Source organism: Phyllobates terribilis, unplaced genomic scaffold (genome assembly GCF_046119375.1).
Source record: "Phyllobates terribilis strain yellow unplaced genomic scaffold, ASM4611937v1 Scaffold_5__5_contigs__length_657084704, whole genome shotgun sequence".
Lineage (NCBI taxonomy): Eukaryota > Metazoa > Chordata > Amphibia > Anura > Dendrobatidae > Phyllobates > Phyllobates terribilis.
Genome location: NW_027362765.1, coordinates 318,852,483 through 318,996,661, shown reverse-complemented (window position 1 = coordinate 318,996,661; position 144,179 = coordinate 318,852,483). Strand labels below are relative to the sequence as shown.

At 44.2% G+C, this 144,179-nt stretch overlaps 2 protein-coding genes across 2 annotated transcripts in view; both read left to right on the top strand.

Annotated features, from left to right (window-relative positions):
- Nucleotides 1–28,879: 28,879 nt before the first annotated feature.
- Nucleotides 28,880–98,993, top strand: LOC141273114 (uncharacterized). Its single transcript, XM_073684518.1, has 7 exons — nt 28,880–28,998; nt 35,041–35,174; nt 35,324–35,512; nt 35,616–35,682; nt 44,657–44,748; nt 62,466–62,571; nt 97,499–98,993. The coding sequence occupies exons 2-7, from the start codon at nt 35,097–35,099 to the stop codon at nt 98,410–98,412; spliced, it is 1,446 nt and encodes a 481-aa protein (XP_073540619.1). The 5' UTR covers nt 28,880–28,998; nt 35,041–35,096; the 3' UTR covers nt 98,413–98,993.
- A 33,745-nt stretch (nt 98,994–132,738) lies between these two features.
- LOC141273113 (uncharacterized) overlaps nt 132,739–144,179 on the top strand; it is a 12,964-nt gene continuing 1,523 nt past the window's right edge. The window contains exons 1-5 of the mRNA XM_073684517.1: nt 132,739–132,849; nt 133,144–133,180; nt 134,061–134,164; nt 135,880–135,976; nt 136,151–136,177. Of these exons, the coding sequence (XP_073540618.1) occupies nt 133,156–133,180; nt 134,061–134,164; nt 135,880–135,976; nt 136,151–136,177 (253 nt within the window). The 5' untranslated portion in view covers nt 132,739–132,849; nt 133,144–133,155. The remainder of the gene's footprint in view (nt 132,850–133,143; nt 133,181–134,060; nt 134,165–135,879; nt 135,977–136,150; nt 136,178–144,179) is intronic.

Here is a 144,179-nt window from a genome sequence, read left to right as displayed (position 1 = left end):
TCTGACTTGAGGCGTAATAATGCGTCCCTGGGCCTTAATGACCGGGTACGTATTATTACGTCTCACGGATCACGCCCGCCCCGCTGCCGGCACATTAACCCCAGAAATGCTACGATCGAAGTTGATTGCAGCATTTCGGGAGCAGGCAGAGGTAAGACAGCCTCTCTTACCTTGGATTGGAGACCCCACGATGTCATCTCAGGGTCCCAATCGTTGCCATGGTGACCCGATCTCGTCATGACACCAAGCAACAGCAAGTTAGTTAGATCACGCGCAGTGCATGATCTATTTAACTTGTGTCAGTGCAGCGCTGACAGCCCGCATAGCATAAGGATGCTCCTGCATCCCTATACTATACAAGCGATCAGCCTGAAAAAAATGAAAGTCCCATAGTGGGACAAAGTAAAAAAAAAAGTCCAAATATATATATATATATATATATATATATATTTATTGTACCCATAAATAAATATTCCGAAATAAATAAACAATAAAAGTACACATATTTGGCATTGTCGCGTTCGGAACGACCTGACCTATAAAACTGTCCCACTAGTTAACCCCTTTAGTGAACACAGTAAAAAAAAAAAAAAAAACAAGCAAAAAACGGTGCTTTATCATCATACCACCAAACAAAAAGTGGAGTAAAATGCAAAAAAAAAAAGACGAATGTAAACAAAAATGGTACCCAGGGCTGTGAAGTTGGAGTTATGGAGTCCCATTTTGGTGGAGTCGGAGTCGGTACAAAATGTACCAATTCCCGACTCCTAAAATATATAATAAATTGGGTACAGTAGTTCAATGCAATTTGTGGGGAACATCTTTTTCATAAGAATTTGGGAAAGTTATGAAATGTCCTATAAATGTCTGTCCTATTCCTGATCTAAGGGTCTAGACTTTTAGCTGAGATGAATCTGTGCTACAGTAAATTTAAACACTTAAACATGAGCCATGTATGAGGGAGTCGGAGTCGTGGAGTCAGAGTTGGTGTCATGGAAATTGAGGAGTCGAAGTTGGAGGTTTGGCTTACGACTCCACAGCCCTGATGGTACCGCTGAAAGCGTCATCTTGTCCCGCAAAAAACAAGCTGCCATACAGCTCTATCAGCCAAAAAATAAAAATGCTATAGCTGTCAGAATAAAGTGGTGCAAATAAAATATTTTTTTCTATAAAATAGGTTTTATTATGTAAAAGCACCCAAAACATAAAAAAAATCTAAATGTAGTATCGCTGTAAACGTACTGACCCGAAGAATAAAACTGCTTTAGCAATTTTACCACACATGGAACGGCATATAAAAAAAACAAAAAAACATTTCCTGAATTGTTGGTTTTTGTTCATTCTGCCTCCCAAAAAATCGGAATAGAAAGTGATCAAAAAAATGTCACGTGCCCGAAAATGGTACCAATAAAAACGTCAACTAGTCCCGCAAAAAAAACAAGCCCTTAAATGACTCTGCCAGTTCAAATATGGAAAAATTATAGCTCTCAAAATATTGCGATGCAAAAACTAGTCTATGCAAAAAAAAAGAAGCATTTTTTAGTGTGTGACAGCTGCCAAATATACAAACCCGATATAAATCTGGTATCTCTGTAAACGCACAGACCCGAAGAATAAAGTAATCTAATCACTTATACCGCACGAGGAATACCGTAAAAAATAAATAAAACCAATTCTTCGCCTGCTGCTTATTTGTTCATTCTGCCTTCTCAAGATCACAGTATGGCCCGGCTCACATTTATCCTGCGCTCTGCGCTGAGCGCTTACACCGGGGTTTCCCTGTAAATCTCTGAAATACATGATTCAGAAAGAACCCCGGCGGAAGATTTCCTGTAATGAGGCAGATGGGGGCACTATGGAAGCCATCTGGCCTGTGATCCGGCAATGTCCGTCTTTTTATTAAAAGTGCCGCCGGCCACAGTTTTGTGAACCTCTGAAAAAAAGGATGCCACTAAACCGAGGCTAGACGGAGTCCAGAGTAACTCTGCTACCTCATTATAGTGATTGGATCCCTCGGGGGTTTCATCTGAATTACATCACTCAGAGATTTAAATGGAAACCCCGATATCAGTGCTCAGTGTAGAGCACAGGATAAATGGGAACATTTTACATAACATTTTGGAGCACAATAAAAGCTTTGACTCAATCCACAAAAAAAGCAAGTCCCCTCCAAGGTCCGTCATCTGTTAACGGAAATATAGGGGGCTTCCAAGTTACTAGTAGCCCAAAGGCTCTGGAAAAGCGAAATGGACCTTTCCCCCCAAAATAAAGTAAGCAAATTCTGTGCTCCCAAATACAAATGCCCACCTCCCTTTTGGGCCCCACAGTGTGCCTAAACTGCAGTTAGCATCCACATGTTTGGCATTTCTGTAGCGATGAGAGCCCGCCTAATTTACAGGTGCATGCCTCCAGAAGCACGAGCTGGGTATAACTTACTGGTCACTACAACGGCAGTTTGCAATTTTCACTTAGCAACATTTTCACTGCTGTTTGTTTCTGGATAACACCCATGTAGTTAAAATCCTCACCACACCTGTAGATAAATTCGCAAAGGGGTATAATTTCCAAAATGGGGTCATTTGAGGTAGGATTCTGCTCTTCTAGGAAAATCTGTGCTCCAGGAGGCAAATAACGCTCTGTCCCTCCAGAGTCTTGCTGTATGGCTAAGCAGTACTGCACAGCCACAAATGGGGTTTTTCTACATTCAGCAAAAATTGTGTGACAAATTTTGGTGCCATTTTTACCCATTTCCCAGTGTGAAAATGTAAAATCTGGGGGTAAAAATTTAATTATTCTTTCTTCACCACCCAATGGTGTAAAATTCTGTGACCCACATGAGGTGTCAACATGCTCACTGCACCCCTAGATTAAATCATTGAAAAGTGTAGTTTGTAAAATGGGGTCTCTTATGGGGGGTACTGCTGTTCTGGCACCTTAGGGAATCTCCCAATGTGACACGGCACCGTCAAACCAGCCCAGCAAAATATGAACTCCAATATGGCGCTTCTTCCCTTCTGAGCTTTGCACTGTGCCTCAAAAGTAATTTTCCACCACATATGAGGTATCGGCGTACGCAGGGTCTATTGGGTCTATTTTCTCCTGCTATCCTTGTGAAAATGAAAATATTGGGGGCTAAAACGACATATTTATGTGAAAAATATATTTTTTTCATTTTTACAGATCCACGTTGTAAAATTCTGTGAAGCACCTGTGGGTTCAAGGTGCTCACCACACATCTAGATAAATTCATTGGGGGTCTAATTTTCAAAAATGGGGCACTTGTTGGGCATTTCCACTGTTTAGGCACATCAGGGGCTCTGCAAACACGATATGACACCTGCAGACCATTCCATCAAAGTCTGCATTCCAAAACGTCACTCCTTCCCTTCCGAGCCCTGACATGCACCCAAACAGTAGTTTTCTCCTACATTTGGGGAATCAGCGTACTCAGGAGAAATTGCACAGCAGCTTTTGGGGTCCAATTTCTTCTGTTACCCCTGTGAAAAAAAAAACTGAGGCTAAAAGATCATTTTTGCGGAAAAAAAGTGATTTTTTTTATTTTCACAGCTCTACTTTATAAATCTCTGTGAAGCACTCAGGGGTTCAAGGTGCACACCACACATTTAGAAGTTCCCTGAGGGGTCTAGTTTCCAAAATGGTGTCACTTGTGGGGGGTTTCCACTGTTTAGGCACATCAGAGGCTCCCCAAACACGACATGGCGTCTGCTAATTATTCAAGCAAATTTTACATTCAAAAAGTCAAATGGAGCTCCTTCCCTTTCAAACCCTGCCGAGTGCCCAAACAGTGGTTTGTCTTACAAATATGGGGTAACTGCTTACTCAGGAGAAATTGCACAACATATTTCATGGTGCAATTTCTCCTGTTACCCTTATGAAAATGCAAAATTGGAGGTTGAAAAACATTTTTGTGGGAAAAATGTGAAAATTTTATTTTTACGACTCAATGTTATAAACTTCTGTGAAGCACCTGGGGGTTCAAGGTGCTCACCACACATCTAGATACGTTCCCTGAGGGGTCTAGTTTCCAAAATGGTGTCACTTGTGGTGGGTTTCCACTGTTTAGGCACATCAGGGGCTCCCCAAACACGACATGGCGTCCGCTAATTATTCAAGAACATTTTATATTCAAAAAGTCAAATGGCGCTCCTTCCCTTCCGAACCCTGCCGTGCGCCCAAACAGTGGTTTTCCCAAAAATATGGGGTATTGACGTGCTCAAGAGAAATTGCACAACAAATATTGGGGTCCATTTTTTCCTGTTACTGTTGCGAAAATAAAAAAAATTTGGGTCTAAAGCAACATTTTTGTGAAAAAAGTTAAATGTTCATTTTTTTCTTCCACGTTCCAAAAATTCCTGTGAAGCACCTGAAGGGTTAATAAACTTCTTTAATGTGGTTTTGAGCACCTTGAGGGGTGCAGTTTTTAGAATGGTGTCACTTTTCGCATTTTCTATCATAAAGACCCCTTAAAGTCAATTCAAATGTGATGTGGTCCCTAAAAAAATGGTTTTGTAAATTTTGTTGGAAAAATGAGAAATCGCTGGTCAACTTTTAACCCTTATAACTTCCTAACAAAAAAAAATATTGGGTCCAAAATTGTGCTTTTGTAAAGTAGACATGTGGGAAATGTTATTTATTAACTATTTTGTGTGACATATCTTTCTGGTTTAAGGGCATGAAAATTAAAATTTTGAAAATTGTGAAATTTTCGCCAGATTTCTGATTTTTTCACAAATAAATACAAGTCATATCAAATAAATTTTACCACTATCATGAAGTACAATATGTCACAAAAAAACAGTCTCAGAATCAGGGGAATCCGTTGAAGTGTTCCAGAGTTATTACCTCATAAAGTGACAGTGGTCAGAATTGGCCTGGTGATTAACGTGCAAACCACCTTTGAGGGTAAAGGGGTTAATAGGAAGGTGAAGCAGTTCTAATAAGTGCAGGAGTTTGTGTAACCAGATGCTGCAATCTTCTGGCTCCTGTCATGGTATCCTCGTGAGAGTAATACAGTCATGGCCAAAAGTTTTGAGAATGACACCAAAATTATATTTTCACATGATCTGCTGGCCTCTGGTTTTTATTAGTGTTTGTCTGATGTTTATATCACATACAGAAATATAATTGCAATCATATTATGAGTACCAATAGGTTATATTGACAGAATGAGTTAATGCAGCAAGTCAATATTTGCAGTGTTGCCCCTTCTTCTTCAAGACCTCTAATTCTCCCTGGCATGCTCTCAATCAACTTTTGGACCAAATCCTGACTGATAGCAGTCCATTCTTGCATAATCAATGCTTGCATTTTGCCAGAATTTGTTGGTTTTTGTTTGTCCACCCGTCTCTTGATGATTGACCACAAGTTCTCAATGGGATTAAGATCTGGGGAGTTTCCAGGCCATGGACCCAAAATCTCTATGTTTTGTTCCATGAGCCATTTGGTTATCACCTTTGCTTTATGTCAAGGTGCTCCATCATGCTGGAAAAGGCATTGTTGGGCGCCAAACTGCTCTTGGACGGTTGGGAAAAGTTGCTCTTGGAGGACATTCTGGTACCATTCTTTATTCATGGCTGTGTTTTTAGGCAAGACTGTGAGTGAGCCGAAGCCCCTTGGCTGAGAAGCAACCCCACACATGAATGGTTTCAGGATGCTTTACAGTTGGCATGAGACAAGACTGGTGGTAGCGCTCACCTCTTCTTCTCCGAATAAGCTGTTTTCCAGATGTCCTAAACAATCGAAAAGGGGATTCATCAGAGAAAATGACTTTGCCCCAGTCCTCAGCAGTCCACTCCCTGTACCTTTTGCAGAATATCAGTCGGTCCCTGATGTTTTTTCTGGAGAGAAGTGGCTTCTTTGCTGCCCTCCTTGAAACCAGCCCTTGCTCAAAGAGAAAACTCCCCCATGGTGGGCCCTTGCTACCAAAGATAAACTTACCCGATGGTGGTATGTAGTGGCTCCTAGAAAGTAAATCCCCTAATGTCTTAGATTTACGCCAAGTAATAGTTGGGTAGGCTGTCAAGTAGTAGCGTAAGTCTTTATCCGTAAGGAGGATAGGCCAGTGTCTAGACAAAATTGTTTTCATTGCTGACGAATTGGCATTAAATGTAGAAATAAAGCGAGGGGGTACATTAGATTGAATATTTGTTTTTATTGTGTGTTCGTTGTGGTTTGGTTAACAAAGTATGTCTGTCCGTCTGAAGAGCTCTAACAAACCCTCTATTAATGTCCCGGTGTCTATACCCGCTCTAACGAAATCACAGTGCATGCAGAAGCACTCACAACAGCCTGCTGCCATTCCTGAGCAAGCTCGGCACTGCTAGTAGTCCGATCCCGCAGCTGAAACAGTTTTAAGATACGGTCCTGGCGCTTGCTGGTCTTTCTTGGGCGCCCTGGAGCCTTTTTGACAACAATGGAAGCTCTCTCCTTGAAGTTCTTGATGATGCGATAGATTGTTGACTGAGGTGCAATCTTTGTAGCTGCGATACTCTTCCCTGTTAGGCCATTTTTGTGCAGTGCAATGATGGCTGCACGTGTTTCTTTAGAGATAACCATGGTTAACTGAAGAGAAACAATGATACCAAGAACCAGCCTCCTTTTAAAGTGTCCAGTGATGTCATTCTTACTTAATCATGACTGATTGATCGCCAGCCCTGTCCTCATCAACACCCACACCTGTGTTAATGGATCAATCACTAAAACGATGTTAGCTGCTCCTTTTAAGGCAGGACTGCAATGATGTTGAAATGTGTTTTGGGGGTTAAAGTTCATTTTCTGGGCAAATATTGACTTTGCAAGTACAGTAATTGCTGTTAAGCTGATCACTCTTTGACATTCAGGAGTATATGCAAATTGCCATTACAAAAAATGAAGCAGTAAACTTTGGAAAAACTACTATTTGTCTCATTCTCAATACTTTTGGCCATGACTGTACAGTGATCACTGGTAACATTATACACAAGAGCTCTGTATATAGTGTCAGTGTACAGGTAATACAGGGATCACTGATGACATTATAAACAGAAGCTCTGTCTATAGTATCAGTGTACAGGTAATACAGGGATCACCAGTAACATTATACACAGGAGCTCTGTATATAATATATAGTGTAAAGGTAACACACTGACTCACCAGTGACATCTCTAGTTGAAGTCCTTAATCTTCGCTTTTCTTCTTCATCCAGTGCAGACCACTGTCACTTCTTCCAGCCAGGGCTCGTCTCTTTCCAGCCTCTTTACATCACCCCGATCCTGGGCCTCTATGCATCCCCCCCATCCTGAGCCTCTATGCATCCCTCCCATCCTCAGTCTTTATGTATCTCCTCCATCCTGGGTCTCTATGTCTCCCCCCCATCCTGGGCATCTATGTATCTCCCCCACCCTGGGCGTCTATGTATCTCCCCCATCCTGGGCCTCTATGAATGCCCCCAATCCTGGGTTTCTATGTATCTCCCCCATCCTGGGCCTCTATGTATCTCCCCCATCCTGGGCCCCCCATGTATCCTCCCCATCCTAGGTCCCTATGTCCACTACCCTGCCTATTCACAGAGAAAAAAATATCTTCTCATCTTCCTGCGCTCCCCTGGCGTCTTCATATCCAACATGGTCGTTAACATGGCCGCCAACCCATCAGAGGCTGCGCACTGATGTCTGTGTGCGGCATATAGTAATGACATTTAACATCACTGCTATGCGTCATGTAGTAACGTCAGCACCCGGCGCATAGCAGTGATGTTCAATTACAGTGGCGTGTGCAGCCTTTTATTGGCCAGCGGCCTTTAAATGTCACTGCTATGCACCGCATGAGGACGACGTCAGCACGCGGTGCATAGCAGTGACGTTTCCGGCGGCCATCTTGACATTAGCTGTATGTGACCACGGTTACTGGCGCGCCTTCACTATATCTGGCACAGGGGCCCTCCGAAGACTCTGGGCCCACCGAAAGATCGTCTGGTGTCACGGCGGGCAAGTCCGACACTGCTTCAGTCGTACCTGTCGTGTCCCCTGATGCCAGTTCTGAGTTTGAGGATACATCATCCAGCGGCAGGCAGAGGAATGTTTGGCTAGTGCTTACTTCAAAGAGGTTTCATTGGCACCTAGAAGGTCTCTCGTGTTTGTGACAGTTTTCTTGCTTTTGTAAGAAAGTTGAAATGTATACATAAGGTTCTGTTTTTAAACAATCATTTTTATTAAAGGTTTTAACATTTGGATAAAGCATGAGTACAAAGATTTCACATCAAAGCTTTACATGAATACTCAAAGATAGAAAATCCCCCTTACCCTTTTCCCCACCCAAAATGCAGCAATTTATGTAATGCATAATGTCCTCCAAACCTGAAATAAAACTCTCATCTACCCAAGCAACTCTGTTTGGTTTTCAATTTTGTCTGCCCTATTGTCCATGTTACATGGTTACAAGTGTCCCGAAACCACCTAACTAGACCTTCAAGATCCCCAAAGTGCTTTGAATGTCGTTTAATAAGTACCACTCGGAATGAGCAAATGGCTGAACCACCCCCATGATTTCTTCTTGTGAGCATTTCCTTTCTAGGAATTGTCTCCATTTTTCAAAGAATTTCCTGGTCAGTTTGGTCTTATGCCTTTCTGCCTCCAATTTTTCTAAAAGCATTAGCTGTTTTAGGTTTGACACCACTTCCTTCACGGAGGGAGCCTTCTCCGATATCCAATTTTGTAGAATGCATTTTTTTGCCAAGATCATAATACTGTGTATTAGGTTGTGTCTGCGTCCCCATTGGCCTATATCCTCCCCTTCAAACCCTTCTCCTCTGTAATTAAAAATCCAGAAGTATGGATCTAATGCTCAATTTTCCCCCAGATCCTCTTAACCAGACTCCTAATACTCTTCCAAAAAATTTGAATTGTTTTACATCTCCATAACCTGTGAAACATGTCAGTATTATCTTCTTGACATTTCGGGCAGGGCCTCCATCGGATTCCACCCTCCCCCCGAATCGGGACATTGAACCTATAGATGGCCCTATGAATGATCCTAAATTGGGTATCTCTCCATGCCTCATTAATCATGTTTTTTTTCATTGTTGCCCATCCTTGTAGGATCTTATCAGCTATGTCCGGGTCATTAAGCTGTTTCTCCCAGCCCTTTAAAATTATTAGCTCACCTGTCGGGGATAGAGTTTCTCTCAACGTGACGTATATTCTTGTTACATTCAGAGCATACAGATCACCCTCTACTAATTTGTCTATAACATTTTTACATAACTCCTTCTCAATCGAACATAAATCCTTCATAATCCAGCCTTTAAGCTGTGAGTATTGTATAAAGGTTCGGTTTTAAAGTACACTGCTCAAAAAAATAAAGGGAACACTTAAACAACAGAATATAACTTCAAGTAAATCAAACTTCTGTGAAATCAAACTGTCCACTTAGGAAGCAACACTGATTGACAATCAATTTCACATGCTGTTGTGCAAATGGAATAGACAATAGATGGAAATTATTGGCAATCATCAAGACACCCTTAATAAAGGAGTGGTTCTGCAGGTGGGGACCACAGACCACATCTCAGTACCAATGCTTTCTGGCTGATGTTTTGGTCACTTTTGAATGTTGGTTGTGTTTTCACACACGTGGTAGCATGAGACGGACTATACAACCCACAGAAGTTGCTCAGGTAGTGCAGCTCATCCAGGATGGCACATCAATGCGAGCTGTGGCAAGAAGGTGTGCTGTGTTTGTCAGCGTAGTGTCCAGAGGCTGGAAGCGCTACCAGGAGACAGACCAGTACACCAGGAGACATGGAGGGGGCCGTAGGAAGGCAACAACCCAGCAGCAAGACCGCTACCTCTGCCTTTGTGCAAGGAGGAACAGGAGGAGTACTGCCAGAGCCCTGCATAATGACCTCCAGCAGGCCACAAATGTGCATGTGTCTGCACAAACGGTTAGAAACCGACTCCATGAGGGTGGTATGAGGGCCTGACGTCCACAGATGGGGGTTGTGCTCACAGTCCAACACCGTGCAGGACACTTTGCATTTGTCACAGAACACCAGGATTGGGAAAGTCGCCACTGACACCCTGTGCTCTTCACAGATGAAAGCAGGTTCACACTGAGCACATGTGACCGAGTCTGGAGACGCTGTGGAGAGCGATCTGCTGCCTGCAACATCCTTCAGCATGATCGGTTTGGCAGTGGGTCAGTAATTGTGTGGAGTGGCATTTCTTTGGAGGGCCGCACAGCCCTCCATGTGCTTGCCAGAGGTAGCCTGACTGCCATTAGGTACCGAGATGAGATCCTCAGACCCCTTGTGAGACCATATGCTGGTGCGGTTGGTCCTGGGCTCCGCCTAATGCAGGATAATGCCAGACCTCATGTGGCTGGAGTGTGTCAGCAGTTCCTGCAAGCTGAAGGCATTGAAGCTATGGACTGGCCCGCCCGTTCCCCAGACCTGAATCCGATTGAGCACATCTGGGACATCATGTCTCGCTCCATCCACCAACGTCACGTTGTACCACAGACTGTCCAAGAGTTGGCGGATGCTTTAGCCAGGTCTGGGAGGAGATCCCACAGGAGACCATCTGCAACCTCATCAGTAGCATGCCCAGGCGGTGTATGGAGGTCATACAGGCACGTGGAGGCCACACGCGATACTGAGCCTCATTTTGACTTGTTTTAAGGACATTACATCAAAGTTAGATCAGCCTGTAGTGTGTTTTTCCACTTTAATTTTGGGGGTGACTCCAAATCCAGGCCTCCATTGGTTAATAAATTTGATTTCCATTGATGATTTTTGTGTGATTTTGTTGTCAGCACATTCAACTTTGTACAGAACAAAGTATTCAATGAGAATATTTCATTCATTCAGATCTAGGATGTGTTATTTGAGCATTCCCTTTATTTTTTTGATCAGTGTAGTATACACTAGCTTTAATCGCCATTTATAGAATCTATCCACAAATAAAGTTGGATAATTCTACAAATTAATTTTATCATATACACTCCCTGACAGAAGTTATGTCGCTTATACATGTTATGTAAATAAAAGCTTATAACCTGACATTAAATTCATCCATTGGTTTTATAAATTACTCTTTTGAAAGCTGAAACCCTCCCAAATTTGGTTTCTGTTAAGAAATTAAATTGGTATCAATGCTGAAATATTAATCATTTAATGAACACAGAATGGTCAGATTTTGGCAAGACAAAAGTTTTGTCGCCCACAGAAAGTAATGTCATATTCAAACAAATAATTATCTTAAAATACAAATATATGTGGCATAACATTGGTGAATGGAGTTGTGGTGCTATTAGAGTCATATTTAATATTTTGTGTGACTTCCATGAGCTTGAAGGACTGCATCCATGCGGTTCAACAATGATTCATACAATTTATTAATGAAGTCATCAGGAATAGCAAAGAATGCAGTCTTACATGCCTCCCAGAGTTCATCTAGATTCTTTGGTTTTGTCTTCCAAGCTTCCTCTTTCATCCTACCCCAAACATGCTCAATGATGTTCATGTCTGGTGACTGAGCTGGCCAGTCCTTGAGCACCTTGATCTTTTTTGCCTGGAGGAACTTTGTTGTAGAGATGGATGTATGAGATGGAGCACCATCCTGCTGAAGAATGTGACTCCTTTTATGATTTGAAATGTAAGAGGTAGCTAATACTTCTTGATATTTTAGGCTATTGATATTGCCTTCCACCTTGCAAATGTCTTGCACACCCCCATACTGAATGTAACCTCAGACCATGATCTTTCCACCACCAAATTTAACTGTTTTCTGGGTGTATTTTGGATCCATACGGGCTCCAGTAGGTCTCCTGCAGTATTTGCGGCGGCTGTGGAGTAATTCTACTGAAGATTCATCAGAGAAATCCACCTTTTGCCACTTTTCTAGCGACCGTCTGTTTAGCAGGCTGTGGGACTTTGCAAATGTCACATGGTTTTTTTATTTGCCTTTGGTTTAGTGCTGGCTTCTGGGCACTGATTCGACCATGGAGGCCATTTCGAGACAGAATCCTACAAACTGTTGTAGTTGACACAGGGACTTGAGGTGACCAGGCCTGTTGTAGCTCTGTTGCAGTGGAAGAGGGGCTTGCTTTGGATTTTCTAACTAACAAAAGTTCCTCCTGAGCAGTTGTCTTGCGGGGTCTTCCGGACCTGGGCTTGTCAAACACATCTCCAGTCTCTTCAAATCTTTTTTTTAATTATTTGTACTTGACGCTGAGACACATTAAAGGTGCCAGCCACCTCTGCAGTGGATCTGGTCTTCAGCCTCTTGATAATCAAGGCTTTGGTCGCAGGGTTGATTTTTGGCATGTTGTCAGAGATCCAATTGCAGTTCAAGTGAAGGTCTGGGGTGCTGGGTTTCTTTTTATACACACCCACTAATTAACTGATCATTTATTGAGCACTGGTGAGGATCTAAACTAGGATTGGGTGCATTATATGACCAGACGACAAAACTTTTGTCTTGCCAAAATCTGACCATTCTGTGTTCATTAAACGATCAATATTTCAGCATTGATGCCAATTTATTTTCTTAACCGAAACCAAATTTTGGAGGGTTTCAGCTTTCAAAAGAGTAATTTATAAAACCAATGGATGAATTTAACGTCCGGTTATAAGCTTTTATTTACATAACATGGATAAGCGACATAACTTCTGTCAGGGAATGTACTAATCTGGAATACCTCATGACCATCCCTGATTCAGCAGGATAGTCCAGAATTTGGGGAGCAGTTCTGTGAGACCAGGGGTATATTCCAACTTCAGCTGGATATATCTACTCAGGACAGAGATACAGCTGAATGTAGTAGAGGAGCAGGGAGTCCAGGTCTTTCCTCCACCGTTTTGTTTTGGGTCAAGAGTTTCATGTCATGTGACTGGGAAGTGGAGAAGAGGAACACGACACAGACAAATGTGTGTGTGTGTTTCTGAGCCGTGTGTATTGGTGCTGAGTTGTGTGTGCTGATTTTGCAGAGTTGTATGCGTTAATTGCAGCAGAGTCACATGTGTTAATGTAGAAGAGTTGTGTGTGTGTTTGTTGGAAGTGCCAAAATTGTGTGTGTTGATGTAGCAGACTAGTGTGTGTGTCTGATGTACCAGAGTTGTGTGATTTGATGTAGCAAAGTTGTGTGTGTTGATGTAGCAAAGTTGTATGCATGTGTGTTGCTGTAGCTGACCTGTGTGTGTTTGTTTGTGGGGGAGTCTCTGTGTAGGTGGGGGTCTGTGGAGGGAATCAGTCTACATTGGAGGAATTTACATGGCAACATCATACTGTGTGTGGTGGGAACTGTGGGGGCCTTATACTGTGTTTGGGGGAATATGTGCTGGGGACATCAGAGGGAACACTGTGGCGGCCTTATACTGTGTATAGGGGGTACTGTGGGGGCCTTGAAAGTGGTACCATATTGTATTGGAACACTTTCTGCTTCACTAGGAGCAGTGTTTATCTGTAAAGCGCTTTGGAATTAATGGCGCTGTATAAATGGGTAAAATAAATAATAAATATTTCTATATGGGCTGTAAGGCAGCACCAGACATCATAATGGGGGATACTCGCTGCACCGGGTAAATCAAAGCACACCAGCAATGTCCTTCCGGTATTTCACAATGCAGCCGTTTATTGCACTTCATAAACCGCATATCACACAGTCCTTCTTAGTTTATCACCGGCATGTTTACACACTTAACATCCGGGAGTCTCTCTCAAGTAGCAGACAGGCCCAATTGGCCCAAATTACAGCCTTCAGCAAGGTAATACTATAGCAATGTCTATATAAGTGTCCATATAACAAAGTGTATTACCTTTGCCGGGTTTAGTTGCTGCAGTCCGTTTAATCCGCCACCACTGTAGCTTTGTGGCTTCCCAGGTAGGGTTCTCCAGCCGTCGTTCTCTCAAAGGCCACTGACATCCACACAGGATCCAGGCTCTGCCTTTCAGGACTCTTACTCAAGCCTCTGCCTTCCAAGGCCACTAGCATCTACACAGGATCCAGTCTTTGCCTTTCAGGCTGCCAGGCTTCACTCGGCCTCACTAGGCCTCTCACAAACGGTGTCCCACACACACCGAGCACAGGCCTCACGCCTCACACCGAACACACCTGTCTCCCATCAAGCAGGGTTTATATATGCATCCCGTGCAAACACACACACATACTGACAGGACCTTGCTGATGTCACAGTCATGTGATCAGACAGACATTCTGTGGTGCAGGACCTGTGCTATGTCACAGTCATGTGACCAGTCACCTGAGGGGGAAGGTACATGGTCAGGTAAAACACATCCTGGACCATTACTATAATGCCAGCAAGTCGCTGCATTACAGGGCACATAAGAATTGGGCAAGGCTGGGGTACTGGATTAGCACAAAATTAAAATTGCTGGGACAAAATTTTGTCATGTAAGGTTTTGAGGCAAAATTTTGTCATGTAAGGTTGTCAGTTCAGTTCAGCAGCTTGGAGAATACGCAGCACAGCGGACAGTGATGCAGAAGTGACCTGTCCATACGTCAAAAATTAGATGTTCCTGTTAGAAGAGACGGCTCAGAGACTAGCAGCAATATGGAGAGGGATCGCCAGGTAAGTCTATTATATTTTTTGTACTTGAACAACCCAAGTCATAGATGGGAATGACAGGAGCTGTTCCCGCGTGATCACTGCCAGGAGCACGGCTTAAAGAAGTTCTCTATTACTTTTAAAACTCCTTGTCATACGTCACGCTTGGCCTGGATAAAATAAAAAAAGCTTATACTCACCTCCTTTGCCAACCCTGTTCCAGCAGTGACGGCACTCGCGGTTCCGGGCCTCCGTGCAGTTGTTGTGACACGTGAGCCATACACCAATTAGCGCCAGCGTCATTGTCCCCGCCTTCGTAAGAACTGAACATAAAGAGGAAGTCAGAAATCAGCTGCAGCCCTGTTAAATTTGACGGAAGGTGGGGACAGTGATGCTGGTGCTGATTGGGCGACTGGCTTATGTGTCACAACAACCGCAAGTGCCGACACCGCTGGAAAGGAACCGGCACGGGAGGGGAGTATAAGCTTTTTTATTTTATCTGGCCAAACAGTGAGATCAAAAAGGGGTTGTCCTAGTAGTAGACAACCCCTTTAAGTTAAGCCGAGATTTAGCTGTCAGTGGCAGGAGCATTCTGAGCGTTTTAAGCCCCTAAATGCTGTGATCAGTAGCAATTAGAAGGCAGGGAGAGGGAGGAGGCTCCCTCTCCCATTTGATTTACCCTCTCTTGACGTCATTGCAAGGGCCCGATCATTGTCATGGCAATCCGAGGTCGTCATGATGACATCCGGGTCACCAGGCTACAGCAAGCCTGTTAGACCATACTCAGAACATGGTGTAAGAGGCTTCAGTCAGTGCAGCACTGACAGGTATAAAACTTTGCAAATGCATTATACCACTGATCAGAGTGAAAAAAGGGGACTAAGTAAAAAAAATTGTACTAATATTAAACGAAAATCACAAAATAAAGAACAAAAAAATTAAAAAAAATAATATACCAATAAATACATATTTATGTAAAAAAATATACACAAAAATACACATATTTGGTATTGCCACATCTGGAATGACCCGACCTATAAAACTGTCACACTAGTCAATCCTTCAGTGAACACTGTAAAAAAAATTAAATAAAGAAAACTAGGCAAAAACTATGCTTTTTCATCATACCGCTGAACAAAAAGTGGAATAAAAAGTCAAATGGAAATAAAATTGGTATAGTTGAAAACGTCATCTTGTCCAGCAAAAAACAAGCCATCATATAGCTCAAGCAGCAGAGAAATAAAAATGTTATAGCGCTAAGAATATAGCGATAAAAAAACAATTACTTTTTTATATAAAATCATTTTTATTGTGTAAAAGCGCCAAAACATAAACAATTATATAAATGTTGTATCGCTGTAATCATACTGGCCCAAAGAATAAAGCTGCCTTATCAATTTTACCACACGAGGAACATGACTCTGTTGTCAGATACACACATGGTCAAAATTGTTGGTCACAGAAATAACTTGAATCTGACAAAAGTAATAATAAATTAAAAATCTATGAAAATGAACAAATTAAATTCAGACATTGCTTTTCAACCCTGCTTCTGTAGCGCCCCGAGGGTTCGGCCGCTACAGGGGTATTGCACCTCAGACCAGAGGTGTGATATTCCACTCCCGGGTAAGGATGAAGTATGGACCAGGGCTCAGTTAGCTGCATACAGCACACACACCCCATTTCCGAGGGACAGCTCAACGGTGCTCCCACTAGACAGAAGTGCAGGCACGACCGACTATGTCCCTGCCTGGAGTGGGGAGGGGGGTGGAACACCCAGTGCTGTAGGGGCAGATAGGGGTTGGTTCCTGAGCGTAGGTAGGAGCTCATTGGTTGCTGGTCACCTGGGCTCATGGTCAGAGGAAGGTATAAAAGGTGGGCACCATCTTAGATCTAGGTTCGTTCGTTCAGTCAGAGAAGACCGGGAGTGGAGGCTCTGTAGGAGCTCCACTCAGGAGCGGGCCTAGAGAGAGGCCGAGGAAGAGAGAGAGGAGGTGAAAGGGAGCTGTGATTAAGTCTCATCCCAGCTCCACGAGAAAGGGACAGAAAGGAACAGAGAAAGAGAAGAAGAGACAGAGAAACAGAAGGGCTCAGGAACAAGAAGGTGGAAGGGACCCTAAGAACCCACGAGAATCCAGGGTGAAGGGTCAGGCAGATTAAGGGTACCGGATCCCAAGTTGGTGGAGGAGAAACTACCCTCAGCCAAAGACCGGTCGTCGTGATCATCTATTGGTGCGACACCTCATCAAACCTGCTAGGAAGGCACCATATAGGACAGCGGAGGACGGGGCCCACGTTTAACCGCACAAGTCCACGGCAGCTGGACAAAAGTGGGTCACTGGTGAGGCAGGCCAGAGAAAGGATTAAAGGGGGTCCTGTGCCATGCTCCTGAACTGCCTGGGAGTTGACCGAGCCCCACACCTGATGGACGCAGCACGGCTCGGGCGGTCACTGCTGACAGAAGTGACCCGGAACAAATGAACTGTGAGTAAAGACCCTGGACTGTAACTTGTTGTCCGTGTGCTCCTTCGCGCCTCCAGCATTATCAGTACTGAGACTCTCACTACCATCACTCCCACCATCCACTACACTGCCCTGGGGCCGCACTCTTCCCGTGGGGAGTCACACCATCCCAGCTGCACACACCATCAGCCCCAGCGGACTGCCTTGCAGCGGCGGTTCCTAATAACCGCAATCCACGGGTGGCGTAGTCGGACATTATCATCAATAGAGCATAGCAGACTACCATTGGTCTGACCACCCTGAGCCGCGGGACCGGGCCGCCACTACTACTCCCAGCATCTCCCTATCGCCCGGTTCCGCGTGCCCCACGGCCCAGGGGGCGAGTCACTTCCACTGAATTTTAAAAAAAATTAAACTCATGAAATAGGCCTGGATAGAAATGATCGTACTCTTAACTTAATATTTTGTTGAACAACCTTTTGAGGCAATCACTGCAATCAAACGATTCCTGTAACTGTCAATGAGACTTCTGCACCTCTCGACAGGTATTTTGGCCCACTCCTCATGAGCAAACTGCTCCAGTTGTCTCGTGTTTGAAGGTTGCCTTTTTCAGACGGCATGTTTCAGCTCTTTCCAAAGATGCTCAATAGGATTTAGGTTAGGGCTCATAGAAGGCCACTTCAGAATAGTCCAATGTTTTCCTCTTAGCCATTCTTGGGTGTTTTTAGCTATGTGTTTTGGGTAATTATCCTGTTGCAAGACCCATAACCTGCGACTGAGACCAAACTTTCTGACACTGGGCAGCACATTTCTCTCTAGAATCCCTTGATAGTCTTGAGATTTCATTGTACCCTGCACAGATTCAAGACACCCTGTGCCAAGCACAGCAGCAAAGCAGCCCCAGAAGATAACAGAGCCTCCTCCATGTTTCACAGTAGGGACAGTATTCTTTTCTTGATATGCTTCATTTTTCCATCTGAGAGCATAGAGCTGATGTGCCTTGCCAAAAACTTCCATTTTTGTCTCATCTGTCCATAGGACATTCTCCCAGAAGCTTTGTGCCTTGTCAACATGTAGTTTGGCAAATGCCAGTCTGTTTTTTTTATGATTTTTTTTCAACAATGGTGTTCTCCTTGGTCATCTCCCTTGAAATCCACTTTGAATCAAACTATGACGGATGGTGCGATCTGACACTGATGTTCCTTGAGCTTGAAGTTCACTTTTAATCTCTTTAGAAGTTTTCCTGGGCTCTTTTGTTAACATTTGTATTATCCGTCTCTTTGATTTGTCATCAATTTTCCTCCTGCGGCCACGTCCATGGAGTCCCATGGAGAGAACAACGGAAAGGACACCATTGTAGGCATTTACTACAGGCCACCTGGGCAAGCTGAAGATATGGATGAACTCTTTATGTATCAAATGACCAAGTTCTCCAAAAAATATGACGTAGTGGTCATGGGAGATTTCAACTATCCAGACATTTGTTGGGAATCTCTCTCAAGTAAAACTAACAGGTCAAGCAAATTCTTATCCTCTCTTGCTGACAACTTTATCTTCCAAAAGGTAGGGGAGAAAACAAGGGGATCTGCTACTTTGGATCTAATCCTTATAAACAGGGAGGAAATGGTTGAGGAGGTAAAGGTGGCTGGGACCCTAGGAGGCAGCGATCATGCTATTATAGAATTTTGGATAACTAGAGGAGGAAGACATGTGAAGACTCAAACTTCAAGGTTAGATTTTAGAAAGGCAGATTTTAAGAGACTCAGAAAGAGAATAGGATGGATCCAATGGCTGGATGTCCTTAAGGACAAAAATGTCCAGGAAGGATGGGAAATTTTTAAAAATGAGATTCTCAAAGCACAATCGTTAACAATCCCGAAAAGTAGGAAGAATGGGAAGCATTTAAGGAAACCAGGATGGATGAACACAGAACTTAAACACATGCTAAAAAGAAAGAAAGAAATGTTTATTAAATGGAAAGAGGGAGGCATATCTAAAGAAGATTATAATGCAGTCTGCAGATCCTGCAGGGCACGTATCAGGTTAGCTAAAGCTGACAATGAATTAAGGCTTGCAAGAGATGTCAAAAGCAATAAAAAAGGATTTTGGGGGTATGTCAAAAGTAAAAGAAAAGTCAAAGATGCTATAGGATTTTTACAGGATGAAAATGGAGAAATGGTAAGAGAGGATGTTGAGAAGGCTGAACTTTTTAATTCCTATTTTGCATCTGTTTACTCTCAGAAAGAAAATGTAACATCAACTGTCCTTTTAAAGGAATAGAGGAATCCAAGTTATCTGTAAACAGATTGTGAGGGAATATTTAGCTAACATAAATGAGTTCAAGTCTCCAGGTCCAGATGAATTACACCCCAGAGTACTGAAGGAGATCGTAGAAGAAATTTTAGAACCACTCTCCATAATCTTTGAAAATTCTTGGAGAACAGGAGAAGTCCCAGAAGACTGGAGAAGAGCAAATGTTGTTCCTATCTTCAAAAAGGGGAAGAAGGTGGACCCAGGGAACTATAGGCCGGTGAGTTTGACTTCTATACCAGGAAAGATCTTTGAACAAATTATTAAACAACATGTATGTAAGTACATGGATAAGAATGAAGTGATTAACCAGAGTCAGCATGGGTTTGTAACTAACAAGTCATGTCAGACTAACTTAATTTCCTTCTATGACAGAATCACTGACTGAGTGGATCAGGGAAATGCTGTAGATATAGTATATCTTGACTTCAGCAAAGCATTTGACAAAGTATCTCACACCATCCTTATTGAAAAAATGACCAAGTATGCAATGGACCAGGCAACTGTTAGGTGGATTCATAACTGGCTTAGTGATCGGACTCAAAGGGTGGTTGTAAATGGCTTCACATCCAGCTGGATGAATGTCTCAAGTGGGGCACCACAGGGCTCCGTCCTGGGACCTGTATTGTTCAACATCTTTATCAATGATTTAGATGAAGGAATTGAGGGTAAACTGATTAAATTTGCTGATGACACAAAGCTAGGAGGAATAGCTAATACTAGAGAAGAGAGAGGATTCAGAAAGACCTAAATAAACTGGAGCAATGGGCAGCAACCAACAGAATGGTTTTTAACAGGGAAAAATGCAAAGTACTACATCTGGGCAATAAAAATGAAAAAAGCATATACAGAATGGGAGGAATAGAGCTAAGCAACAGTACATGTGAAAAAGACTTAGGTATACTAATAGATCATAGACTGAACATGAGTCAACAGTGTGATGCAGCAGCAAAAAAGGCAAATACAATTCTGGGATGTATTAACAGAAGCATACAGTCTAGATCACGTGAAGTCATTATCGGTCTTTACTCCTCTTTGGTCAGACCTCATCTGGAATACTGTGTACAGTTTTGGGCACCACATTTTAAAAAAGACATAGACAAACTGGAGCAAGTTCAGAGAAGAGCGACCAGAATGGTGACTGGTCTGCAAACCATGTCCTATGAGGAACGGTTGCAGGATTTGGGAATGTTTAGCTTGCAAAAAAGAAGACTGAGAGGAGACTTAATAGCTGTCTACAAATATGTCAAGGGCTGTCACATTGTAGAAGGATCATCTTTATTCTCATTTGCACAAGGAAAGACTAGAAGCAATGGGATGAAACTAAATGGGAGGAGACACAGATTAGATATTAGAAAAAACTTTTTGACAGTTAGGGTGATTAATGAGTGGAACAGGCTGCCACGAGAGGTGGTGAGTTCCCCTTCAATGGACGTCTTCAAACAGAGGCTGGACAGACATCTGTCTGAGATGATCTAGTGAATCCTGCTTTGAGCAGGGGGTTGGACCAGATGACCCAGGAGGTCCCTTCCAACTCTACCATTCTATGATTCTATGATCTTAAATTTCTGAATAATATGTGCAACTGTAGTCACAGGAACATCAAGCTGCTTGGAGATGGTCTTATAACCTTTACCTTTAACATGCTTGTCTATAATTTTCTTTCTAATCTCCTGAGACAACTCTTTCCTTGCTTCCTCTGCTCCATGTTGAGTGTGGTACACACCATGTCACCAAACAGCACAGTGAGTATCTGTAGCCCTATATACAGGCCCACTGACTGATTACAAGATTGTAGACACCTGTGGTGCTAATTAGTGGACACAACTTGATTTAACATGTCCCTTTTGTCACATTATTTTCAGGGGTACCATCATTTCTGTCCAGGCCTATTTCATGAGTTTCATTTTTAAAAAATTCTGTGAAAGCAGGGTTGAAAAGCAATGTCTGACTTTCAGTTGTTAATTTTCATAGATTTTTAATTTACTATTACTTTTGTCAGATTCAAGTTATTTCTGTGACCATTGTGGGTTTTTCTTTCATTAAACGAGGGGTACCAACAATTTTGACCACGTGTGTATATAGGAAAATTATAGCTCTCAAAATATAGTGATGCAAGAACTGTTTCCAATAAAGTGCATGTTTTAGGGTATGTGCAGACGATCAGGAGCCGCTGCAGGTTTGAAGTTGCGTGTTTATGCAGCGTCAGACCCGCAGCGTCCAGATGTTACAGCATAGTGGATGGGATTTCTAGAAATCCCATGTCCACTATGCTTTTCAGTGCACCAGTGGATGACCCACGGAAACTGACATGTGGTGCGTCTTTCAGACCTTCAGCATGTCAATTTCTCTTGCGGGTCCGCATGTGGACTTTCCCCATAGACCTAACATCTATGAGGAAAATCCGAATGTAAAAAAAAAATTGTGTCACTCATTTGCATAATGAGGTCGGAAGCCGCGCGACTATTCAGCAGCGTCAAGGCCGCAGGAGGCAACGGATCGTGGGCACATACCCTTAGTGTGTGACAGCAGCCAAACATAAAAAACTATATAAATCTGGTATCGCTGTAATCGCACCGACCCAAAGAATAAAGTCGCCTAATCACTTATACCGCACGAGGAAAAATGTAAAAAATAAATAAAACCAATTCTTGACCTGCTGATGATTTGTTCATTCTGCCTCCCAAAGATCGCAGTAAGGCTCACACATTTATCCTGCGCTGTGTGCTTACACCAGAGTTTCTCGCAAACACCTTATTTAGACTGTACCCCCAGCAGAAGGTTCCCTATAATGAGGCAGATGGAGGCACTGTGGACGCTGTCTGGCATAGGATTCGGTGGTGTCTGTCTTTCTAAGCGTGCATAAAAGTGCAGTCGGACACAGTTTTGTTCACCTCTGAAAAGAAAGGATAACGCTGAACAGAGGCCAGACAGAGTCCAGAGTAACTCTGCTGCCTCATTATAGTGAATGGATCCCTGGAGAGTTTCATCTGAATCACATCATTCAGAGATTTAGGGCTCGCTTACACTTGAGATTAAATCGGACGAGTGCAATCCGATAAAAAATCGAATTGCACTCGGCCTAATGTTAAACTATGGGGCAGTTCACATCTACAATTATTTTTTCATGCTGATTTGGCATGCGAAAACAATTGTAGCATGCTGTGAATGGCTGCGAGATTCGGATCTCATGCACCCATACAAGTCTATGGGTGCGTGCGACACATCACACTGCACTCGGATGCCATCCAAGTACAGTGCAATTCCCGGGGACGCTGTCAATAGAGGAGATGGAGAATTTACGTTCTTCGTCTCCTCCGCACCTGATGTGAGAAGATTGGAGCACAATGCACTGACACCAGGCTCGCAGCAGAGAAGGAGCCGAGTGTCATTAGCATATCGCATCGGATGCAATGCGCTAGTGTGACTCCAGCCTTAGATGGAAACCCTGATGTAAGTGCTCAGCATAGAGCACAGGACAATTGTGATCCAAAATGTAATGTAAAATGTTCCCAATAAAAGCTTCAACTCAATCCACAAAAAAAGCCCCCACTCAGGTTTGTCATCTGTCAATGGAAATACAGGGGGCTTCCATGTTACTGGTAGCACAAAGGCTCTAGAAACCGCTATGGCTCATCACCCCTCAAAAGAAATTCAACAAATTCTGCACTCCCAAATCCAAATGCCCCCCTTCCTTCTGAGCCCCAGTGTGTCTAAACCAGTTAGTGTCCACATGTTTGGCATTTCTGTAGTGATGAGAGCCCCACCTAATTTATGGGGTCCATGTCTCCAGAAGCATGAGCTGGACGCAATGTATGGGCACTACAATGATAAATTTGTAATTTTAACTCAGCAACATCCACTACTGCATTTTTCTGCAAAACACACATAGATTCAATATCGTCACTACCCCTTGTTGATAAATTCCCAGATGGGTGTAATTTCCAAAATGGAGTCACTTGATGGGCGATTCTGCTCTTCTGGCACTTAGGGGCTCTATATATGGAGTCTGCAACTATTCTAGGAAAATCTGCGCTCCTGGAGGCAAATAGAGCTCCGTCCTCACCCCATATGGCTAAGCAGTACTGTACAGCCACATATGGGGTATTTCCATGTTCAGCAGAAATTGCGTGACAAATTTTGGTGCCAATTTTACTCATTTCCCCATGTTAACACTTAAAATCTGGGGCTAAAACAACATTTTTATGGTAGAAATGCAATCATTTTTTCTTCACTGCCCAATGGTATAAAATTCTGTGACATGGCCGTAGTGTCAATACGATTACTGCACCCCTAGATGAGTCCGTTGAGCAGTAGAGTTTATAAAATGGGGTCACTTATGGGGGGATTTTGCTGACTGGCACATCAGGGGCTCTCCAAATGCGACATAGCATCTGCTGTTGATTTCAGCTAATTTTACGCTCCAAAAGCCAAATGGTGCTCCTTCCCTTCTGAGCCCTGCCGTGCGCCCAAATAGTAGTTTTCCACCACATATGGGGTATCGCCGTACTCAGGAGAAATTGCACAACAAATTTTATGGTCCATTTTCTCCTGTTACCCTTGTGAAAAATAAAATAAACAAAATTTTTGCGGGACAAATGTATTTTTTTCACTGCTCAACATTATAAAATTCTGTGAAGCACATGTGGATTCCAGATGCTCACCACACCTTTAGATAAGTTCCCTGAGGGGTGTAGTTTCCAAAATGGTGTCACTTGTTGGGGGTTTCCACTGTTTAGGCACATCAGGGGCTCCCCAAACGCGACATAGCGTCCGCTTTCGATTCCAGTCAATTTTGCGCTCCAAAAATTGGTGCTCCTTCCCTTCGGAACCCTGCCGTGCGCCCAAACAGTGGTTTTTCACCACATATGGGGTATCAGTGTGCTCAGGAGAAATTGCACAACAAACTTTTTTCCTGTTACCCTTTTAAAAATGAAAAATTTGGGGCTAAATCAACATTTTTGAGGGAAAAAGTAAAATTTTAATTTTTTCCTTCCACATTGCTTTGGTTCCTGTGAAGCACCTGAATGGTTAATAAACTTCTTGAATGTGGTTTTGAGCACCTTGAGGGGTGTAGTTTTTAGAATGGTGTCACATTTGGGTATTTTCTGTCATGAAGGTCCCTCAAAGTCACTTCAAATGTGATGCGGTCCCTAAAAAAATGTTTTTGTAAATTTTGTTGGAAAATTGAGAAATTGCTGGTTAACTTTTAACCCTTATAACCCCTTAGCAAAATAAAAAAAGCTTAAAAAACAATGCAGATGTGAAGTAGACATGTGGGAAATGTTATTTATTAACTATTTTGTGTGATTATAACTATTTTGGTTTAACCCCTTTCCGACATGATACGTGTTACGCACACGCCCGGACTGACTGGACCATGAACCGAGGAGTGCCTGGAGGGGCGTGACTAAGTATCAACTCGGTCCGACGGCTCAGTCGACTCCGTGAACCAGGGAGGAACTGAGCAGAGGGACCAGGTGCTACTCCAGGTCAGACCCCGGTCACAGCTGTTGACCTACACCAGGGAATGCAGGAAATGGGCAGGCACAGCTGGTATGCAGACAGGTGGGTACTGGCAGGCACGACTGGTATGCAGACAGGCGGGTACTGGCAGGCACAGCTGGTATGCAGACAGGCGGGTGCTGGCAGGCGCGGCTGGTATGCAGACTGGCAGATACTGGCAGGTAGGAACGCAGGCTGGATAGGGACCAGTACAAACTGGGATACAGGAACAGAGCCGCGGGTGTGGTGGACTAGCAGAGCAGAACCGCAGGCGCGGAGGACAAGCGGAGCAGAGCAGAGCGAAACCGCAGGTGCGGTGAACAAGCAGAGCAGAGCGAAACCGCAGGTGCAGTGGGCAAGCAGAGCAGAGCGAAACTGCAGGTGCGGTGGGCAAGCAGAGCAGAGTGAAACCGCAGGTGCGGTGGGCAAGCAGAGCAGAGCGAAACTACAGGTGCGGTGGACAAGCAGAGCAGAGCGAAACCGCAGGTGCGGTGGACAAGCAGAGCAGAGCGAAACCGCAGGTGCGGTGGACAAGCAGAGCAGAGCGAAACCGCAGGTGCGGTGGACAAGCAGAGCAGAGCGAAACCGCAGGTGCGGTGGACAAGCAGAGCAGAGCGAAACCGCAGGTGCGGTGGACAAGCAGAGCAGAGCGAAACCGCAGGTCGTCATCCGGGTCACCTGACACCAGAAAGATACTTTGATCATGCGCAGTGCACGATCACAGTATCTTCTCTCTATTTAGCGCTGACAGCCTGTATAGCACAGAGATGGTGCTGCATTCCTGTGCTATAGCGGTGATCAGACTGCAAAATGTGAAAGTCCCATAGTGGGACAACGTGTAAAAGTTCAAAAAGAATCAGAAGGTGAAAAAAAAAAAAAGAAAAAAAAAATTGTAAAAATATAAAAAAATGAAAAAAGAATCCCCAAAAAATAAAAATATATTGTACCCATCAATAAATAGTATTATGAAAAAGATAAAAATAAAACAATAAAAGTACACATATTTGGTATCGCCGCGTCCGGAACGACCTGACCTATAAAACTGTTCACCAGTTAACCCCTTTAGTGAACACGGGAAAATAAAAATGAAGCAAAAAACGATGCTTTATCATCATACTGCTAAACAAAAAATGGAATAACACGCGATCAAAAAGACGAATGTAAATAAAAATGGTACCACTGAAAACGTCATTTCGTCCCGCAAAAAACAAGCCGCCATACAGCTCCATCAGCCGAAAAATAAAAAAGTTATAGCTCTCAGAATAAAGCGATGCAAAAAATATTGTTTTTTCTATAAAATAGTTTTTATTGTGTAAAAGCTCCAAAACATAAAAAACTATATAAATGCTGGTACTGCTGTAATTGTACTGACCCGAAGAATAAAGCTGCCTTATCAATTTTACCACATGCAGAACGGCATAAAAAAAAAAATATTCCTGAATGGTTGTTTTTTGTTTATTTTGCCTCCCAAAAATCGGAATAGAAAGCGATCAAAAAATGTCATGTGCCTGAAAATGGTACCATTAAAATGCCAACTCGTTACGCAAAAATCAAGTCGTCACATGACTCTGTCGGCCGAAATATGGAAAAATTATAGCTCTCAAAATATGGCAATGCAAAAACTAGTCTTTGAAAAAAAGCGTCTTTTAGTGTGTGACAGCTGTCAGTCATAAAAACCCGATATGAATCTGGTGTCGCTGTAATCGCACTGACCCGAAGAATATCGTCTAATCCCTTATATAGCATGAGGAAAGGCACAAAAAATAAACTCTAGGGTTAGGGTTGTGCTAGGGTTAGGGTTGTGCTAGGATAGGGTTGTGCTAGGGTTAGGGTTGTGCTAGGGTTAGGGTTGTGCTAGGTTTAGGGTTGTGCTAGGGTTAGGGTTGTGCTAGGGTCAGAGTTGTGCTAGGGTCAGGGTTGTGCTAGGGTTAGGGTTGTGCTAAGGTTGGGGTTGTGCTGGGGTTGGGATTGTTTCAAAAGTAAAGAAAAAAATGACGATATGGTGACTAGTGTTGAGCGCAAGAGCTCGCTACTTGAGTTTGCATCGGGTACTCGAGTATGCACCGAGTATTGCAGGTGCTCGAGTGACTTGCTTGAGTCTCCGCCCCATATGCTTCGTGGTCAAAAAAAACTTGCGGGGATTGCCTGCCATGCACGAGTGATCCCCGCATGTTTTTTTTTGGGTGTCTAACAACTGTGAAACATGTGGGGCAAGGACTGAAGCATGTCACTCGAGCACCCGCGATACATGATGCATACCCGAGTACCCGATGCAAACTCAAGTAGCGAGCACTTGCGCTCAAGACTAATGACAACTTATTCAATATGATGACCTAATGTTATCAATTTCTGTGTCGTACCTCTGGGTTCAAAATGTTCACTATACCCCTTGATAAAATCCTTGATGGGTCTAGTTTCCAAAATGGGGTCACTTGTGGGGGGTTTCCACTATTTAGGCACATCAGGGGCTCTCCAAACGCGACATGGCGTCCGCTCTCAATTCCAGCCAATTTTGCGTTCAAAAAGTCACACAGTGCTCCTTCCCTTCCAAACCCTGCTGTGCGCCCTAACAGTGTATTTTCCCCACATATGGGGTATTGGCGTACTCAGGAGAAATTGCACAACAGTTTTTGGCATCTATTTTCTCTTCTTACCCTTGTGAAAATAATAAATTTGGGGCTAAAACATCATTTTTGTGGAAAAAGTTCGATTTTTTATTTTCACGGCTCCATGTTATAGACTTCTGTGAAGCACCTGGGGGTTCAGAGTGCTCACCACGAATCTAGAAAAGTTCCCTGAGGGGTCTAGTTTCCAAAATGGTGGCACTTGTCAAAATGTGACATGGCGTCCGCTAATTATTCAAGCAAATTTTACATTCAAAAAGTCAAATGGCGCTCCTTCCCTTCCGAGCCCTGCAGTGCGCCCAAACAGTGGTTTGCCCCCACATATGGGGTATCGGCGTGCTCAGGAGAAATTGCACAACAAATTTTGGGGTCCATTTTTTCCTGTTACCCTGATGAAAATAAAAAAATTTGGGTCTAAAGTAACATTTTTGTGAAAAAAAAAAATAAATTAATTATTTTCTTCCACTTTCCAAAAATTCCTGTGAAGCACCTGAAGGGTTAATAAGCTTCTTGAATGTGGTTTTGAGCACCTTGAGGGGTGCAGTTTTTAGAATGGTGTCACTTTTGGGTATTTTCTGTCATAAAGACCTCTCAAAGTGACTTCAAATGTGATGTGGTCCCTAAAAAAATGGTTTTGTAAATTTTGTTGGAAAAATGAGAAATCGCTGGTGAACTTTTAACCCTTTAACACTTTTAACCCTTATAGCTCCATAACCCAAAAAAAATTTGGTTCCAAGATTGTGCTGATGTAAAGTAAACGTGGGAAATGTTATATGTTAACTCTTTTGTGTGACATATCGCTCTGATTAAAGGGCATGAAAATTCAAAGTTTGAAAATTACGAAATTTTCAAAAATTTTGCCAAATTTCCGTTTTTTTCACAAATGAACGCAAGTGCTATCGAAGAAATTTTACCACAATCATGAAGTACAATATGTCACGAAAAAACAATCTCAGAATCAGGGGAATACGTTGAAGCGTTCCAGAGTAATTACCTCATAAAGTGACAGTGGTCAGAATTGTAAAATGTGGCCACGTCACCAAGGAGTAAACAGGCTCGGGCTGAAGGTGTTAAATTTCAGAGCTGCATTTTGCTTATGAAAATTAGTGCAAAGGCAATCTGGAGGCATATGCCAATAGCAACCGATCACATGGCTCCTTTCATTTGCCAATCAGCAAGCTGATTAGTTGTTATTTTGTATAACTACAGTTTTCCTTCCAATTTTACTCGGGCTGTGTGAAGCCCTTAAACTGAAATCAGAAAATCCATATTTTGTTAGATGCAATACTAGACTATAGTGCTATGATAATACCATTTATTGTCAGCGTTAAGTTGGATTTCGCTGCCTCCACCAAGATGGCTGCCAGAAACCGCGGAAGGAAGGTCACTTCCTCCCTGATCTGACGTCACTGTGTTCCGTAAGTGTAGTCCCCTGGTCTCCGACAAAATGGCGGCATTTGTTTGCTCTCTGGTCAACTGGAACTGCTTTGTTGTTCCTCTGTAGTCCGGAGAGATCCCAGCATTGTGTGAGAGGTGTGTAATGATCCGTACGTCCTGGGGCTGCAGTTATGGGTGCGGGGAATAGGCAGAGTTGAGTGTATCGGTGCAGCGGAGCAGTGTCCGGAGGGAGCAGCGGGTGTAGGGCTGGGCATATGGGTAGCGGGCAGTTAGGCAAGAAGAGTCACACACACTACCAGGTAGTTGAGTGCTGGGTATGAAGTGGAGGGTACAGTCCTGACCATATGGATAGTGATCATGGAGTGGCGGTGGGGGTGTAGAGGGTGTCTATTACAGCACTGGGTTTCTAAGCAGATTGCATCTAGTACAGGCAGTGCTGTGTAGCTGAGCGGATCGCATCTAGTACAGGCAGTGCTGTGTAGCTGAGCGGATCGCATCTAGTACAGGCAGTGCTGTGTAGCTGAGCGGATCGCATCTAGTACAGGCAGTGCTGTGTAGCTGAGCGGATCGCATCTAGTACAGGCAGTGCTGTGTAGCTGAGCGGATCGCATCTAGTACAGGCAGTGCTGTGTAGCTGAGCGGATCGCATCTAGTACAGGCGGTGCTGTGTAGCTGAGCGGATCGCATCTAGTACAGGCGGCGCTGTGTAGCTGAGCGGATCGCATCTAGTACAGGCAGTGCTGTGTAGCTGAGCGGATCGCATCTAGTACAGGCAGTGCTGTGTAGCTGAGCGGATCGCATCTAGTACAGGCAGTGCTGTGTAGCTGAGCGGATCGCATCTAGTACAGGCAGTGCTGTGTAGCTGAGCGGATCGCATCTAGTACAGGCAGTGCTGTGTAGCTGAGCTGATTGCATCTAGTACAGGCAGTGCTGTGTAGCTGAGCGGATCGCATCTAGTACAGGCGGTGCTGTGTAGCTGAGCGGATCGCATCTAGTACAGGCGGTGCTGTGTAGCTGAGCGGATCGCATCTAGTACAGGCGGTGCTGTGTAGCTGAGCGGATCGCATCTAGTACAGGCGGTGCTGTGTAGCTGAGCGGATCGCATCTAGTACAGGCGGTGCTGTGTAGCTGAGCGGATCGCATCTAGTACAGGCGGCGCTGTGTAGCTGAGCGGATCGCATCTAGTACAGGCGGCGCTGTGTAGCTGAGCGGATCGCATCTAGTACAGGCGGCGCTGTGTAGCTGAGCTGATTGCATCTAGTGCAGGCGGCGCTGTGTAGCTGAGCTGATTGCATCTAGTGCAGGCGGCGCTGTGTAGCTGAGCTGATTGCATCTAGTGCAGGCGGCGCTGTGTAGCTGAGCTGATTGCATCTAGTGCAGGCGGCGCTGTGTAGCTGAGCTGATTGCATCTAGTGCAGGCGGCGCTGTGTAGCTGAGCGGATTGCATCTAGTGCAGGCGGCGCTGTGTAGCTGAGCTGATTGCATCTAGTACAGGCGGCGCTGTGTAGCTGAGCTGATTGCATCTAGTACAGGCGGCGCTGTGTAGCTGAGCTGATTGCATCTAGTACAGGCGGCGCTGTGTAGCTGAGCTGATTGCATCTAGTACAGGCGGCGCTGTGTAGCTGAGCTGATTGCATCTAGTACAGGCGGCGCTGTGTAGCTGAGCTGATTGCATCTAGTACAGGCGGCGCTGTGTAGCTGAGCTGATTGCATCTACTACAGGCGGCGCTGTGTAGCTGAGCTGATTGCATCTAGTACAGGCGGCGCTGTGTAGCTGAGCTGATTGCATCTAGTACAGGCGGCGCTGTGTAGCTGAGCTGATTGCATCTAGTACAGGCGGCGCTGTGTAGCTGAGCTGATTGCATCTAGTACAGGCTGCGCTGTGTAGCTGAGCTGATTGCATCTAGTACAGGCGGCGCTGTGTAGCTGAGCTGATTGCATCTAGTACAGGCGGCGCTGTGTAGCTGAGCTGATTGCATCTAGTACAGGCGGCGCTGTGTAGCTGAGCTGATTGCATCTAGTACAGGCGGCGCTGTGTAGCTGAGCTGATTGCATCTAGTACAGGCGGCGCTGTGTAGCTGAGCTGATTGCATCTAGTACAGGCGGCGCTGTGTAGCTGAGCTGATTGCATCTAGTACAGGCGGCGCTGTGTAGCTGAGCTGATTGCATCTAGTACAGGCGGCGCTGTGTAGCTGAGCTGATTGCATCTAGTACAGGCGGCGCTGTGTAGCTGAGCTGATTGCATCTAGTACAGGCGGCGCTGTGTAGCTGAGCTGATTGCATCTAGTACAGGCGGCGCTGTGTAGCTGAGCTGATTGCATCTAGTACAGGCGGCGCTGTGTAGCTGAGCTGATTGCATCTAGTACAGGCGGCGCTGTGTAGCTGAGCTGATTGCATCTAGTACAGGCGGCGCTGTGTAGCTGAGCTGACTGCATCTAGTACAGGCGGCGCTGTGTAGCTGAGCTGACTGCATCTAGTACAGGCGGCGCTGTGTAGCTGAGCTGACTGCATCTAGTACAGGCGGCGCTGTGTAGCTGAGCTGACTGCATCTAGTACAGGCGGCGCTGTGTAGCTGAGCTGACTGCATCTAGTACAGGCGGCGCTGTGTAGCTGAGCTGACTGCATCTAGTACAGGCGGCGCTGTGTAGCTGAGCTGACTGCATCTAGTACAGGCGGCGCTGTGTAGCTGAGCTGACTGCATCTAGTACAGGCGGCGCTGTGTAGCTGAGCTGACTGCATCTAGTACAGGCGGCGCTGTGTAGCTGAGCTGACTGCATCTAGTACAGGCGGCGCTGTGTAGCTGAGCTGACTGCATCTAGTACAGGCGGCGCTGTGTAGCTGAGCTGATTGCATCTAGTACAGGCGGCGCTGTGTAGCTGAGCTGATTGCATCTAGTACAGGCGGCGCTGTGTAGCTGAGCTGATTGCATCTAGTACAGGCGGCGCTGTGTAGCTGAGCTGATTGCATCTAGTACAGGCGGCGCTGTGTAGCTGAGCTGATTGCATCTAGTACAGGCGGCGCTGTGTAGCTGAGCTGATTGCATCTAGTACAGGCGGCGCTGTGTAGCTGAGCTGATTGCATCTAGTACAGGCGGCGCTGTGTAGCTGAGCTGATTGCATCTAGTACAGGCGGCGCTGTGTAGCTGAGCTGATTGCATCTAGTACAGGCGGCGCTGTGTAGCTGAGCTGATTGCATCTAGTACAGGCGGCGCTGTGTAGCTGAGCTGATTGCATCTAGTACAGGCGGCGCTGTGTAGCTGAGCTGATTGCATCTAGTACAGGCGGCGCTGTGTAGCTGAGCTGATTGCATCTAGTACAGGCGGCGCTGTGTAGCTGAGCTGATTGCATCTAGTACAGGCGGCGCTGTGTAGCTGAGCTGATTGCATCTAGTACAGGCGGCGCTGTGTAGCTGAGCTGATTGCATCTAGTACAGGCGGCGCTGTGTAGCTGAGCTGATTGCATCTAGTACAGGCGGCGCTGTGTAGCTGAGCTGATTGCATCTAGTACAGGCGGCGCTGTGTAGCTGAGCTGATTGCATCTAGTACAGGCGGCGCTGTGTAGCTGAGCTGATTGCATCTAGTACAGGCGGCGCTGTGTAGCTGAGCTGATTGCATCTAGTACAGGCGGCGCTGTGTAGCTGAGCTGATTGCATCTAGTACAGGCGGCGCTGTGTAGCTGAGCTGATTGCATCTAGTACAGGCGGCGCTGTGTAGCTGAGCTGATTGCATCTAGTACAGGCGGCGCTGTGTAGCTGAGCTGATCGCATCTAGTACAGGCGGCGCTGTGTAGCTGAGCTGATCGCATCTAGTACAGGCGGCGCTGTGTAGCTGAGCTGATCGCATCTAGTACAGGCGGCGCTGTGTAGCTGAGCTGATCGCATCTAGTACAGGCGGCGCTGTGTAGCTGAGCTGATCGCATCTAGTACAGGCGGCGCTGTGTATCTGCAGCGTTGTGTATCTGAGCGGATTGTGTCTAGTGCTGCGCGTCTGAGCGGACTGCGTCTAGTGTAGCTGGCTGGCTGCATAGGTAGAAGGCGTTAAGTGGCTTTAGTGCTGGTATGTGGTAGAGGAGAAATCTGGATATTGTATAGGGAAGTCAGGTGGACCCCCCCCCCCACACACACACTGTATATATACAGTACATAACTTTTGTATGCTACTGTGTATACACAAAACTTATATAAGTGAGTATACATAGTCGTATAGAAAAGACAGATGTGGAAAAATTGCTCTAAACTTAGATATTATGGGTAATTTTTTTTCTTTACAGTGTGCCCAGTCATGAACAGGCATGTAGTTGCTGGTTACCTGCCTGTTGTACCTGGCACTGTTTGCTGCTGGCACAGAGCAGTCTCGGACTGCTCCTGCCAGCGATTCAGCTGCTTTCGCCAACGTTGCTTCGACAGAGCAACGGCTTCTTTTCCGCTCTGCTCTGTTGACAAGGCGTGACTGCTGATGTAATTGTGTGTGACAACCGGCTCCCTGCTGTTTAACTGCAGGAAGCCATCTCTTAACCCCTTAATGACTGCCGATAAGCATTAAAATTGTGGCTGCTAAGGGGCGTTATTCCCTCATCGCCGATTTAAGCAATCGGGAAAAAGTTTATAGTGCCCCCAGAGTCGGAAAATCTCAGGAGTTTCAACTACCAGGGGTAGCTGAGGCCCTGGAGAACACGGTCAGGGCTGCACGCGCAGGTAACATAGCGCGTGCGCAGGGAGGCTGGTAATCACACAGCCTCACTGTGCAGGTGTGGTACCAGCGGCCTGACCTGGACAAATGCGCATGCGCCCCACAATAATAGCACTTGCCAGTAGCAATATTCAAATACATGGGCGACGCCAGCAGTGACTGAATGAGAGAATCACACCCCTATGACTGAATACAGCAGGTAGGACAAAGTATATATAATGTTATAACATCATTATACTACCACCGATTTTCATAACTTGTTAGTGATGCACATTGCTTCACTAACAAAGCAATGGGGGCAGGGATGATAGTAACTAGGATGTGACAGGTTCCCTTTAATGACATTGGCTGTATGTTTGGGGTTGTTTTTCTGCTGGAGAATAAATTTGGAGCCGGTTAGACTTTTCCCTGATGATATTGCCTTTTCAAAGTATTTGTAACTTTTAGTGCTGAAAAATCGCAAAAAAAAAAGTTAGACAAAAGTAAAGAGCTTTTTTTTTTTGACGAATTTGGAGCAAAAAAATGTCACCCAATACCACAGGACAAAAAAAAAAAAAGGGACTTCAATAAATCACAAATGATGAATTGGGCCCATTGTACTTATTTTTGTTAGCAAAGATAAATGTAGGAACTGATAACTACACACAGTAGCCATGAGCATGAGTTTACATATGTAAACATAGCAGCTGTCTATTTTTTATATTGTTTAGCGCCATTAATTTCATAGCGCTTTACAAACATCATCATCACTGTCCCCATTGGGGCTAAAAATCTAGATTCCCTATTAGTATGTTTTTAGAGTGTGGGAAGAAACCCACGCAAACACGAGGAGAACATACAAACTCTTTGCCGATGTTGTCCTTGGTGGGATTTGAATACAGAACCCCAGTGCTAACCACTGTGCCACCGTCTATAGTGAGGAAGGAGTCAAGGCAAAACTATCATTACTGAGATAGGGGAGTGGAGCAAGGACGTGCTTTGACTGCGGGGAATGAGACAAGATACTGATGTGATGACATTGGGGAGAGGAAGGTGAAGGTGCAAATGTGTGCAGTTGTAGAAAGACTTTTTTACACCTTTTGGCTTTTCCTGATTCAAAGCCAAAAGTACTGTTCTTGGGTTTCTGTTAAGTCAGAGTCATCAGAGTGGGTTATTACTGGTTGCATACTAGCCTTGTAAGGACCAGCTGTCATTCCATATTCCTCATATTATTAGGTATGTTTATTTTTCTTTAAAACTGTTCTTCACCTCCTTATTGAGGTTACACCTGGTTTAAGTGCAGCCTTTATGAATGAAGGACATCATTGGGTCTTGTTCATGGAGCCCAGCTGGTGAATGACTGTGATCACAAGGAGAGGAGTCAACATTAGTTGGGTAGTGAATTTGTAAACGCCACCGCTGCAGTAGATGCGTCTTACTGGTTCCTACTTGCTGGCCTTTTCTGAGATCATATGCATTTTAGCTTCTTATAGTTGTTTCTCTGTTTTCAGTGCTCCTCCCTAGTTCAGTGCCTTCATCCTGGACCAGAGGCCATAAGTTCTCCAGGATGGAGAAGGAAAGGGGACACATGAGTAAGGAGATATTCAACCTCACTCTGGAGATCATCTACCTACTGACTGGAGAGGTGAGGGGTTCTAGGAATGCCACATCATTCTTATCCTTACTTAAACACATGGTAATTCTGGGAGTGTTTTCTCATGGACACCACTCTCGTGTGTCGCTGGATGTGAGCCTGTTCTGATTATATTAAATTCCGTCCTTTTTATCATATAGGATTTTGTAGTTGTGAAGAAATCTGGTGAAATTGTTGCATGCAGGATTTCTCCAAGTGAATTGGAGGCATCAGGCGAGGAACAAGATCCCATCACTTCACCCCCTTCTAATACCCAGTCTTCTGAAAAGAATCACGAAGGGAAGATCCTTAATCTGAGCAATAAAGTCATTCACCTACTTACTGGAGAGGTTAGCATTGCTGGGACATAATACAGTGACACTGATGAAATACTTCATTATTGTTGGTGCCTTCCTAGAAGGTGTATGGTCACAGCTCATTGTATTTTTGCAGATTTGGAAATTTATAGAAAACGAAGATTCACAAACCAAGAGTGAGAGGTGTATGGAGGAATTGCAGGGTACGTACATATCTTTGACTGAACATATGTTGTCCCTTTATTTTCCCCTTTTGTGAGCACTCTGAACCATTCAAAAATGTTTATAGAAGTGAAACCATTAAAAGGGCTAATGGGAAGGAATAATACATTTATTACCCTGCACAAAGGTATGTAAATACCCACTGTCCCTCGCAAAACTTTTAATTGATGTTCCAACTAAATAACCATCTTGAGCTAACGTTTTAAAAATAGCGAGCAGTGTTTATAAAATGTGTGAGAACGATGACACCGCGTCCTTCCCATCCACGGAGATAAATGCTCTCTCTCCTCCCCTACACTGATCTATGTGATCGGTGCAGAGCAGGATAAAAACCACCAGGACCTACACGGAGGCAGCACATCCTGCACAACTGAAGGAGCCTTCACTCGACTAGCTCCAGTACCTTTTAGGTCGTGTGAACAGCCACATGCCTGGAAGGAACTGCAAGATATGGTAATAAATATTGTGCGTATGTAGAAGAAATGTGTGTATGTAAATGTGTATGTGGCAGAGCTGTGTGTGTCTATATGTGCATATGTAACAGAGCTGTGTGTATAATACACACTGCAGAGAAACATTAACAATAGATCTATTACCTATTGTACTCTAGTGCCTTAAAATTAGTGATAATGACCCCTCCAATTTATACCACCAGATAAGTTTACATTAAGGCTATGTGCCCACGATGCAGAAATGCTCCGGATTTTTCCTGAGTGTTTCTGCATCTCCCTGTTAGAAAAAACGCATGCGGATTGTACATGCGGATTGTACATGCGTTTTTCCTGCCCGTGACATGCGGAAGTGTAGCGTTCTTCACATGCATTTCTGCATGCGGGTTGTCAAACGCTTTCCAAGCGATTTTAGCATCACTTGGAAAGTGCTTGACAACTTGGTCACACTATATAAATTCATGCAAACTGCATGGATTTATATAGTGTGACCTTAAAGAATGGTAAAAAATAAAAAAAATAAATATGTACTTACCTTCTGATGGCCCCCGGAGTCTTTATTTGATCCGTCCTGGCTTGCCGGCAGCTCGCGGTACACTGAAGGACCTGCTGTCACATGACTAAATGACGTCAGCGCAGGTCCTTCAGTCCACCGCGATCTTCCGGCAAGCCAAGACAAGCACACCGGGGGCCATCAGAAGGTAAGTATAATATATTTTTTTTATTTTGTTATTTTTTTTACAGGTTCTATGGTACTCGGGTCCGGAGGAGAGTCTCCTCTCCTCCAGACCCGGGTACCATCCGCACATTGAAACACATGGATTCTGCTTGTACAGATGCAGTGATGCTTATTCCATGCCTTCCAATGCAAGTCAATGGCGGCGAAAACGCAGCACTTCTGCAAAATAATTGGTAGTGCTGCGGATTTTCCCGCAATGATAATCCGCAGCGGAAATTACCGCAGCATGTGCACAGCACATGCGGATTATCATTGGGGAACATGGCAGGCCTTCTACCAAGCGTTTTTTAAGCGTTTCTGCAGCGGAATTGCAGCTGCGGAAACGCTTAAAAAACACATCGTGGGCACACAGCCTAATAGGAAAAATGTTTTTTCCTATTTCTGCTGTATAAACCTGGGGTGCGTCTTATAGTAAGGTGCGTTTCATCAAGTCCCATTTCACCTCTTTAATTGGATAGGCATTTTTCCGTCTAATTTTTCTTTTCCGACTGGCATATCCTACACTTCAGCCCCCTATTTGACATTTTGGGTTCTTATACTATAACTTGTATTGTTACTTTCAGACCTAGAGTATAACGTACTATAAAGCTAGCCTTGATATCTTATTATATCATGCTTTTGCTTATATACTATTACCTTATTCCACAGCGCTTTACTGACATTATCCTCATTGACGCTCACAAAATAAATTTAAATCCGAATGTCTTGGGAGCGTGGGATAAACCATAATACTCAGAGGAAACATACGCAAACGCAAGGAGAACATAGACTCCTTGCTGATGTTGTCTTTGGTGGGATTTGAACCCAGGACCCCAATGCTGCAAGGCTACATTGCTATCCATGTGTACTAAAAGCCACATGTAACACATTATTCTACCCTGTATTTGATTTTTAACCCCTTTACCCTTGAACGTGGTTTGCACGTTAATGACCAGGCCAATTTTTACAATTCTGACCACTGTCACTTTTTGAGATAACTCTGGAACGTTTCAACGGATCCCACTAATTCTGAGATTGTTTTTTCGTGACATATTGTACTTCATGATGGTGGTAAAATTTATTCGATATGACTTGCGTTTTGTTGGGGAAAAAATCGAAAATTTGGAAAATGTAGCAATTTTCAAAATTTTAATTTTCATGCCCTTAAATCAAAGAAATATGTCGCACAAAATAGTTAATAACATTTCCCACATGTCTACTTTACATCAGCACAATTTTGGAACCAACATTTTTTTTGTTAGGCAGCTATAAGGGTTAAAAGTTGACCAGCGATTTCTCATTTTTCCAACAAAATTTACAAAACCATTTTTTTAGGGACTACATTACATTTGCAGTGACTTTAAGGGTTCTTTATGACAGAAAATACTCAAAAGTGATACAATTCTAAAAACTGCACCCCTCAAGGTGCTCAAAACTACATTTAAGAAGTTTATTAACCCTTCAGGTGCGTCACAGGAATTTTTGGAATGTGGAAGAAAACAATGAACATTTAACTTTTTTCACAAAAATGTTACTTTAGACCCACACTTTTTTATTTTCACAACTGTAACAGAAAAAAATGGACCCCAAAATTTGTTGTGCATTTTTTCCTGAGCACGCCAATACCCCATATGTGGGGGAAAACCACTGTTTGGGAACACAGCAGGGTTCGGAAGGGAAGAAATTCCATTTGACTTTTTGAATGTTAAATTTGCTTGAATAATTAGCGGACGTCCTGTTGCGTTTGGGGAGTCCCTGATATGCCTAAACAGTGGAAACCCCCCACAAGTGACACCATTTTGGAAACTAGACCCCTTAGGGAATTTATCTAGATGTTTGGTGAGCACCCTGAACCCCCAGGTGCTTCACAGAAGTTTATAACATTGAACCGTAAAAATAAAATTTTCTAATTTTTCCCACAAAAATGTTTTCAACCCCCAATTTTGCATTTTCATAAGGGTAACAGGAGAAATTACCCCATGCAATTTGTTGTGCAATTTCTCCTGAGTAAGCCTATAACCCATATGTGGGAGAAACCACTGTTTGGGTGCACGGCAGGGTTCAGAAGGAAAGAGCGCCATTTGACTTTTTAATGTAAAATTTGCTTGAATAATTAGCGGATGCCATGTCGCGTTTGGAGGCCCCCTGATGTGCCTAAACAGTGGAAACTGCCCACAACTGACCCAATTTTGGAAACTAGCCCTCTCAAGGAACTTCTCTAGATGTGTAGTGAGCACCCTGAACTCCCAGGTGCTTCACAGACATTTATAACTTACAGCTGTGAAAATAAAAAAATCTAACTTTTTCCCCAAACTGATCTTTTAGGCCCAATTTTTATATTTTCACAACGGTAAGAGGAGAAAATGGACCCCAAAAACTGTTCTGCAATTTCTCCGGAGTACGCCGATACCCCAAATGTGGGGAAAAGACACTGTTTTGGCGCATGGCAGGGTTCAGAAGGGAAGGAGCACTGTGTGACGTTTTGAACGCAAAATTGGCTGGAATTGAGAGCAGACTCCATGTCGTGTTTTGAGAGCCCTCTGATGTGCCTAAACAGTGGAAACCTTACACAACTGACCCCATTTTGGAAACTAGACCCCCCTCAAGGAATTTATCAAGTGGTATAGTGAACATTTTGAACCCAGAGGTACGACACAGAATTTGATAACATTAATTAGGTCATCATATTGAATAAGTTGTCATTAGTCTTGAGTTACTAGAGCTACTTGAGTTTGCATCGGGTACTCCGGTATGCACCATGTATCGCGGGTGCTCGAGTGACATGCTCGAGTCCCTGCCCCACATGTGTCACGATTGTCAGACACCCAAAAAAAAAACATGCGCGTATCACCAGTGCATGGGGCAGGCAATCCCCACGTGTTTTTTTTGGCTGTATAACAGCCGAGAAACATATTGGGCGGAGATTCGGGCATGTCACTCCAGCACCCGTGATTCTCGGTGCATACCCGAGCTCCCAATGCAAACTCAAGTAGCGAGCACTTGTACTCAACACTGGTCGCCACATCGTCATCATTTTTTTTTTTTCTTTACTTTTGAAAAAGTCCCAACCCTAACAAAACCATAACTGTAACACCAACCCTAACCCTAGAGGTTATTTTTTATGCTGTACCTCGTGCGGTATAAGGGATTAGACGACTTTATTATTCGGGTTGGTGCGATTCCAGCAATACCAGATTCATACCGGATTTTTATGTTTGGCAGCTGTCATACACTAAAAGATGCAAATACTAGTTTTTGCAATAATTTTTCCATATTTCGGCCAACAGGGTCATGTAAGGGCTTGTTTTTTGCTGGACAAGTTGCCGTTTTTATTGGTGCCAATTTCGGGCACGTGACATTTTTTGATTGCTTTCTTTTCTGATTTTTGGGAGGCAGAATAAACAAAAACCAACAATTCAGGATTTTTTTATTTTTTTTTAAAGCTATTCTGCTTGTGGTAAAATTGATAAGGCAGTGTTATTCTTCGGGTCAGTACATTTACAGTGATACTCGTTTATATAGTTTTTTTATGTTTTGGCGCTTTTACACATTAAAAACTTTTATAGAAAAAATCTTTTTTTGCATCGCTTTTTTCTGACCGCTATAAATGTCTTATTTTTTGGCTAATAGAGCTGAATGGCAGCCTTTTTTTTGCGGGATAAGATGACGTTTTCAGCAGTACCATTTTATTAACATTCGTCTTTTTGATCACGTTTCATTCCATTTTTTTGTTCGGCAGTATGATGATAAAGCATAGTTTTTTGCTTCGTTGTTTTTTTTTTTACCGTGTTCACTAATGGGTTTAACTAGTTGGGACAGTTTATAGGTCAGGTTGTTCCGGACGCGGCGATACCAAATATGTGTACTTTTACTGTTTATTTTTTTTTCATAATAAGATTTATTTATGGATCTATACAGTACAGACCAAAAGTTTGGACACACCTTCTCATTCAAAGATTTTTCTGTATTTTCATGACTTTAAAAATTGTACATTCTCACTGAAGGCATCAAAACTGTGAATTAACACATGTGGAATTATATACTGAACAAAAAAGTGTGAAACAACTGAAAGTATGTCTTATATTCTAGGTTCTTCAAAGTAGTCACCTTTTGCTTTGATGACTGCTTTGCACACTCTTGGCATTCTCTTGATGAGCTTCAAGAGGTAGTCACCGGAAATGGTTTTCACTTCACAGGTGTGCCCTGTCAGGTTTAATAAGTGGGATTTCTTGCCTTATAAATGGGGTTGGGACCATCAGTTGTGTTGTGCAGAAGTCAGGTGGATACACAGCAGATAGTCCTACTGAATAGACTGTTAGCTGCTTTTTTCTTGCCATAATACAAATTCTAAGTAAAGAAAAACGAGTGGCCATCATTACTTTAAGAAATGAAGGTCAGTCAGTCCGAAAAAATTGGGCAGACTTTGAAAGTGTCCCCAAGTGCAGTTGCAAAAACCATCAAGCGCTACAAAGAAACTGGCTCACATGAGGACCGCCCCAGGAAAGGAAGACCAAGAGTCACCTCTGCTTCTGAGGATAAGTTTATCCGAGTCACCAGCCTCAGAAATCGCAGGTTAACAGCAGCTCAGATTAGAGACCAGGTCAATGCCACACAGATTTCTAGCAGCAGACACATGTCTTCAACAACTGTTAAGAGGAGACTTTGTGCAGCAGGCCTTCATGGTAAAATAGCTGTTAGGGAACCACTGCTAAGGACAGGCAACAAGCAGAAGAGACTTATTTGGGCTAAGGAACACAAGGAATGGACATTAGACCAGTGGAAATCTGTGATTTGGTCTGATGAGTCCAAATTTGAGATCTTTGGTTCCAACCACCGTGTCTTTGTGCGACGCAGTAAAGGTGAACGGATGGACTCTACATGCCTGGTTCCCACCGTGAAGCATGGAGGAGGAGGTGTGATGGTGTGGGGGTGCTTTGCTGGTGACATTCTTGGGGATTTATTCAAAATTGAAGGCATACTGAACCAGCATGGCTACCACAGCATCTTGCAGCGGCATGCTATTCCATCCGGTTTGCGTTTAGTTGGACCATCATTTATTTTTCAACAGAACAATGACCCCAAACACACCTTCAGGCTGTGTAAGGGCTATTTGACCAAGACGGAGAGTGATGGGGTGCTACGCCAGATGACCTGGCCTCCACAGTGTTACGCTCGCGCCCGGACTGACTGGCTTGAACGTGATTAGTGATCCCACTGTACCATGAACCGAGGAGTGCCTAGAGGGGCGTAACTAAGTATCAACCCGATCCGACCAAGTTCGCACGGCGGCTCAGTCGACTTCGTGAACCAGGGAGGAACCGAGCAGAGGGACCAAGTGCTTCTCCAGGTCAGACCCCGGTCACAGCTGTTGACCCACATCGGGGAATGCAGGAACAGGCAGGTTAGCTGGTATGCAGACAGGTGGGTACTTAGCAGGCACGGCTGGTATGACAGCAGGTGGGTACTTAGCAGGCACGGCTGGTATGCAGACAGGCGGGTGCTGACAGGCACGGCTGGAATACAGACAGGCAGATACTGGCAGGTATGAACGCAGGCTGGATAGGGACCAGTACAGACTGGGATACAGGAACAGAGCCGCAGGTGCGGTGGACTAGCAGAGCAAAACCGCAGGTGCGGTGGACTAGCAGAGCAAAACCGCAGGTGCGGTGAGCAAGCAGAGCAGAAGGTGAAGGCAGACAGGACAGGGCTCTGTTCACATGGAACAGAATGGAAAATACAGGAAGATGGTTAGAACACAGGAGGTAGATACGAAGGCAGGGAAAGGGGACAAGCAGAACCAGATACACACAAGGTACGTACAATGAAGTAGCGAGTGGACACAAAATTCACAAACAGAAGTACAGAGACAACGAGTTGGAGTTAGGTGCAGGTTCAGACACTGCAGGAAAAGGGAAGGTACGGACATAGAGAGAAACAAGTAACGGGCTAGGACACTGTTCAGACAGGAACTGAACCGGGAACAAGATACAGGAACGAGCCTGGGAACTCAGCCCCCAGGGTGGCGGAAACAGACTAGAAGTCACAGGTAAAGGAAAAGGCCCTGGGTACTCAGTCCCCAGGGTGCTTGAAACAGACTAGATACAGGACAGGACCTGGCAACTCAGTTGAAAAGACAAACTGAGTGCAAGTGTTGCTCAGGCACCTCCTACTGGGTGGAGGAGGTTTATGTATCCAGTGACTCACAGCAATAGGCTGGGGACGCATTAAGACTGTGCACACAGTAGCTATAAGAAACAAGCAGAAAGCCGCTCCGATGCTCTAAGCAATCAGACAAGAGACATGGACAGAGCAGGTACTGGAGCAAAGAGTGCAGCATGAACTGACAGGTAAGATTGCGGTCTTGCATGGTGGGAGGTGGTGCACCATGCAAGCACGCCACGCAGGGATGTTACACACAGTCACCAGACCTGAACCCAATCGAGATGGTTTGGGGTGAGCTGGACCGCAGAGTGAAGGCAAAAGGGCCAACTAGTGCTAAGCATCTCTGGGAGCTCCTTCAAGATTGTTGGAAGACCATTTCCGGTGACTACCTCTTGAAGCTCATTAAGAGAATGCCAAGAGTGTGCAAAGCAGTCATCAAAGCAAAAGGTGGCTACTTTGAAGAACCTAGAATATAAGACATATTTACAGTTGTTTCACACTTTTTTGTTAAGTATATAATTCCACATGTGTTAATTCATAGTTTTGATGCCTTCAGTGTGTATGTACAATTTTCATAGTCATGAAAATACAGAAAAAAATTTAAATGAGAAGGTGTGTCCAAACTTTTTGTCTGTACTGTATATTTTACACTTTGTCCCACTATGGGACTTTTATTTTTTGCACGCTGATCGCTTGTATAGCATAGGGATGCAGCAGCATCTCTGTGCTATGCAGACTGTCAACTCTGCATTGGCATAGTTAGATAGAACATGCACTGCGCACGATGTATCTAACTTCCTGGTGACCCGGATGCTGTCATGATGATATCGGGTCACCATGGCAACGATCGGGACCCCGCGCCATAGCATGGAGTCTCCGATCCAAGGTAAGGACCGCTCCTGGCACATAGTACCGGGTGTCAGCTGTCAAAATGAGCTTGTCAAAATCGCCTGTGCGCAATAGTACATACCTGGTCCAGAATTACCAGGGCACAGGGATGTACTATTATTGACAATGTCAGTAAGAGGTTAAAATGGGCAATATAATTGGTGGAGAGTGGTTGAACTTGACGGACCTAGGTCTTTTGCCTATGTAAAAAATATAGAGTGTCTGTAATGTAACTTACCGTGTATTATAGCCTGTTTTTTTTTTGTTTTTGTTTTTTTTTTATATATCAAATCAAAAGTATACCTTGTGTGGATGTGGCCTGGGCATACTGTCTGCACCCTCGATAAGACCTGACAGTTGCTCCATTCTTAAAGGTTTTCAATTTGTTGAAATTGTTTTCTCTACATAAGTTGTCATGTATATTCTGTATACAGCCTGGCATATCAATATTAGACAGTCTTACAGTGTGCCAGATTGATCATAGTGATTCATGTTGTTTGATAAATCTGGCACAATTTTACTTATCTAAATATTTTAGATATTTATTTTGTGCCAGATATTTGCAGTAAAATTTTCGCACATTTGTAACATCAGGCTACAGTGCCTTGTTGGGTGCATAAACTGTCTAAAGTGCATTAGAAGTATGGCAGAAGTCTTTAAAGATATAATTTTTTGCTGCATTTAGCTTGATGAATTGCCCCTATTGTTTTCATCTGCTGTTTATCTTGTTCTTGACAGATGAGTCAAGTGGTGTAAATACGCCAGTGAGATTTTCAAGTCCAGAGTATTCTCCAGAAGAGGATGAGACCACCAATGAAAATATCAACCAGGTACCTTTCAGTAAAATGTAGCAATAGTGGTGTGCAAACATATTTTTGACAATACCAATATTGATAATGATAGATCTTCTAATTGATCAATATTGTTTTAAATAACACTCCCAACTTTAACCAAGCCAGGATCTTCTTTTTCAGAGCTAACTATATTGTTTCATCCTCCATCCATCTTTTTAAAGCCAAGTGCATAGTATCATCTCCCTCCCCCCCCCCCCCCTTTGAACAGAATCCCCCAATATTCTTCTATTACTTTACAGCAGGGGTCCTCAAACTTTTTAAACAGGGGGCCAGTTCACGGTCCCTCAGACCATTGGAGGGCCGGAATATAGTTTTTAAAAAAAACTATGAACAAATTCCTATGCACACTGCACATATCTTATTTTGTAGTAAAAAAAACAAAACGGGAACAAATACAATATTTAAAATGAAGAACAAGTAAAGTTAAATCAACTGGTATTTCAATAGGTAGGTAACTGTACCCAATAGGCAGCATAGGTCCTCAATAGGCAGGTAAGTGTTCCCAGTAGGCAGGTAAATGTCCCCAGTAGGCAGGTAAATGTCCCCAGTAGGCAGGTAAATGTCCCCAGTAGGCAGGTAAATGTCCCCAGTAGGCAGGTAAATGTCCCCAGTAGGCAGGTAAATGTCCCCAGTAGGCAGGTAAATGTCCCCAGTAGGCAGGTAAATGTCCCCAGTAGGCAGGTAAATGTCCCCAGTAGGCAGGTAAATATGCCCAATAGGCAGCATAGGTCCTCAATGGGCAGGTAAATGTCCCCAATAGGCAGGTAAATATCCCCAATAGGCAGCATAGGTCCTCAAAGGGCAGGTAAATGTTCCCAATAGGCAGGCTGTTTCCCCCTTATAATGCCATATGCAGGCTGTTCCACCCCTTATAATGCCCCATGCAGGCTGTTCCCGCCTTATAATGCCCCATGCTGGATGTCACCCCCCATATAATGCCCCATGCAGCATGTCACCCCCCCCCCCCATATAATGCCCCATGCAGCATGTCACCCCCCATATCATGCCCCAGGCAGCATGTCACCCCCCATATTATGCCCCAGGCAGCATGTCACCCCCCCATATCATGCCCCAGGCAGAATGTCACCCCCCCATATCATGCCCCAGGCAGCATGTCACCCCCCCCCCCATATCATGCCCCAGGCAGCATGTCACCCCCCCCCCATATCATGCCCCAGGCAGCATGTCACCCCCCCCCATATCATGCCCCAGGCAGCATGTCACCCCCCCCCATATCATGCCCCAGGCAGCATGTCACCCCCCCCCATATCATGCCCCAGGCAGCATGTCACCCCCCCCCATATCATGCCCCAGGCAGCATGTCACCCCCCCCCCCATATCATGCCCCAGGCAGCATGTCACCCCCCCCCCCCATATCATGCCCCAGGCAGCATGTCACCCCCCCCCCCCATATCATGCCCCAGGCAGCATGTCACCCCCCCCCCCCATATCATGCCCCAGGCAGCATGTCACCCCCCCCCATATCATGCCCCAGGCAGCATGTCACCCCCCCCCCCATATCATGCCCCAGGCAGCATGTCACCCCCCCCCATATCATGCCCCAGGCAGCATGTCACCCCCCCCCCATATCATGCCCCAGGCAGCATGTCACCCCCCCCCCCATATCATGCCCCAGGCAGCATGTCACCCCCCCCCCCCATATCATGCCCCAGGCAGCATGTCACCCCCCCCCCATATCATGCCCCAGGCAGCATGTCACCCCCCCCCATATCATGCCCCAGGCAGCATGTCACCCCCCCCCATATCATGCCCCATGCAGCATGTCACCCCACCATATCATGCCCCATGCAGCATGTCACCCCACCATATAATGCCCCATGCAGCATGTCACCCCCCCATATCATGCCCCATGCAGCATGTCACCCCCCCATATCATGCCCCATGCAGCATGTCACCCCCACCATATCATGCCCCATGCAGCATGTCACCCCCCCATATAATGCCACATGCAGCATGTCACCCCCCCATATAATGCCACATGCAGCATGTCACCCCCCCATATAATGCCCCATGCAGCATGTCACCCCACCATATAATGCCCCATGCAGCATGTCACCCCCCCATATTATACCCCTTGCAGGATGTCACTCCCCCATATAATGACCTATGCCTCCATACATTAAAAAAAAAATAAATCCAATACTCGCCTCACTTCTCACTTGCTGCCGCTGCTCTACTCTGGTCTGGACTCCAGCGTCGCGGCTGTGTTGTCCCGCTCTGCGCTGCCTGTGACGGCACTCGGGAGGGCGCGTTGTAAAGACGTCACCGCACCCTCTGACCTGAGACGTCACAGGAAGCGCAGAGCAGGAAGACAGCGGATCTGCAGAGGCACGGGGAGAGGTAAGTATCCGCCTGCCGGTGCCCTGAGCAAGAGGGGGGAAGGGCGGGCGCTGACACCGCTCTCCTCTCCTCCGCCCATAGCCCCGCGGGCCGGATAAAAGTCCTCCGCAGTTTGAGGACCCCTGCTTTACAGCAACCGCCAGTTAACTACTTGAGTGTCCACAGCAGCTGTTCAATTTCCCTTTCTAATGTCATCCAGAGGAATTTATCAGAGCAGAAGCAAACTACAAGCACAATGATTCATTACCTATATTGCCCACATTTTTGCAAGCTATCAAACCTGTCCATGTTAGTATGTTGCCCATCCAATGAGGAAAGCTTAGCTTAATTTTTTAGTAACATCAGTAATTGAAAAAAAAAAAAATGCTGCATTTGGTGACACATGCAGTGCTCAGCATAAATGAGTACACCTCCTTGGAGAAGTATGAATTTAATCAATTTCTCAATGAACACAAGAACTGTTTCCAAAAATTTGACATGACTGAGTTTCATAGAACATTTTTTAACCCATAACATGAAAATAAGTTTAATAATAAAACTTTCATTACAAAATCCCCCCTTTTAGTCATGCAAAGATGAATACACCCCACATACAAAATGCTAGATGTAGTTTTTTATGATCTCCATGATTTTTAAGGACAGCACCAAGTTTTTTAGGCATGGAATGAACAAGTTGGTAACATATTGCAAAATCTATCTTTTTGCATTCTTCAAGAACGACCTCTTTTAGAGCCTGGATGCTGGATGGAGAGTGATGCTCAACTTGTCACTTCAGAATTCTCTATGGGTGTTCAATTGGGTTCAGATCAGGAGACACACTTGGCCACCGAATCACTTTCTCCCTGGTCTTCCTCAGAATAGCAGCAGATGTGTGTTTTTGGATCACTGACATGTTAGAAAAGTGCACGTTTACCAAGGGCACGGAGCAATTGTAGCATCCTCTCTTTTAATATGGAGCAGTATATCTGTGAATTCATGATACCATTAATCGTTTCGCTCCCCAACACCAGTAGCACTCGTGCAGCCCCATGTAAGGACACTGCCACCACCATGTCTCACTGTAGGCACCTTGCAGTTTTCTTTGTACGCTTCACCTTTGCGGCGCCATATAGTTTTGATGCCATTAGTTCCTAAAACTTTTATCTTGGTCTCATCACTCCAGAGCAGGGGTGAGCAATTAATTTTCCTGAGGGGCCACATGAGGCACCATGACTGTTGTGGAGGGCCGAACCAGTTGGCTGGAATTAATTCTGCTCGATATTAACACATGAATTATAATTATTTTATATTAATTGTATCACTTAATATTGAACTGAATTAGTATTTTGACACACTGCTACTGCTAATATATGTTAAGATAGGGATTATTGTAACATGTATCTTACCAGTAGCCCACAGCTCCCCCCTATATGTAGTAGAAGCACACACACAAACTATATGCACTAAGAAGCGCCCACACTCAGCCTCCCTATATGCATTGAGGCGCCCCCACACATATAAAGAAAAACAAAATACTCTCCTCGCTCCCGTTCCCCATGCACTCTGCTCCTGTCTTTGCTGTGTGCACTGTGGATCTACACAGCAGACTCGAGGCACTGATGTCTTTGCGCTTGCTGCCTCAGTCTCGTACACTGAATGGTAGAAAGAAAAGTCGGTGGCTTCCTCCACCACCACTGTTTTCACCACTTTCTGCATCTTGAGGATCCAGATAGTGGTGAAATCAAAACGTGGGTAGGATAAAGGCGACCACATGGTACAGTCTGTGGGCCATTGTTTTCAGTCCTTTGGCTATCTTGGTGCCTCAGGCCGGATAGGACTAGTCAGAGAGCCAGATGTGGCCTATGGGCTGCACTTTGCCCAGATCTGCTTCAGGGTATAGAGTCTCAGTCCAGTTACCACCTTCAGCTGAAAACCACTGCAGAGTGGAGGAGACTGATGGATTAGTCTAGTCACATGCTCCTCCATTAGCAGCTATTTTGAGGACCGGAGTGCTGTGCAGTCTATGAGGAAGGCCATACCAGCAAATGCAGGAGAACCTGTAATACATACAGTTAAAATCACCATTATTGGCACCCCTTTATTTTTTTTAATAGACTGTACAATATCTTCAGAAATGAATGGAAATGTACCAAAGTTACAGTACAGACCAAAAGTTTGGACACACCTTTTCATTTAAAGATTTTTCTGTATTTTCATTACTATGAAAATTGTACATTCACACTGAAGGCATCAAAACTATGAATTAACACATGTGGAATTATATACTTAACAAAAAAGTGTGAAACAACTGAAAATATGTCTTATATTCTAGGTTCTTCAAAGTAGCCACCTTTTGCTTTGATGACTGCTTTGCACACTCTTGGCATTCTCTTGATGAGCTTCAAGAGGTAGTCACCGGAAATGGTTTTCACTTCACAGGTGTGCCCTGTCAGGTTTAATAAGTGGGATTTCTTGCCTTATAAATGGGGTTGGGACCATCAGTTGTGTTGTGCAGAAGTCAGGTGGATACACAGCAGATAGTCCTACTGAATAGACTGTTAGCTGCTTTTTTCTTGCCATAATACAAATTCTAAGTAAAGAAAAACGAGTGGCCATCGTTACTTTAAGAAATTAAGGTCAGTTAGTCCAAAAAATTGGGCAAACTTTGAAAGTGTCCCCAAGTGTAGTTGCAAAAACCGTCAAGCGCTACAAAGAAACTGGCTCACATGAGGACCACCCCAGGAAAGGAAGACCAAGAGTCACCTCTGCTTCTGAGGATAAGTTTATCCGAGTCACCAGCCTCAAAAATCGCAGGTTAACAGCTGCTCAGATTAGAGACCAGGTCAATGCCACACAGATTTCTAGCAGCAGACACATGTCTTCAACAACTGTTAAGAGGAGACTTTGAGCAGCAGGCCTTCATGATAAAATAGCTGCTAGGAAACCACTGCTAAGGACAGGCAACAAGCAGAAGAGACTTGTTTGGGCTAAAGAACACAAGGAATTGACATTAGACCAGTGGAAATCTGTGATTTGGTCTGATGAGTCCAAATTTGAGATCTTTGGTTCCAACCACCGTGTCTTTGTGCGACGTAGAAAAGGTGAACGAATGGACTCTACATGCCTGGTTCCCACCTTGAAGCATGGAGGAGGAGGTGTGATGGTGTGGGGGTGCTTTGCTGGTGACAATGTTGGGGATTTATTCAAAATTGAAGGCATACTGAACCAGCATGGCTACCACAGCATCTTGCCACGGCATGCTATTCCATCCGGTTTGTGTTTAGTTGGACCATCATTTATTTTTCAACAGGACAATGACACCAAACACACCTCCAGGCTGTGTAAGGGCTATTTGACCAAGAGGGGGAGTGATGGGGTGCTACGCCAGATGACCTGGCCTCCACAGTCACCAGACCTGAACCCAATCGAGATGGTTTGGGGTGAGCTGGACCGCAGAGTGAAGGCAAAAGGGCCAACAAGTGCTAAGCATCTCTGGGAACTCCTTCAAGATTGTTGGAAGACCATTTCCGGTGACTACCTCTTGAAGCTCATCAAGAGAATGCCAAGAGTGTGCAAAGCAGTCATCAAAGCAAAAGGTGGCTACTTTGAAGAACCTAGAATATAAGACATACTTTCAGTTGTTTCACACTTTTTTGTTAAGTATATAATTCCACATGTGTTAATTCATAGTTTTGATGCCTTCAGTGTGAATGTACAATTTTCATAGTCATGAAAATACAGAAAAATCTTTAAATGAAAATGTGTGTCCAAACTTTTGGTCTGTACTGTATATCCCCAAGATTTTTTAATTAGTGGTCCAAAGTAATACAACAATAAAACATTGTTTTTCAACTTCCATGTTGCAATTTCAATGAAAAAACAGAATAAACAGCATGTGCAGCAATAAAGGCACCCCTAATTAATACTTAATTGCACACCCTTTGGCAATGCCAACAGCCTCCAAATGTTTCTTGTAGCCATCTATAGGCTTTTTGCATTCTCTGCTGGAATTTTCTCCTGTTCTTCTTTTGCAGTTTGTTTAAGCTCTTGAATGTTGGCAAGGTTATTTTTCCCATTGGGAGATTTCAGCCCACCCCAAAGATTTTCAATGGGATTGAGGTCAGGACTCATTGCCGGCCATTTTAAAACAGTCCATTTTTCTTTTTCAACCATTCCTGTGTACTTTTGGATGTGTGCTTTGGGTCATTTTCTTGCTGGAGGACCCATGATCTTTGACTCAAACCAAGTTTTATTACACTTGGTAGGACGTTTCACTCTAAAATCTCTTGATAATTCTCTGATTTCATTCAACCCACAGCATTATGGCTCCTTCATGCTTAACTGTTGGTAAGGTGTTCTTTTCCTTATAAGCTTCATTGCGACATTTTGTATACATAGAGCTTTTTGCCTATGCAAAGCAACAGTTTTTTTGTTTCATCTGTCCACAGAACATTTTCTTAGAAGGATTGTGGTTTGTCAAGGTACTCTTTGGCAAAGATCAGTCATTCCTTTTTATGCCTTTTCTTTAGCAACGGTTTCTTCCTTGACCTTCGCCCATAGTGTGCGGCGTATGGTATTTGTTGAAACCATGACCCCAGACTGTTCCAGGTCTTTGGATGTTTGACGTAGTGTTTTTTCCACCATTTGCACCAACCTTCAAAGTCATCTCTTGTCAATTTTTTCTTCTACCCCTCCCCCCTCATATCCAGGGAGGTTCTTGACAGTTCCATGCTTGGTAAACTTCTTAATAACATTCAGCACTGTTGAAACTGGGATACCAAGGTCTTTGGAGATGGCCTTATACTCCTTGGAAGTCTTGTGTTTGCTAATAAGAGCAGTTCTCATGTCCTTAAACAGCTCCTTTGTCTTCATGAGTTAGCAAGCTGTCTATTATTGCGATCTCTCTGTGTACCTGTAATTCATATAACATTGCACAATCAGATAATATGTCCGATTACTAGCCATCCAGAAAATATTTTTGAAATAGGCTGAACATTACCCACTGTAGAAAAATACATTCTTTCTGATTTGAAGAAGGTGCCAATGTTTAAAGAATGTGCAGATAGCCTGAAAGTGTTAGAAGTGTCCCTATGTGCCCACGATGCAGAAATGCTCCGGATTTTTTCCTGAGCGTTTCTGTATCTCCCTGGCAGAAAAGACGCATGCGGATTTTACATGCGGATTGTACATGCGGATTGTACATGCGGATTGTACATGCGGATTGTACATGCGGATTGTACATGTGTTTTTCCTGCCAGGGACATGCGGAAGTGAAGCGTTCTTCACATTCATTTCCGCATGCGGGTTGTCAAGTGCTTTCCAAGCGATTTTAGCATCACCTGGAAAGTGCTTAACAACTTGGTCACACTATATAAATCCACGCAACACCATGGATTTATATAGTTTGACTGTAAAAGAATGGTAAAAAATAAATATTATACTTCTGATGGCCCCCGGAGTCCTTATCCGATCTGTCTTGGCTTGCCGGCAGCTCGCAGTAGACTAAAAGGACCTGCCATGACATCATTTAGTTATGTGAATTGTCACGCAATCGCCAACGTCAGCGGTCGCGTGACCCATCACATAACTAAATGACGTCATGGCAGATGCTTTTTAGACTATCGTGAGCTGCCGGCAAGCCAAGACAGATCGGATAAGGACACCGGGGGCCATCAGAAGGCAAGTATAATGTATATTTTTTTATTTTATTCTCTTCTTTTTAAAGGTACTATGGTACCCGAGTCTGGAGGAGAGTCTCTTCTTCTCCAGACCCGGGTACCATCCGCACATAAAAATGCATGGATTCCGCATCTATAGATGCAGTGATGTGGATGTCATGTGGTCCAATGCAAGTCAATGGCCGCGATTCCGCAAAATAATTGGTAGTGCTGCGGATTTTTCCGCAATGATAATCCGCAGTGGGAATTTCCGCAGCATGTGCACAGCACATGCGGATTATCATTGGGGAACATGGCAGACCTTCTACCATGCGTTTTATAAGCGTTTCTGCAGTATGTGCACAGCACATGCGGATTATCATTGGGGAACATTACAGACCTTCTACCATGCGTTTTATAAGCGTTTCTGCAGTATGTGCACAGCACATGCGGATTATCATTGGGGAACATTACAGACCTTCTACCATGCGTTTTATAAGCGTTTCTGCAGTATGTGCACAGCACATGCAGATTATCATTGGGGAACATTACAGACCTTCTACCATGCGTTTTATAAGCGTTTCTGCAGTATGTGCACAGCACATGGGGATTATCATTGGGGAACATTGCAGACCTTCTACCATGCGTTTTATAAGCGTTTCTGCAGTATGTGCACAGCACATGCGGATTATCATTGGGGAACATTACAGACCTTCTACCATGCGTTTTATAAGCGTTTCTGCAGTATGTGCACAGCACATGGGGATTATCATTGGGGAACATTACAGACCTTCTACCATGCGTTTTATAAGCGTTTCTGCAGTATGTGCACAGCACATGCGGATTATCATTGGGGAACATTGCAGACCTTCTACCATGCGTTTTATAAGCGTTTCTGCAGTATGTGCACAGCACATGCGGATTATCATTGGGGAACATTACAGACCTTCTACCATGCGTTTTATAAGCGTTTCTGCAGTATGTGCACAGCACATGCGGATTATCATTGGGGAACATTACAGACCTTCTACCATGCGTTTTATAAGCGTTTCTGCAGTATGTGCACAGCACATGCGGATTATCATTGGGGAACATTACAGACCTTCTACCATGCGTTTTATAAGCGTTTCTGCAGTATGTGCACAGCACATGCGGATTATCATTGGGGAACATTACAGACCTTCTACCATGCGTTTTATAAGCGTTTCTGCAGTATGTGCACAGCACATGGGGATTATCATTGGGGAACATTACAGACCTTCTACCATGCGTTTTATAAGCGTTTCTGCAGTATGTGCACAGCACATGCGGATTATCATTGGGGAACATTACAGACCTTCTACCATGCGTTTTATAAGCGTTTCTGCAGTATGTGCACAGCACATGCGGATTATCATTGGGGAACATTGCAGACCTTCTACCATGCGTTTTATAAGCGTTTCTGCAGTATGTGCACAGCACATGCGGATTATCATTGGGGAACATTACAGGCCTTCTACCATGCGTTTTATAAGCGTTTCTGCAGTTTGTGCACAGCACATGCAGATTATCATTGGGGAACATTACAGACCTTCTACCATGCGTTTTATAAGCGTTTCTGCAGTATGTGCACAGCACATGCGGATTATCATTGGGGAACATTACAGGCCTTCTACCATGCGTTTTATAAGCGTTTCTGCAGTATGTGCACAGCACATGCAGATTATCATTGGGGAACATTGCAGACCTTCTACCATGCGTTTTATAAGCGTTTCTGCAGTATGTGCACAGCACATGCGGATTATCATTGGGGAACATTGCAGACCTTCTACCAAGCGTTTTATAAGCGTTTCTGCAGTATGTGCACAGCACATGGGGATTATCATTGGGGAACATTGCAGACCTTCTACCATGCGTTTTATAAGCGTTTCTGCAGTATGTACACAGCACATGCGGATTATCATTGGGGAACATTGCAGACCTTCTACCATGCGTTTTATAAGCGTTTCTGCAGTATGTGCACAGCACATGTGGATTATCATTGGGGAACATTACAGACCTTCTACCAAGCGTTTTATAAGCGTTTCTGCAGTATGTGCACAGCACATGCGGATTATCATTGGGGAACATTACAGACCTTCTACCATGCGTTTTATAAGCGTTTCTGCAGTATGTACACAGCACATGCGGATTATCATTGGGGAACATTGCAGACCTTCTACCAAGCGTTTTATAAGCGTTTCTGCAGTATGTGCACAGCACATGTGGATTATCATTGGGGAACATTACAGACCTTCTACCAAGCGTTTTATAAGCGTTTCTGCAGTATGTGCACAGCACATGCGGATTATCATTGGGGAACATTACAGACCTTCTACCAAGCGTTTTATAAGCGTTTCTGCAGTATGTACACAGCACATGCGGATTATCATTGGGGAACATTGCAGACCTTCTACCAAGCGTTTTATAAGCGTTTCTGCAGTATGTGCACAGCACATGGGGATTATCATTGGGGAACATTGCAGACCTTCTACCATGCGTTTTATAAGCGTTTCTGCAGTATGTGCACAGCACATGCGGATTATCATTGGGGAACATTGCAGACCTTCTACCATGCGTTTTATAAGCGTTTCTGCAGTATGTACACAGCACATGCGGATTATCATTGGGGAACATTACAGACCTTCTACCAAGCGTTTTATAAGCGTTTCTGCAGTATGTGCACAGCACATGCGGATTATCATTGGGGAACATTACAGACCTTCTACCAAGCGTTTTATAAGCGTTTCTGCAGTATGTGCACAGCACATGCGGATTATCATTGGGGAACATTGCAGACCTTCTACCATGCGTTTTATAAGCGTTTCTGCAGTATGTGCACAGCACATGCGGATTATCATTGGGGAACATTACAGGCCTTCTACCATGCGTTTTATAAGCGTTTCTGCAGTATGTGCACAGCACATGCGGATTATCATTGGGGAACATTGCAGACCTTCTACCAAGCGTTTTATAAGCGTTTCTGCAGTATGTGCACAGCACATGTGGATTATCATTGGGGAACATTGCAGACCTTCTACCATGCGTTTTATAAGCGTTTCTGCAGTATGTGCACAGCACATGTGGATTATCATTGGGGAACATTGCAGACCTTCTACCATGCGTTTTATAAGCGTTTCTGCAGTATGTACACAGCACATGCGGATTATCATTGGGGAACATTGCAGACCTTCTACCATGCGTTTTATAAGCGTTTCTGCAGTATGTGCACAGCACATGCGGATTATCATTGGGGAACATTGCAGACCTTCTACCATGCGTTTTATAAGCGTTTCTGCAGTATGTACACAGCACATGCGGATTATCATTGGGGAACATTGCAGACCTTCTACCATGCGTTTTATAAGCGTTTCTGCAGTATGTGCACAGCACATGGGGATTATCATTGGGGAACATTGCAGACCTTCTACCATGCGTTTTATAAGCGTTTCTGCAGTATGTGCACAGCACATGGGGATTATCATTGGGGAACATTACAGACCTTCTACCAAGCGTTTTATAAGCGTTTCTGCAGTATGTGCACAGCACATGCGGATTATCATTGGGGAACATTACAGACCTTCTACCATGCGTTTTATAAGCGTTTCTGCAGTATGTGCACAGCACATGCGGATTATCATTGGGGAACATTGCAGACCTTCTACCATGCGTTTTATAAGCGTTTCTGCAGTATGTGCACAGCACATGCGGATTATCATTGGGGAACATTGCAGACCTTCTACCATGCGTTTTATAAGCGTTTCTGCAGTTTGTGCACAGCACATGCGGATTATCATTGGGGAACATTGCAGACCTTCTACCATGCGTTTTATAAGCGTTTCTGCAGTATGTGCACAGCACATGTGGATTATCATTGGGGAACATTACAGGCCTTCTACCATGCGTTTTATAAGCGTTTCTGCAGTATGTGCACAGCACATGCGGATTATCATTGGGGAACATTACAGACCTTCTACCATGCGTTTTATAAGCGTTTCTGCAGTATGTACACAGCACATGCGGATTATCATTGGGGAACATTACAGACCTTCTACCATGCGTTTTATAAGCGTTTCTGCAGTATGTGCACAGCACATGCGGATTATCATTGGGGAACATTGCAGGCCTTCTACCATGCGTTTTATAAGCGTTTCTGCAGTATGTGCACAGCACATGGGGATTATCATTGGGGAACATTGCAGGCCTTCTACCATGCGTTTTATAAGCGTTTCTGCAGTATGTGCACAGCACATGGGGATTATCATTGGGGAACATTGCAGACCTTCTACCATGCGTTTTATAAGCGTTTCTGCAGTATGTACACAGCACATGCGGATTATCATTGGGGAACATTACAGACCTTCTACCATGCGTTTTATAAGCGTTTCTGCAGTGTGTGCACAGCACATGTGGATTATCATTGGGGAACATTGCAGACCTTCTACCATGCGTTTTATAAGCGTTTCTGCAGTATGTGCACAGCACATGCGGATTATCATTGGGGAACATTGCAGGCCTTCTACCATGCGTTTTATAAGCGTTTCTGCAGTATGTGCACAGCACATGCGGATTATCATTGGGGAACATTGCAGGCCTTCTACCATGCGTTTTATAAGCGTTTCTGCAGTATGTACACAGCACATGCGGATTATCATTGGGGAACATTGCAGACCTTCTACCATGCGTTTTATAAGCGTTTCTGCAGTATGTGCACAGCACATGGGGATTATCATTGGGGAACATTACAGACCTTCTACCATGCGTTTTATAAGCGTTTCTGCAGTATGTGCACAGCACATGCAGATTATCATTGGGGAACATTGCAGACCTTCTACCATGCGTTTTATAAGCGTTTCTGCAGTATGTGCACAGCACATGGGGATTATCATTGGGGAACATTGCAGACCTTCTACCATGCGTTTTATAAGCGTTTCTGCAGTATGTGCACAGCACATGCGGATTATCATTGGGGAACATTACAGACCTTCTACCATGCGTTTTATAAGCGTTTCTGCAGTATGTGCACAGCACATGCGGATTATCATTGGGGAACATTACAGACCTTCTACCATGCGTTTTATAAGCGTTTCTGCAGTATGTGCACAGCACATGCGGATTATCATTGGGGAACATTGCAGACCTTCTACCATGCGTTTTATAAGCGTTTCTGCAGTATGTGCACAGCACATGCGGATTATCATTGGGGAACATTGCAGACCTTCTACCATGCGTTTTATAAGCGTTTCTGCAGTATGTGCACAGCACATGCGGATTATCATTGTGGAACATTACAGACCTTCTACCATGCGTTTTATAAGCGTTTCTGCAGTATGTGCACAGCACATGCAGATTATCATTGGGGAACATTACAGACCTTCTACCATGCGTTTTATAAGCGTTTCTGCAGTATGTGCACAGCACATGCGGATTATCATTGGGGAACATTGCAGACCTTCTACCATGCGTTTTATAAGCGTTTCTGCAGTATGTGCACAGCACATGCGGATTATCATTGGGGAACATTGCAGACCTTCTACCATGCGTTTTATAAGCGTTTCTGCAGTATGTGCACAGCACATGCGGATTATCATTGGGGAACATTGCAGACCTTCTACCAAGCGTTTTATAAGCGTTTCTGCAGTATGTGCACAGCACATGCGGATTATCATTGGGGAACATAGCAGACCTTCTACCATGCGTTTTATAAGCGTTTCTGCAGTATGTGCACAGCACATGCGGATTATCATTGGGGAACATTACAGACCTTCTACCATGCGTTTTATAAGCGTTTCTGCAGTATGTGCACAGCACATGCGGATTATCATTGGGGAACATAGCAGACCTTCTACCATGCGTTTTATAAGCGTTTCTGCAGTATGTACACAGCACATGGGGATTATCATTGGGGAACACTGCAGACCTTCTACCATGCGTTTTATAAGCGTTTCTGCAGCATGTGCACAGCACATGGGGATTATCATTGGGGAACATTACAGACCTTCTACCATGCGTTTTATAAGCGTTTCTGCAGTATGTGCACAGCACATGCGGATTATCATTGGGGAACATTGCAGGCCTTCTACCATGCGTTTTATAAGCGTTTCTGCAGTATGTGCACAGCACATGCGGATTATCATTGGGGAACATTACAGACCTTCTACCATGCGTTTTATAAGCGTTTCTGCAGTATGTGCACAGCACATGCGGATTATCATTGGGGAACATTGCAGGCCTTCTACCATGCGTTTTATAAGCGTTTCTGCAGTATGTGCACAGCACATGCGGATTATCATTGGGGAACATTGCAGGCCTTCTACCATGCGTTTTATAAGCGTTTCTGCAGTATGTGCACAGCACATGCGGATTATCATTGGGGAACATTGCAGGCCTTCTACCATGCGTTTTATAAGCGTTTCTGCAGTATGTGCACAGCACATGCGGATTATCATTGGGGAACATTGCAGACCTTCTACCATGCGTTTTATAAGCGTTTCTGCAGTATGTGCACAGCACATGCGGATTATCATTGGGGAACATTGCAGGCCTTCTACCATGCGTTTTATAAGCGTTTCTGCAGTATGTGCACAGCACATGCGGATTATCATTGGGGAACATTGCAGACCTTCTACCATGCGTTTTATAAGCGTTTCTGCAGTATGTGCACAGCACATGCGGATTATCATTGGGGAACATTGCAGGCCTTCTACCATGCGTTTTATAAGCGTTTCTGCAGTATGTGCACAGCACATGCGGATTATCATTGGGGAACATTACAGACCTTCTACCATGCGTTTTATAAACGTTTCCGCAGTATGTGCACAGCACATGCGGATTATCATTGGGGAACATTACAGACCTTCTACCATGCGTTTTATAAGCGTTTCTGCAGTATGTACACAGCACATGCGGATTATCATTGGGGAACATTACAGACCTTCTACCATGCGTTTTATAAGCATTTCTGCAGTATGTGCACAGCACATGCGGATTATCATTGGGGAACATTGCAGACCTTCTACCATGCGTTTTATAAGCATTTCTGCAGTATGTGCACAGCACATGCGGATTATCATTGGGGAACATTGCAGACCTTCTACCATGCGTTTTATAAGCGTTTCTGCAGTATGTGCACAGCACATGCGGATTATCATTGGGGAACATTGCAGACCTTCTACCATGCGTTTTATAAGCGTTTCTGCAGTATGTACACAGCACATGTGGATTATCATTGGGGAACATTGCAGACCTTCTACCATGCGTTTTATAAGCGTTTCTGCAGTATGTGCACAGCACATGCGGATTATCATTGGGGAACATTGCAGACCTTCTACCATGCGTTTTATAAGCGTTTCTGCAGTATGTACACAGCACATGTGGATTATCATTGGGGAACATTGCAGACCTTCTACCATGCGTTTTATAAGCGTTTCTGCAGTATGTGCACAGCACATGCGGATTATCATTGGGGAACATTGCAGACCTTCTACCATGCGTTTTATAAGCGTTTCTGCAGTATGTGCACAGCACATGCGGATTATCATTGGGGAACATTGCAGACCTTCTACCATGCGTTTTATAAGCGTTTCTGCAGTTTGTGCACAGCACATGCGGATTATCAGTGGGGAACATTGCAGACCTTCTACCATGCGTTTTATAAGCGTTTCTGCAGTATGTACACAGCACATGCGGATTATCATTGGGGAACATTACAGACCTTCTACCATGCGTTTTATAAGCGTTTCTGCAGTATGTGCACAGCACATGTGGATTATCATTGGGGAACATTACAGACCTTCTACCATGCGTTTTATAAGCGTTTCTGCAGTATGTGCACAGCACATGCGGATTATCATTGGGGAACATTGCAGGCCTTCTACCATGCGTTTTATAAGCGTTTCTGCAGTATGTACACAGCACATGCGGATTATCATTGGGGAACATTACAGACCTTCTACCATGCGTTTTATAAGCGTTTCTGCAGTATGTGCACAGCACATGTGGATTATCATTGGGGAACATTACAGACCTTCTACCATGCGTTTTATAAGCGTTTCTGCAGTATGTGCACAGCACATGCGGATTATCATTGGGGAACATTGCAGGCCTTCTACCATGCGTTTTATAAGCGTTTCTGCAGTATGTACACAGCACATGCGGATTATCATTGGGGAACATTACAGACCTTCTACCATGCGTTTTATAAGCGTTTCTGCAGTATGTGCACAGCACATGCGGATTATCATTGGGGAACATTACAGACCATCTACCATGCGTTTTATAAGCGTTTCTGCAGTATGTACACAGCACATGCGGATTATCATTGGGGAACATTGCAGACCTTCTACCATGCGTTTTATAAGCGTTTCTGCAGTATGTGCACAGCACATGCGGATTATCATTGGGGAACATTGCAGACCTTCTACCATGCGTTTTATAAGCGTTTCTGCAGTATGTGCACAGCACATGCGGATTATCATTGGGGAACATTGCAGACCTTCTACCATGCGTTTTATAAGCGTTTCTGCAGTATGTGCACAGCACATGTGGATTATCATTGGGGAACATTACAGACCTTCTACCATGCGTTTTATAAGCGTTTCTGCAGTATGTACACAGCACATGCGGATTATCATTGGGGAACATTGCAGACCTTCTACCATGCGTTTTATAAGCGTTTCTGCAGTATGTGCACAGCACATGCGGATTATCATTGGGGAACATTACAGACCTTCTACCATGCGTTTTATAAGCGTTTCTGCAGTGTGTGCACAGCACATGGGGATTATCATTGGGGAACATTACAGACCTTCTACCATGCGTTTTATAAGCGTTTCTGCAGTATGTGCACAGCACATGGGGATTATCATTGGGGAACATTGCAGACCTTCTACCATGCGTTTTATAAGCGTTTCTGCAGTATGTACACAGCACATGGGGATTATCATTGGGGAACATTACAGACCTTCTACCATGCGTTTAAGCATTTCTGCAGCGGAATTGCTGCTGCGGAAACGCTTAAAAAACGCATAGTGGGCACACAGCCTCACAGTCCCCTGATGGCCATGGAGATTAGCAAAGAAAGGAGCAGGCTGGGGATAGTGACCCTTCATACAACATGACTAGTAATACACAGGTGGTCACTATAACATCATGCGAATAAAAGAAAGAGATTATATTCATGAATTCTTAAAAAAAAAAAAAAAAAAAAAGCTATAAAAATTAGGTCAAACTCATGGCTTCACAGACAGTATGTTAGGTCGCGTAGTTGCAAAAATGATGGAAGAAAATGTTCTACCAGAGACTCGGGGTCCTCACTTGCTGAATAAGCTCATGTCTTTATGAGAATCTATTTTTGCAATGTAAGACTGGATATTCAGACCCAGTCTATGCAGCTGTATTTGCCTCACACAAGTGGCCCTGCAGCTAATCACTGGTTACAGTGATAGTGTTGTCAGTGCTGCGGCAAATGATTAACTTCAGCGGGCCCATTTTGCTGTAGTAGAAAGCCCAGACACAGACTACACTGAAATGGGGAGGGGTTTGGGTTGGTTCAATGAATGTATATTCTTATATTTTTCAGCTTTATGGGCTAGTTTGTAAACAAAAACAATTAATGAAAGAAAAAAATAAATAAAGGTGGACAACGCTCTTTAAACATTTTTGTTGGTTAAATTTTAGTCTGAAGACTTTAAAGATGTGAAGCTTGTTCTTATGCCACAAACTGAAAGAGAAGACACATATGTACAGATTAAAGAAGAGCATCTGGCCTTAAATATCAGTTCAGGTATGTAATTCCCACTGTAGTAACTTATGAAACTTCACATATCCGAGTCGACGATGCTGCAGATTTAAAGGGGACCTGTCGTCAGGATTTTATTTCCCAAACTAATGACATGAATATAAAGGTGCTTTTAATGCTGAGTAAATCCTTACCTTTCTTATCTGTTTTGGATAAATTGTATGCTAATGAGTTGCTCTGGGCTCTGCACTTAAGGCCCCGTCACACTTAGTGACGCTACAGTGATCCCGACAACGATACGACCTGTCAGGGATCGCTGCTGCGTCGCTATGTGGTCGCTGGTGAGCTGTCAAACAGGCAGGCTCACCAACGATCAGGGGAGCAGCGACATCGTGGAAAGAATCTTTCCACGATGTCCTGCTCCTGGTTACCAGCCTGCTGAAGCAGGAACAGGCTGGTAACCATGGTAAACATCGGGTTACTATGGGCACACGCGCACCTAGTAACCCGTTGTTTATCATGGTTACTACTCTGCTATGGTGAGCGGGAGGTTACCACTCACTTTAGCAGGCTCGTAACCATGATAAACAGCGGGTTACTAAGTCCGCGTGTGCCCCTAGTAACCCGATGTTTACCATAGTTACCAGCCTGATAGCTGCTCCCGCTGGTCACACACAGCGATGTGTGCTGACCAGCGGCAGGGCAACCACCAAAAAAAGGTCCAGGACATTCTGCAGCGATCAGCAACCTCACAGCAGGGGCCTGATCGCTGCAAAGTGTCACACATAGCGACATCGCTGGTGAGGTCGCTGTTGCGTCATCAAAACCGTGACACAGCAGCGATCTCGCTATGTGAGACAGGGGCTTTACAGCTCTCCTGGCGCTCTGCCCAATCTCTGCCCACCGCCAACCTCTTGTCTCTGATAGGTCAGTCATATTTCATTGACCTGTTAGACAGGAGGCATGAAGAAAGATATTCACTGCACTCAATTTTCCAGCAAACATTATTTACATTATAGTACATCTGGTTAAAATTCAGTCAGTACATCTTGATTGCGGCTGTAAGTGACGTTATGATTCTCTGAATCTTTCTCAAACTCTGCCAGCACTGTTGGCAGGAGGACTTAAGTCTTATAAGGCACTCCGCAGTGCTATGTGAAGCTCTTAGAGACAGGAGGCCGGCAGCGGGTGGGGAATTGGGAGTGAGGAGATATGTAAGAGCACTGCCCGCCCAAAGCACTTATAACTAGTGTTGAGCATTCTGATACGGAAATATCGGGTATCTACCGATATTCGTGGTATCGGAGTTCCGATACTTTTAGAATATCGAATACCTGAATCGGAAGTTCCCATAATGCCTGCGCTCTGCAGTGTCTCTGAAGTATGACAAGCTGGATGGCAGCGCTCAGCTTACTGTACTTGTCATTTAGTGTTAAAGGATTTATTAAAAAAAATAATAGTGTTTTCATGCACCGTCTCTTTAAAAAAGCCGGCCGGCAATTCAGCAGCGGTATCCGACAATTTAGAACAGAAATAATAGAGCATCACACATAGATTAGATAGATAGAAACATGTCAGTCACATATATAAGAAGTACAGTGACAGTGTTGATTACTGTACTTGTCATTTAGTGTTAAAATAAAGGATTTATTAAAAAAAAAATTGGCGTGGGGTTCCCCGTAATTTTAGTCTCTAGCGGAGGTTAAGCAGACGGCTGGGGCAGATGTTTGAAGCCTGGGAAGGGGGTAATACCCACGGAGCTTCCCAGGCTACTAATATCAGCCCCCAGCTGAATACCTAGCCTTTACTAGCTATTAAAATGGGGGACCCCAAAAAAATGACGTGGGGTCCCCCCTATTTTAATAGCTAGCAAAGGCTAGGCAGACAGCTGGGGGCTGATATTAATAGCCCAGGAAGGGTGCCATGAATATTGGCCCCCTCCCAGGCTAGAAACACCAGCCGTCAGCTGCCCCAGAAATGGCGCATCCATAGGATGCGACAATTCTGGCACTTAGCCTCGCTCTTCCCACTGCCCTGTAGCGGTGGCAGTGGGGTAATAGGGCCGGGGTTGATGTCAGCTTATAATGCCAGCTGACATCAAGCCCATGTTAGTAATGGAGAGGCGTCTATAAGACACCCCCATTACTAACCCCATAGTCAAAGTTTAAAAAAAACAAACACAAACACCCAGAATAAAGTCCTTTAATTGAAATAAACACACAATTCTTTATTGTTCTAAATTAAACCATACTTACCATCACGCCCATTCCAGCTGAAGCCAATGTCTTCTGCAATAAAAGTAAAATAATAAAGCAACATCATCCTTACCTTTCCATGGTTCCCACGACAGCTTCAGCTCTGCTACATTCACATCACAGGCTGGATCGCAGCAGAACGCTGCCATCCAGCTTGCCATGCCGCACACACTGACAAGCGCAGGCATGCTTGCGCTCCTCAGTGTCTCGCTGTGACGGCATAAAGATGAGCCAAGTTCATGTCCAATGAACTCGGCTCACCTCATGCACGTCACTGACAGAGTGGTAAAATTCTCCTGCGCTCAGCGCTTGAGCAGGAGAATTTTCCCATGCTGTCAGTGACGTGCATGAGGTGAGCTGAGTTCATTGGACATGAACTCTGCTCATCTGGATGCCGTCACAGCGAGACACTGAGGAGCGCAAGCATGCCTGCGCTTCTCAGTCACTGCGGCATGGCAAGCTGGATGGCAGCTTTCTGCAGCGATCCAGCCTGTCATGTGAATGTAGCAGAGCTGGAGCCGTCGTGGGAACCATGGAAAGGAAAACTAGGTTGCTTTATTATTTTACTTTTATTGCAGGAGATCGTTGGCTTCAGCTGGAATGGGCGTGACGGTAAGTATGATTTAATTTAGAACAATAAAGAATTGTGTGTTTATTTCAATTAAAGGACTTTATTCTGGGTGTTTGTGTTTTTTTTTTTTAACTTTGACTATGGGGTTAGTAATGGGGGTGTCTTATAGACGCCTCTCCATTACTAACCTGGGCTTGATGTCAGCTGGCATTATAAGCTGACATCAACCCCAGCCCTATTACCCCACTGCCACCGCTACAGGGCAGTGGGAAGAGCGAGGCTAAGTGCCAGAATTGGCGCATCCTATGGATGCGCCATTTCTGGGGCAGCTGACGGCTGGTGTTTCTAGCCTGGGAGGGGGCCAATATTCATGGCACCCTTCCTGGGCTATTAATATCAGCCCCCAGCTGTCTGCCTAGCCTTTGCTAGCTATTAAAATAGGGGGGACCCCACGTCATTTTTTTGGGGGGGTCCCCCATTTTAATAGCTAGTAAAGGCTAGGTATTCAGCTGGGGGCTGATATTAGCAGCCTGGGAAGCTCCGTGGGTATTACCCCCTTCCCAGGCTTCAAACATCTGCCCCAGCCGTCTGCTTAACCTCCGCTAGAGACTAAAATTACGAGGAACTGCTCGCCAATTTTTTTTTTTAATAAATCCTTTATTTTAACACTAAATGACAAGTACAGTAACCAACACTATCACTGTACTTCATATATATGTGACTGACATGTTTCTATCTATCTAATCTATGTGTGAAGCTCTATTCTTTCTGTTGTAAATTGTCGGGTACCGGTGTATGCCGCTGCTGAATTGCCGGCTTTTCATGTAATACATTCTACATTATTCTTAGTTGTTTTCCTTCATGTAGAATTAACCTACAAGGAAAGAAAGGGTTTATTTCTATTCCGATATTTGTGTCCCATTGACTTGCATTGGTTTCCGGTATCGGAATCGGCGATATCCGATATTTTTTGGGTATCGGTCCCGCCGATCCGATATTTCCTGATATCGGAAGGTATCGCTCAACACTACTTATAACTCATTATCGTTCAATTTCATCTACGGATTTCTCTAAAGCAGCAAAACGGATTTCTCCAAGAAAGGTAAAGATTTACTCAGCATTAAAACTCTTTTATACACGTCATTAGTTTATGGTATAAAATCCTGATGACAGGTTCTGAAATGTAAAGACAAGCAAATTACCTCTTATAAAAAAATCTTTTCTGTTTTCAAAAACTGGGATTTTTAATTCTATAGCTTTCCTCTCGTTATCTAGGTTATTGGCCAACCTGTCGTCTCAAGTGGCCCGTTACCTAGGTAATGAGCGCAGGTCGCTCTATGCTTTACAGCCTGCAAGCATCACTCTGGATCAGGTCAGCTTCAGTCCCCTACACTTCTCCCATGCTGCAGATGAAAGCTGCTTCTGTTAGCAGCATTTAAGAGCACTCATTTCAGACCAGTGACCATGCTACTGGTCTGAATTGTGCATTTCCAGTAGCTTACTTTCCCTACAAACCTTGGAGGCAGGGTGCAGTGTGCTCCTTTAAGACAAGATTGGAACACTCCTTTTAAGCTTGTGGTTGAACTTCACAGGAGAAAGTTATTAGTGCTATATACTGCAATACTATAATACTGCAACATATAGAATAAGTGGTTTTGCAATTGTAAGTTCAAAGGAACCTGTCAGCTGATTCAGGCTCCCCAAATCACTGGCTCCATGAATTAGATTGCAATCAGGTGTAATTTTTTCTGTAACACTCCAGAGAAAAATGTAGTAATCTAGAGAAAATTAAAGATCCTTTTTCAGCCTGCTTTTTCCAGCCCTGCTCCAGATCGTTGACAGGTGTCTTGCTAAAGGAAAGCCCTGTCAATCACCTCAAACAGCAGGAGCATGTTAGAGAAAAATGTACATGGCTGCAATTGTGCAATTTGATTGATGCCTGTGGTTTGGAGCGCATTAATCAGCCGATGGGTCACCTTTTCAGACTAAAAAAAAATGCCAATCACCTTCCTTTTAAAAATAAAGTACTAAATAAAACAGCTGCTTCCACCACTTGGCTAGTTATTGGGGAACTCGCAGTGAGTGTACGGTATATACCGCACCCCTCATCACCATTCCTGGTATGCACGGCACCCCTCATCACCATTCCTGGTATGCACGGCACCCCTCGTCACCATTCCTGGTATGCACGGCACCCCTCATCACCATTCCTGGTATGCACGGCACCCCTCGTCACCATTCCTGGTATGCACGGCACCCCTCGTCACCATTCCTGGTATGCACGGCACCCCTCATCACCATTCCTGGTATGCACGGCACCCCTCATCACCATTCCTGGTATGCACGGCACCCCTCATCACCATTCCTGGTATGCACGGCACCCCTCATCACCATTCCTGGTATGCACGGCACCCCTCATCACCATTCCTGGTATGCACGGCACCCCTCATCACCATTCCTGGTAACCTCTTCCCCCCCCATCACTGCACACATGAAAAAAATAAACAATTTTACTCACCTTCTTTTCTTCTGCTCCAGCTCTGCTTCCTGTTCTGCCAGCAGCTGATCTCAGCGTGCGAGCAGCGATGACGTCACTGCCATGCACCCTCACACTATGATATCAGCTGCCGGTACATTCATTCCTATCCACGCCGGGACTATGGGCGTGGAGAGGAGTGATTATTCATTTTCTTTAATAGCGCACACTGTCAATCGCAGCCGCTGCTTCCTGCAGCGGCTTGGAGATCACGTGTGCCTGCTACTAAAGAGAATGAGTATTCATTCCTCTCCACCCATGGACCCAATGCATGGAATATACACCCCAGAAGTCACTTCCAACTCCACAATAACAAAAAGGAACAACTATCTGCCACCACCAATCATTTACACCCATTACAGGAAGCATATGGCTTCAGGGGTTGCAGTTTACAGAGCAAGAGTAACAGAGCTATTACATTTTATATTTTTAACTCAGAAAGATAGGCAGTGTTTATAAAAGAAAAAAATATATATACAAAGATGATACAAAATTGGAACTAAACAGTACGGTATATACAATTACATGAAATAAAAGGCAGCAAAAACAATTGCTAAACTTGTGTCACGGAAATTGCTCCGAGTTTAGCGGAGGAAGGTACTCCTTAGGAAAACGGGCAGAACCACAGCAAGCTGTACCTTCCAGGACTGACAAATGAACAAACTCAAATTCTGCTTTTTATTAGATCAAGGTTACGCCCCCATACCTCCCCTTGGTGAGCTCAGGTGGGAGGTGGTTATGGGATGTACTAAGTCTGTTAGAGTTTTATGAGATCCCCAACTTACAGGATATTGAGGTCCCATGTGGTAGATATTGTCGTCCTGTTTCTTATCGCGACTTTACCTGTCTATAGAAAAGAAACATGGCATGGATAGCACCATTCATCGGACCAATATTAAGTTGGAGTGGTTCTGCCAGCCTTACTGTGATGTGAGTGAATGTGTTATGTTCGTTACTTCACTGCGATGCCGAAAATATATCTCCCATAAATATTGGATTGATGCAAACCCCAATATTCATCACTGACTCCAAAATGTCTTAGAGCTGAGTTTTGATCAGAGGGAGCTTATGCCTGGGAAGTCCACTTCCTTCATCTACGTAACTGAATCTCAGTCTTGGTGTGTCTCTTTTTTTTTTTTTTTTCCCAGAACAAATCTCCTGTGGTCATAACCTGTTTGCTTTAGGAGATCCCTACTTCAATGTAGGTTGAAGTATTAGTTCTTTCTCTCTTCCCCAGCTATAATTAATCCCATATGTTCAATGTGAGGATGATATGTCCCGTCTCCGGAGATGTCTTATGGATTTTTAATTTTCTCTGCAAATAGCCTCTTTAGAGAAAAAGAGGACTTGAACTCTATAGCTCCACTTATTGGAAACCGCAATCCTGCGAGTCACAATCAACCCTTTAACGAGTCGTGCAATATGACTTAGGATAAAAGCCAAATCAGAATCTCAATTTGCAGACATGGTGTTTCGGGCTGTTGGCCCTCATCAGTGCAAAGTATGAGAACTGTTTGGCTAGATCAGTCTACAAATATCTCAAGGGCTGTCGCATTGTAGAAGGATCATCTTTATTCTCATTTGCACAAGGAAAGACTAGAAGCAATGGAATGAAACTGAATGGGAAGAGACACAGATTAGATATTAGAAAAAACTTTTTGCCAGTGAGGGTGATCAATGAGTGGAACAGGCTGCCACGAGAGGTGGTGAGTTCTCCTTCAATGGACGTCTTCAAACAGAGGCTGGACAGATATCTGTCTGAGATGATTTAGTTCCTGCTTTGAGCAGGGGGTTGGAGCAGATGACCCAGGAGGTCCCTTCCAACTCTACCATTCTATGAGATGAGAGGCTCTGGACTGAGGTCTAAGGGGTAACGTTTCTCCTTATGGAAAGTGACACACCGGCTCTGGCATGTCAAGGAAAGGAGGCTTATTCACCGTGCAATGCTCCTCTGGGAAATTTAATATGCAATTTGCCTCTTCAGAGAAAAAGAGGACTTGAACTTTATAGCGCCACCTATTGGAAGCAGCAATCCTACAAGTCACAATCGACCCTTTAACGAGTCGTGCAATATGACTTAGGGTAAAAGCCAAATCAGAATCTCAATTTGCAGACACGGTGACATTTGATATCACCATGTCCTTGAAAGTCTGATCTATCAAAATTTAAAACTAATAAACTCTTGAATGAGAGCGAAAATCTAAATGCCAGAACTGCATTTTATCAGTTGCCTCACCTTCTTAAAAAATGCAATCAAAAGCGATAGGTATCGTATGTGCCCAAAATTGGTATCAATAGATAGATTAGCTTGCCATATAAAAACAAGATGGCTCTGTTGATTATTTAGTTAATTTGTTCCATTTCAGAAAACAAACCGAAATGTTGTTGTGTTTTTTTTTTTTCACCACTTAAATGTAATGTCAGCAGGTCTTTGCAATATAATCTAACTGCATCAAGATGTAGGGGTAGAGGCCCTGTTTCCCACAATGTACTACCTACTTTACTGGGTGCATCAGTTATGATAGAATTAGTTTTCCCTGCTACAGATTTGGCATGCTGAACCCTGCTCACACCACTGATCGGCAGCTTTCAGTATATTGGCAGAAATCTGCTAATCAGTGGTGTGGTTGGACCAGAAGGCACAGACACCTAGTCATGCAGTGATAATCTCCTGGTGATAAAACACTGATTTTATTGAATAGCCCAGAAAGTGACACATTGCATTTCTAGGACCAGGCTTTCTGCCCCTAAATTATGCTGCTCTCAGACTACATATCAAAACCTGCTGAAAGATTCCCTTTAAGAAAAAAAAGTTCACGTTTGGTAACCCTATAATTGTAATGAACTCGAAAATGATGTAACCAGCTAATTTTTATCAAACAATAATCTCTATGAAAATAAAACCCCAGAAAACAATGATGGAGTTGCAGGATCTTTTCACTGCACTTGGATTGTATTTTTCCAATTTCCAGAATATTATATTGTGAACAGTGTAATTTAACTCCTTCACTCCACAGCCTATTTTCACCTTCATGACCAAGCCAAATTTTTCAATTCTGACCAGTGTCCCTTTTTGGTAATAATTCTGGAACACTTAAACATATCCCAGTGATTCGGAGAATGTTTGTTTTCATGACACATTGTACTCCATATTAGTGGTAAATTTAGGTCAACATGATTTGGACTTATTTATGAGAAAATTGGAAATTTGATGACAATGTTGAAAAAAAAAATCACAATATTCAAACTTTGAATTTTTATGCCCTTAACCCCTTTGCAATATTTGACGCAAGCTTACGTCATGGTTGGGAAGGGGTTACCGCAAAATGACGTAAATTTACATCATGGCGATAATGTGGGCACAGGAGCAATCCCCGCGCAATCGCCTCTAGGAGCTCAGCTTAAGTGAAAACCTACCTACCCCTGAATGCAGCGATTGATATAGATCGCAGCATTTAGGTTATGTGTACACGATCAGGATTTGGTTGCAGAAATTTCTGCAAGGTTCTTGACCTCTGGGCAGCAAAAAACGCACGGCAATTCTGCATGTTTTTGATGCGTTTTTTTTGTGCGTTTTTGCCTGCGGATTTACCATGCTTTTTTTCCAGGGCATTGTATAGGAAAAACGCAGGCAGAAGCGCACAAAGGATGGACACGCTGCTTCTTTTTACGCACATGAAATTCTGTAAGGAAAAAACCTGATAATGTGCACAGATCTTGCAAAATCTCATAGGAAATGCAGGCAGGGAGTGGGAGGGCGCTCCCTCTCCCTTTTGATCGGCGCCCCCGCAACGTCATCGCAAGGGCTTGATTGTTGCCATGGCAACTTGAGGTTGTCATGACGACATCCTTGTCACCAGGCTAATGCAAGCCTGTTAAACCATGCTAAAAGCATGGTCTAAGAGGCTTCTGTCAGTGCAGCACTAACAGGTATAATGCATTGAAGTGTTAGTGAATTACAATGTATTATAACAGCAATCAGAGTACAAAAAGGTTAAAGTTCCATAGAGGGAATAAGTAAAAAAAAGTTAGAAAAAAAAAATAAGAAAAAAAATCATAAAAAAATGAAAGATAAAAAAAATAAAATACACTTGTTATCGCCACGTCCGGAACGACCTGACCAATAAAACTTTTACCATATTTAACCCCTACAGCAAACATCATAAAAAATAATAATAATATAAAATGTAGCAAAAAACTATGCTTTTTCATCATGCCGCCAAAAACAAGTGGAATAAAACACGATTAAAAAGGCCTAATGTAAATAAAAATGGTATAGCTGAAAACGTCACCTTGTCCTGCAAAAAAAGCCGCAATAGAGCTCCGTCAGTGGAGAAATAAAAAAGTTATAGCTCTCAGAATAAAGCAATGCAATAATTTTTCTATAAAATTGTTTTTATTGTGTAAAAGCGCCAAAACATAGTTATAAATGTGGTATCGCTGTAATCGTTCTGACCCGAAGAATAAAGCTGTCTGTCACTTTTACTATACGGTGAACAACATATAAAGAAAACAAAACAGTTCCTGAATTTCTGGTTTTTGTTCATGCTGCATCCCAAAAATCGAAATAGAAAGCGATCAAAAAGCGTTGTGACCAAAAATGGTACCAACAGAAAACGTCAACTCGTCCCGCATAAAACAAGCCATCACATGACTGTCAGCAGCAATATAGAAATATTATAGCTTGCAAAATCTGTTTTTCAAAAAAGTGTCTGTGTGTGATAGCAGCCAAACATAAAAAAAAATATGAATCTGGTATCGCTGTAATCGCACTGACCTGAAGAATGAAGTCGTCTAAAACTAATTCTTCACCTGCTGATGATTTGTTCATTCTGCCTACCAAACATGACAGTGAGGCTAAGTGCCCACAATGCAGAAATGCTGCATATTTTTTCCGCATCTCCCTGGCAGGAAAAACGCATGTGGATTTTACATGCGTTTTTCCTGCCAGGTAGAAGCGTTTTTGCATGTGGGTTATCAAGCGCTTTTCCAAGCGATTTTAGCATCACTTGGAAAAGTGCTTGACAACTTGGTCACACTATATAAATCCATGCAACCGGCATGGATTTATATAGTGTGACCAAGTTAATAGTTAAAAAAAAGAATATAAAATAAAGATTATACTTGCCTTCCGATGGCCCCCGGTGTTTTCTCCGCTCCGTCCGGTCTCTTGTATGGGTCGCTGTGGTGGGAAAGGACCTGCGGTGATGTCATTGAGTCATGTGACAGTGTCTGTCTTTTTAAAGAGGTTGTCCAATAATATACAGAGAATGTCCATATCGATTCAAACGGCGGAAATAATTTTTTTTGTAATTAGCATCTGATGTAATTGTTGCTTGTGAGTGGTGCTATAGCTGACCGCTCCCCCCTGATTGATTGGGCTGTTGGCGGGGTTTCACTGCACATCACAGCCCAGCATCCAGCGTGCGCTTTCCCTCGCCTGCATTCATTGGCAAAGCGAGCGTTGGTTGCTGGGCTGTGATGCGTGGGGAAACCTGACCCACAGCCCATCAATCAGGGGGGAGCGCGTCAATGGGTCACGCCCGGCTGCAGACGGAACTTGACGTGACATCAGCGGATGTCAGAGCCGGCTGCAGACAGGGTCACGTGATGCCTGCTGAGCGGTTAGCAATAGTGCATTTGCATTTTTCACTCAGCAACATTCGCTTCTGCTTGTTTCTGCAAAACACCCATGGAGTAAAAATCGTCACTGCACCTTTAGATAAATTCCCAGAGGGGTGTAATTTCCAAAATGGGGTCACTTGAGGGAGGGGGGGATTCTGCTCTTCTGGCAGCTAGAGGCTCTGTATATGAAGTCCGCAAACTATCCAACGAAATTTGTTGTCCAAGAATCAAATAGCACTCCCATTCCGAGTCTCACCATGTGGCTAAGCAACACTGTACAGCCACATATGGGGTATTGCCACATTCAGCAGAAATTGTGACAAGTTTTGGTGAAATTTTTACCCATTTCCCTGTGTGACAAAGTAAAATCGGGGCTAAAACATTTTTGGTAAAAATTTAAGTATTTTTTTTTCACCACTCAATGGTATAAGAATCTGTGACACACTTGTAGTATCATTATGAACCCCTAGATGAATTCATTGGGTGGTGTACTTTGTAAAATCAGGGCACTTATGGGGAGGTGGGCTTCTGCTGTTCTGGCACCTCAGGGCCTCTGCCAATGTCACATGGCACCCTCAAACCATTACAGCAAAATGTGCACTACAATATAGTGCTCCTTCCCTTCTGAGCTTTACACTGTGGCTCAAAAGTAGTTTTTAACCACACGTGAGGTATTGGATAGGCGTACTCAGTAGAAATTGCATAACATATTTTGTGGTCCATTTTCTCCTATAATCCATTTTGAAAACTGAAAACTTGAGGCCAAAGTAACGTTTTAGTGATGATTTTCTATTGACTCAGTTGAATGTTATACAATTCTGTGAATCACATGAGTATTAAAAATGCTCACTGTACCACTTGATGAATTCCTCAAGAGGTGTAGTTTCCAAAATGGCGTTTCTGCTTTTTTAGCATGTAAGGCTGTGTGCCCACGATGCGTTTTTTAAGCATTTCCGCAGCGGCAAAAACGCTTAAAAAATGCATGGTAGAAGGTCTGCCATGTTCCCCAATGATAATCCGCATGTGCTGTGCACATACTGCAGAAACGCTTATAAAACGCATGGTAGAAGGTCTGTAATGTTCCCCAATGATAATCCGCATGTGCTGTGCACATACTGCAGAAACGCTTATAAAACGCATGGTAGAAGGTCTGCAATGTTCCCCAATGATAATCCGCATGTGCTGTGTACATACTGCAGAAACGCTTATAAAACGCATGGTAGAAGGTCTGCAATGTTCCCCAATGATAATCCCCATGTGCTGTGCACATACTGCAGAAACGCTTATAAAACGCATGGTAGAAGGTCTGTAATGTTCCCCAATGATAATCCGCATGTGCTGTGCACATACTGCAGAAACGCTTATAAAACGCATGGTAGAAGGTCTGTAATGTTCCCCAATGATAATCCGCATGTGCTGTGCACATACTGCAGAAACGCTTATAAAACGCATGGTAGAAGGTCTGTAATGTTCCCCAATGATAATCCACATGTGCTGTGCACATACTGCAGAAACGCTTATAAAACGCATGGTAGAAGGTCTGTAATGTTACCCAATGATAATCCGCATGTGCTGTGCACATACTGCAGAAACGCTTATAAAACGCATGGTAGAAGGTCTGCAATGTTCCCCAATGATAATCCGCATGTGCTGTGCACATACTGCAGAAACGCTTATAAAACGCATGGTAGAAGGTCTGCCATGTTCCCCAATGATAATCCGCATGTGCTTTGCACATACAGCAGAAACGCTTAAAAAATGCATGGTAGAAGGTCTGCCATGTTCCCCAATGATAATCCGCATGTGCTGTGCACATGCTGCAGAAATTTCCGCTGGGGATTATCATTGCGGAAAAAAAATGCAGCACTACCAATTATTTTGCAGAAGTGCTGCATTTTCGCCGCCATTAACTTGCATTGGACCGCATGGAATCCGCATCACTAGATCTGTACATGCGGAATCCATGCGTTTCAATGTGCGGATGGTACCCGGGTGTGGAGGAGAGGAGACTCTCCTCCAGACCCGGGTACCATAGAACCTGTAAAAAATAAAAAAATATTATACTTACCTTCTGATGGCCCCCGGTGTGCTTGTCTTCGCTTGCCGACAGATCGCGGTGGACTCAAGGACCTGTGCTGACGTCATTTAGTCATGTGACGGCAGGTCCTTCAGTGTACCACGAGCTGCCGGCAAGCCAGGACGGAGCGAATAAAGACTGCGGGGGGCCATCAAAAGGTAAGTATATATTTATTTTTTTATTTTTTACCATTCTTTCGGTCACACTATATAAATCCATGCCGGTTGCATGGATTTATATTATGTGACCAATTTGTCAAGCACTTTCCAAGTGATGCTAAAATCGCTTGGAAAGCGCTTGTCAACCCGCATGCGAAATCGCATGTGAAGAACGCTTCACATCCGCATGTACAATCCGCATGAACAATCCGCATGAACAATCCGCATGCGTTTTTTCTGCCAGGGAGATGGAGAAACGCTCAGGAAAAAATCCAGAGCATTTCTGCATCGTGGGCACATAGCCTAAGGGGCTCTTAAAATGAGACATGGCATCTGCAACCTATTCCAGCCAGAATTGCACTCCAGATTTCAATTGGTACTCCTTCCCTTCTGAGCCCTGCTGTGTGTCCAAATAATAGTTTTCCACAACATATGGGGTATCTGTGTACTTAGGGCAAATTGCACAACAAATTTTATGGTCCATTTTCTCCCTTTACCTTTGTGAAAATGAAACATTTGGAGCTAAAGTAACATTTTTGCTGGAAATATGTGTTTTTTCCAGGGCGTCCCTCTTGACAGCACTGTGGAGGTTTCACCAATTTAAGATACACCAGGTAACTGCTCTCCTCCAAATTAAAGATGTCCGAGTGCATGCAGAGTAGCTAATCAACTAAATTTGCTAATCTGGTCGAAAAACTTCACTCAGAGATTGAACCATGCAAATGGCATACTTTATTACATAGACATGGGGTTATATAGTATTCTACTCCTTGGTGGGATTAGTAAAATTCATTGCTCTTTCTGATAACTTGGCACATTGCAATTTGCTCATCTATGTATCTCTTGGCCTCAGTAACGCCTTAGGAATTCCGATGGGAGTGGTGAGTTCGTTTCTCAGCGCCATCTTTTCCAACTCGACATGAATCTCTCTGTTATCAGCCGTGCACATGCATACGTCATTCTCAGGAAATCATTTAGTTGTTCATGTCTACAATAAGAACACAAACTGATAGTTATACAGTACAGACCAAAAGTTTGGACACATTTTCTCATTTAAAGATTTTTCTGTATTTTCATGACTTTGAAAATTGGACATTCACACTGAAGGCATCAAAACTATGAATTAACACATGTGGAATTATATACTTAACAAAAAAGTGTGAAACAACTGAAAATATGTCTTATATTCTAGGTTCTTCAAAGTAGCCACCTTTTGCTTTGATGACTGCTTTGCACACTCTTGGCATTCTCTTGATGAGCTTCAAGACGTAGTCACCGGAAATGGTTTTCACTTCACAGGTGTGCCCTGTCAGGTTTAATAAGTGGGATTTCTTGCCTTATAAATGGGGTTGGGACCATCAGTTGTGTTGTGCAGAAGTCAGGTGGATACACAGCTGATAGTCCTACTGAATAGACTGTTAGAATTTGTATTAGGGCAAGAAAAAAGCAGCTAAGTAAAGAAAAATGAGTGGCCATCATTACTTTAAGAAATGAAGGTCAGTCAGTGCGAAAAATTGGGCAAACTTTGAATGTGTCCCTAAGTACAGTTGCAAAAACCATCAAGCGCTACAAAGAAACTGGCTCACATGAGGACCGCCGCAGGAAAGGAAGACCAAGAGTCACCTCTGCTTCTGAGGATAAGTTTTATCCGAGTCACAAGCCTCAGAAATCGCAGGTTAATGGCAGCTCAGATTAGAGACCAGGTCAATGCCACACAGAGTTCTAGCAGCAGACACATCTCTACAACAACTGTTAAGAGGAGACTTTGTGCAGCAGGCCTTCATGGTAAAATAGCTGCTAGGAAACCACTGCTAAGGACAGGCAACAAGCAGAAGAGACTTGTTTGGGCTAAAGAACACACGGAATGGACATTAGACCAGTGGAAATTTGTGCTTTGGTCTGATGAGTCCAAATTTGAGATCTTTGGTTCCAACCACCGTGTCTTTGTGCGACGCAGAAAAGGTGAACGGATGGACTCTACATGCCTGGTTCCCACCGTGAAGCATGGAGGAGGAGGTGTGATCGTGTGGGGGTGCTTTGCTGGTGACACTGTTGGGGATTTATTCAAAATTGAAGGCATACTGAACCAGCATGGCTACCACAGTATCTTGCAGCGGCATGCTATTCCATCCGGTTTGCGTTTAGTTAGATCATCATTTATTTTTCAACAGGACAATGACCCCAAACACACCTCCAGGCTGTGTAAGGGCTATTTGACCAAGAAGGAGAGTGATGGGGTGCTACGCCAGATGACCTGGCCTCCACAGTCACCAGACCTGAACCCAATCAAGATGGTTTGGGGTGAGCTGGACCGCTGAGTGAAGGCAAAAGGGCCAACAAGTGCTAAGCATCTCTGGGAACTCCTTCAAGATGGTTGGAAGACCATTTCCAGTGACTACCTCTTGAAGCTCATCAAGAGAATGCCAAGAGTGTGCAAAGCAGTGACCAAAGCAAAAGGTGGCTACTTTGAAGAACCTAGAATAAAAGACATATTTTCAGTTGTTTCACACTTTTTTGTTAAGTATATAATTCCACATATGTTAATTCATAGTTTTTATGCCTTCAGAAGAAATTGACCCTATGTTAAGACTCTTCTGGAACCCTACAATGTGACGGGCGCCCCGTCCCTTTTAGACGGAGCCACCGACGTTTCCTAAATCTAATTCAAACGGAGACCTACAGGAAAGGGATGGAGACCCTAAAAGATCTAGTGACTGGGTAATCGAGGGCCACCCCTAACACAGAAATATGGATATTAACTTTACAAACTCATTTACTTCCGGTAATCTCTCTGGTACAACACCTTCTAAGGGGAACTGTTTGTTCATAGGCCTCTTCATTAGATTCTTCGGACAAGACGCTGACAGGTACTGCTGCATCTACTGTTTTGGCAATTAACCTCTTGACACAGGGAATCACACAGATCAGCAATACACTAATTAGAATTATTGCACTTAGTAAAATAATTCCCCCTTGGATTAACCAACTCTTCCAATCTCTCATCCAAGAAAAATATTTATCCCAGGGATCAGTCACACCTGAATTCCTTTCCAGTTCTTCACTTAAATCTGTCAATTTCTTGAGCGCCTTAGTAACTTTCCCTGTGGGGCCGGTATTGTCTGGGATATAAGTACAACAATGCTCACCTATCATTTTGCATACCCCTCCTTTTTCTGCAAGTAACATATCCAGAGCTATTCTGTTTTGGAAAGCCATGGTAGATGTGGGTGCTAGTTGGTCAGCTATTCCTTGTAAGGCATCTTTGGTGTAATTGACAAATCTTTGTTGGTTATAATATATGTAATTTATCCAATCTATGTTCTTGTTAACGGTTATTATGGACTCAAATTCCGCCTTGAATTTGTCTGCCACCTCTCTAGGCACTCCGAGAACATCAATCAAAATAATATATATATATATGTGTGTGTGTGTGTGTCAAAACTGCCTTTGGGGTTAACTTCTCTCTTGGCCCTGTATGTACCTGCAAATGCAGCCTTTATTTCCTCTTTGGATTCCTGGGACTCAGATATAAAGTAAACAGACATTATTCCTTTAGTTAACGCACATTCCCCAGTCCATTTGCCTTCCAGTCTTGTCCTAATTTTCATGTCACCACAAATCCAGTACACGTCACTCAGAGATTATTTCTGGTCCTGGGCCTCTGTACCCTCTATAGTACTGTAATTCCCACAGTAACCTTGTGTAAAATTCCCTAAGAAATTCCAACTCCCCTGGGTATTTTGGAAACAAGTATAATTTCCTGGGTAGATGATTATTCCCTGTCTGGAGCTTGATATTCCGGCGGTAATGAAATATTTCGTTCTCCATGGGATGTAGACACTGGAATTTGAAGTCCTGTTGGTATACATATCCAAGAGACACCTTTGTACCTCTTCTGGGAAAATTAGAGGGACTGTACCCAAATGTGGCCTGGCCTTTGAACATACATAACAATCACTAAAGTTATGTTGGGTTGCTGTATGCTTTATCCATTCTAACCACCAGTTATGATCTGAAAATCCCGTTTCTATTGTTAGGGTATCCTCATAAGTGGGATTGGCTATGGCTACCATACCTTCCATCCTGTGGAGCCGGCGGGCTAATGGGTTTATCTTCAGACCCACTTTATTAGGAATACTGGCCAATTTTAACTTTCTCATACCTCCCATCCTTCCTTCACTCCAGTATCCTAATATATATATATTCCTCCATCTTGCTCTGTAGGGTTCTCTATGGTGATAGTCAACCCATTACATGTACCCATAACCCTACACCCAGGTTTAAATGGTCTTTTTTGTAGTTTGAAACGGTCAAAGATTTCCTGTTATCCTTTTTGTCCTTAGCAGATTGTGGTTTGTATCCCCAGTCGTAGTCACCTGTGTTCCACCCAACAGCACCCCAGTAATCACATTTTTGTCCCAAGTAATTGTCAGTGACACAGATATATTGGTCAACAAAGCTCTTAACGTCACTACTCAATCTCTCATACCCCCTACAAGATACTATCCCACAGTATTAAAATTGGAAAGTCACCACATTCAAGGAAGTGTTGTACCAGAAAACTGGAATATCATTCTCTTTAGTAATAATTGCTTGGAATGTACGTGTTAACGTAACAAAGGCTTCCCCCATACCTACAGTCATCAAAAAAAGGAACATCAGGGTTGTGGGTCTGAGACCACCTTCTTGCAATGGGATGCGTGGACCCATGATGTTCGGCCTTCGACCTTCACAGCCGTAGGTGATGTAAGCAACACTTGGTAGGGCCCTTCAAATCTGCCATCCAGTGTGCCTCGCATGTGATTCTTTATCCAGACAAAATCTCCAGGCTGGGTGCTGTGAGTACCTGGTTCAAGATCTGAGTCTGGAATGGAAGAGTACACTGTAGCATGTGTTAGTTTTAACTCTTTAGCAAATCCGACCACAAAATTCACAAGCTTATCATTCCCTGAACTAAGCAGCTGTGGGTAATATCGACCCATTCTAGGTGGCCCCCCAAACAAGATCTCATATGGTGTGAGCCCTGTGGGTTTCGGACTGCATAAAGGGCAATAGGCAGCACCTCCGGCCATAGAAGTGACAATTCTTTACTGGCTTTAAGAATTTTGTTTTTCAAAGTGCGATTCATCCTTTCAACTTTGCCGCTACTTTGAGGATGATAGGGCGGATTTCGGCCTGCATACTCTATCTCCCAGATCGATTTGGTAACTTCAGCAGGCGGGTCATTGATCATTTTCAATCACTTCTGGAATCCCGAATCTGCAGATAAGTTCTGCCAGAAGCCTTTTCATTGTAGTTCTAGCAGTCATATTGGCTACTGGGTATGCTTCTGTTCAGCCGGAAAACATATACACCACTACCAGAACATATTCATATTGTTACGTATCCGGATGGTGGAACCTCTGTGCTGCGGTGCAAGGAGGGACCCAGAAGGGCGTAACTAAGTATCAACTCGGACCGACCCAGGTCGTACGGCGGCTAAAGACTCCGTGACCAGGGAGGGACCGAGCAGAGGGACCAGGTGCTACTCTGGGGACGACCTTGTAAGGGCGCAGGTGACTCCCACTGGTCAGATGGCTGAGACTGACCGATACTGCAGATGGGCACAGCAGGCAGGCTGACGAGAGGTCCAGGTAGATGAACTGGCTGAGACAGCAAGCGACAGGCGGGAGCCTCTAGGTAGGCTGTCAGGTGGTCACGGCAAGTGACAGGCAGGAGCCTCTAGGTAGGCTGTCAGGTGGTCACGGCAAGTGACGGGCAGGGGCCTCCAGGTAGGCTGTCAGGTGGTCACGGCAAGTGACGGGCAGGGGCCTCCAGGTAGGCTGTCAGGTGGTCACGGCAAGTGACTGGCAGGAGCCTCCAGGTAGGCTGACAGGTAACAGGCCGGTGCTTCCAGGTAAGCAGGCGGGTGAGGCCCATAGACAGACTGGCGGACTGAATGGAAGACAGACTCTCGGGCAGGAGAGTAGTCAGGCTGGCGGGCAGGACTAGTAGTCAGGCTAGCAGCGGGACCTGAGGGCTGAAGCAGAGGTAAGTACTCTATGCAACAACTATTACTCTGGCACCTCCACTTTGGAGGAGGTGCCCTACACATGGGAGGACCTCTGGCAATTGGCCGGGGACTCCCCAGGGCCCTAAGCACAGCGCCCAGGAAGCTGCGCGTGCCGGCAGCAGAAGCAGGAAGAGGAGCACTGGAGGATGCCGGGCAGGGAGCGCGGCGGTGAGAGGGACGGCGTCTCTGCCTGGCAGAGGGCAGAGATGCCGATGCTACAGTACCCCCCCCCCCCTTTACGCCACCTCTTTTTTTAGGCCAGAAAGAAATTTTTCAAGAAGAAGCGGGGCATGAATGTTCTCCCTGGGTTCCCAAGTTCTCTCCCCTGGGCCAAACCCCCTCCAATCCACCAGAGAAAAGGTTTTTCCTCTTACCCTCTTGGTGGCCAGAATGTTCTCTACCTCAAAAACGTCCTCAGCGGAAACCGGAGCAGGGGGAGTACCTGGATTTTTGGAAAAAGAATAAAACACAACTGGTTTGAGGAGAGATACGTGGAAGGAGTTGGGAATCCGTAAGGTGGCCGGGAGTTTTAGTTTGTAGGCCACTGGGTTGATTTGTTTGAGGACTTCAAATGGACCGATGAACCGAGGACCCATCTTGTAGGAGGGTATTTTCAGCCTAACATGTTTGGAGGAGAGCCAAATCTTGTCTCCCGGACGGAATTGAGGCGGATCCAGACGTCTCTTATCAGCATATCTCTTCATCCGCTCGGAGGACTGAAGAAGTGCGGACCTAGTATTCTCCCAAATGGTGGAAAATTCGCTGACCAGAGACTCCGCGGCAGGGTTGTCCACAGAAGCGTAGACGGGAAACGGAATCCGGGGATCTTGACCATAGACTACAAAGAACGGGGACTTGGAAGTAGATTCGCTCTCATGGGTGTTGTAGGAGAATTCGGCCCATGGTAGGAGGTCCACCCAATCGGTATGGTGAGCATTAACAAAGTGCCGAAGGTAGCTGGTAAGGATCTGGTTGATACACTCCACTTGGCCATTGGACTGTGGATGGTAAGCGGAGGAGAAATCCAGGGTGACATCCAGCAGCTTACACGTAGCTCTCCAGAAGCGTGAGGTGAATTGAACTCATCGAACCGACACAATATGGAGGGGTAGGCCATGGAGACGGAACATGTGAAGGAAGGAGTCCTTAGCCAGCTCCGATGCAGACAGGAGACCAGGCAGAGGGATGAAGTGGGCCATTTTAGAAAAGCGGTCAGCGACCACCCAAATGACTGTACAGCTGGCAGAAACAGGGAGATCTGTAATTAAGTCCATAGCAATGTGTTGCCAAGAGGCAGCAGGTACGGGAAGAGGCAGGAGGTGACCGGCTGGAAGATGTCTGGGAACTTTGTTGCGGGCACAAGGCGAACAGGCCGAGACTAAGTCTGCCACATCCTTGCGCAGGGTGGGCCACCAGTAATGCCGGGAAATGAGCAGGAAAGTTTTCTTCTGACCGGCATGGCCGGCTAGTTTAGATGAATGACCCCAGTGAAGAATCTTCTCCCGATCAGGAACTGCTACAAACGTCTTACCGGTAGGAGACGAGTCAGATCTAAGGGGGCCATACTAATCACTTTGGAGGGGTCGATGATGTGCGTAGGCTCCTCCTCTAGATCGGAGGCCGGGAAGGATCGGGACAAGGCGTCTGCTTTAACATTCTTGTCCGCCGGGCGGAAATGTAGGATAAAGTCGAAGCGAGCGAAGAACAAAGACCACCGGGCCTGACGCGGATTGAGTCTTTGGGCATTCTGGAGATATGCAAGGCTTTTGTGATCAGTATAGATGATCACTGGGTATAGAGCCCCTTCAAGCAGGTAACGCCACTCCCCCAGCGCCAATTTGATGGCTAGGAGTTCTCGGTCTCCTATGGAGTAGTTGTGCTCAGACGAGGAGAAGAGTTTGGAGAAGATGCCGCAGGTTACCATTCGCCCGGATGAAGATTTTTGGGTGAGCACCGCTCCGGCTCCGGAGGAGGAAGCATCAACCTCCAGGAAGAACTGTTTGTTGCAGTCCAGACGGTGCAGCACTGGGGCAGAGGAGAAGGCTTGGTTTAAGGAAAGGAAGGCCTCCTCCGCTTCGGGCGGCCATACCTTGGGATTTGCTCCCTTACGGGTGAGCGCAGAGATGGGAGCAGTCCGAGAAGAGAAGTGCGGGATGAAGAGACGGTAGTAGTTGGCGAAGCCCAGGAATCGCTGAATCGCCTTCAACCCCTCCGGACGGGGCCATTTTAAGACGGCAGAGAGCTTCTCGGGGTCCATTCGTAGACCTGTCTGGGAGATAATATAACCCAGGAACGGAAGGGAGGTCTGCTCGAAGCGGCACCTCAAATTTGGCATAGAGGTGATTCTGCCTGAGCCTAAGCAGAACCTGACGAACATCCCTCCGGTGTGTGGGAAGGTCCGGAGAGAAGACCAAGATGTCGTCCAGGTACACCACCATGCAGGAATATAGAAGATCACGGAAGATGTCATTGACTAATTCTTGGAAGACAGCGGGAGAATTGCAGAGACCGAAGGGCATTACACGGTATTCATAGTGACCGTCCTGGGTATTGAATGCCGTCTCTTTACTCGTCTCCTTGACGGATCCGGACCAGGTTATACGCACCACGTAAATCCAGCTTGGTAAAGATCCTAGCGCCCTTAAGGCGGTCAAATAACTCTGAGATGAGTGGCAGGGGGTATTTGTTTTTGACTGTGATTTGGTTGTCATCGATAGCCCATACAGGGGCGTAGGGAACCATCTTTCTTATTGACGAAGAAGAATCTGGCTCCAGCCGGGGAGGTCGTTTTCTGGATGAATCCCCTAGCCAGGTTCTCCTTAATGTATTCTGACATGGCCCGGGTTTCAGCCGATGACAACGGGTAAATACTCCCACAGGGTGGAGTGGCACTTGGTACCAGGTCGATCGGGCAATCATATGGCCTATGAGGTGGCAGTGTCTCTGCTTCCTTTTTGTCGAAGACATCTGCTTAGGACCAGTAAGGTGCCGGCAAATCAGGTAGATTAGCCGGGTGATAGGCGGGCTTACCGGGACCAGGCCGGTCTTATGGCAATCCTGCCCTCAATGGAGAACTTAACCGGATTGCCAGTTCAGCACGGGTTCATGTCTCTGAAGCCAGGGTAGACCTAGCAATAGGGAGTGAGAGAGACCGGAAAGCACATGGAAGGAGATCCTCTCAGAGTGCAGCATTCCCACCTGCAGGGTTATAGGTTCTGTGACGAGTAGGATGGTCACTGGAAGGAGTCTTCCATCCACGGAGGCGACTGCCAATGGTTCAGCCAGAGGTTTGGTGGGAATGTGATATTTCTCTACCAGGGACTGGGATATGATATTCCCAGCAGCTCCGGAATCCAGGTGTGCAATTTCAAAGTAGCGGTTCTCTCCCCAGGAGATGGAGACAGACAAAGTCAGGGAAGGAGAGGGTTTACTTTTGTCTAGGACGACCTCTCCGAGCAGTCCTAGACACTGGCGTTTCCCGGCTTCACTGGGCAGGAACGGATGAAGTGCTCCTTACTGCCACAATAGAAACAGCTCCCCCTCGGCTCGGCGTGACTCTTGGCTAGATTTGACCATCTTGGTCTGGTCGACCTGCATAGGTTCGGGCGAGCGTGCCCGGGGAGTTGCTAATTGAGAGACAGGTCTCTGGAAAGTAGGAGCAAGGCGAGGAAATCTTGGCTCCCGGGTAGTCTCTTAGGTACGTTCTTGGAAACGGATGTCAATCCGGGTAGCTAGTGACACCAAGTCATCCAGGGTGGTAGGAATGTCCCGACCGGCTAACTCGTCCTTAATCCGACCGGAAAGACCCTCCCAGAAGACGGACACCAGAGCCTCCTTGTCCCAGGCAAGCTCAGAAGCGAGGGTACGGAACCGTATGGCATATTGGCCCACGGTGAGACTCTCTTGGCGGAGACGTAGCAGAGCGGAAGCTGAAAAGGATTTTCGTCCTGGTTCATCGAAGACTTTCCGGAAAGCAGCGAGGAAAGACGATAGATCAGACACCAGGGGATCCCCTCTCTCCCCCACAGGGGATTAAGCCATGCCAGTGCTTCCCCAGTGAGATGGGACATGATGAATGCCACCTTGGGCCGGTCGGAGATGAACTGATGTGCCAAGAGTTCAAAGTGCAGGGTGCACTGGTTTATGAAACCTCGAGCTAAAGCGGGGTTGCCCGCAAAACGTGGAGGTGCCGAGAGCCGGGGTCCATAGCCGGACGCCATAATAGGACTGGGTTGTGGTGCCGCAGAAGCAGGCGCTGCTTGACCAGAGACGGACACAGACGGGTCGGACAATGCACCTAGGCGAGAGTTAACAGACCGCAGAAAGGACAGGACCGACTCCTGTAGAGCTCTCTGACGTAAGACCTCCTGGTGCAGGTCGGAGAATGCGGGGGTCTTGCCATGGCCCGAGCAAACTGTTACGGATCCGGATGGTGGAACCTCGGTGCTGCAGTGCAAGGAGGGACCCAGAGGGGCGTAACTAAGTATCAACTCGGACCGACCCAGGTCGTACGGCGGCTAAAGACTCCATGACCAGGGAGGGACCGAGCAGAGGGACCAGGTGCTACTCTGGGGACGACCTTGTAAGGGCGCAGGTGACTCCCATGGGTCAGATGGCTGAGACTGACCGATACTGCAGATGGGCACAGCAGGCAGGCTGACGAGAGGTCCGGGTAGATGAACTGGCAGAGACAGCAAGCGACAGGTGGGAGCCTCTAGGTAGGCTGACAGGTGGTCACGGCAAGTGACAGGCAGGGGCCTCCAGGTAGGCTGTCAGGTGGTCACGGCAAGTGATGGGCAGGGGCCTCCAGGTAAGCAGGCGGGTGAGGCCCATAGACAGACTGGCGGACTGAATGGAAGGCAGACTCTCGGGCAGGAGAAAAGTCAGGCTGGCGGGCAGGACTAGTAGTTAGGCTAGCAGCGGGACCTGAGGGCTGAAGCAGAGGTTAGAACAATGTGCTGCAACTATTGCTCGGGCACCTCCACTTTGGAGGAGGTGCCCCACACATGGGGGGACCTCCGGCAATTGGCCGGGGACTCCCCAGGGCGGCGCGCGCGGCCCCATTAAGAGGGAGAGAGCGCGTGCCTTAAGCACAGCGCCTGGGAAGCTGCGCGCGCCGGCAGCAAAAGCAGGAAGAGGAGCGCTGGAGGACGCCGGGCAGGGAGCGCGGCGGTGAGAGGGACGGCGTCTCTGCCTGGAGGAGGGCAGAGATGCCGATGCTACACATATCTTCCACTCTTGGGTAATTACATATGATCAATTTGGATTCTCTGTAAAGGATACTGTGACTTTGCCAGTTTCTTCTTTGGCACATGTTCTGTTATTCCGGGATTGCAAGTGTTAAGAATCTCACAGCTCCTAGTATAGTTTGTAGCAAGAACTGAGATCTCAGGTGCAATATAGAATTTATTGATAACTGAAATTATCTGATTCTTCCCTCTATGTACCTTTCCATGAGCCCACTGAACCACTGCAGGATACAGTGCTCTTGGCCGACATATTCTTCTTCCCACTCTCCAGATTCCGTCATTACAAAACGTTCCTCCCCGTCCAATCCATCCTTGTTTTTCTTCTTCTGTTACCGCATTCTGCCGGTCCACTAAAGTCCTGTGTGCCGGATTCTCTTCCAGTCTTGGCTCCTTTTCATCTTCCAACCCCAAATTTCTCATTCTCGTTTCTTCCTCATCCCCTCGTTGTCTCTGACTTCTGGTGAGCACAAACCACTCCGTACCCCCTGACACCTCTGCTTCCTCGGGAAGTATTGGTTCCATAGCTGCTGCTTTTGCTGTAATGTCAGCCAGATGATTCCCCTTGGCTTCCTCCAAATTTAGTTTCCCATGAGCCTTAATTTTGATCAGACACTTGCGTAGGTAACTTCAGAGCTTCTAGCAGACTTCTCATTGCTGCTGCATTCCAGATTGGAGCTCCACTGGCTGTCTTGTAGCCCCTCAGGGCCCTTATCAGGCCAAAGTCATGGGCAATCCCGAATCCGTACCTCGAGTCCGTGTAGCTATTGGCCACTCGACTTTCTGTGCACTTGCCGGCTTCGGTCAGAGCATACAGTTCGGCCTCTTGAGCTGACCTATAAGACGGCAGTGGTCCAGCAGAAACAACCATTGGTGGGGACACCACCGCATATCCGGTATGTTAAGTTCCATATTCCTCTGCTTATCTGGACCCGTCAGTATACAGTATCAGATCCGCTTCAGGCTGTGGCTGTTCAGAGACCGTAGGTAGGTGAGAGGTTTCTGCCTTCTGAGGTCCCCTCTAAGTCTTCAGAGCAGTCCCCCCTTGACAGAGGAAGCGGAGTGGAGGGGTTCAAGACAGTACATCGCCAAAGAGCTATATTTTCTGATAAAACGAGCTCACAAGAAGGGGGGCACTGCTAGACCTAATATTAACCAATAGGCCAGACCGCATATCAAATATACGAGTTGGGGGTCACTTGGGTAATAGTGATCACAAAATACGTTTTCATGTAACCTTTAATAAGATGTGTAGTAGAGGGGTTACAAGGACACTAAACTTCAGGAAGGCAAATTTCCAACGGTTGAGAGATGATCTTAGTGCAATAAACTGGGACGATATCCTGAGACATAAAGCTACACAAAGCAAATAGGAGACATTTATTGGTATCCTGAATAGGACCTGTGCACAATATATACCCTACGGGAATAAGCATGCTAGAAATAGGAGGAAACCACTGTGGCTAAATAAAGCTGTAAGGGGCGCAATAAGTGACAAAAAGAAAGCATTTAGAGAACTAAAGCAAGTAGGTAGTAATGAGGCATTAAATAAATATAGAAAATTAAATAAATTCTGTAAAAACCAAATCAAGGCAGCAAATATTTGAGGCAGAGAGAATCCTTGCCAGAGAAAGTAAAAATAACCCCAAAATATTCTTCAACTACATAAATAGTAAAAAACTAAAAAATGATAGTGTTGGCCCCCTTAAAAATAGTCTGGGTGAAATGGTGGATGAGGATGAGGAAAAAGCCAATATGCTAAGTGATTTTTTTTCAACTGTATTTACACAAGAAAATCGCATGACAGAAAACATGATTAGTGATAACAAAAATTCTCCATTAAATGTCACTTGGTTAACCCAGCAGGAAGTACGGCGGAGTCTAAAAATCACTAAAGTTGACATATCCCCAGGCCCGGATGGGATACACCCGCGAGTACTGCAGGAATTAAGTAACGTCATTCATAGACCGTTATTTTTAATCTTTAAAGATTCCATAATAACAGGGTCTGTACCACATGACTGGTGTATAGTAAATGTGGTGCCAATATTCAAAAAGGGGACAAAAACCGAACTTGGAAATTATAGGCCAGTAAGCTTAACCTCTACTGTGGGTAAAATCCTGGAGGGTTTCTTAAGAGATGCTATACTAGAGTATCTGAAGAAGAATAACCTCATGACCCAATATCAACATGGGTTTACGAGGGACCGTTCCTGTCAGATTAATCTGATCAGCTTTTATGAGGAGGCAAGTTCTGGACTGGACCAAGGAAATGCAGTGGATGGGGGCATCTTCTACGTCTGGAGGAAAGAAGGTTTAATCATAATCACAGACGGGGATTCTTTACTGCAAGAGCAGTGAGACTATGGAACTCTCTGCCGCATGATGTTGTAATGAGTGATTCACTATTAAAATTTAAGAAGGGCCTGGATGCCTTTCTTGAAAAGTATAATATTACAGGTTATATATACTAAATTCCTTGATAGGGCGTTGATCCAGGGAACTAGTCTGATTGTCGTATGGAGTCAGGGTGTTTGCCACATGTTTTTTTTTTTGCCTTCCTCTGTTAGGCTATGGTTTGAACTTGATGGACTTAGTTTTTAAGGTTGAAGGAAGACTGTTACTATGTTACATTGGATTCTGACACGATGTTGCTTAGATAGATGGTTGTGCTGGGTTTGTGCAAGGATAGCTTTCAAATCATGAGGGGCTAATATAGTTCTAGGATGGCCAAGTACAACATCTGCTGTTCTGTGGAGGACTTCTGTAACTGCCAACACTGCTTTTGAGACATGTTGGAGCTGTTTGCGCCACTGGATCCAATTTACTGGAATAATATCCGATGGGTCTCATGTGACCTCCATGTTTTTGTGCCAGAACTCCTGAGGCATGGCCACACGCTTCGGAGACAAATAGAAAGAATGGAAATTCATAGTTGGGAATCCCCAGTGCAGGGGCTGAAATGATGAGTTCTTTCAACTAGTCCATTGCATCCTCAGCTTCTTGATCAAAATGCAGGTCCAGCTCAGAAGAGTGGACCCTATCATATAGAGGTTGCATGAGAACTGACGCTTTAGGGATCCACTATCTGCAGTATGTGACCATTCCCAGGAAATCTTGGAGTTGTTTGACAGTTCTCGGGTATGGGATGTCGCGGATGGCAGTTTTTCGCTCTTCAGTGAGATGCTTGCAATGACCCAAAAACACAACTTTGGCACAACACCATTGTAGCTTTCGCAGAGTAACTTTGCATCCGATGGTGGCCAGAAATCGGAGCAATGAATAGCTGAACCTGTGGCAAGTTTGGTCATCGGGACAACAGAGGAGTAGATCGACATATTGTATCAATGTGACTTCAGGGTTCTCACTCTTCCAAGGTTGGAGACAGGTAGTTAAGGCCAGTGTGAAGTGATGAGGGGAGTTCTGAGCTCCTTGAGGCATAACGGTCCAGGTGTACTGTACTCCTGTGTGTGTAAAAGCAAAAAGATACTGACAGTCTGGATGCAGAGGCACACTGAAGAAGGCTTTTGCCAAGTCGATTACTATAAAATGCTTTCCCTCAGGGGAAATTTCACTGAGTAAAGGCCCCGTCACACTAAGCGAGATTGCTAGCGAGATCGCTGCTGAGTCACAAGTTTTGTGACGCAACAGCGACCTCAGTAGCGATCTCGCTACGTTTGACACTTAGCAGCGATCAGGCCCCTGCTGTGAGATCGCTGGTCGTGTCAGAATGGTCTGGACCTTTTTTTGATCGTTGAGGTCCCGCTGGGTAGCATGCATCGGTGTTTTTGACACCTTACCAACGACCTTGTTGACGACTCAGACACAGACACATAGGCGTGCATCGTTATACAGATCGTTACGGGTCGCCGCATCATTGCTTCGTCGTTGGGAAGATCTGACTGTTTGACATTTCACCAGCGACCACATAGCGACGCTGCAACGATCCCTGACGGGTCGTATCGTTGTCGGGATTGCTGTAGTGTCGCTTAGTGTGATGGGGCCTTAATGTATTTGGATTTGGCACCACTGGGGTCTCCAGGATTGTAATTGCATTCAGAGCTCTCAGATCTTGCACCATCCTAAATTTACTTCACTGTAAACAATGGAGTATTAGCAGGAGAAACAGAGAATTAATTGTCCTTTCTTGAGTAATTCTTGGATCTGGGCATCTAATGATGCTTCTTGGGCTGCTTTCAGTGGGTACTGTGGGAGTCTGGGAATCCGTGCACCTTATTTCAGGAAAACTTGGACTGGCGGGACAGGCAGCCGGCCTCTATCATCAGGACCTTGAGACCAGAGTTCAGGTGGTATGCAGTCAAGATAATGCTGTGGTATGGCGGTTATTGCCAATTGGATGACACACAATGGGAGGGCATGTACCTTTGTTTGTTCCTCTAATGATAACGGAGTAGAGACATCTAGATGCATTCCATTCTCATCATATGATATCTGAACATTTAACTTCTGGAGTAGATCTGCTCCTAACAAATTAAGCGGGCAGGTGTCTGAAACGAGCAATCTGGCCAGCAGCTTCTGTTCTTTCCCAATAGGCAATGGAAATGTTAGTCGGGATGAGTGTGGTTTTCAATCCACTCCCACACATGGCACTGGCACTATGCAATGGTGGGATGTTGTCCATTCTCATGTTCAAACTAGCAGGGAGTGGCTGTCTGGGGATGATTGGGAGGTATTCAAGACCTGATCATTAGGTGGGCTATTTAATGATGCTCCCTGCTCAGTCCTTTGCTTTTTATTGCAGTTCCTTTGTGCTTGGTGGTGAATGGTGATAGCATTAGTGTTGCTATCTTTTAGGGGTTTTCTCATTTTCTCTTCTGGCTTCACTTTCTATGGTTCTTGCAGAGGTTCTTGACTAGGCACCAGTTACATCACCAGACTCCAGCTGTCCGGTGACAGTGGGCCTGGGATGGTCTATGCCAAAGTCCCCCTTCCATTTACTGGGTGCTGGGTGAAGTGTTCCTAGCCCTCAAGGGTTCGCCTAGCTGGCAGCTTGTGCCAAGTGCGTATGTGACTGCGCCTTTGCTGGTTTGGTGCCAGTCCTGCTGGGTCCCTCTGCAAAGCACATAACAGCTAATACCCCATAAGTTGTCAAAAATGACTTTTGAGGCATCGTGCAAAGTTCAGAGGGGATTAAGAGACATATTGGAGTTCAGATTTTGCTGGAATAGTTTGAGGGTGCCATGTCACATTGACAGAGCTCCTGAGGTTCCAGAACAGCGGAAACACCCATAAGTGATATCATTTTACAAACTACACCTCTCAATGAATTCATCTAGGGGTTCAGTGAGCATGTTGACTCCACATGTGCCTCACAGAACTTTATACCATTGGGTGGTGAAGAAAGAATAATTAAATTTTTACTAGTAAAATGTTTTAGCCACAAGTTTTTAATTTTTATAAGGGCTAATAGGAAAAAATGGACCACACAGTTTGTTGTGAAATTTCCCTTGAGTGTGCCAATACCCTTCATCTAATCGGGAAATACACTGCTCAAAAAAATACAGGGAATACTTAAACAACAGAATATAACTCCAAGTAAATCAAACTTCTGTGAAATCAAACTGTCCACTTAGGAAGCAACACTGATTGACAATCAATTTCACATGCTGTTGTGCAAATGGAATAGACAATAGATGGAAATTATTGGCAATTACCAAGACACCCTCAATAAAGGAGTGGTTCTGCAGGTGGGGACCACAGACCACATCTCAGTACCAATGCTTTCTGGCTGATGTTTTGGTCACTTTTGAATGTTGGTTGTGCTTTCACACTCGTGGTAGCATGAGACGGACTCTACAACCCACAGAAGTTGCTCAGGTAGTGCAGCTCATCCAGGATGGCACATCAATGCAAGCTGTGTAGTGTCCAGAGGCTGGAGGAGCTACCAGGAGACAGGCCAGTACACCAGGAGACGTGGAGGGGGCAGTAGGAGGGCAACAACCCAGCAGCAGGACCGCTACCTCCGCCTGTGTGCAAGGAGGAACACTGCCAGAGCCCTGCAAAATGACCTCCAGCAGGCCACAAATGTGCATGTGTCTGCACAAACTGTTAGAAACCGACTCCATGAGGGTGGTATGAGGGCCCGACGTCCACAGATGGGGGTTGTGCTCACAGCCCAACACCGTGCAGGATGTTTGGCATTTGCCACAGAACACCAGGATTGGCAAAGTCGCCACTGGCACCCTGTGCTCTTCACAGATGAAAGCAGGTTCACACTGAGCACATGTGACAGATGTGACAGAGTCTGGAGACACCGTGGAGCGCGATCTGCTGCCTTCAACATCCTTCACCATGACCGGTTTGGCAGTGGGTCAGTAATGGTGTGGGGTGGTATTTCTTTGTAGGGCCTCACAGCCCTCCATGTGCTCGCCAGAGGTAGCCTGACTGCCATTAGGTACCGAGATGAGATCCTCAGACCCCTTTGAGACCATATGCTGGTGCGGTTGGCCCTGGGTTCCTCCTAATGCAGGACAATGCCAGACCTCATATGGCTTGTGTGTGTCAGCAGTTCCTGCAAGATGAAGGCATTGAAGCTATGGACTGGTCCGCCCGTTCCCCAGACCTGGATCCGATTGAGCACATCTGGGACATCATGTCTCGCTCCATCCACCAACGTCACATTGCACCACAGACTGTCCAGGAGTTGGCGGATGCTTTAGTCCAGGTCTGGGAGGAGATCCCACAGGAGACCATCCGCAACCTCATCAGGAGCATGCCCAGGCGTTGTAGGGAGGTCATACAGGCACGTGGAGGCCACACGCAATACTGAGCCTCATTTTGACTTGTTTTAAGGACATTACATCAAAGTTGGTTCAGCCTGCAGTGTGTTTTTTCCACTTTAATTTTGGGGGTGACTCCAAATCCAGGCCTCCATTGGTTAATAAATTTGATTTCCATTGATGATTTTTGTGTGCTTTTGTTGTCAGCACATTCAACTTTGTACAGAACAAAGTATTCAATGAGAATATTTCATTCATTCAGATCTAGGATGTGTTCCCTTTATTTTTTTGAGCAGTGTACTTCAGCCACAGCGCAAAGCTCAGAATGGAAAGAGCTAGTATGTTTTGCGGGTGCCATGAACAACATGAAGAGCCTTTAAGGTGCCAGTACAGCAGCGCACCCCCCCCCCTCCACCATAAGTACCCCATTTTACAAACTACACTTTTCAATGAATTAATCTAAGGGAGTAGTGATTATATTGACACCACAGGGGTGTGTCAGAATTTTATACCATTGGATGTTGAAGAAAAATTTTGATTTTGTTTTAGCACCCGATTTCTCATTTTCACACCGGGGAAATGGGTAAAAATAGCACCAAAATTTGTCACACAATTTCTGCTGATTGTTGCAATACATAGCAGGAAAGGCCTAAACTTGATCTGCCTATATGTGCTGTACTCAGAAGAAATGACCAAGCCAAGGTCATATAACAAAAAGTATATCGTTGTACAAGACTGAATGATCCAATCAGGTTTTGTGATATTAAATGATGCTTTATTGCTACAGCGCTTGTATGCGCATATCCTTCGGATCACTGACTATTCATTGCACAGATAATCTTGAAAAAGACTTCATTGGTTGAAATGTCAAATTCATGTATCTCTATTCCTAAGTCAGCATTGGAGTAATAAAGCATCATTTAATATCAGAAAGTCTGATTTGATCATTCAGTCTTGTGCTGAAGATATACTTTTTGTTATGACTGTGGCAATACCTCATATGTGGCTGTACAGTACTGCTTAGCCTCACAGCGGGACTCAGGAGGCAATGAGCGCTATTTGACTGTTGAAGCACAGATTTTTCTACAATAGTATGCGGACTCCAGATACAGAGCTCCTAAGTGCCAGAAGAACAGGAACCCCCCTCAAGTGACCCAATTTTGGAAATTACACCTCTGGAATTTTATCTTCAGGTGTAGTGACTATTTTGACTCCATGGGTGTTTCCAGAAACTAGCAGCAGTGGATGTTGCTCAGTAAAAATTGCAAATCTGCTATTGTAGTGCCCAGTACGTTGTAGTGCCCATAAATTGTGCCTAGCTTGTGTTTCTGGAGTCATGCACCCTGTAAATTAAATGCGCTCTCCTCGCTACAGAAATGCCAAACGTGGACTCTGAATCTGGGTTAGGTACACTGTGGGGGTCAGAAGGGAGAAGGTCATTTGGATTTAAAGGCGCAGATTTTACTGCATTTATTTTTTGGGGGGAAGCCAGCGCTTTTTGAAGTCCTTTGTGCTACCAGTAATGTAGAAGCTCCCTACATTTCCATTGACAGCTGACGGACCTGAGTTGTGATTTTGTGTTTTATTTTTTTGTGGATTGAGTTGAAGCTATTATTGGGAACATTTTACACAACATTTTGGATCACATTAATACGGTGCTCTATGCTGAGCACTTACATCGGGGTTTCCATCTAAATCGCCGATGTTCAGATGAAACCCCCGAGGGATCCATTCACTATAATGAGGCAGCAGAGTTACTATAGACTCCGCCTGGCCTCTGTTCAGCGATGTCCTTCTTTTCAGAATTGCACAAAACTATTATCAGCTGCGCTTTTATACATGCTTAAAAAGACTAAACACTGCCAGATCATAGGTCAGATGGTGTCTACAGTGCCTCCATCTGCCTCATAATAGGGAATCTTCTGCCAGAGGTTCAGTCTGAATGACATATTTCTGAAATTTACACGGAAACTCCGATATAAGCTCTCGGCATAGAGCGCAGGATAAATGTGAGCCAAGCCATACTGCGATCTTTGGAAGGCAGAATAAACAAATCAACAGCAGGTGAAGAATTGGTTTTATTTATCTTTTATGCCATTCCTCGTGCTTTATAAGTAAATGGACAACTTTATTCTTCGGGTCGGTTCAATTACAGCATTATCAGATTTATATTGTATTTTTATGTCTTGTTACTGTCACACAGTAAAAAATGCTGTTTTTACAAAAAAAAGTTATTCCATTGTCATATTTTGAGAGCTATAATTTTATATATATATTTCTGCTAAAAGTCATGTGAGGACTTGTTTATTACGGGATGATTTAACGTTCTTATTGGTACCATTTCGGGCACATTAATATTTTTTGATCCCTGTTTATTCTAATTTTTGGAAGGCAGAATAAACATAAAACAGCAATTCAGGAATTGTGGGTTTCTTGTTTTTTTCATTTGTGTGTTAAAATTGAGAAGGCTGCTTTTTTTTTTCGAATCGGTATACGATTACAGCGATAGCACATTTATATCTTTTTTTTTTTTTTTTTTTTTACAGCTTATACACAATAAAAACAAACTATTTTATAGGAAAAATATTTGTTTTGCCGTCACTATATCCTGAGAACTGTAGCTTTTTTTTTTATTTCTGTCGACTGATCTGTATGTAGGCTTGTTTTTTTGCAGGACAAAATTAAGTTTTTAAGGATACTATTTTATTTTTTTCTACTTTTTCATTGCATTTTATTCTACTGTCAGCTGTGTAATAAAAAAAAGCATAGTTTTCACCACTTTTTTTTTACAGTGTTCACTGAAAGGGTTAAATAATGTGAGTTTTATAGATCCGGCAGTTCTGGATGTGGCGATACCAAATATGTGTACTTCTTTCTTTCTTTTTCTATTTTAAAGAAATATTTGTATTTATTGTTTGTTTGTTTTTTCTCTTTTATTCTGATATATATATTATATTATTATTATTTTATTTTTTTTTACTTAGGCCCTCTATGTAACTTTACTCTGATCATTGGTTTAATACATTGAAATGCACAAGCACCTGTCAGTGTTAAACTGACAAAGCACATTTTAGGCCATTTTCCTGGCATTGTCTAACAGGCCACTGTATCTGGCAGACCCGGAGGTAATTATTTGACCTATCACTATAATCGGCAGCCCACGATTACGAGTGGGTGGTCATGTGAGCGTATATGTTTGCAATTTGCATATTTATAGTCAAGTGCTGACTAGTCTCACCCGACTTCCCTCAATAGAAGACAATTGCAGGCGTCTAGGTGACGTGATCGCCAATTAACACTGGGTATATAAGAGAATTGTGACTGTGTGCACATTACCATGATTTTTCAGTCTCTCTATGTGACTGCAGACTTTGCTGATTAGACTGGAGAACCCTTTTAATGCTAATTTTAGGATTTGAACATTGCCACAGCCCTCACTGCTTTACCAATCTCCAATTTGTTGTCAGGAAAAATGACTGAGTATAGGAAATAAGTGAAATAGCGGTTATAGGTAGTATAGTTAGCCAGATACATGAAGCACACAAATCTTGGACACATATAACAGGAGCATCTTTTTATGGCACTGAGAATTTTCCAGACTGTGGAAAGAAAGCTCTATTCTATGAAGGTATTTTGCACAATATGAGAAAATGTGATATAATTCACCAGAGCTGAGCGGTAACATTGGTAATTGTCCTATTTTATCTTCTAGATTGTGAGGAAAAGGAGCACAAATTCTCAGAAGCACCTTCTGGTTCCTCCAGTCCGGTTGCCACAGATGAAGATATGTATTTATGTTCGCTTTGTGGGAAATGTTTTAAATTCAGGGGCAGGTCGTCCCACCAGAAGGATAACAGTGGAGAAAACATGTATTTGTGCTCTGACTGTGAGACTTCATTTAATTTAAATCCCCAAGTTGTCGTGCCACCCGGAGCAGAAGAGACCTCCTCCTACTGCTTGACATGCAGAAAGAGTTTTGCCAGTAAAACTGTTTTCCTTGCTCACCAACGTATTCACACCGGTAAAAAATCTTTCCAGTGCTCCGAGTGCGGATTGTCTTTCTCCAATCAATCCATCCTTGAAACTCATCAGAGCATCCACACGGGGGATAAACCGTTTTCTTGTTCGGACTGCGGGAAATGTTTTGCCATGAAGGCAAACCTTGTCAAGCATGTGAAAATTCACAACACCGAAAAGCCATTCACATGCCTCGATTGTGGAAAATGCTTCGGGATCAAGTCCAACCTTGTGAAACATCAAAGGATTCACACGGGAGAGAAGCCATTTACCTGCACACTTTGCGAGAAGAGTTTCGGAATGAAATCGAACCTCATTAAACACCAGAGGATCCATACAGGAGAGAAACCTTTTTCATGTCAGGAATGTGGAAAATGTTTTGCTTCAAGGTCCAACTTGGTCAACCATGAGAGGATTCACACTGGGGAAAGGCCATTTAATTGTCCTTATTGTGGTAAAGGCTTCATCACAAGTTCAGACCTTTTCAGGCACAAAAAGACTCACACAGAAAATAAGCAATTGATCTGCAGTGAATGTGGAGAAAGTTTTATTACTAAATCTGGGCTTGTTGCACATCAGAAAATGCACACAGAAGATAAACCTCTATAACTACAAATCCAGGTAGAGTTTGTGTGTAATTTGTATCTTATTCTAATATGGATGGGAGAATAGTTAGGAAGGTTCTATCCTATCTAAACTATTGAAGATAAATGTACCAATTCCATATTTTGGATGAAGTTGGATAAGCCAATTGTTGCTGACCTGCTCTGCCTAATTCTCCTTTCTCACAGTTGGAAATTTCTTTGACACCCATCTCTTTGGACTGTTTTGTAAGGAAGAAATTTTCATGCTCTTTCCTCTGGTTAACCCAATAGTGAAACTGTGAAGCAATGCATTAGGTGGAAGTCTACTGTTAATAGGTCAAAATGCCATAATAATGGATGCTGATTTTTTTTTTATTGTTAAAAAGTTGAAGTAACTAGTTAAAAGTACCATATTTTTTGGACTATAGGATCCTTCTAACTACAAGATGCACAAAGGTTTTAAACAGAAATTAGGGGGAAAAGAAGATTTCATACTAATTAAAAGCTTCTTAGTGGTATAAGAACATTGAAGTATTAAAGGATTAATATAACAAACTGGTCTAGTCAGTTAGGATTATTATTTTAGTATTTCTATTATATTACAATTTGCAGTGGCAAAGCCAGCTGCTTTCCTGTTAATACAGTATATGTGATTCCTAGCAGTAGTTCTGATCGGCAGTACTGGCTGTTTATATGAAGGTGGACAATGATCTCTATTCTGTCAATCATTTGTCTGATATGTACTACATCAAGACAAAAAAACTTCTCAGCAGGAGCATCGTGTGAGGTTTACTACTGTCTACTAGGAGACTTATTGGGTCTGCAGGCATGTGATCTCTATGTCATTTATTTCTCACCTACAACTGCATGATGGAGTCCCTGCTGTTAGCCGAAGCCAAAAATATAGTGCTAATCTAGAGGCTGATGACTGTAGTGCTGCTTTTTGAGACTCGCGTTGAGTATTTTGTAACTTTTTGTTGCACATTTTCTGCATCTATTGGGTTACTTGGGTTTTTTTCGTTGCGTTTTTAAAGCACCACTCCAGCATGCTTTTTTTCATTGCAGCGCTGGAGTGGTGCAACTAACCTAAGTTCCCTCCCCCTTGTATTATACTTACTATCCGCCATCTTCATCATTAACAGAACCACTTAGATCGGTCTTCTGCAGGTTGTGACCTGCCAGATCGCTCCAGTGTTTGCTGAGCAAGCCAGAAGTCACAACTTAATGTAAGTCTACGAGGCCAGAACAAGGCTCCTATAGACTTACACTGACAGCTTATGACCATTCCCTCTGACTTTGGGTCACTCTGAAGCTGCAGTCATAAGATGGGAGATCGGGACCGGTGCAGCGACCGGAAGAGATTGCAGCTGGTGAGTAGAAAACTAGGGTCAATGAGGCTAACATTAGTTGCACCACTCCAGCACTGAAATAAAAAAAAAACGCTGGCGTGGTGCTTTAAGTCTTTTTTTGGTGTGTCATCATTTAAATAAAGCTGCTTTGCTTTTGATACTTTCTGGTATTTGGCTTTGCCAAAACTGTATTGATACAGTAATATGTGGATCATATGCATTTTTTTTTAGTGTGTTTCCGTTGTGGAAATGCACATGCATTTTTATCTGTGGATTTTCCGTATCTAATTTAAATCTATGGGGAAAATCTACACATAATACTTTGTGTACTTGCAAGAGAAATTTGCATGATGCAGTGGTCAAACACGAACCGCAGGTCAGTTTACACGGCATAAAAAAAGCACAGTGGGCATGAGACTTCTATAACTCCCACCCACTTTGATGACTATAAGATGCTGCGTTTTTTGCGCGGCAAAAATAAGCAGCGCCAAAAACTTATTGTGGGAATCTAACCTAGAATGATATCCCTGGTGGGCAACCAGTAGATGGGGCAGTAAGGGGATAAGCAGAAACACAGCAGCCAGTAGTAGGACACTACACTGCTTGTTAATCTCCAGGTACCGAGTACTGGTGAAAAATTGAGACGTTGGGGGTAGTAGCGTACCCGATGTGCTGCACACTGTGAAGGCTAAAGACTAGTGTTGAGCCACCCCCGTAGTGTTCGGGTTCGGTTCGTCGAACACCGGGATGTTCGAGGAACTGTTCGTCGAACTGTTCGTCGAACACCTTAGAACACCGTCGAACACCGTTAAAACCAATGGCAGGCAAACAAAAACACATAGAAACACATAGAAAACACCTGCAAAGGTGTCCAAAAGCTGACAAACTGCTCAGAAGACACTCTCTTTAAAAAAGCCGGCCGGCAAATTCAGCAGCGGCATACACCGGTACCCGACAATTTAAACAAGAAGGAATAGAGCATCACACATAGATTAGATAGATAGAAACATGTCAGTCACACATATAAGAAGCACAGTGACAGTGTTGGTTACTGCACTTGTCATTTAGTGTAAAGGATTTATTAAAAAAAATATTAGTGTTTTCATGCACCGTCTCTTTAAAAAAGCCGGCCGGCAATTCAGCATCTGTACCCGACAATTTAGAACAGAAAGAATAGAGCTTCACACATAGATTAGATAGATAGAAACATGTCAGTCACATATATAATAAGTACAGTGATAGTGTTGCTTACTGTACTTGTCATTTAGTGTAAAGGATTTATTTAAAAAAATAGTGTTTTCATGCACTGTCTCTTTAAAAAAGCCGGCCGGCAATTCAGCAGCGGTACCCGACAATTTAGAACAGAAAGATAGAGCATCACACATAGATTAGATAGATAGAAACATGTCAGTCACATATATATGAAGTACAGTGATAGTGTTGGTTACTGTACTTGTCATTTAGTATTAAAATAAAGGATTTATTATTAAAAAAATTGGCGTGCAGTTCCCCTTAATTTTAGGCTCTAGCGGAGGTTAAGCAGACGGCTGGGGCAGATGTTTGAAGCCTGGGAAGGGGGTAATACCCACGGAGCTTCCCAGGCTACTAATATCAGCCCCCAGCTGAATACATAGCCTTTACTAGCTATTAAAATGGGGGACCCCCCCCAAAAAAATGACGTGGGGTCCCCCCTAATTTAATAGCTAGCAAAGGCTAGGCAGACAGCTGGGGGCTGATATTAATAGCCCAGGAAGGGAGCCATGAATATTGGCCCCCTCCCAGGCTAGAAACACCAGCCGTCAGCCGCCCCAGAAATGGCGCATTCATAGGATGCGCCAATTCTGGCACTTAGCCTCGCTCTTCCACGCTGCCCTGGTGCGGTGGCAGGGGGTAATAGGGTTGGGGTTGATGTCAGCTTATAATGCCAGCTGACATCAAGCCCAGGTTAGTAATGGAGAGGCGTCTATAAGACACCCCCATTACTAACCCCATAGTCAAAGTTAAAAAAAAAAACACAAATACCCAGAATAAAGTCCTTTAATTGAAATAAAGACACAATCCTTTATTGTTCTAAATTAAACCATACTTACCATCACGCCCATTCCAGCTGAAGCCAACGATCTCCTGCAATAAAAGAAAAATAATAAAGCAACCTCATCCTTACCTTTCCATGGTTCCCACGACAGCTTCAGCTCTGCTACATCGAGATGACAGGCTGGACCGCAGCAGAACGCTGCCATCCAGCCTGTCATCCCGCAGACACTGAGAAGCGCAGGCTTGCTTGCGCTGCTCAGCGTCTCTGTGACGACATCCAGATGAGCCGAGTTCATGTCCAATGAACTCGGCTCACCTCATGCACGTCACTGACAGCGTGGGAAAATTCTCACGCTGAAGCGCTGATTGCAGGAGAATTTTCCCACGCTGTCAGTGACGTGCAGGAGGTGAGCTGAGTTCATTGGACATGAGCTCACCTCATGCACATCACTGACAGCGTGGGAGAATTCTCCTGCACTCAGCACTTCAGCGTGAGAATTTTCCCACGCTGTCAGTGACGTGCATGAGGTGAGCCGAGTTCATTGGACATGACCTCGGCTCATCTGGATGCCGTCACAGCGAGACAGTGAGGAGCGCAAGCATGCCTGCGCTTCTCAGTGTCTGCGGGATGACAGACTGGATGGCAGCGTTCTGCTGCGGTCCAGCCAGTCATCTCGATGTAGCAGAGCTGAAGCTGTCGTGGGAACCATGGAAAGGTAAGGATGAGGTTGGTTTATTATTTTTCTTTTATTGCAGGAGATCGTTGGCTTCAGCTGGAATGGGTGTGATGGTAAGTATGGTTTAATTTAGAACAATAAAGAATTGTGTCTTTATTTCAATTAAAGGACTTTATTCTGGGTGTTGTGTTTTTTTTAAATACTTTACTAGAAATTCATGGCGGTCATGTCTAATACTGGCGTGACCCCATGAATTTTGGGCTTGGGGCCAGCTGATAATACCAAGCTGGCCCTAACCCCTTTATTACCCAGTGAGCCACCGCACCAGGGCCCTGGATGAGTTGGGTACAGCGCCAGAAGATGGCGCTTCTATGAACGCGCCATTTTCCGGGGTGGCTGCGGACTGCAATTTGTAGCGGGGGGAGGCCCAGAAAGCTTGGGCCTCCCTGCGCTGCAGATTCCAGCCCCCAGCTGCCTAGTTGTACCTGGCTGGACACAAAAATAGGGCGAAGCCCCACGTACTTTTTTTTTAATTATTTCATGAAATTCATGAAATAATTAAGAAAAAAAGGCCTTCCCTATATTGTTGTGTCCGGCCAGGTACAAATAGGCAGCTGGTGGTTGGGGGCAGCCCGTTCCTGCCTGCTGTACCTGGCTGGACACAAAAACACGGCGAAGCCCCACGTCAATTTTCTTTAAATTATTTCATGAAATAATTAAGAAAAAAAGGGCTTCCCTATATTGTTGTGTCCGGCCAGGTACAAATAGGCAGCTGGTGGTTGGGGGCAGCCCGTTCCTGCCTGCTGTACCTGGCTGGACACAAATATAGTGCGAAGCCCCACGTCAATTTTTTTAAAATTATTTCATGAATTTCCTGAAATAATTTAAAAAAATTGAAGTGGGGCTTCGCACTATATTTGTGTCCAGCCAGGTACAGCAGGCAGGAACGGGCTGCCCCCATCCACCAGCTGCCTATTTGTACCTGGCTGGAACGGGCTGCCCCCAACCACCAGCTGCCTATTTGTACCTGGCCGGACACAACAATATAGGGAAGCCCTTTTTTTCTTAATTATTTCATGAAATAATTTAAAGAAAATTGACGTGGGGCTTCGCCCTGTTTTTGTGTCCAGCCAGGTACAACTAGGCAGCTGGGGGCTGGAATCCGCAGCGCAGGTAGGCCCAAGCTTTCTGGGCCACCCCCGCTGCAAATTGCAGTCCGCAGCCACCCCGGAAAATGGCGCGTTCATAGAAGCGCCATCTTCTGGCGCTGTACCCAACTCATCCAGGGCCCTGATGCGGTGGCTCACTGGGTAATAAAGGGGTTAGGGCCAGCTTGGCATTATCAGCTGGCCTTAAGCCCGAAATTCATGGGGTCACGCCAATATTAGACATGACCACCATGAATTTCTAGTAAAGTATTTAAAAAAAACACAACACCCAGAAAAAAGTCCTTTAATTGAAATAAACACACAATTCTTTATTGTTCTAAATTAAACCATACTTACCATCACGCCCATTCCAGCTGAAGCCAACGATCTCCTGAAATAAAAGAAAAATAATAAAGCAACATCATCCTTACCTTTCCATGGTTCCCACGACAGCTTCAGCTCTGCTACATCGAGATGACAGGCTGGACCGCAGCAGAACGCTGCCATCCAGCCTGTCATCCCGCAGACACTGAGAAGCGCAGGCTTGCTTGCGCTCCACAGTGTCTCTCTGTGAGGGCATCCAGATGAGCCGAGTTAATGTCCAATGAACTCGGCTCACCTCATGCACGTCACTGACAGCGTGGGAAAATTCTCCTGCACTCAGCGCTTCAGCGTGGGAGAATTCTCACACTGAAGCGCTGAGTGCAGGAGAATTCTCCCACGCTGTCAGTGACGTGCAGGAGGTGAGCTGAGTTCATTGGACATGAGCTCACCTTATGCACGTCACTGACAGCGTGGGAAAATTCTCCTGCACTCAGCGCTTCAGCGTGGGAGAATTCTCACGCTGAAGCGCTGAGTGCAGGAGAATTCTCCCACGCTGTCAGTGACGTGCAGGAGGTGAGCTGAGTTCATTGGACATGAGCTCACCTTATGCACGTCACTGACAGCGTGGGAGAATTCTCCTGCACTCACCGCTTCAGCGTGAGAATTTTCCCACGCTGTCAGTGACGTGCATGAGGTGAGCCGAGTTCATTGGACATGAACTCGGCTCATCTGGATGTCGTCACAGAGAGACGCTGAGCAGTGCAAGCAAGCCTGCGCTTCTCAGTGTCTGCGGGATGAGAGGCTGGATGGCAGCGTTCTGCTGCGGTCCAGCCTGTCATCTCGATGTAGCAGAGCTGAAGCTGTCGTGGGAACCATGGAAAGGTAAGGATGAGGTTGCTTTATTATTTTTCTTTTATTGCAGGAGATCGTTGGCTTCAGCTGGAATGGGCGTGACGGTAAGTATGGTTTAATTTAGAACAATAAAGGATTGTGTCTTTATTTCAATTAAAGGACTTTATTCTGGGTGTTTGTGTTTTTTTTAACTTTGACTATGGGGTTAGTAATGGGGGTGTCTTATAGACGCCTCTCCATTACTAACCTGGGCTTGATGTCAGCTGGCATTATAAGCTGACATCAACCCCAACCCTATTACCCCCTGCCACCGCACCAGGGCAGCGTGGAACAGCGAGGCTAAGTGCCAGAATTGGCGCATCCTATGAATGCGCCATTTCTGGGGCGGCTGACGGCTGGTGTTTCTAGCCTGGGAGGGGGCCAATATTCATGGCTCCCTTCCTGGGCTATTAATATCAGCCCCCAGCTGTCTGCCTAGCCTTTGCTAGCTATTAAATTAGGGGGGACCCCACGTCATTTTTTTTGGGGGGTCCCCCATTTTAATAGCTAGTAAAGGCTATGTATTCAGCTGGGGGCTGATATTAGTAGCCTGGGAAGCTCCGTGGGTATTACCCCCTTCCCAGGCTTCAAACATCTGCCCCAGCCGTCTGCTTAACCTCCGCTAGAGCCTAAAATTAAGGGGAACCCCACGCCAATTTTTTTAATAATAAATCCTTTATTTTAATACTAAATGACAAGTACAGTAACCAACACTATCACTGTACTTCATATATATGTGACTGACATGTTTCTATCTATCTAATCTATGTGTGAAGCTCTATTCTGTCTGTTATAAATTGTCGGGTACCGCTGCTGAATTGCCGGCCGGCTTTTTTAAAGAGACGGTGCATGAAAACACTATTATTTTTTTTGATAAATCCTTTTCGCTAAATGACAAGTACAGTAAGCAGCACTTTCACTGTACTTCGTATATATGTGGCTGACATGTTTATATCTATCTAATCTATGTGTGAAGCTCTATTCTTTCGGTTCTAAATTGTCGGGTACAGGTGTATGCTGCTGCTGAATTGCCGGCTTTTCATGTTTCACTGTTGGCACTGTTCCCATCGATTTGGGCAATCACTGTAATGCCACAACCACCATGGCTGTGGCATTACAGTGAGTGGCAGACAATCCCTGCATGATTGGTGCTCTAAATAGCGCCAGACATGCAGGACACGCTTTTGGTGCACGAACAGTTATCGAACATAACCTCGAACAGCCGAATTTTTTGCAAATCGTTCGGGTTCGTCGAACAACTCGAACACCGCCCAAAACAGCTCGAATTTGAGATTGGCGAACAGTTCTAGTCGAACACCGCTCATCTCTACTAAAGACAATGGACTTTACTGGCTCTTTGTGGTATTAATAGGCAATCAATATCGTAAGCTACGATAACAGACACCCATCAACTTTGGATGTGTTCACGTTGCGGGAGGGAGCAGGTTGATGAGTAAAGTTGGGGACTACTTCTGGACCTAATCATTGAAATACCGTTGTCTATAATTAACAATGACATTTTGGGGATTAAACGTCAGGTATATCATACAGCCAGCACAAGCTTCTAATAGCACCTGTAGAACACCATGTACTGCATTGCTCCCAAGCACACTACATACACACTTAGTTCCCAAGAACTGACAGATACTGTATATCAACATCACATGTTGGAAACTGCTCCAGTGGATGGTCCTACTCAGAGATTGACAGCTATTTTTGCATGCATAGTCATATCAGAAAGACTGTTAATCCCTGAATAGCACCACCCACTGGACTCATATGCATACAGTTGAAACACCGGGGATTTAAAATGAGTAAAATGCAAGTTGTACTTAAACTTTTCCAACAAAAATGTATATTGATCTGATTAGCACCTACTGCTCTACATATGACATTTTCAACATTACAGGTTCTCTTTTAAGTTTTTGAGTATGCTTTCCTGCCCCCCGTATTCTGTAAAATGTTTTGGCTATGCCATCTATTAGCAAATATTTAGCAACCCCTTTATATCACAAGGGAAAAGATCCCAGGAACGGACAATCTGATCCATGTTTCACAATGCAAAAAAAAGATGGAGCATGGACCGCACCTCCAAAAATCATGGGGACTCAGTCTTGCAGCATGGGTGCTGTGAGGCACCAGGCCGCCTGCCCTGCTGGTGCATTGTCACTGTGGCGGTGGTTGGCGCACGGCTCCGCTCCCGTTCAGGCAGGAAATGTTAGGACCCACTACGAGGTTTGCCGTGACGTGGCAGTGGGCTTCATACAGTCTGATCAGAATGTTAAACTAAGAACCTCATGTTCAGTTATATAAATTTTTGCTGAGAGGCATTAGATCATATGTATTATTTTTTTGGAGGTGCGGTCTATGCTCCTTTTTTTGCATTGATCCATGTTTCACATTTCACAATGTATTGGGTATGACATCACAAATGAGGCACAAAATGAATCCCAAAGAATAAAAGGAGAGAATCATGGAAACAAAACATCCTTTTTATCGGAAGCTACAAGTCTCAGGATACATAGTTACATAAGTTGAAAAAAGACCTAGGTCATTTAAGTTCGACTTTCCTCCACCAATTGTGCATTTTGTCACTAATTTAACTACAACCAGCAATGTTAAGTGTATTGAGGAAATCCAGCCCTTTTTTTAAAAGCTGTTCGTGTCGGCTCTTACTACCTCTTATGGTAGGATATTCCACAGTCTGACTGCTCTAACTGTAAAGAACCCTTTCCTATTTAGCTGCCGGAATCGACTTTCTTCCACCCATAATGAGTGCCCCCTTGTCCTTAGTATGGTGTTTGGAAGAAATAAGTCATGTGCTAGTCCTTTGTACTGACCACATATTAATGTATAGGCAGCAATAGGATTATTGTCCTAGATTCATTACTGTACATTAAACCTCATGTGCCAAGTGTTTGCCCATTCAATCATCTTATCCAGATAGTTTTGTAATATTGTAATGTCAAAGTCAGATTCTAATATCCTACATAGTTTGGTGTCGTCAGCAAAGACTGACACTTTATTAATGACCTTGGGGATGGGATTGAGAGTAAAGAGGTTAAAAAGAATCGGTCCTAGCACAGATCCCTGCGGTACCCCACTGCTTTATGTCGCTGGTGATTTGTTGCTCTGCAGATAATTTTGCTAGCTTGATTTCTTTGACATTTTTTATTTAGATCTTTATATTCCTGAAATACTGTACTGTATGTGTATTATCAGTCTTCAAAATTTTGAATGCCTCTTATTAAACTTTGTACTGTTTTATTTATCCATAATGGTTTCTTTTTATTCCTGGACATTTTATTACCAGAGGGTATACGTTTTCTACAGGATTCTAGTAGTATTTCCTTAAACATGCCCCATTTATGATCGCTACCCCCAGTTGCCATGACATGGTCCCAGTCTACACGATTAAGCTCCCCCTTAATTTGTTGAAATCAGCTTTCCAAAAGTTCCAGGTTTTTGCATTTCCACTTTTGAATGTTTGATTGAAAATTTACATTGAAATTTACATATCATGGTCACTGCTGACATAATTCATCCTGACCTGTAGATCTGAAATTGTATCTGGTATATTTGACAGAACCAGATCCAGCAGATTACCTCCCCTGATTCTGGTTCATCTACCGACTGAAAGGGGTAATTGTCTTAAATTGCAGATAAGAAGTTTCAGCTTTTAGCACAACCAGAAGATTCTGTGTCCCATTGAATGTCTGGATAGTTAAAATCCCCCATAATAAAGATTATTTGCTGCCTTTTTAACCCCTTAATGACCGCCGATTCACCTTTTCATGGTGGCAGATAAGGGTACTTGTTCCTCAGCGGCGCTAAGAGTAACACCCCCAGCATCAGAAAATCTCTAGGTTCTCAGCTCCCGGGGGTAGATGAGACTCTGGAGAACATGATCAGGGCCGATTTTTATGGTCCCCTGTCACATGATCGCTGTTATTCACCGAATAACGGAGATCTCATTAAAAAAAAGTCTGATTTAAAATTAATTTCTCTCTCATCTGATATGATCTAACATATCAGAGAAGAGCGAAATGGGATCCCCGAGACCCCCACGATACCTTAGGTACCGGAGCCATGATCCCCCAGCCCGCCTCATTCATCTGCAGAAAGAAAATGGCGGGCCTCCCTGCACCCGGCAACTGCTGGCTTTTGATTACTGTTATAGGGTCTATCACAGTGATCAAAAGCCCCCAATATTTGTAAATATGGCAGCATTTTGGCTGTGCCTTTCTCTTCTCTCCTTTGTAGTTGTTCTGGGAGAGAAGAGAGATGTACATCCGAGAAGAAAAAGTAAAAAAGAAATCAAATTTCTACCTCCTTGTCTGTACCCCTAAATTTCATTGATTACCCACCCACCCTTCTGTCATCCCCCTGTCTGATTACATTTTTATTTTTTTCATCTTTTGTAATTAGGGTTACTAGGGTTAGGCTTTACAGTTTTTTCAAAAGTAAAAAAAAAAAAAAATACTAGTGTTAAGTTAATGTCTAGTAGTGTTAGATTAGGTTTATTTTTTTTTTGTTAGGCAGGCGTATAAAATAATGGCCCGCAGAACATTCAGCCCCAAGCAGATGTACACCCTGCCTTGCTCCGGCAGTAACACAGAATCTACCTCCTGAAGTAGAGCAGTTTTCAGACAGTGATGACTCCTTGGGATCCCACAGCCTGATAGTAGCTTAGTCTGTTGTCACTGCTGAAGCTTCAGAGGCAGGACCAAGTATCGCAGTCCTCCCACCACTGTGGTATCACGACAGTCCCTGGAATAAAATGAAATGTCACCAATTTTACCCACTTAGAATTTTTCCAAATTTTCGTTACCCCTAAAGTCCTACAGTTGATTGGTTTGGTTTGGTGCCTGACAGTATATTTCCCAAAAGCCCACATCCTTTCGTTCCTGTTCCTGGATCCTCACAAATGGCCTTACCCTGAACAAGGGATTAGTTTAAGAAAAAAAAAAAGCAACAAAAAAAAAACACTCCAATCCTACTGGGCAACAAAATCTGTCCACAGTTTCCCTGCATTTGCAGCTGTCATGTCCTGAGCCCGCTATGAATCCCTGATGAGATCCTCCATTTTAGTGTCAATTCCCATGACCCCCAACAACTGACAAAAACTATGATCGGCTAAACAAATTGACACTCCTAATTTCCCTCCTACAACATTAATTTCCAAATTCATACACCCTAGAGCAAAGTGTGGCAGTTGACAAGTCCTTGATGAGTTACAAGGGCCGTCTGTCCTTCCGCCAATTCATCCCCTCCAAGTGAGCAAAATACAGCTTCAAGGTCTACAAGATGTACACATCCACTTTCTTAATGTATGAAGGTAGGGACCACCAAATTAGCCCCTCAAACTGCCCCCAGGCAATTAGCTCCCAGACGATTTTACCTGGGATTCCAATGACACCCTTCTTTATCAAGGGTACCACGTGTATACCGACAACTACATGAGCACCTCCCTATACTAATCCCTTTACACTGCAAATACAGGGGCCTGTGGGATAGTCAGGAAAAATCGAGTGGGGTTTCCGGCACAGTTTGTGTCCAGACGTTTGGAGAAGGGGGCGTCATTCTCCCTTGCAAGTGACCAACTTCTTGCAGTGAAGTGGAATGACAGGAAGGACGTCTACATGCTGACCACGCTGCATGTGGACACCACTGTAACGGTCAGAGACAGGAGCGCCACCAGGGACAAGGAGAAACCGGTCTGCATCACAGATTTCAATAAATTCATGGATACGTTGACTTGTTAGTCCAGGTGCTTCAACTGTATCTGGTGAAGTGGAAGATCAGGGCCTGGTACAAAAGGGTAGCAATCTACCTCATTCAGATTACTACATACAACTGTTTTGTCCTGTACAAAAAATCCCAAAGAGCGCTCCCTTTCGTCCAGTTCCAGGAGAAAATTGTTGAGTGTCTCATATTTGACTCTATGGCACAGGGGGAAGCCTTAGAGTCCGAGGATGTGCAGAGACTTGCAGAACGCCATTTTTTTTTTTGCCCCGTCCCTGCCACTTCTACTCAAAATTATCTCCAAAAAAGATGCCGGGTTTGTAGTAAGCACAGTAGAAGGAGTGATTCCGGGTACTATTGCCACATGTGCCCATCCCATCCAGGCCTTTGTATCTTCCCCTGTTTTGAGACCTACCACACCTCTTACAATTATTAGGGTTTGTTTGTTTGTTTTTTTTAAATAATTTATATTTTCTGTTTAGTGGGCCCCAGTAGAGTATTTTTTATGGAACAAGTAATGAGAATATTTTCAACATTTCACAATTAATTCCAGGACTTGATCAATCATATACCAAACTATTATTCAGACAAATTCTCATCCACATGCCATGTCTGTATACCCCAGAATGTGGACCCCACAAATGTTTTTGAAAATAGGTCATCTGACAATTCCAGGACTTGATTACTCACAAACCTTTTTGACCATTTATCTTAGTTTTACTGTTTTTACGACTGTCTTGCTATACAAAACTTTTGTTTCCATTTATATTACTTATATATTTATGTTGGTGATACGGACACGATAATTTTATTTGAGGATCTCTAATAATGAGGCTGTTCCGTACTTGTACACTATGGGCTTTACTGCATGGTTCTTGCCAAACCTCCTGTACCAGACAATATTTTCATGATTCTGTAGGGGATTGGTTGTTTTGTGCATATAGCGGTCCCTACCTTGGCGGGCTGTGAGCCTGCTATGGTGTACCACGTCTATTGGAACATTCCTCTCTTGATGGAGCTAAACTGACGTTGTACGACCAGTCTCTGAAAGATAAACCTGTCATTCCAGCCCTGCTGGTGTTCTTTCATCTTCGGAACAAACTCATGTTTGCCACATAGTTGGCTACATTTTCCTCCATGTTTTGCCCTTCACTCCAGTACAGTTTATTCTTCCTGCTATAATAAAATATACGCAATGGAGGGACAGCTGTTTTTTTTTAGCAAAACCAAGTTTTATAATCCGCATATTTGTTTTTAGGGGCATGCCTCCCGCTGGGAGTAATAACTTCTAAAAAGATTTTCTTGTTTGCTCAATGTTTCTGTAGGCTTTGAATGGGTCCTGGAATTCTATCAATTTTACCCTAAAGACCAAATGGTGCGCCATCCATTATTACAGGCACAGCCGTGTGTCCAGTACTCACATTGGTGCCATATTGGATGTATTTCTGAACATTGAAAACTTAGTGCAATAAAATTTGAGGTGTGTTCCTCTGAACGTACAAAAAGGATTCATAAAAGAGACCGTGAAAAGAATGCAAATTGTAAATTTTCACACTTGTGTTGCATCAACTGCATGAAAAATGGTGACTAAGTACACTACCTCCCTAGGTAAATACACTACAGGGTATAATTTACAAAAAAAGACATTTATGGGAGATTTCTGTTGCTCTTGGACCACACACCCTCTACAAATTATGACTATCTATTCCAAATAGAGCCAAATTTATGTTCCAAAATTCACATTGTGCCTCTTCCGTTCGGAGCCCTGCCATTTGTCCAAACATAACTTTTTGACTACATGTGAGGTATTGCCGCGCTCATAAGAAATTGTGGGGTCCACTTTTTGGTGTTACCTCTGGAAAAAGTGAGAAATTTGGGGCTAATGCAAGATTTTTGTGAAAAAATGAACTTTTTCAATATGACGACCTAATATCAAATTCTGTGTCATACCTGTGAGTTGAAAATGTTCAGTACATCCCTGGATAAAATACTTGAGGGGTGTGGTTCCCAAAATGTCGTCAGTTGGGGGGGGGTTTCTGCTGTTTAGGCACCTTAGTGGCCCTGCAAGTGCAACATGGTGCCTTACGTCTTTTTCAGCCAAATTTGTGTTCCAAAATTCAAATATTGCTTCTCCTGCTCCGAGCTCTGCCGTTTGTCCAAACAGAACTTCTTTTTCAAAATGCTCACTATACCCATGGATAAAATTCGTGACGGGTGTCGTTTCCAAAATGGGGTCACTTGTTGGGGTTTTCCACTGTTAAGGGACATCAGGGGCTCGCCAAATTGGACATGGCATCCGCTCTCCATTCGAGCCAATTTTGCGTTCAAAAAGTCAAATTGCGCTCCTTCGCTTCTGAGCTCTGCCGTGCGCCAAAACAGTGGTTTTCCCCCACATATGGGGTATCTGCATGCTCAGGATAAATTGCACAATAAATTTTGTGGTCCATTGTCTCTTGTTACTTTTGTGAATATAAAAAAATTGTGTCTGAAATAAAAATTGTGGAAAAAAAAGTTAAATGTTCATTTTTTACTTGCACGTTGCTTCAGTTCCTGTGAAGCATGTGAAGGGTTAATAAAGTTCTTGAATGTGGTTTTGAGCACCTTGAGGGGTGCAGTTTTTAGAATGGTGTCACTTTTAGGTATTTTCTGTCATATAGACCCCTCAGACACTTCAAATGTGATGTGGTGCCTAAAAAAAAATAAAATTTTGTAATTTTTGTTGCAAAAATGAGAAATTGCTGGTCAACTTTTAACCCTTATAACTTCCTAACAAAAAAAGTTTCAAAAATTGTGCTGATGTAAATTAGATGTGGGAAATGTTAGTGATTAACTGTTTTGTGTGACATAACTCTGATTTAAGGGCATAAGAATTCAAAGTTTGAAAATTGCAAAATGTTGGCCAAATTTCAGTTTTTTCACAAACGCAAGTCCTATCAAAGAAATTTTACCACCATCATGAAGTACAATGTTACGAAAAAACAATCTCAGAATCACTGGGATATGTTGAAGCGTTCCAGAGTAATTACCTCATAAAGTGACAGTGGACAGAATTGTAAAATTTGGCCTGGTCATTAAGGACATAATTGGCTCGGTCACTAACTGTTTAATTAGTTGCAGCATTTCATCCTCTATCTGTTCAGCTATATTAGGAAGTTTCTTCATGTGTTTGTTGAAGAAAATTAGAAAAAGAAGTCAAACATGACAAAACAGAAAAAGACAGAGGTTTCTTCATATATTAGCAGGATTGTAGCAAACTCCAATTAGCAGCTTTCCATTATTGCCATCCCCATGTACATTTACCAATATTGACTCTAAATTGTCGCAGCTCTCCCCAATGTCGTTAAGGAACACAGGTATCAAGTCGGCTTTAACGAAAATACACACCCCTCCACCTTTTCTGTCTTTTCTGAATATAGTGCAACCCTCTACGTTTGTCACTCAGTCATGGCTTTCATTCAGCCAGGTTTCCCCGTAATGCCCACCACATCGTATTTTGTGACCGACATAAGATTCTCCATTTCATTCACACAACAGTTTTTTTGCATTAGGACATATTTGTCAAGCATGTAGAGAAATAACAAAATGGTATATATACTTGTTATGGTTGGTGCAAAAAAAAACATTCAGATGCCAAAGCTCAAGCCCTTCTAGGCAGTTTAAAGGGAACCTGTCACGTCCTAGTTACCCTATTTTTCGAACTATAAGACGTTTTACAGGAGGAAAATAGAAAAAAAAATGTAAGCAAAAAATGTAGTCACGATGCACTGTTAAGGGGGAGCGGGTCTGCTGCGGACACTGGTATAGGGGTAATGTCCCCCAATTCTGATAATATCCCCCATCCTGGTAGATATGCCCCCCCTTCCTATTATACGTGGCCCCCATCCTGCTATGCATGGCACCCCTCATCCCTATCCTGGTCCTGGTATGCATGGCACCCCTCACCCCTATCCTGGTATGCATGGCACCCCTCACCCCTATCCTAGTATGCATGGCACCCCCTAATCCCTATCCTGGTATGCATGGCACCCCCTAATCCCCATTACAATGCACATAAAAAAGAAACACTCCTACTCACCTCTATTCTCTCTCCTCCAGCGCTGCGTCCTGTCTGCCCACACTGATCTCGCCATGTGAGCCGCGCATGGCGTCACTGCCATTCACAGCTCACAAGGAGAGATCCGCTGCCGGAAATCGCTGCTCCCCATGCTAAGACTGTGCGCGGGGAGCAGTGACTTCATGCTCCTTAATAACCGGCACACAGCGTAGCCGCAGTGCGACTCCTGCTGCCGGGCGATCGCGTGTGCCCGCTATTAACCCCTTTACGACATAGGGCGTATTAGTACGTATCTGTGCCCTGGGCCTTATGGACCAGATACGTATTAATACGCCCTGGCGATTTCGCCCGCACACAGGCTGTTCGGGCGCGATCGCCGCCGGGTGTCAGCTGATTGTCATAGCTGATACCCGGGGCTATGTGCAGGGAGCGGTCCCGCACCGCTCCCGGCACGTTAACCCCCGCAATGCTGCGATCGAAGTCGATCGCAGCATTGCGGTGGCTAGGGGGAGGTGATCGGTGTACTCGCCTCCTCTTCCGACCTCCAGCGCTGTCTGCTGCGGCTTCCTGGATGTTGCCATGACGACCCGATGTCGTCATGACAACATCCGGGTCACCAGACAGCAGGAAGATTTTTTGGACATGAACAGTGCATTTCCAAACTATCTTCTCCCTGTCCAGCGCTGACAGCCTGCATGGCACAGGGATGGTGCTCCATTCCTGTGCCATGCAGGCGATCAGAGAAAAAAAAGTGAAAGTTCCATAGTGGACAAAGTAAAAAGTAAAAAAACTGTCATAAAGTGAAAAAAAAAAAAAAAATTCCACCAAAAATAAAAATATAATGTACCCATCAATAAATATTATGAAAAAAACAACAGAAAAACAATAAAAGTACACATATTTGGTATCGCCACATCCGGAACGACCTGACCTATAAAACTGTCCCACTAGTTAACCCCTTCAGTGAACACGGTAAAAAAAAAAAAAAAAACGAAGCAAAAAGCAATGCTTTATCACCATACTGCCAAACAAAAAATGGAATAACACGCGATCAAAAAGACGAATATAAATAAAAATGGTACCGCTGAAAACGTCATCTCGTCCCGCAAAAAACAAGCCACAATGCAGCTCCATCAGCCGAAAAATAAAAAGTTATAGCTCTCAGAATAAAGCGATGCATAAAAATAATTTTTTCTATAAAATTGCTTTTATTATGTAAAAGTACAAAACATAGAAAAACTATATAAATGTGGTACCGCTGTAAACGTACTGACCCAAAGAATAAAGCTGTCTCATCAATTTTACCACACGCGGAACAGAATAAAAAAATTAAAAAAAAACAATTCCTGAATTGTCGGTTTTTGTTTATTCTGCCCCCCTAAAATTCTGAATAGAAAGCGATCAAAAAATGTCACGTGCCTGAAAATGGCACCAATAAAAACGTCAACTCATCCCGCAAAAAACGAGCCGTCACATGACTGTCTGCCAAAATCTGGAAAAATTATAGCTCTCAAAATATGGCGATGCAAAAACTAGATTTTACAAAAAATGCGTCTTTTAGTGTGTGACAGCTGTCAATCATAAAAGCCCGATATGATTCTGGTATCGCTGTAGTCGCACCGACCCGAAGAATAAAGTCGTCTAATCACTTATACCGCACGAGGAACGGCGTAAAAAATAAACTCTCGGGTTAGGGTTGGGCTAGGGTTAGGGCTGGGGTTGGGGTTAGGGTTGTGATGGGGTTGGGATTTTTTTCAAAATTAAGAAAAAAAGATGACGATATGGCGACTAGTGTTGAGCGCAAGTGCTCGCTACTTGAGTTTGCATCGGGTGCTCTGGTATGCATTGAGTATCGTGGGTATTTGAGTGACATGAGTGTATGTCAGTCCTGGCCAGCTCCTCTGACTTCTTAAAAAGCTGGCACACCGCTGGAGGCGTGTGGCCTGGAAACTAGCAATGCACTGACACTTTCTGCAGGTGTCCTGTGTGCATCACAACCAGTTACGTCTACAGCCTGAGTGCGCCTGCACTGCATATCACACGGACACTGAAATTTGTTTCACTAAATGGATAAAAAAAAATGTAATTGCATTTAGTGATTTTATAATACCCTGTATGTTTCTCTCATCAAGGAGGTGTTTGGTATGCATATTTGTGTTTGTGTGTGTGTACATAATATATCTACTGTACAGACCAAAAGTTTGGACACACCTTCTCATTTAAAGATTTTTCTGTATTTTCATGACTATGAAAATTGTACATTCACACTGAAGGCATCAAAACTATGAATTAACACATGTGGAATTATATACTTAACAAAAAAGTGTGAAACAACTGAAAATATGTCTTATATTCTAGGTTCTTCAAAGTAGCCACCTTTTGCTTTGATGACTGCTTTTCACACTCTTGACATTTTCTTGATGAGCTTCAAAGTGGTAGTCACCGGAAAGTAGGCATTAGACCTACCGGTAATAGGGTTTCCAGGAGTCCCTCATGACAGCACCATCAGGAGGTCGTCCTTCATATCCTTGATAGGGACAGGAAACACAAGAGGTTAAAAGGCCCCTAAGGGTATGTGCACACGATGCAGAAATGCTCAGGATTTTTTCCTGAGCATTTCTGCATCTCCCTGGCAGGAAAAAACGCATGCGGATTGTACATGCGGTTTCCTGCCAGGGACATGCGGAAATGAAGCGGTCTTCACTTTAATTTCCGCATGCGGGTTGACAAGCGCTTCCCAAGCGATTTTAGCATCACTTGGAAAGTGCTTGTCAACTTCACACTATATAAATCCATGCAGCCGGCATGGATTTATATAGTGTGTGAATGTCAAAAAATAAAAAATAAATATATACTTTACCCTCTGATGGCCCCCGGTGTCCTGCTTCGCTCGGTCCCGGCTACCAGCAGTGAAGACTGAAGGACCTGCCGACGTCAGCGTCACGTAACCCGTCACATGGCTCTGACGTCAGCGAAGGTCCTTCTTCATTCAACCGCGAAGTGCGGGGAACCAAGCAGGAGCGCTGCCCCTGCCGTCAGAAGGTAAGTATATATATATATATATATATATATATATATATTTTTTATTTTATTCTTTTTTTTTTAATGGTACCTGGGTCTGGATGAGAGTCCTCTCATCCACACCCGGGTACCATCCGCACATTAGACTGCATGAAAAGCGCATCAACATATACAGTGATGCGGATTCCATGCGGTCTAATGCAAGTCAATGGCGCCAAAAAAGCAGCGTTTCCGCAAAATTAATTGACATGCTGCGGATTTTTGAGCGCAGCGTTTACGCTGCAGAAAAATCCGCATCATGGGCAGCAATTTGTACTTTTAATGTGCTGGGCCTTAGACCTTTTTCAAACCCTGTCTGCAAGAGTTCTAATATTTTGGGGAAGTCTGGAACGGAACTTTCAGATGCTGGTTGGTACTGCAAACAGAATCTCTTCCAGATTTTTGTATAGATGGCCGATGTTACAGGTTTCCTACTATTTTGCATGGTTGAGATTACTGCGTCTGATAGGCCTCTAGATCTCAGTATCTGCCTTTCAGGGTCCATGCCGAAAGCTGGAGAAATTTCACATTGGGATGGAATATCGGGCCCTGAAACAGCAAGTCCTGCCTCTCCGGAAGGATTATTGGATCCTCCAGGGACATTTTCTTCAGTAAGGGGAACCAACTTCTCTTGGGCCAGAAAGGTAGGATTATTATCACCCTCGGGCTAGGTCTTCCTGAATCTTCTTTAGCACCCACGGTATCAAGGGTATAGGAGGGAATGCATATGCTAGATTCATGTTCCATGTTTGAGATAACGCATCTATCCCTTCTGGTCTGTCTTTTGGATTGAGGGAGAAGAATTTTTCTGCCTTTGCGTTTTTCCGAGTGACGAAAAGATCCCATTGGGGAATGCCCCATCGATGTGTTACCTGACGAAACACCTCCCAGTTCAACTCCCATTCTGACTGTAGAACAGTTTCGCGACTGAGGAAGTCTGCTACTGTATTTTGAGAGCCTTTTAGATGCACTGCAGGTATTGAAAGGACCGAACTTTCTGCCCACTGGAAGATTTTGCCCACCACGGATTGTAGAAGGTGGTGACGAGGACCTCCCTGATGTTTGAGGAAGGCCACTGATGTCATGTTGTCTGTTAATACTCTGACATGTTGACGATTTATATGTATTCGACACTTTTTCAACGCCTCCCAGATGGCCTGAAGCTCTCAGATTTGATGATCTGGGACAATCCTGCGTCCGCCAGGTACCTTGTAGGTATTGACCGTTTACGTGAGCCCCCCAGCCTCTGCTGCTCGCATCAGTAGTGAGTCATGAATGGGGTTAATTTCCATATGACTCTTTCCTGTAGGTTGGCCTTGGAGGTCCACCAAGTCAATGATCTTTTGGTTATCTTTGATAAGGAAACCTTTTTGTCCAGATCGACCATTTTCCGATTCCAGGTTGATAGAATTTGTTGCTGTAGTTTTCTTGAATCGAATTGGCTCCACCTGACTCCCGGTATGGAAGCTGTCATGAGACCCAGGATTTTCATACATTCCCGAATGGTAACTTTCGTGTTCCTCATGAATTTCTTGATCTTGACCCTGAGCTCTGTCTGTTTCTTTTCCGGCAGAAAAGACATTTGTTGTTCTGAGTCTAGAAGGATTCCCTAAAAAAAAATCTCCTTTCTGGTACAAGATGTGATTTTTCCCAGTTTATAATCCATCCTAAAAAATTTTTAGGGTCAGGATGGTTGATGTTAGGTTGGTTTTTAGCTGCTGTGGAGAGTCTGCCAATACCAGGAAGTCATCTAGATACTGAATAATTAATATTCCTTGTTCCCTGAGGAACGCCATAACTTTTGCCATCAGTTTGGTAAAGATACGTGGAGCTGAAGATAGGCCAAAAGGAAGACAAGTAAACTGGTAATGTAGAATGGTGTCTCCTTCTTTTAGAGCAAACCGTAGAAATTTTTGACTGTGACGGTGAATTGGGACATAATAGGCCTCTTTGAGATCTATTGTACACATCACCATGTTGTGTCCGATTTAAGGGAATTGTCGACCTGATTGATTCCATTTTGAATTTTTTTTGTAAACTACTGATTTGTTTAGAGATTTCAGATTTATTATGGTGCGATAATCGCCCCCGGGTTTCTTTGTTGAAAAAAGACCCGAGTAAAAGCCCAGGAACTGTTCTGCTTCTGGTACCGGTATTACTGCTCCCGATTTTATCAGCTTCCTCACGTCTGTTAGCAGCCTTTTAGAGACCTGGGCGGAATGCGTTGTTGTCAGGTGAAACCTTCTCTGCGGAATCTGTCCGAATTCTATCTTGTAGCCCTGTGTGATAGACTGGAGAATCCATGGGCTGTTGGTAATCTTCATCCAAGTCTTCCTCCCACTTTCCTGGTGTCATCTTCTACGTGTGTTAGCACTTGTAGAGGTAAGGGGATTCCTCGAGATACCTCTCTTCTGGTAGCTCCATCTACCTGACTTCCCTTTTCCGGAATATTCTGGCTTTTGCTGGTAATGAGGTTTCCGAAAGGAGGATACCTTCTTAGGTTTCTCCTTTGGAAATTCCTTTTTTTCATCTGAGGCTTTCTCCAGTATTTCATCCAATACTGGACCAACACCTGGAGGCCTGAAAAGGGAATGGCACATAATTTACTTTTAGAATGACTGTCACCTGGCCAGGTTTTTAGCCATATTGCTCTTCTGGATGCAGTAGAAAGGGTCCCATTCCGAGCAGCAAATCTTATTGATTCTGCCGCGGCATCGGCGACGAACCCTGTTGCCATCTTAAGTAGCGGAATAGTCGAGGATCTCCACTCTGGATGTCTTCCTCCTCAGGTGGTCTTCCTGTTGTTCCAGCCATATACTCATGGATCTTGCTACTGAAGTGGATGCGATATTGGCTTTTATTATTGCTGCAGATGTTTCCCAGGTCTTTTTAAGGAGACTGTCTGCTTTCCTATCCATTGCATCCTTTAGAGATGATGAATCCTCAAACGGGATGGATGTTTTTTTCGCTACCCTGGCAATCTGGATATCAATTTTTGGGGTTTCCTCCCATAATTTTATATCTTCTGGTTCGAATGGTAGGCGAGTTCTGAAGCTTCAGGGAATTACTAGCTTCTTCTCTGCGTCCTTCCACTCTTCCAGGATCATTGCCTTAATGTGATTATTCACGGGAAAAACCTTATTCCTGCGGTTTCTCAACCCCCCAAACATCTCATCCTGCACTGATGATGGTTGGTAAGTGTCTTCTATCTTACTAGTGTTTCTTACTACAGTTAACAGTGTATTGGTATATTCCCAGAAGAGAGATTTTTTTCTTCTCTTCTGGAGGGTTAATGATAGTCTTACCTGCCCTTACTTAGTTCACTAAGTACCCTATATTTATTATGCAACTTTGCTTTACATTTATATATAATTATGGTAGGGTATGAGATATATTTTTGTCTTGCTTCTTTTTTGCTGCCCTGATCGGGGCCAGAAAAATCCGACAACTCTTCTTCCCCAGAACTAGACTCAAGCTCCTGACGTGGCCTCTTGAGACGGGGCGCACCCTGAGGAGCTTGTGGAGCGACTAAGTCTGTAACAGTACTCTGCACTTCGTCTCTTACTATGACTTTTAAGTCTGACATGAAAGAGGAATGTTGTTCTTTGACAATTTTTGCAATACAGGTAGAGCATAACTGTTTCTCTTATGTGTCCTGTAGTTTCTTGTTACAGATGGCGCATCTCCATTTCTTAGGAGCTGATGTCATCGAGTCTTTTTTAGGTGTCTCCTTGTCCTAAAAAGACAAGGCGCACAAGACTTTTACTACCGTATACCAATGGGAATGAGGTGAGAAGAGGGGAAGTACCCAGTAAACTTACTTGGGCTGGAGGTTCAGTCGGAGTGTCAGATCGACCAGTGGTTTGATCTGCCATTGCTGGTGTGCTGGTTGACTGATAACTTTAGTCCCATCCCCCCTTAAATAGACCCTCTCACCTGACTTCCATCTGAATCGTCAGAAAAAAAGGCATTTCTCCTTTAATTTTTAGTTTGGCGCAATTTTTTTTAAATTTTCCGGAAGTGCGTTCCACTGTGGAACACGCGCCGGTTACTAGAGGTTCGCATATCGCTCCCTCTGTAACCAGAAGTGCTGTCTCCACCATCTTGCGCACGCTGGAGTATGCAGGACTGCCGGACCCAAGAGCCCCCTTTTGCGGGGGAGACTGTTCCACTCCCACCGGAAAAAAGACTGAGGGACCCCTGGTTTCAGTGGGGTGTCGGCCTCCGGACCCTGGCAGGAGGGAGGGGAGAAGTGCGAGGACCCCGGCCCGATTCTCCTGCACCCGGTACGTAATCCTCTTCTGTGTCTGTCCCTGAAAGGGACAGGAAAAACACTGGAGTGAGGGTGGAGGGAGGGGCGTTTAACCTCTTGTGTGTTTCCTGTCCCTATCAAGGACGACCTCCTGATGGTGCTGTCAGGAGGGACATCCTGGAAATGGTCTTCCAACAATCTTGAAGGAGTTCCCAGAGATGCTTAGCACTTGTTGGCCCTTTTGCCTTCACTCTGCGGTCCAGCTCACCCCAAACCATGTCAATTGGGTTCAGGTCTGGTGACTGTGGAGGCCAGGTCATCTGGCGTAGCACCCCATCACTCTTCTTCTTGGTCAAATAGCCCTTACACAGCCTGGAGGTGTGTTTGGGGTCATTGTCCTGTTGAAAAATAAATGATGGTCCAACTAAACGCAAACCGGATGGAATAGCATGCCACTGCGAGATGCTGTGGTAGCCATGCTGGTTCAGTATGCCTTCAATTTTGAATAAATCCCCAACAGTGTCACCAGCAAAGCACCATCACACCTCCTCCTCCATGCTTCATGGTGGAACCAGGCATGTCGAGTCCATCCATTCACATTTTCTGCGTCGCACAAAGACACAGTGGTTGGAACCAAAGATCTCAAATTTGGACTCATCCAACCAAAGCACAGATTTCCACTGGTCTAATGTCCATTCCTTGTGTTCTTTAGCACAAACAAGTCTCTTCTGATTGTTGCCTGTCCTTAGCAGTGGTTTCCTAGTAGCTAAGTCTCCTCTTAACAGTTGTTGAAGAGATGTGTCTGCTGCTAGAACTCTGTGTGGCATTGACCTGGTCTCTAATCTGAGCTGCTGTTAACCTGCGATTTCTGAGGCTGGTGACACCTCAGAAGCAGAGGTGACTCTTGGTCTTCCTATCCTGGGGTGGTCCTCATGTGAGCCAGTTTCTTTGTAGCGCTTGATGGTTTTTGCAACTGCACTTTGGGAAAACTTTGAAAGTGTCCCCATTTGTCAGACTGACTGACCTTCATTTCTTAAAGTAATGATGGCCACTCGTTTTTCTTGTCTGCTTTTTTCTTGCCATAATACAAATTCTACCAGTCTATTCAGCAGGACTATCAGCTGTGTATCCACCAGACTTCTGCACAACACAACTGATGGCCCCAACCCCATTTATAAGGCAAGAAATCCCACTTGTTAAACCTGACAGGGCACACCTGTGAAGTGAAAACCATTTCCGGTGACTACCACTTGAAGCTCATCAAGAGAATGCCAAGAGTGTGCAAAGCAGTCATCAAAGCAAAAGGTGGCTACTTTGAAGAACCTAGAATATAAGACATATTTTCAGTTGTTTCACACTTTTTTGTTAAGTATATAATTCCACATGTGTTAATTCATAGTTTTGATGCCTTCAGTGTGAATGTACAATTTTCATAGTCATGAAAATACAGAAATCGCTTTAAATGTGGTGTTACAAACTTTTGGTCTGTACTGTACATAACCTGATAGTGACACAAAATAGGCCCTGAGCCTTGGCATTTGAAGGATTTTTGGTGCTATCCATATTATGCATATATACCACATCATTACTCCATTTTTATGTCTCTGTATGAGTGACAGAAATGCCCTAGTGCCTCAGCATCTTAGATCCTGAGAATTGTTATTTCCAATAAAAAGGACACTTTATTTACATAATCTTTTGGGATTTCCCATCCAGTGCAGTGTGAACCACGGATCCGACATTCCTTTCCTGGCTTCGGTTCACTGGTTGTCTTCCTTTGAACCACTAATGGTAGGTACTATCCACTGCATAGCAGGAACATCAAGACCAGTCATTTTGGAGACTTAGCCTTATGTAAATACTTCTCCCCCTTCGAGGAATTACTGCTTGTCAAGCTCCGAACCTTAAGGATCACCTTGTTAGTCACCAGGTATCTTTTAGAACAAAAACCCAAAAACCCATTTCAACATATCCAAACCCAAATGGAGTAGCTTCCCATGTGGCAAGTGTATTACATGTTCTAAAGTAAAAAAGAGCAACTGAATTTAAAAAGGATAAGAAAAGGTTTGTAATTGCACATCATATCCACAAAAGCAGTAGTTTATTATGCAAGTTGCCTCTGCCCCATGTTTTAACCCTTTTGCGCCAGAGCCTGTTTTCACCTTTCCGACCAGGCAATTTTCAATTCTGACCATTATCACTGTCAGAATTGAGACTGTTTTTTCCTGACATATTGTACTTTGTTAGTGGTAAATTTACGTCAATATTTTTTGAGTTTACTTGTGAAAATATCAGCATTTTGGCAAAAATATAGAAGATTTTGCAATTTTCAAACTTTTCTTAATTTTTATGCCCTTCAACCAGATAGTTATATCACGCAATAGTTAATAACATTTACCAAATGTCTACACCAGCATCATTTTTGAAACATAAAAAAAGAAGTTAGAAGAGTTAAGTTGCTCAGCAATTTCTCATTTTTCCAACAAAATTTACAAAACCAATTTTTTTAAGTACCACATCACATTTGAAGTGAGTTTAAGGGGCCCTTCTCAAAGAAAATACCCAAAAGTGACATTTTAAAATCTGCATCCCTCAAAGTGCTCAAAACCACATTCAAGAAGTTTATTAACCCTTCAGGTGCTTCACTAGAATTTAAAGCAATGTGAAAGGCAAAAATGAAATTTTAACTTTTCTCACAAAAATGTTACTTTAGCCCCAAATTTTGCATTTCACAAGACTAATAGGAGAAAATAGACTTTACAATTTGTTGTCCAATTTCTCCTGCTACATCGATACCCCATAGGTAGTGGAAAACGACTGTTTGGGCGCACGGCAGGGCTTGGAAGGGAAAAAAACGTCCATGACTGAGGATCGCCCTGCAATAGAGGGATCACAATACCAACCCGTTGCTCCTCTTTACCAGAGGAGTAGGGACGAAGTTTGAAGTACAATTTGCATGCCTCCTTAAACACAAAAAACTTGTCCCTACCTCCTGAAAACCTGTCCGAGAGGGCAACCTCGGGTTCAGGCTGGACAGACCTACCTGTAGAGACCCCCACATTGGCGGCCTGTAACCGCTGCTGAACCTCACAGCGGAGGTCATTCACCTCCAGAGACAAGACAGTGGAACTGCTTTGCAACTGCTCCCATACTAAAGGGAGTAAGGAAAATAAAAGATGCATGCCCAAAAACACACAAAGAAAAAAGAAAAACAAAATGTCAATCTTGTGTCGTGTTTTTTTTTTTCAAAAATGTGCTCGGCCAGTTGTAATGTCACGACAGGTGTGAGTGCAACACAGAGGGGAAAGGGAGCCCAGACACTAGGGAAAGGGGGAAGAGGTGACCTCCTAATCTGGACTAGCGTCACCCTGCCTCCCCCTAACGTCCCTATACAACCTCCGCAGCTGTCGCCGATCACCTGCCTCTCCCTACTATCCCTGGCGTAAGGCTAAAGCTGGGGGAGGAAGGAGATGAGCACTAGTCAACCTCCGCTAGCACTCTAAAGACAAAAGGGGAAGACAACACAGGGGAACAACAACTCAGCTTTAGAAGAACTCCAACAGGGCACACGACCTCAAGACTCCATAGAGGCCGTGATGCTGCTTCAGCCAAGTTCCAAGTAGAAATTAGTATAACCGGAAACGCCCACCTACACACACCAGGTATATATACACCCAGACTAAAGGGAGGTAGTCTCTGGGTCCTAAACACAGTCTCCTATCTAGGCAGCTGTCTGCATTGCCAAACGTGGAGATCTCCTGCAAACCATTGCAGGGCGTCTGTCTGTCACCTCTGACACGCCCCTGACAGATACAGTCTCCGAATATAATTCCAGCTCATGATAAAGTCCACGTAATCATATCCTGTGATGCTCTCCACTAAACCTAGTAACTAACTCCATAACCCTATCTTGTGATACTCTCCACATACGTAATCCCAGCATGTGATACAGTCTGTGTATCTAATTGGTTATGCTGTCCACACTTTATGTATGTATGACTTTGCAGACACTGGAGCGATCTGGCAGGTCATAAACTGTAGGAGACCCACCGGAGCTGGGGTGGGTAAGTATAAGACTACGGGCAGAGAACTTAGATTAGAAACACCACTCCAGCGGTAAAATGTAAGAACCCACTGGAGTGGTGCTTTAACCCCTTCCCGACATGTGCGTACGCTGTGGAAGCTGCATTCCCGCAAAGAGTAGTGTATATACGGCGCAGCGATTAAATGCAGGTGTCAGTTCTATGTGAGAGCTGACACCCCGCAGCAACGCCCATGATCAGTGCTAGCACCGATCGCGGGTGTTTAACCCCTGTGATGAGGCTGTCAATAGTGACAGCAACATCGTGGGGCATCGCAGAAGGAGTGAGTTCCCTCTGTGCTTCAATGCAATACTGTCGCATTATGCTGATGGTCTCCATGGTGACCCTGGGTCTCAAGATGGCCGTGGGGTCACCCATGAACGGTTGCCTATCAGCTCATGCTCAGAGCACGAGCTGACACGCCTTCTCTTTGCATGTCAGACGCTGCTCTGATGCCCTGCAGTGCAGAAGCATTGCAGAGTATCACATCAGCGATCTGACAGAGTAAGGCTGTGTGCCCACGATGCGTTTTGGTGCGTATTTGCAGCGCGTAAACGCTCCAGAAACGCATTGCATACCTTATCCCATGACTTCCTATGATATTCTGCAAGTTCTGTGCACATGGTCAAGAATTTTTCTGCGCAGATTTTACTCACAGAAAAAATACGGACATGACCAATTCTTGTGCGTTTCTGCATGCTTATTTGCTTATACAATGCATTGGAAAAACGGATGGCAAATACACGTCAAAAACGCATGTAAAAACCTCATGCGGTTTTCTGCCAAGGAGCTGCAGAAATGCTCAGGAAAATTTCTGCTTCATTTCTGCATCGTGGGCACTAAGCCTTAAGATGATGTCACATCCTGGGACAATGTGAAAAAGTAAAAAAAAAGTTAATAATAATTGTGAAAATATTTTTTAAAAATCCCAAAATAAAGAACAACAAAAAATAAAAAATATTAATCCAATAAATACATTTATTTATGTAAAAAGAAAAAATATATATACATATATTTGGGATTGTCGCATCTGGAAGGACTTGACCCACTTGTTAACCCCTTCAATGAACACCATAAACAAAACAAAAAACGAGGCAAAAAACTATGCTTTATCATCATACCGCCGAACAAAAAGTGCAATAAAACACGATCAAAAAGACTAATGTAAATAAAAATGGTATCGCTGAAAACGTCATCTTGTACCCCAGAAAACAAGCAACCGTACAGCTCCATCAGCAGAATAAAGCAATGCAAAAATAATTATTTTTTCTATAAAATAGTTTTTATTGTATAAAAGACCCAAAAACATAAAAAAAAAAAGATATAAATGTGGTATCGCTGTAATCGTACTGACTCGAAGAACAAAGCTGCCTTTTCAATTTTACCACACATGGAACGGCATAAAAAAAGATAAAAAAAAACAATTGTTAGTTTTTGTTCATTCTGCTTCCCAAAAATCAGAATAGAAAGCGATCAAAAAAGGTCATGTGCCCGAAAATGGTACCAATAAAAACGTCATCTCGTCTGGCAAAAAAAACAAGCCCTCACATGACTCTGTTGGCCGAAATATGGATAAATTATAACTATCAAAATATGGCGATGCAAAAACTAATTATTGCTACAACAAAAAAGCGTATTTTAGTGTGTGACAGCAGCCAAACATAAAAACCTGCTATAAATCTGGTATCGCTGTAATCACATCGACTTCCCAATCACATTCTACCGCCCAAAAATCTGAATAGAAAGCGAGCAAAAAATGTATGTGCCCAAAAATGGTACCAATAAAAACGTCAACTTGTCCCGCAAAGAAACAAGCCCTCACATGATTGAAATATGGAAAAAACATAGCTCTCAAAATATGACTATGCATAAAAAAAGCGTCTTTAGTGTGTGACAGCAGCCAAACATGAAAAAACTATATAAATCGGGTATCGCTCTAGTCGCACTAACCCAAAGAAAGTCGTTTAATCACTTACACCGCACGAGGAATGACGTAAAAAATAAATAAAACCAGTTCTTCACCTTCTGTTGATTTGTTCATTCTGCCTCCCAAAAATCGCAGTAAGGCTCGGCTCACATTTATCATGCGCTCTACGCTGAGCGCTTACACCTAGGTTTCTATGTAAACCTCTGAAATACGTGATTCAGACGGATCCCCCGGCCGAAGATTCCCTTTATTGAGGCAGATGGAGGCACCGTGGACGCCGTCTGGACTGTGGTCCCGCGGTGTCCGTTTTTTCAGGCGTACATAAAAGCGCTGTCAGCCACAGTTTTGTGCACTTCTGAAAAGAGGGACAACGCTGAACAGAGGCCAGATGGAGTCCAGAGTAACTCTGCTGCCTCATAATAGTGAATTGATCCGTCGTGGCTTTCATCTGAATCCTGTCACTCGGAGGTCTAGCTAGAAACCCCAAAGTAAGTGCTCAGTGTAAGACCGCGCGGATAAATATGATTGAAAATTTTCTGTAAAATGTCCCCAACAAAAGCTTCAACTCAATCCGCATAAAAAGCCCCCGCTCAGGTCCGTCATCTGTTATCAGAAATATAGGGGGCTTCCACGTTACTGGTAGTACAAAGACTCTGGAAAAGCGCAATAGCTCCTCATCCCCCAAAGGAAATTCAGCTAATTCTGCGCTCCCAAATGCCCCCCTCCCTCGTGAGCCCTAGTGTGTCTAAACCACATTTAGCATCCACATGTTTGGCATTACTGTAGCGATGAGAGCCTGCCTAATTGCATTTCACCAGAAGCATGAGATGGGCACAAAGTACTGATCACTACCACAGAAGTTTGCAATTTTCACTCATTTTCAGCAACATCCGCTGCTTGTTTCTGGAAAACACCCATGGAGTAAAAATTGTCACTACACCTGTACATAAATTCCCAAAGGGGTATAATTTCCAAAATGGGGTCACTTGAGGGGGATTCTGCTCTTCTAGCACTTAGGGGCTCTGTATATGGAGTCCGCGAACTATTTTAGGAAAATCTGTGCTTCAGGTGGCATATAGTGCTCATTCCCTCCCGAGTCTTGCCGTGTGTCTAAGCAGTACTGTAAAGCCACATATGGGGTATTTCTACATTCAGCAGAAATTGGGGGACAAATTTTGGTGCCATTTTTACAAATTTCCCAGTATGAAAATGTAAAAGCTGGGGCTAAAACTAAATTTTGGTGATAAAAATGTAATTATATTTTCTTCACTGCCCAATGGTATAAAATGTTGTGACACATCTGATCACTGCATCCCTAGATGAATTCATTGAGAGGTGTAGTTTGTAAAATAGGGTCACTTATGGGGGTTTTGGCTGATTTGGCACCTCCGGGGCTCTACCAATGTGACATGGCACCCTCAAACCAGTTCAGCAAAATCTGAACTCCAATATGGTGCTTCTTCCCTTCTGAGCTTTGCATTGTGCCTCAAAAGTAGTTTTCGACCACATATGGGGTATCGGTGTACTCAGGAGAAATTGTAAAACAAATTTTGGAGTCCATTTTCTCCTGCTATCCTTGTAAAAATGAAAAGATGTGGGGCTAAAACAACATTTTTGTGTAAAAATATATGTTTTTTTCATTTTCACAGATCAACGTTTCTACAAAGCACCTGTGGGTTCAAGGTGCTCACCACGTCTAGATAAATTCCTTGAGTGGTCTAGTTTCCAAAATAGGGTCACTTGTGGGGGTTTTCCACTGTTTAGGCACATCAGGGGCTCTCCAAAAGCGACATGACACCCGCAGACGATTCCATCAAAATCTGCATTCCAGAACATCCCTCCTTCCTTTCTGAGCCCTCCTTTGCGTACAAACACTAGTTATCACCCACATATGGTATCTTTGAACTCAGGAGAAATTGCACAACAAATTTTGGGGTCCATTTTGTCCTGTTAACCTTGTGAAAAAGCAAAATTTGGGGCTAAAAAACATTTTTGTGGGAAAAATGTGTTTTTTTTTTTGTTTTTTTTTTATTTCCACAGCTCAATGTTCTAAACTTCTGTGAAGCATCTGGAGGTTGAAGGTGCTCACCACACATCTAGATAAGTTCCCTGAGGGGTCTAATTTCCAAAAAGTTGTCACTTGTGGGGGGGGGGGTTCCACTGTTTAGGCCCATCAGGGACTCTCCAAAAGCGACATGGCGTCCTCTACTTATTCCAGCAGATTTTACATTCAAAAAGTCAAATGACGTTCTTTCCCTTCTAAGCCCTGCCGTGCGCCCAAACAGTAGTTTTCCTCGACAAATTGGGTATCGGTGCACTCAGAAAAAAAGTCAAACTACGCTCATTCTCTTCCAAGCCCTTCTGTGCGCCCAAACAGTAGTTTAGTTTTCCTCCATATATTGGGTATTGGCATACTCAGGAGAAATTGCACAACAAATTGTATGGTGCAATTTCTCCTGTTACCCTTATGAAAACGCAAAATTTGTGGCTAAAAAATATTTTTGTGGGAAAAATGTGATTTTTTTATTTCCATGGCTCAACATTAGAAACTTCTGTGAAGCACCTGGGGGTTCAAGGTGCCCACCACACATATATACAAGTTCCCTGAGGAGTCTACTTTCCAGAATGGTGTCACTTGTGGAGGGCTTTCCACTGTTTAGGTACATCAGGGGCAAACTTTTACATTCAAAAAGTCAAATACGCTCCTTCCCTTCCGAGCCCTGCTGTGCGCCCATACAGTAGTTTTCCCCCCACACATGGGGTATCGGCGTACTCGGGAGAAATTGCGCAACAAATTTTGTGGTCTATTTTCTCCTTCTCTTATGCAAGTAAAAAAATTGGGTCTAAAGGAAAAAAAATTGAAAAAAAGTTAAATGTTTATTTTTTCCTTCCACATTCCATTAATTCCTGTGAAGCACCTGAAGGGTTAATAAACTTCTTGAATGTGGTTTTGAGCACTTTGAGGGGTGCAGTTTTTAGAATGGCGTGACTTTTTGGTATTTTCTGTCATAAAGACCCCTAGAAGTCACTTCAACTGCGATGTGGTCCTAAAAATAAATGGTTTTGTAAATATTGTAAAAATGAGAAATCACTGGTCAACTTTTAACCCTTATAACTTCCTAGTAAAAAAATGATGTTTCCAAAATTGTGCTAATGTAAATTAGACATGTGGGAAATGTTATTTATTAACTCTTTTGTGTGACATATCTCTCTGATTTAAGGGCATGAAAATTAAAAGTTTGAAAATTGCAAAATTTTCACAAAATTTCAGATTTTTTCACAAATAAATGTAAGTCATATTGAAGAAATTTTACCACAATCATGAAGTACAATATGTCACGAAAAAAAACATTCTCAGAATCAGCGGCATGCGTTGAAGCGTTCGAGAGTTATTACCTCATAAAGTGACAGTGGTCAGAATTGTAAAAATTGGCCCGGTCATTAATGTGCAAATGGGATTGGGGTGAAGGGGTTAAATGACGACTGCTGACCGTGGTGTCTAAATAGTTTTACAGAGGGAAGAGGCGCCCACCATCACCACCCAGCAGGGCCCTAATAAGTTTTCATAGCAGCTGGAAACCGAACAATATCCTCCAGTCCTGCCATATATGGCTGCCTGGTACATAAAGGTAACAGAAAACAGCACACACTATTCTGCAAATCGCAGTTGGTGGATCCAGGTGATCTTCTGCTGGCCATTAGCCCTCAGTAAATACAATGGTTCCCGGGCACAAGCAGTTAGGCTGCGTGCCCACTATGTGTTTTTCAAGCGTTTTTGCTGCGGAATTTCCACAGTGAAAACACTTAAAAACACTTGGTAATACGTGTCCCATGGCCCCCAATGATGACATTTCCGTCGTGTATTGTCATTGCAGAAAAATCCGCAGCATGTCCATTATTTTGTGGACTCGCAGCGTAATTGCCGCCATTGACTTGCATTGAATCGCTTAATATCCGCATCACTACATGTGCACACGCTGATATAAAGCGATTCAATGTGCGGATGGTACCCGGGTCTGGAGAAGAGGGGACTCTCCCCCAGACCCGGGTACCATAGAACCTGTAAAAAAAAAAGAATTTAAAATAAAAAATATACATTATACTCACCTTCTGGTGTCCCCCGGTCTCCATAGCGATGCGTCCTGACTCCCCGGCGGCTCTTGATGGTGTAAAAGGACCTTCCATGACCTCATTTAGTCATGTGACAGGTCACGCGGCTGCTGACGTGAGTGGTCGCGTGACCTGTCACATGACATCACCGCTGGTCCTTTTACACCACCGCGAGCCGTACAAGAGACCGGACGCACTGGAGATAAGACCGCGGGCCATTGGAAGGTGAGTATAATATATATTTTTTTAACTATTACTCGGTCACACTATATATGCTGTTTGCATGGATTTATATAGTGTGACCAAGTTGTCCAGCACTTTCCAGGTGATGCTAAAATCGCTGGGAAAAGCGATTGATAACCCACATGCAAAAAACCGCTTGACAAACGCTTCTACCTGGCAGGAAAAACGCATGTAAAATCCGCATGTATAATCAACATGCCAGGGAGAAGCGGAAAAATCTGCAGCATTTCTGCATCGTGAGCACATAGCCGTAGTATGTGCCCAGCAGACACTGACAATGTGAATACAACCCACTAAAAAATGCATACGGAACGGCTCAGAGAGCGGTAAACGCAACACGCATCATGTGACCTACAGGATCGCTGCGTTGCCGCACGCCCTCTTGTGGCAGCACTTTGGAGTTCCGAGAACTTGAGAATGAGAACTACATTTCCCAGCGTCCGTAGGCTATAGGATGTGACGTCACCGCAGGCACGTCTGCTGACATCCGGCTACTCTGGCTGACGCATAGGTGGCTGCTGTGGGAGCAGCAGGCTGCAGGCTCTGGGCAGGCTGGGTGCTGGGAGGTGTGTGCTGCCTATACTGGCCCTCTGTCTGCTGTCTACTCTGCCTCCACTATCCTCATAGCAGCTTAGAGCTTGGAGCTGGCTCCTTGTCACCTCTATTGGTGGGCTGATGCCTGGCAGTGACAGTGGTAGCAGTGCCATGTGAGACGCATGCCATCTTACCAGCATTTGTCTGCTGCAGCTTTGGCACAACTCCAGTGTTAATGAGTGGTGCCATAAAGGCCTGGTAGGGAAGTGCTGGCAGGGTGTTCTCAGTACTGGCATGGCTCTAATGATTCACTGTCTCATCCACAGGCCTCTCAGAAGATGCAGGAGCAGCGGCTGGCAGCAGGTAAGCTCTTATCTGCTGCTGTAGATGGAGGAGCAAGTGCAGCTTTAGCCAGTTGTGATTGGGCATGGGTGTAATAAGTGGCATATTGTATGTCTCAGCCTAGTGGTACCAGTCAGGTCTCCGGATGCTCCTACCCGCCCCAATCCTTTACAGACAGGTCTCTGACTATGTGCACGCTCAGGGGAGACCTGTCAGTCTTGGGGAGCGGCGAAGACATCAGTCAAGACAATCCCTGTTTCTTTAATACAGGCATATTACATGGCAGTCTAATACACTGGGTTGCTGGAATGAGATGCACCTAATTCATTAAAGGGGTTGAGATACAAGTCTGCAGTTACTCTACTTGACACTGTGCGCTGTTAGGGTCGTCCAAGCAGGTGTGTGACCTCAAGTACGCAATGAGCATCCTCCCTGCCACATTCTGACTAGACGTGCCCAACCTCGCCCTGTACACTTGTATTAAGTGAGACCGCGCACATCTAGTCAGCACGTGACCACATGTATGTAAATGGCTTCCTTGCAGTCATGCGCCTGCTCATTACCAGACCCAAAAACACAGAAAATGCAGAAATTTGATTGAATAAAATACACAAGTGATACAGAATCTTCTCCCACGAGCCTATAGATCTCAGCTTTGCTCTACACCGTGCATTTATAAAGCGATAGGTTCCCTATATAGAATGCTTTTGGCAAAAAGGGATTGTGTGATCTTTTCACTATATATTTGAGACCACCACCACACAGTGTATGTTGCTTTTGTCAAGTTTCTGTGTTCCTGAGTTTAATTGATTGAGATAGAAATGTTAGTGCATCTAAATTACAGGTCAATGTGTCCATAAAGGGTTTAGTAAATGTGAGTTTAATCTCATGGTTATTACAGAGGAATCCAGTAGTTCTGATACACCAGAGAGAACTCCTACGTCGCCCAGCCCTCAGTCTTTAATCATTAAAGCGGAAAATGAAGATTCCTTGATAGATGAGCAGGTACTGTGTAGTAAAAACAATGGCTTGGTGTAATAAATGGCTAGTGAAACTTTGCTGTTTTTATTTCCTGATTGCAGATTTTTTATCTTTTCTATACATGATTATGGAGGTTGCCATCTTGCCTGAGCTGCTGTAACCAACATTTAGGGATATGGTTTGCAACCACTACACGGACCATAGACTGCAATATACAGGCTCTGACTAAAGGCCTCACTCGTCCGATTTTTCCACGTACGAAAAAATGGACTGATTTTATTCTGATCAGACCTTGATCAGAGATTGAACAGTGTGCCCAATTGTCATCTCCTTTTCTCTTGCGTGTGGTCAGATTTTATTTTATTTTTTTACTGACCCATTGCCTTGCTCATTTGATTCGACATTCTGATCAAAATCGGACACGTCTCCTTGATATTTTGCGGTAAATTCTAGATAAATCACGGACATGTAAATGGCCCCATAGACAGCGCACGTGCATGTGATGATCTGTGAAAATCACAGAGCGCTCGTACGAGAAAAGCGGACTTGTGAATGATCCCCAAGGCCTTGTTCACATGTCAGTTTTTCTCTGACGAGTGCTATTCGTGTGTTTCTTGCATGGCACTTATATGTATGATAGTGAATGAGACAGTTCACATACTGTTCTGATCAAGATGTCCAATCTCGATCTGAGTGTTGGATGAAAATCAGCAATGCATGTCTGTGGAAAAACTCGAATAGCACTCAGATGCCATCCATGTCTGGTCCCATTTTCACGGATTATTAGAGTGAATAAGTGGAGAAACTCCTTTCTTAAAAAAAAAAAAAAAAAAAAAAAAAACAGATGAAAATCACTGACAAGTGTATAACACTTAAAGGATAATTTTCTTGGCATGTTTTGTGACCTGAGCAGAGGTTATTGTGCAGAGAGCAGTAGGAAGGGAGCTGTGACCACCACCTTCTGTCTATAGTGGATCCTGTGTTATCTCTAAATGGATTTCTCTGTGATGATATGAAGGTGATTTCTATAGAACCGGAAGCTTCCACCTAAAATTATTGGCCATTTAGAAAATATAATACATTTAGGAATTTTATTTTTAGGATTTTGTTTCGGTCATATAGCTGCTATTTGACAAAAAATATAATATATGTATATGTGTAATCTCCCAACTAAGTTTAAAAGAACAACCTTGATTCAAAATACGTCATTTTTTATGATAAAAAGAGGGCCCGTTGACTTTATTTTGCCATTCCTGTTTCAATAATTCCTTGTGATCACTTTCGTTTTCATGTTGGAGCTTATTTCTTCTAGCTTCACATAACGTGACAGCTAGGTGTTACCAGTCCCTTTGTAGCTGTGTTTAGGCACAACCCCCCCTGTATTGTTAAAGGGGTTTTCCCAAGAACAAAAGTTCAGTTTAAAAATTGTCTGTGTCTGACCATGTACGGATCATACCACAGCTCCTGGCCAGGGGAGGATACAGACATTACAGCAGGGGATCACAGCTGATTCTTTCTGTGAGGTAAAACATTTCACTGCCTATTTTTAAACAATATTTAACCTCACAAAATGAATCCCTGTGCTGTAATGTCTGTATTGTCTTGTGCTTCCTCCCCTGCCCAGGAGCTGTGGTATGTTCCGTACACGGTCAGACACAGACAATTTTTAAACGGAACATTTGTTCTTGGGAAAAGCCCTTTAAGGATGTTGACCTCACAATGTGCTTTTTGATCTGTAGGCAGCACATTGGTGCGATGATGCGTCTACGCAGACAGAGGACATCCTGCGAGTGAAAGAGGAGGAATTTGATGATTTACCAATCGATAGCAATGCTGGTAACTAGAAATCATATTATGCTCCCCATATAGTGCTCTCCCATAAGACCTATATTTAATGTATGACCTAGACCAATATTTGACTATAATGTGCACTAGTTATACACCACCCCACCGTACATAACGTGCTGTATGGGTAAAGCATAGTCAATGTGTTTCTCTATTTCACTGCAGGAAGTAATTGGCTGGGATACGGAACCGGTAAGTGAAGATTATCCCATACACTTCTCTCTCTCCTGTAGGGAGTATCTTCCTTATGGCAATCTCAGACGTATGAGGTGCATTTTGTGCCTGTACTGCAGCCACAATCCATCTTAGCTGGTGGGCTCATGTTCCAAGCTAAACTCATAATCCCATCAGAACTGCAGTTGGGCCAGGATTTGTGGTCTGTATAACTTTACTTGCTTCCGCACTGGGTTGTTTAGTAATGTGTGGGTTGTAGTGAATGTGATCAGACTGACGATTCTCAGTCTTATCTAATTAAGGAAAATCTGTCAGCAGGATTTCATGGAAGCAAGAAAGAGAGATCCAACTCCACAGACATGTCCGTAGAGCTAGATCTCTCTTCCATGCTTCCAGTTTGGATGTTTTTGGCAGTTACACTATCCGTGCTCTGGACAGGCCTGGATTCAGACATTTCTGGTGAGCTGGACTTTGGGGGATTTCCTACCTCGAATTATTTATATGTTCAGGTAGCTCTTTCAATGACAACTCCAGCAGTACCTTTTATATAGCCAGTCTGTTCCTCCGTAACTGAGAAATCAGCGTTTGAATTGATATACAAATAAGACTGCAAATCTGAAGCCTTTGGCACTCCAGCTCTATACCCCACCCAGCGCAGCTTCCTTCTGTTTGACTACTCCTTTGCCTGAAGTCACATAGCTAAATCAAGCAGCAGCGGTGCTGGGCTGCCTCCTGCTGGAGTGACAGAGGCTTCAGATCTACCAGAGCACTTCAGCCTCATTTTCATATCAATTCAAAAGTTGATTTCTCAATAATGGAGGAACGGACTGGTCCAACAAAACCTTTATATGGCGTTTCTTTGAAAGAGATACATGTGCATATAAATAGTTTGGGAGATGAAGTCCTGCTGATAAATTGGTTTTAAGGCTGTGTGCCGGCTATGATTTTTTTAAGCTTTTCCGCAGTGGCAATTCCGCTGCAGAAACGCTTAAAAAACGCTTGGTAGAAGGTCTGCAATGTTCCCCAATGATAATCCGCATGTGCTGTGCACATACTGCAGAAACGCTTATAAAACGCATGGTAGAAGGTCTGTAATGTTCCCCAATGATAATCCGCATGTGCTCTGCACATACTGCAGAAACGCTTATAAAACGCATGGTAGAAGGTCTGCAATGTTCCCCAATGATAATCCGCATGTGCTGTGTACATACTGCAGAAACGCTTATAAAACGCATGGTAGAAGGTCTGTAATGTTCCCCAATGATAATCCCCATGTGCTGTGCACATACTGCAGAAACGCTTATAAAACGCATGGTAGAAGGTCTGCAATGTTCCCCAATGATAATCCGCATGTGCTGTGCACATACTGCAGAAACGCTTATAAAACGCATGGTAGAAGGTCTGTAATGTTCCCCAATGATAATCCCCATGTGCTGTGCACATACTGCAGAAACGCTTATAAAACGCATGGTAGAAGGTCTGCAATGTTCCCCAATGATAATCCGCATGTGCTGTGCACATACTGCAGAAACGCTTATAAAACGCATGGTAGAAGGTCTGTAATGTTCCCCAATGATAATCCCCATGTGCTGTGCACATACTGCAGAAACGCTTATAAAACGCATGGTAGAAGGTCTGCAATGTTCCCCAATGATAATCCGCATGTGCTGTGCACATACTGCAGAAACGCTTATAAAACGCATGGTAGAAGGTCTGTAATGTTCCCCAATGATAATCCCCATGTGCTGTGCACATACTGCAGAAACGCTTATAAAACGCATGGTAGAAGGTCTGTAATGTTCCCCAATGATAATCCACATGTGCTGTGCACATACTGCAGAAACGCTTATAAAACGCATGGTAGAAGGTCTGCAATGTTCCCCAATGATAATCCGCATGTGCTGTGCACATACTGCAGAAACGCTTATAAAACGCATGGTAGAAGGTCTGTAATGTTCCCCAATGATAATCCGCATGTGCTGTGCACATACTGCAGAAACGCTTATAAAACGCATGGTAGAAGGTCTGCAATGTTCCCCAATGATAATCCGCATGTGCTGTGCACATACTGCAGAAACGCTTATAAAACGCATGGTAGAAGGTCTGCAATGTTCCCCAATGATAATCCCCATGTGCTGTGTACATACTGCAGAAACGCTTATAAAACGCTTGGTAGAAGGTCTGCAATGTTCCCCAATTATAATCCCCATGTGCTGTGCACATACTGCAGAAACGCTTATAAAACGCATGGTAGAAGGTCTGTAATGTTCCCCAATGATAATCCGCATGTGCTGTGCACATACTGCAGAAACGCTTATAAAACGCATGGTAGAAGGCCTGTAATGTTCCCCAATGATAATCCGCATGTGCTGTGCACATACTGCAGAAACGCTTATAAAACGCATGGTAGAAGGTCTGCAATGTTCCCCAATGATAATCCGCATGTGCTGTGCACATACTGCAGAAACGCTTATAAAACGCATGGTAGAAGGTCTGTAATGTTCCCCAATGATAATCCACATGTGCTGTGCACATACTGCAGAAACGCTTATAAAACGCTTGGTAGAAGGTCTGTAATGTTCCCCAATGATAATCCACATGTGCTGTGTACATACTGCAGAAACGCTTATAAAACGCATGGTAGAAGGTCTGCAATGTTCCCCAATGATAATCCGCATGTGCTGTGCACATACTGCAGAAACGCTTATAAAACGCATGGTAGAAGGTCTGTAATGTTCCCCAATGATAATCCGCATGTGCTGTGCACATACTGCAGAAACGCTTATAAAACGCATGGTAGAAGGTCTGTAATGTTCCCCAATGATAATCCGCATGTGCTGTGCACATACTGCAGAAACGCTTATAAAACGCTTGGTAGAAGGTCTGTAATGTTCCCCAATGATAATCCCCATGTGCTGTGCACATACTGCAGAAACGCTTATAAAACGCATGGTAGAAGGTCTGCAATGTTCCCCAATGATAATCCGCATGTGCTGTGCACATACTGCAGAAACGCTTATAAAACGCATGGTAGAAGGTCTGCAATGTTCCCCAATGATAATCCCCATGTGCTGTGCACATACTGCAGAAACGCTTATAAAACGCATGGTAGAAGGTCTGTAATGTTCCCCAATGATAATCCCCATGTGCTGTGCACATACTGCAGAAACGCTTATAAAACGCATGGTAGAAGGTCTGCAATGTTCCCCAATGATAATCCCCATGTGCTGTGCACATACTGCAGAAACGCTTATAAAACGCATGGTAGAAGGTCTGTAATGTTCCCCAATGATAATCCGCATGTGCTGTGCACATACTGCAGAAACGCTTATAAAACGCATGGTAGAAGGTCTGTAATGTTCCCCAATGATAATCCACATGTGCTGTGCACATACTGCAGAAACGCTTATAAAACGCATGGTAGAAGGTCTGTAATGTTCCCCAATGATAATCCGCATGTGCTGCGCACATGCTGCGGAAATTTCCACTGTGGATTATCATTGCGATTATCATTGTGGAAAAATCTGCAGCACTACCAATTATTTTGCAGAAGCGCTGCGTTTTCGCCGCCATTGACTTGCATTGGGCCCCATGTCATCCGCATCACTTGATCTGTACATGCGGATAAGATGCTTTTCAATGTGCGGATGATACCTGGGTTTGAAGAAGAGGAGACTCTCCTCCGGACCCGGGTACCATAGAACCTGTAAAAAAAAAAAAGAAAAAAAAAGAGAATAAAATAAAAATAAATATTATACTTACCTTCTGATGGCCCCTGGTCTCCTTGTCTTGGCTTGCCTACAGCTCGCGGTGGACTCAAGGACCTGCCGTGACGTCCTTTAGTCATGTGACGGCAAGCCAAAGCAAGGACACCGGGGGCTATCAGAAGGTTTTTTTTTTACCATTCTTTCGGTCACACAATATAAATCTATGCCGGTTACATGGATTTATATAGTGTGACCAAGTTGTCAAGCACTTTCCAAGTGATGCTAAAATCGCTTGGAAAGCGCTTGACAACCCGCATGCGAAAATGCAAGTGAAGAACGCTTCACTTCCGCATGTCCCTGGCAGGAAAAACACATGTACAATCCGCATGTACAATCCGCATGTACAATCCGCATGCGTTTTTTCTGCCTGGGAGATGCAGAAACGCTCAGGAAAAAATCCAGAGCATTTCTGCATCGTGGGCACACAGCCTAAAGGAAAATATCCGAACACCTGGAAAAAAAACATAGGGTATATAGCATTTTCTCTTAAATATTTACTTGTAAGTCTTTCTTCAAGCTGCAGACAGTCATAGTGTGTTCAATACAAATATATATAATTTTTTTTTTTTTTTTTTTTACAGCATTTTGTTTTTTATTTATTTTTCTCCATTTACCTTATTTTGCAGACTATAAGACTTACATTAGGTAGACATTGCATAATAGGAAAAACATATTGACAATTAAAACTTATCTAGCAGAGTATAGAATTGCAGGTGTCAATGTCACTAATTTTAATGCTCCAGCTTAGAATGGCTAGGTAATAGCTCTATTGTTACTGTTTCTCTCCAGCATTATACACATGCAGCTCTGCCACACACAGGCGCGCACCCGCAGAGCTCTGAATGTGGTTGAATTTTGACAATTTTGCAGAACGTTGTAAAAGACTTATTGCCAGTTATCACAAACGCTTGATTGTAGTTGTTGCTGCTAAGGGTGGCCCAACCAGACTTAAGCCCCCGTCTCACATAGCGATATCGCTGCTGAGTCACGGTTTTGGTGACTCACCAGCGACCTCACCAGCGATGTCGCTATGTGTGACACTTTGCAACGATCAGGCCCCTGCTGTGAGGTCGCTGATCGTTGCAAAGTGTCCTGGACCATTTTTTGGTCGTTGGCCTCCCTCTGGCCAGCACACATCGCTGTGTGTGACCAGCGGGACCAACGATCTGGCTGGTAACTGGTAAACATCGGGTTACTAGGGGCACGCGCGCACTTAGTAACCCGCTGTTTACTATGGATACCACTCTGCTACGGTGCGCGGAGGCTCCCGCGCACCGTAGCAGAGTGGTATCCATGGTAAACAGCGGGTTACTAGGGGCACACGCGCACTTAGTAACCCGATGTTTACCATAGTTACCAGCCTGCTCCTGCTTGCAGCAGGCTGGTAACGGGAGCAGGACATCGTGGAACGATTCTTTCCACGATATCGCTGCTCCCCTGATCGCTGGTGAGCCTGCCTGTTTGACAGCTCACCAGCGATGTATTAGCGATGCAGCAACGATCCCTGACAGGTCGTATCGTTGTCGGGATCGCTGCTGCATCGCTTAGTGTGACGGGGCCCTTAGGGGTGCAGCAGTTGTGACACAATACCGGGTTCTTAAATACAGCATAAAGCAGAGCTGAGAAAGAGAGCCTGGTGGGGACTGTTATCTATGTACATTGTGTATTGACAGTGAACTGCTTATCACAAAAGGAGGTGTGATCTCACTACTATAGACCAGGCAATGATAATGACAAGGTAAAAAAACAGCAGACTGCCCGATAAGTGACACATGATGAAATCTGTTTTTTAACCTCTACCTCGTGCCGTCCACAGATTACATAGCAAAAACCTGTTGACTAAATCCCTTTAAATAAAAATAAAAAATACGCAAGTTTATCTGTGTCATCTTACACACCTGAGGAATCATATTTTCATGTTATATAGCAGAGCTTTGCGAGTGTGCATGCCTTCAGGATTTTTTGTTAGACTGCAAAATTCATGGTTCCATTTAGCACAGCAAGTCCACTGCAAGTCTTCCAGGTCCTGAAGTAGCAAAACAGCCCCAGACCATCACACTATTCCCACCATATTTTACTGTTGGTATGATGATCCTTTTCTGAAATGCTGTTACTTCTACGCGAGATGTAATGGGACATACACATACCTCACAACTTTTGAAGAAAAGAAAGAGGGACAGATCATGCGGCGCGCTTACCAAATTTTGGCCACACTCGAATCCACGCCCATTTACCATTTCTTTCTCCCCTGGCAGGAGGCGTTGTCAGATGGGCGCTGGTAATGAGGGTCATTTAGCAGACGCCTGAGACTGCAGGGTGCAGACCCAAATCCAGGACTGTCCACTATATCTGAGACAGTTGGGACTAGAGATGAGCTGATAGATTCCCAGGTCTCTGGTCCAGCATCCAGGTCAGTGTTACCTGGCGGCTGGACAGGAGGCCGTGAATCTCTAATGTTCCGGCGGCTTTTGATCACCCAGGGCAGCGCGACGTCATCTGTGCATCCTACTCATCTCTAGTTGGGACCAGTGGATTATTTTTTTGTACCTTCATTCACAGTCGGAGGCACCAGAACCTTCTCATCTTTATGTACCTTCACTAGACGACATCTTGCTTTTTTGCAAGGCCGTGTTCACATTTCCCAATCTTGGTATGCATGGCCCCCTCATCCCCAATCCTGGTATGCATGGCTCCCCTATCCTGGTATACTTGGCCCCCCATCACTGCACACATGAAAAAATAAACACTTCTACTCACCTTCCTTCCCTCTGCTCCAGCGCTGCATCCTGTTCTGCCTGCAGCTCACCTCAGCATCTGAGCAGCGCATGACGTCACTGCAATGCGCCCTCAGATGCCGAGGTGAACTGGGGAGATAGTCACTCTTCTCCACGCCGGGACTATGGGCGTGAAGAGGAGTGAATAGTCATTCTCCTTAATAGCGCACACTGTCAGCGCAGTCACAACTCCTGCTGCGGTTCAGCCATCCTGTGTGCCCGCTACTAAAGAGAATGAATATTCACTATTCTCCACGCCCATGGGCGTGGAGAGGAGTGAATATTCATACTTTGTAATAGTGGGCACAGAGGATCGCTGAGCTGCAGCAGGAAGCGGGCAGCTGCAGCTACAGTGTGCGCTATTAAGGAAAATTAATATTCACTCCACTCCCATGGGTGTGGAGAAGAGTGAATATTAATTTTCTTTAGCAGCAGGCAAACGTGGCAGCTGCCGGCTACTACCTGTGCCCGCTGCTCCACTGCCGCAACCACCCTCCACAGCCAGATTGCATAGCTCCCAACCTGAATGTATAGAAGCTGAGAGAGAACAGCTGAGCCGTGACGGGACGCGGGACTGAGCCCTGAAAGTGGGACAGTCCTGACGAAAACGGGACGGCTTGGAGCTATGCATACACCTTCCAAAAAGTTCAACTTTTGTCTCGTCAGTCCACAGAGTATTCACCCAAAAGTCTTGGCAATCATCAAGATATTTTCTGGCAAAACTGAGACGAGTCTTTATGTGCTTTTCATCTGAGACCTTTGCTATGCATGCCATTTTTGCCCAGTCTCTTTCTTATGGTTGAGTCATGAACACTGACCTTAACTGAGGCAAGTGAGGCCTGCAGTTCTTTGGATGTTGTTGTGGGGTCTTTGGTAACTTCTTGGATGCGTCGTCGCTGCGCTGTTGAGGTAATATTGGTCAGCCGGCCACTCCTGGGAAGGTTCACCACTGTTCCATGTTTTTCCATTAGTGGATAATGGTTCTCACTGTGGTTCGCTGGAGTCCCAAAGCTTTAGAAATTTCTTTATAACCTTTTCCAGACTGATAGATCTCATTACTTTGTTTCTCATTTGTTGCTGAATTTCTTTGGATTGCAGCATGAAATTTAGCTTTTGAGAATCTTTTGGTCTACTTCACTGCTTTCTTGTTTGAGAACAGGTGTAGCAGTAATCAGGCCTGTGTGTGGCTAGGGAAATGGTACTCTGCTTCCCAAAGATGTGAGAAACCACAGTTTAATTTATGTTTTAAGGGAGGGAGGGATCACTTTTTCACACAGGGTCCTGTAGGTTTGGATTTCTTTTTCCCTTAATAATAAAGACCTTCATTTAAAAACTAAAAAACTGCATTTTGTGTTTGCTGTGTTATCTGGAAGGGGGAAACACTTTTTACACACACACTTATATTTGTACTACGATATAGTATGGGCAGCAATCCGCTGACAGTATAGTAGTGTTATTTATGACACTGTGGGTATTACA

What these genes read in the sequence shown, in the direction of transcription:
- LOC141273114 (XM_073684518.1), top strand. Translation starts at nt 35,097, where the DNA reads ATGGAGAAGGAAAGGGGACACATGAGTAAGGAGATATTCAACCTCACT. An exon ending in TCTACCTACTGACTGGAGAG is followed by an intron (nt 35,175 to 35,323) that starts GTGAGGGGTTCT and finishes TTTATCATATAG; the next exon opens with GATTTTGTAGTTGTGAAGAA. An exon ending in GGCCTTAAATATCAGTTCAG is followed by an intron (nt 62,572 to 97,498) that starts GTATGTAATTCC and finishes TTTATCTTCTAG; the next exon opens with ATTGTGAGGAAAAGGAGCAC.